Source organism: Gavia stellata, chromosome Z (assembly GCF_030936135.1).
Source record: "Gavia stellata isolate bGavSte3 chromosome Z, bGavSte3.hap2, whole genome shotgun sequence".
Classification (NCBI taxonomy): Eukaryota; Metazoa; Chordata; class Aves; order Gaviiformes; family Gaviidae; genus Gavia; species Gavia stellata.
In genome coordinates this window covers 14421795-14565973 of record NC_082637.1, presented here as the reverse complement: position 1 = coordinate 14565973, position 144179 = coordinate 14421795, and the positions used below count along the sequence as shown (strand labels likewise).

Here is a 144179-nt window from a genome sequence, read left to right as displayed (position 1 = left end):
CAGACCGCCTTGGAGCTGTGCCGTACGGCAAGAGCCACGGTGGGGCTTGTGCCGGCCCTGAGAGTCCCCGGGAAAAGGCCTGGCCAGGCCCCGGGTGCAGTGGCTGCGGCTGAGGAGGAGGGACGGCGCCGGCACGGCTGCCCCTGTCAGCCGGCCTGGGGGCTGCACACCTGCGGGCTGGCGAGCCCCGCCTGAGCAACTGGGCAAGGCAGCCATCTTCTTTCCCGTCCCAGAAGGGCACTGCCAGCAGTTCCCGCCCATGAGCCCCCAGAGACCAAGCTGAGGTCTGACAGGGAAAAGGCTCCACCTTCTTCCCAAAGCCTGCCCTGATAGCTCACGGCAGGCAGAGATGCTGGGACTCCTTCTCTTTGGTGCCATGTCCCCCCATCGCCCTGCAGGCTCCAACCAGGGGAGGCTGGGCCCCATCCAGCCCCAGCCCGGCCCAAGGGGCATCAGGAACCGAACTCAAAAACCCTTCTGGAAAGGGGACCACGTCCTGCGGTGTCTCCTCGATGCGTGTGTGGTGCAGGCACCTTCGGCAAATGGACACCCAGGTCTTGGGGCCGGAGGCATCCCTATGCTTTGGACAATATGCCCAAGAGGGAGCCAAGTGCCGCCTTTGACCCTCCATGGGAGGAAGCAGGGGAGCCCAGAGGGCTGGCCAGCAGCGCTGGGGTGTGGGGAGAGCCTGTGGGACTTTGTCCTGCAGCCTCCAAGGGAGGCACAAGGTGTTAGCGAACGAGCCCTCTTGCTGCATGTGCCTGGGGAGATCAGCCACAGCCAGAGCGACCTGACGGGGCCCTGGGAAGGCATGGCCGAGGCCTCGGTGACTGGCGTGAGACACTGATGCCGAGCACAAGACACGAGGTGGGCAGATGGAGCGGACAGTGGTGTTACAGTAACGCCAGACACATGTGCGAGCGCCACGGCTGAGGACGGCCCGCTGTGATGTGCCCAAGCGATGGATGGTGACGTCTCCGAGCGATGGATGGTGACATCACCGAGCGATGGACGGTGACATCACCGAGCGATGGGCTCTGATGTCAGCGAGGGATGGAATGCAACATCTCCAAGTCATGGCCTATGACATCCCCGAGCGATGGATTGTGACCACGCGTCCCTCACTGCTTATATCCGGGCGCCGAGTCTCACCCAGCCGTCTCGTGCCCAGACTCCAGCTGAGCGTGTACGCGAGGTTGGAGCGTTGAGCGAGGCTGTTGCTGGTGCTGAGGTCGTGCTCGGGGAGTCCTTCACTGCAACTCTCAGTGCCCGACCGCAGAGCCATTGAAGGATTTTCCCCGGCCCTGCCTGGTTCAGGCAGCCGGGGCACCCAGGAGGCGCGCTCGCAGCAGCAGAGGTGAGCTGTGCAGGGAACGCTCACCCTGGGGAGCTGGGAGGGTTTGCTTCTTGAGGGGCCTGGACATTTCTTCCACCCGTCCCTGGGCCAGCGAATGACTCTGGCCTCTCTTCCTTTTGTAGCGTGACACCCACTGCTGCAGCGCCAGGGAGAGGGAGCAGCTTGACATCCCCAGCTCCCCGCAGCCCACCGCAGGACGTGGAGAGCATGGCCACGGAGCTGGAGAACCGCTGTCCAATATGCCTGGACAGCTGGGAGGAGGCCAGCTACGTACTGCCGTGCCTCCACCAATTCTGCTACCCGTGCATCGTGCGGTGGGCTGAGAGCAAGCCCGAGTGCCCCCTCTGCAAGAGGAGGGTGAGATCCATCTTGCACTCGGTGCGGGCGGACAACGACTTTGAGGAGCACGTCATCGCACCACCGGCAGCACCATCAGTCGTCGTCCACCTGACAGGAGGAGCTCCCGGACACCGAGCCTCCCACAGCCTCCATCACCCTGCAGCACCCCGGCCACCAGCCGCGGGGCTGCCGCCCATGGCTCCAGTGGGCGGCTTCTATGCCTGCGTCTGGGCATCCGTGTTCCGCATCTACCCCGCTGTCCTCCATCCCCTGCTGCCCTGGCTGCATCAGGAGCTGGGGCAGCTCTTTGAGGATGCCCAGGAAGCAGCAGCAGCGCAGAGCCTCGTCATATCCAGCCTGCGCTACTTTGGCCCGGATGAGGAGGCTCTGATCCGGCTGCTGCAGGCCTCCCTGGGCAGGCGCACGAGGAGCTTTGTCCGCCAGCTTGTTGACACCATTCTGCGCCGGTGCAGCGGGGAGGCCCGACGTCGGCTGGGCCTCGAGGACGCCCGTGTTGCCGGGGGGCGCGAGGGCAGCCCCGAGGCTGCTCCCAGCCCTGCTGCCTCCCGAGGGCTGTCTCCTGCCCCCAGCTCAGGCCTTCGTGGGGGTCCCGGCAGCCCCCCCAACACCCCTGTTCCCACCTACGGGGAGCGAGAAGAGCTGCAGGAGGACCCAGGGGAGGCTGTGCCCGGGCCCCCCACTCCCAGCCGGGGCAGCCAACGCTCACCTGGGGGGCGCCGGCGAGCCCCAAAGAGGAGGGCCGGCAGCCCTGAGGAGCCCTCCCAGCCCCGCAAGAAGCCACCCCGCCGTCAGTGAAACGGGGAGGGTGCCTCCGGGGCCGACCAAACCACGGCGGGGCTGGCAGCTGGGGCTCAGGCCCATCCCCCAACAGATCCCGGCCCCCTAAGCATTATGAAATAAAAGAAACAAAGGCATAAAAACTGCAGAAAAAGTCTCAGTATTCCTAACAATGCAGGTGGCGTTGCTATCCCCACCCGTGCTGCTTTCTCCCCCTTTTCCTGGAGCTACGCCTACCGTTTCCTCACGTGTCTGCTGGGCCCCATGACCTACTCCACCCAGGAGCCTTGCAAACTCCGTACCTGCGGCCTGGGACTAGCAACGGCAGTGCCATGTTCCTGGGCTATGGGACCCAAGGGACAGGGTGCACCCACTGTGGGTCCTGTCACTCCGCGGGGCAGAGGAACGGGGGCAGGAGATGGGACGAGGCGCAAGTCCACGGAGGAGCAGAGGCACAAGCCTCTCTGCTTCGGTTCCCCTGGCAAAAGGTGGCAATGCCTCGCACCAGCCATTTCCTCAGGGGTGCCCTGCTTTAAGCAGAGCTCTTGTTCTGTGGAAACACTCCCACCCTGGTGTGATCCAGGGCTGGTACAAGTGCTTCAGGGAGGTCTGGGTGGAGCCCCAGCGTGGATGCCCTTTGCAGCGCACAGGGAGTCAGCACGGCGGGTCAGGGACAGAGCAAGGGTTTCCTAATGCATGTCAGCCCATAGAAATTGCAATGCCATCAGGCCGCTCTGTCTTCTCATCTCCGCAGAGTCTCTCCAAATGTGCGGGTGGGCTTTTCTGGGAAGAAATCTGCAGTCTGTTCTTGTCTTTGCCTTTCAAAACCAATGCCTGCAGCCATAAAGGACATGCTGGGGGGCTTGTCGTGACCTGGCAGTGGAAAAGCTGTACAGTTCAGAGCCAGCAAGGAGACCGGCAGGCTCTCAGTAGTAGTCTAGGTCTAATTATTAGGCAGTACCAGACAATAAAGCATTGAAGACGGCAGGAAGAAGCCCTCAGCTTTACTAACAACATTAAAGGGGGGGTTGTTAACGTTGATGGTTTCTACTTGCTCGCATTAGGATCTCCTTGGCATCATTGGTATGATTTGCTAACATGCACTCCCTACTCCCTGGGTGCGACCATCCAGCCAGTTCCTTATCCACCAAATAGTCCATCCATCAAATCCCTACCTCCCCAAGTTACAGAGAAGGATGTTGGGGGTTGACTTGTCAAAGGCCTTGCAGAAGTCCAGCTAGAGGACAGCCGTAGCTCTTCTCCTGTCCGCTGATGTAGTCCCTCCATCAGAGAAGGCCACTAGGTTGGTCAGGCCAGACTCGCCCTTGGTGAAGCCATGCTGGCTGTCTCGAATCACCTCCCAGTCCTCCATGTGCCTTAGCATAGCTTCTAGGAGGATCTGTTCCATGATCTTCCCAGGCACAGAGGGCAGGCTGACAGGTCGGTAGTTCCCAGGGTCCTCCTTTCTACCCTTTGTAAAAACGGGTGCGATGTTTCCCTTTCTCCGGTCCCAGGGGACTTCACCTGACTGCCGTGACTTTTCAAGTATCACGGGGAGTGGCTTGGCAACTACATCAGCCAATTCTCTCAGGACTCTGGGATGCATCTCGTCAGGTCCCGTAGCTTGCTGTATGTTCAGGTTCCTCAGAGGGTCTCGAGCCTGCGAGCGTGATGCCTCCAGTAGCTGCAGTAAGAAGGCTTCGTCAGTTGGCTCCCCTTGATTGGGCAGCCTGTAGTAGACACCAACCACGAGGTTCCCTTTGTTGCCTCTGCCTCTAATTCTTCCCCATAAGCTTTCAACCTGCTTGTGGCTGTGCTTCAGAGAGAGCTCTTCACAGCTGATCCGTTTCATGACATCAAGGGCAACCCTTCCGCCCCTCCTTCCTCGCCTGTCCCTTCTGAACAGCTTGTAGCCATCGATAGCTGCACGCCAGTCATGGGATTCGTCCCACCAGGTTTCGGTAATGGCAACTAGGTTGTAGCTTTCTAGCAGCACAGGGGCTTCCAGCTCCTCCTGTTTGCTGCCCACGCTGCATGCATCGGCACGCATAGAGGCCCTCCAGCTGGGCTGTCAGACGTGTCACCTTCCTAGAGGAACACCCTTAATTCCTTTGAGGTGTTTCACCGGTGTTCCCCTGTTGGCTCCGATTACCTCAGGAGCCCCTGGCTCATCTCCATAAGACTTCAAAGTGCCCTCCAGTGTGCCCAGCAAGTCTCAGAGCAACAGGCCGAGGGACCTCGCTGGCAGCCCGTCCCTCTAACGCTGGCGTGTTGTTCCATAGCTTGTCGTGGGCAAGCCTGATGTTCTCCCCCTCGCCCTTCAAGTCTAGTTTAAAGCTCTGTCAATCAGTCCCATGAGCTTGCGAGCAAAAACCCTCTTCCTCCTTTGAGAAAGATGAACCCCATCCGATGCCAGCAGGGCTGGTGCCGTGCAGAACATCTCATTATCGAAAACCCCAAAATTCTGGTGGTGACACCAGCCACAGAGCCATGGATTACTAGGCTGGGTCCGTCTGTTTCTTCCCCTATCGCTGCCCGCAACTGGAAGGACAGAGGAAAGAACCGCCTGTGCCCCGGATCCCCTTACCAACTGTCCCAAGGCCCTGAAGTCTCTTTTGATTGCCCTTGGACTACACGTTGCGGCTTCATTGGCACCCACATGGAAGAGCAATCAAGAATAGGTAATAGTCTGAGGGCCGTTACCAGGCTAAGACGTTTCCTAGTGATGTCCTTAACCTGGGCTCCAGGAAGGCAGCAGACTGCCCTGAGAGGAGGGTCTGTCCAGCACATTGGACCCTCTGAAGATGCACGTGCGTTTGCAGAGGTAGGTAGGTGTGACCCAATTCATCTCAGCGGGCTGAAACCCAGGCACGTACACTGCTGAGGAATTTGAACAAGCTTCCAGTTACTTTCACCTGAGAAATATCCCACCTTGCACTACTGCTTTGGCATTTTCACAGCAGCCTTCATGAGGAAGAACCTTCTGATTACAGCTTTCATCGTACAGCTCCACTCAGGTGACATGCATGCAGCCCACACGTCTTCTCTCTCAACACTTCCAGCTAGGATCTAAGCTTTTGATGCCTGCATATTGACAGGAGAAAAGCTTCATTTTCTCTTTTTTTCGGGACTGAGGTTCAGTTTGACTAGCATTCACGCTACTTAAGTTCTGTGACATTTTTGCACGTTCGCCAGCATGCTGCGTGCCTCAGGAGCCCGGGTTGTCTTTGCTGCACAGTACCATCTCTGCTTGTGCAAGGTGTCAGTGCACAGCGACCAGCTCATACCCCTCACCTGAGCAGAGCAGTATTGCACTGCTGACATACGTTGCAGGCCCTTGCATGGCAAATTTGCAGCGTATCCTTTCTGTTGTGACGCCCCAGCTGCTGTGCATAGAGGGCTGCTGCCTAGAGGGCAGCACGGAGATGTCGTCTGTCCCTTCCCAGCCGGGCCAGTTCAGATGACTTGGCCTATTGGTTCAGGTGCTGCCGCAACACACATTTTTCAGGAGAGTTTGGGGAAGTTGGGGCCCGTCCCGAATTTTGCCTGCAAGAGTGGTTTAAGCATTCCTCCACTTCCACATCAGAAGTCTATTTATAAAAGTATCAGTAGGAAGGTCAGAGCAGAAGGAGTCTCAGTATGCATACGCTAGACACAAACCAGCTGAACAAGCAAGGAAGAACCAGGGAGATGTGACAACATGTCAGCTGAGCTGCTCAGAATGTAGCACCAACTTTTCCCATGCGGGCGTCAGGTGCTTCAAATTCCACGACGCTGTGCAGGCAGAGCTTAATCCGCATCTACTGCAGGTCACAGCAGAGTCAATGCACCACACACTCACACCTTGTGCAGTTGCTGCTGATGCACGTTTATGCCTTAGAGCAATTTAGACCATGTGCGGTTGTGTTCTAGACTTGCTTTCAAACTTTTGCAGACATGAGAGCTTTAAGGCATGTCCACACAACCCAGAAACAGTCAGTTCAACGTTCTTCAGTTTTCTAGGAAGATGAACTGAAAGGACGCTTTTCCATACACAGCAGATTTCTGACAGTACAACAGAGCTTTCAAATGAAGTATTAAAGAGGACTCCGCTGTGACTAAGTAACGCTTGTTTCCTCCAATGCCTCCCCTTTTGGATATAGCTGGCTGTGTCTGAGAAGCCAAAGAGCCACGTCTGAGTGAAAAGCTCAGCAGAGTTGCACTCTTCCCCGTCTTGCCCAAAGGGTCCTTGCGAGTACAATCTTTGTTTTCGTTAACTTGCCAAAGAGCCACAGCAGTTCCTCAGGAGTCAGAAGTCGGTAGATACAAGCACTGCGTACACGACGGAGCTGCTTGGCTTGGAAGCGTTCATTGTTAGCGAATGGACACGATCAAAAAAGTGAGAGCAAGTCAGGTGGGAAGACTTACTGGCTCAAAGCCGCATGATGTTAAGATTGCTCTGGGCACCCCCATCTCTGTGTATCCTGGTTTTGGCTGGCGTGGAGCTCATTTTCTTCCTAGCAGCTGGTATAGTACTGCGTTTTGGATTTAGGATGAGAACGACGTTGGTAACACGCTGATGTTTTAGTTGTTGCTGAGCAGTGCTTACACTACGTCAAGGACTTCTCAGCTTCTCATAGCGCCCTGCCAGGTGCACAAGAGGCCGGGAGGGGATGCGGCCAGGACAGCTGACCCACACGGGCCAAAGGGATATTCCATACCATATGACGTCATGCTGACCAAAACAAAACCCTGGGGGGAGCTGGCCGGGGGGGCACGGCCGCTGCTCAGGAACCGGCTGCGCATCGGTCAGCGGGTGGTGAGCAATTGCATTGCGCATCGCTTGTTCTGTATATTCTTTTATTGTTGTTATTATTATTATGATTTTCTTCCTTTTCTGTCCTATTAAACTGTTTTTATCTCAACCCAGGAGTTTCCCCTTTTCTCCGATTCTCTCGCCCATCCCACCGTGGGGGAGTGAGCGAGCGGCTGTGTGGTGCTTAGTTGCTGGCTGGGGTTAAACCACGACACTGTGGCAGTGTGCTGCTTAGCTATGCACCACGTCAAACACAGCTTCAGTAGCTTCTGGGGCAGACGTTGCTCAGGTACTTCGAAAGTCACACTGAGCATAATGCTCTCAGAGGCATTGGGTACCCAGCAAGCTTGAGCTCAGCTTGATTGCGGAATGCTGAGGCCCTTGCAAAATGAAGAACAGCTGCAGAGCTTACATCTCTTTAAAAGGAGGTTGAATGAAAAGATCTCCATCCATGGGCAGGGCACTGGAGGGCGGGGCAGGGAGGCAGGCAGGCACTGAAAAGGGCACTGCCAGGTCGGTTGCTGGCCTCCAAGAGTCTCCAGAGTTCGGTCTCCACCACCTAAATGTCTCTCCGGGTGCACTCACTGGTGCCATGGTGAGTTCAGGTCCTGCCCACGTCTTTCGCATGCTCCTTCCCATGGGTGAGCTCAAGACCTGGAGGCACCCGGGGCAGAGAGCACCCGACGAGAGGCAGAAGGACCTGCTTTCTCTCTGGGGAAGCAGCAGCTCATGGCTCTCGGTTGCTGCTGCCTGGGAGAGGACAGAGACGAGGGAGCCAGGCCATGCGTGGCTGCCCGCTTTCCCCCACTCTCCCAGGAAGAGAGCTCCATCACAGACCAGCTCTGGGCAGAGCAGCGGAGAGCGGGAAGAAGGGCTAGCGTTGAAAAGAGACGAGAGCCGAGGGCCTGCCGATGCTGTCTGTCGTTGCAGGCCCACGGCCTCCCAAGGCTCGAGTGGCAGCTGGCACGGGCTGTGGGGACACCAAGCCCCGGTGTCTGACCAAGTGCTCTCCCGAAGCGCACCAAAGCGGCGTTCAGGAGGATGGCACGGCCACATCCCCCACCATGTGCCACTGGGCCACGCTGTGCTCAGGAGAGAGCTGGACATGACCTCTGGGGGGACAGGCAAGTCCCTTTCAGGGCACTGCCCTGGTTGGGTCCTGGCCGGGCACGGCAGGGACTCGAGAGGCACAAAATGCCTGGGTGCCACTGACGGTCCCGAGCGGGCAGACCGCCTTGGAGCTGTGCCGTACGGCAAGAGCCACGGTGGGGCTTGTGCCGGCCCTGAGAGTCCCCGGGAAAAGGCCTGGCCAGGCCCCGGGTGCAGTGGCTGCGGCTGAGGAGGAGGGACGGCGCCGGCACGGCTGCCCCTGTCAGCCGGCCTGGGGGCTGCACACCTGCGGGCTGGCGAGCCCCGCCTGAGCAACTGGGCAAGGCAGCCATCTTCTTTCCTGTCCCAGAAGGGCACTGCCAGCAGTTCCCGCCCATGAGCCCCCAGAGACCAAGCTGAGGTCTGACAGGGAAAAGGCTCCACCTTCTTCCCAAAGCCTGCCCTGATAGCTCACGGCAGGCAGAGATGCTGCGACTCCTTCTCTTTGGTGCCGTGTCCCCCCATCGCCCTGCAGGCTCCAACCAGGGGAGGCTGGGCCCCATCCAGCCCCAGCCCGGCCCAAGGGGCATCAGGAACCGAACACAAAAACCCTTCTGGAAAGGGGACCACGTCCTGCGGTGTCTCCTCGATGCGTGTGTGGTGCAGGCACCTTCGGCAAATGGACACCCAGGTCTTGGGGCCGGAGGCATCCCTATGCTTTGGACAATATGCCCAAGAGGGAGCCAAGTGCCGCCTTTGACCCTCCATGGGAGGAAGCAGGGGAGCCCAGAGGGCTGGCCAGCAGCGCTGGGGTGTGGGGAGAGCCTGTGGGACTTTGTCCTGCAGCCTCCGAGGGAGGCACAAGGTGTTAGCGAACGAGCCCTCTTGCTGCATGTGCCTGGGGAGATCAGCCACAGCCAGAGCGACCTGACGGGGCCCTGGGAAGGCATGGCCGAGGCCTCGGTGACTGGCGTGAGACGCTGATGCCGAGCACAAGACACGAGGTGGGCAGATGGAGCGGACAGTGGTGTTGCAGTAACGCCAGACACATGCGCGAGCGCCACGGCCGAGGACGGCCCGCTGTGATGTGCCCAAGCGCTGGACGGTGACATCCCCAAGCGATGGACGGTGACGTCCCCGAGCGATGGACAGTGACATCACCGAGCGATGGGCTCTGATGTCAGCGAGGGATGGAATGCAACATCTCCAAGTCATGGCCTATGACATCCCCGAGCGATGGATTGTGACCACGCGTCCCTCACTGCTTATATCCGGGCGCCGAGTCTCACCCAGCCGTCTCGTGCCCAGACTCCAGCTGAGCGTGTACGCGAGGTTGGAGCGTTGAGCGAGGCTGTTGCTGGTGCTGAGGTCGTGCTCGGGGAGTCCTTCACTGCAACTCTCAGTGCCCGACCGCAGAGCCATTGAAGGATTTTCCCCGGCCCTGCCTGGTTCAGGCAGCCGGGGCACCCAGGAGGCGCGCTCGCAGCAGCAGAGGTGAGCTGTGCAGGGAACGCTCACCCTGGGGAGCTGGGAGGGTTTGCTTCTTGAGGGGCCTGGACATTTCTTCCACCCGTCCCTGGGCCAGCGAATGACTCTGGCCTCTCTTCCTTTTGTAGCGTGACACCCACTGCTGCAGCGCCAGGGAGAGGGAGCAGCTTGACATCCCCAGCTCCCCGCAGCCCACCGCAGGACGTGGAGAGCATGGCCACGGAGCTGGAGAACCGCTGTCCAATATGCCTGGACAGCTGGGAGGAGGCCAGCTACGTACTGCCGTGCCTCCACCAATTCTGCTACCCGTGCATCGTGCGGTGGGCTGAGAGCAAGCCCGAGTGCCCCCTCTGCAAGAGGAGGGTGAGATCCATCTTGCACTCGGTGCGGGCGGACAACGACTTTGAGGAGCACGTCATCGCACCACCGGCAGCACCATCAGTCGTCGTCCACCTGACAGGAGGAGCTCCCGGACACCGAGCCTCCCACAGCCTCCATCACCCTGCAGCACCCCGGCCACCAGCCGCGGGGCTGCCGCCCATGGCTCCAGTGGGCGGCTTCTATGCCTGCGTCTGGGCATCCGTGTTCCGCATCTACCCCGCTGTCCTCCATCCCCTGCTGCCCTGGCTGCATCAGGAGCTGGGGCAGCTCTTTGAGGATGCCCAGGAAGCAGCAGCAGCGGAGAGCCTCGTCATATTCAGCCTGCGCTACTTTGGCCCGGATGAGGAGGCTCTGATCCGGCTGCTGCAGGCCTCCCTGGGCAGGCGCACGAGGAGCTTTGTCCGCCAGCTTGTTGACACCATTCTGCGCCGGTGCAGCGGGGAGGCCCGACGTCGGCTGGGCCTCGAGGACGCCCGTGTTGCCGGGGGGCGCGAGGGCAGCCCCGAGGCTGCTCCCAGCCCTGCTGCCTCCCGAGGGCTGTCTCCTGCCCCCAGCTCAGGCCTTCGTGGGGGTCCCGGCAGCCCCCCCAACACCCCTGTTCCCACCTACGGGGAGCGAGAAGAGCTGCAGGAGGACCCAGGGGAGGCTGTGCCCGGGCCCCCCACTCCCAGCCGGGGCAGCCAACGCTCACCTGGGGGGCGCCGGCGAGCCCCAAAGAGGAGGGCCGGCAGCCCTGAGGAGCCCTCCCAGCCCCGCAAGAAGCCACCCCGCCGTCAGTGAAACTGGGAGGGTGCCTCCGGGGCCGACCAAACCACGGCGGGGCTGGCAGCTGGGGCTCAGGCCCATCCCCCAACAGATCCCGGCCCCCTAAGCATTATGAAATAAAAGAAACAAAGGCATAAAAACTGCAGAAAAAGTCTCAGTATTCCTAACAATGCAGGTGGCGTTGCTATCCCCACCCGTGCTGCTTTCTCCCCCTTTTCCTGGTGCTACGCCTACCGTTTCCTCACGTGTCTGCTGGGCCCCATGACCTACTCCACCCAGGAGCCTTGCAAACTCCGTACCTGCGGCCTGGGACTAGCAACGGCAGTGCCATGTTCCTGGGCTATGGGACCCAAGGGACAGGGTGCACCCACTGTGGGTCCTGTCACTCCGCGGGGCAGAGGAACGGGGGCAGGAGATGGGACGAGGCGCAAGTCCACGGAGGAGCAGAGGCACAAGCCTCTCTGCTTCGGTTCCCCTGGCAAAAGGTGGCAATGCCTCGCACCAGCCATTTCCTCAGGGGTGCCCTGCTTTAAGCAGAGCTCTTGTTCTGTGGAAACACTCCCACCCTGGTGTGATCCAGGGCTGGTACAAGTGCTTCAGGGAGGTCTGGGTGGAGCCCCAGCGTGGATGCCCTTTGCAGCGCACAGGGAGTCAGCACGGCGGGTCAGGGACAGAGCAAGGGTTTCCTAATGCATGTCAGCCCATAGAAATTGCAATGCCATCAGGCCGCTCTGTCTTCTCATCTCCGCAGAGTCTCTCCAAATGTGCGGGTGGGCTTTTCTGGGAAGAAATCTGCAGTCTGTTCTTGTCTTTGCCTTTCAAAACCAATGCCTGCAGCCATAAAGGACATGCTGGGGGGCTTGTCGTGACCTGGCAGTGGAAAAGCTGTACAGTTCAGAGCCAGCAAGGAGACCGGCAGGCTCTCAGTAGTAGTCTAGGTCTAATTATTAGGCAGTACCAGACAATAAAGCATTGAAGACGGCAGGAAGAAGCCCTCAGCTTTACTAACAACATTAAAGGGGGGGTTGTTAACGTTGATGGTTTCTACTTGCTCGCATTAGGATCTCCTTGGCATCATTGGTATGATTTGCTAACATGCACTCCCTACTCCCTGGGTGCGACCATCCAGCCAGTTCCTTATCCACCAAATAGTCCATCCATCAAATCCCTACCTCCCCAAGTTACAGAGAAGGATGTTGGGGGTTGACTTGTCAAAGGCCTTGCAGAAGTCCAGCTAGAGGACAGCCGTAGCTCTTCTCCTGTCCGCTGATGTAGTCCCTCCATCAGAGAAGGCCACTAGGTTGGTCAGGCCAGACTCGCCCTTGGTGAAGCCATGCTGGCTGTCTCGAATCACCTCCCAGTCCTCCATGTGCCTTAGCATAGCTTCTAGGAGGATCTGTTCCATGATCTTCCCAGGCACAGAGGGCAGGCTGACAGGTCGGTAGTTCCCAGGGTCCTCCTTTCTACCCTTTGTAAAAACGGGTGCGATGTTTCCCTTTCTCCGGTCCCAGGGGACTTCACCTGACTGCCGTGACTTTTCAAGTATCACGGGGAGTGGCTTGGCAACTACATCAGCCAATTCTCTCAGGACTCTGGGATGCATCTCGTCAGGTCCCGTAGCTTGCTGTATGTTCAGGTTCCTCAGAGGGTCTCGAGCCTGCGAGCGTGATGCCTCCAGTAGCTGCAGTAAGAAGGCTTCGTCAGTTGGCTCCCCTTGATTGGGCAGCCTGTAGTAGACACCAACCACGAGGTTCCCTTTGTTGCCTCTGCCTCTAATTCTTCCCCATAAGCTTTCAACCTGCTTGTGGCTGTGCTTCAGAGAGAGCTCTTCACAGCTGATCCGTTTCATGACATCAAGGGCAACCCTTCCGCCCCTCCTTCCTCGCCTGTCCCTTCTGAACAGCTTGTAGCCATCGATAGCTGCACGCCAGTCATGGGATTCGTCCCACCAGGTTTCGGTAATGGCAACTAGGTTGTAGCTTTCTAGCAGCACAGGGGCTTCCAGCTCCTCCTGTTTGCTGCCCACGCTGCATGCATCGGCACGCATAGAGGCCCTCCAGCTGGGCTGTCAGACGTGTCACCTTCCTAGAGGAACACCCTTAATTCCTTTGAGGTGTTTCACCGGTGTTCCCCTGTTGGCTCCGATTACCTCAGGAGCCCCTGGCTCATCTCCATAAGACTTCAAAGTGCCCTCCAGTGTGCCCAGCAAGTCTCAGAGCAACAGGCCGAGGGACCTCGCTGGCAGCCCGTCCCTCTAACGCTGGCATGTTGTTCCATAGCTTGTCGTGGGCAAGCCTGATGTTCTCCCCCTCGCCCTTCAAGTCTAGTTTAAAGCTCTGTCAATCAGTCCCATGAGCTTGCGAGCAAAAACCCTCTTCCTCCTTTGAGAAAGATGAACCCCATCCGATGCCAGCAGGGCTGGTGCCGTGCAGAACATCTCATTATCGAAAACCCCAAAATTCTGGTGGTGACACCAGCCACAGAGCCATGGATTACTAGGCTGGGTCCGTCTGTTTCTTCCCCTATCGCTGCCCGCAACTGGAAGGACAGAGGAAAGAACCGCCTGTGCCCCGGATCCCCTTACCAACTGTCCCAAGGCCCTGAAGTCTCTTTTGATTGCCCTTGGACTACACGTTGCGGCTTCATTGGCACCCACATGGAAGAGCAATCAAGAATAGGTAATAGTCTGAGGGCCGTTACCAGGCTAAGACGATTCCTAGTGATGTCCTTAACCTGGGCTCCAGGAAGGCAGCAGACTGCCCTGAGAGGAGGGTCTGTCCAGCACATTGGACCCTCTGAAGATGCACGTGCGTTTGCAGAGGTAGGTAGGTGTGACCCAATTCATCTCAGCGGGCTGAAACCCAGGCACGTACACTGCTGAGGAATTTGAACAAGCTTCCAGTTACTTTCACCTGAGAAATATCCCACCTTGCACTACTGCTTTGGCATTTTCACAGCAGCCTTCATGAGGAAGAACCTTCTGATTACAGCTTTCATCGTACAGCTCCACTCAGGTGACATGCATGCAGCCCACACGTCTTCTCTCTCAACACTTCCAGCTAGGATCTAAGCTTTTGATGCCTGCATATTGACAGGAGAAAAGCTTCATTTTCTCTTTTTTTCGGGACTGAGGTTCAGTTTGACTAGCATTCACGCTACTTAAGTTCTGTGACATTTTTGCACGTTCGCCAGCATGCTGCGTGCCTCAGGAGCCCGGGTTGTCTTTGCTGCACAGTACCATCTCTGCTTGTGCAAGGTGTCAGTGCACAGCGACCAGCTCATACCCCTCACCTGAGCAGAGCAGTATTGCACTGCTGACATACGTTGCAGGCCCTTGCATGGCAAATTTGCAGCGTATCCTTTCTGTTGTGACGCCCCAGCTGCTGTGCATAGAGGGCTGCTGCCTAGAGGGCAGCACGGAGATGTCGTCTGTCCCTTCCCAGCCGGGCCAGTTCAGATGACTTGGCCTATTGGTTCAGGTGCTGCCGCAACACACATTTTTCAGGAGAGTTTGGGGAAGTTGGGGCCCGTCCCGAATTTTGCCTGCAAGAGTGGTTTAAGCATTCCTCCACTTCCACATCAGAAGTCTATTTATAAAAGTATCAGTAGGAAGGTCAGAGCAGAAGGAGTCTCAGTATGCATACGCTAGACACAAACCAGCTGAACAAGCAAGGAAGAACCAGGGAGATGTGACAACATGTCAGCTGAGCTGCTCAGAATGTAGCACCAACTTTTCCCATGCGGGCGTCAGGTGCTTCAAATTCCACGACGCTGTGCAGGCAGAGCTTAATCCGCATCTACTGCAGGTCACAGCAGAGTCAATGCACCACACACTCACACCTTGTGCAGTTGCTGCTGATGCACGTTTATGCCTTAGAGCAATTTAGACCATGTGCGGTTGTGTTCTAGACTTGCTTTCAAACTTTTGCAGACATGAGAGCTTTAAGGCATGTCCACACAACCCAGAAACAGTCAGTTCAACGTTCTTCAGTTTTCTAGGAAGATGAACTGAAAGGACGCTTTTCCATACACAGCAGATTTCTGACAGTACAACAGAGCTTTCAAATGAAGTATTAAAGAGGACTCCGCTGTGACTAAGTAACGCTTGTTTCCTCCAATGCCTCCCCTTTTGGATATAGCTGGCTGTGTCTGAGAAGCCAAAGAGCCACGTCTGAGTGAAAAGCTCAGCAGAGTTGCACTCTTCCCCGTCTTGCCCAAAGGGTCCTTGCGAGTACAATCTTTGTTTTCGTTAACTTGCCAAAGAGCCACAGCAGTTCCTCAGGAGTCAGAAGTCGGTAGATACAAGCACTGCGTACACGACGGAGCTGCTTGGCTTGGAAGCGTTCATTGTTAGCGAATGGACACGATCAAAAAAGTGAGAGCAAGTCAGGTGGGAAGACTTACTGGCTCAAAGCCGCATGATGTTAAGATTGCTCTGGGCACCCCCATCTCTGTGTATCCTGGTTTTGGCTGGCGTGGAGCTCATTTTCTTCCTAGCAGCTGGTATAGTACTGCGTTTTGGATTTAGGATGAGAACGACGTTGGTAACACGCTGATGTTTTAGTTGTTGCTGAGCAGTGCTTACACTACGTCAAGGACTTCTCAGCTTCTCATAGCGCCCTGCCAGGTGCACAAGAGGCCGGGAGGGGATGCGGCCAGGACAGCTGACCCACACGGGCCAAAGGGATATTCCATACCATATGACGTCATGCTGACCAAAACAAAACCCTGGGGGGAGCTGGCCGGGGGGCACGGCCGCTGCTCAGGAACCGGCTGCGCATCGGTCAGCGGGTGGTGAGCAATTGCATTGCGCATCGCTTGTTCTGTATATTCTTTTATTGTTGTTATTATTATTATGATTTTCTTCCTTTTCTGTCCTATTAAACTGTTTTTATCTCAACCCAGGAGTTTCCCCTTTTCTCCGATTCTCTCGCCCATCCCACCGTGGGGGAGTGAGCGAGCGGCTGTGTGGTGCTTAGTTGCTGGCTGGGGTTAAACCACGACACTGTGGCAGTGTGCTGCTTAGCTATGCACCACGTCAAACACAGCTTCAGTAGCTTCTGGGGCAGACGTTGCTCAGGTACTTCGAAAGTCACACTGAGCATAATGCTCTCAGAGGCATTGGGTACCCAGCAAGCTTGAGCTCAGCTTGATTGCGGAATGCTGAGGCCCTTGCAAAATGAAGAACAGCTGCAGAGCTTACATCTCTTTAAAAGGAGGTTGAATGAAAAGATCTCCATCCATGGGCAGGGCACTGGAGGGCGGGGCAGGGAGGCAGGCAGGCACTGAAAAGGGCACTGCCAGGTCGGTTGCTGGCCTCCAAGAGTCTCCAGAGTTCGGTCTCCACCACCTAAATGTCTCTCCGGGTGCACTCACTGGTGCCATGGTGAGTTCAGGTCCTGCCCACGTCTTTCGCATGCTCCTTCCCATGGGTGAGCTCAAGACCTGGAGGCACCCGGGGCAGAGAGCACCCGACGAGAGGCAGAAGGACCTGCTTTCTCTCTGGGGAAGCAGCAGCTCATGGCTCTCGGTTGCTGCTGCCTGGGAGAGGACAGAGACGAGGGAGCCAGGCCATGCGTGGCTGCCCGCTTTCCCCCACTCTCCCAGGAAGAGAGCTCCATCACAGACCAGCTCTGGGCAGAGCAGCGGAGAGCGGGAAGAAGGGCTAGCGTTGAAAAGAGACGAGAGCCGAGGGCCTGCCGATGCTGTCTGTCGTTGCAGGCCCACGGCCTCCCAAGGCTCGAGTGGCAGCTGGCACGGGCTGTGGGGACACCAAGCCCCGGTGTCTGACCAAGTGCTCTCCCGAAGCGCACCAAAGCGGCGTTCAGGAGGATGGCACGGCCACATCCCCCACCATGTGCCACTGGGCCACGCTGTGCTCAGGAGAGAGCTGGACATGACCTCTGGGGGGACAGGCAAGTCCCTTTCAGGGCACTGCCCTGGTTGGGTCCTGGCCGGGCACGGCAGGGACTCGAGAGGCACAAAATGCCTGGGTGCCACTGACGGTCCCGAGCGGGCAGACCGCCTTGGAGCTGTGCCGTACGGCAAGAGCCACGGTGGGGCTTGTGCCGGCCCTGAGAGTCCCCGGGAAAAGGCCTGGCCAGGCCCCGGGTGCAGTGGCTGCGGCTGAGGAGGAGGGACGGCGCCGGCACGGCTGCCCCTGTCAGCCGGCCTGGGGGCTGCACACCTGCGGGCTGGCGAGCCCCGCCTGAGCAACTGGGCAAGGCAGCCATCTTCTTTCCCGTCCCAGAAGGGCACTGCCAGCAGTTCCCGCCCATGAGCCCCCAGAGACCAAGCTGAGGTCTGACAGGGAAAAGGCTCCACCTTCTTCCCAAAGCCTGCCCTGATAGCTCACGGCAGGCAGAGATGCTGGGACTCCTTCTCTTTGGTGCCATGTCCCCCCATCGCCCTGCAGGCTCCAACCAGGGGAGGCTGGGCCCCATCCAGCCCCAGCCCGGCCCAAGGGGCATCAGGAACCGAACTCAAAAACCCTTCTGGAAAGGGGACCACGTCCTGCGGTGTCTCCTCGATGCGTGTGTGGTGCAGGCACCTTCGGCAAATGGACACCCAGGTCTTGGGGCCGGAGGCATCCCTATGCTTTGGACAATATGCCCAAGAGGGAGCCAAGTGCCGCCTTTGACCCTCCATGGGAGGAAGCAGGGGAGCCCAGAGGGCTGGCCAGCAGCGCTGGGGTGTGGGGAGAGCCTGTGGGACTTTGTCCTGCAGCCTCCAAGGGAGGCACAAGGTGTTAGCGAACGAGCCCTCTTGCTGCATGTGCCTGGGGAGATCAGCCACAGCCAGAGCGACCTGACGGGGCCCTGGGAAGGCATGGCCGAGGCCTCGGTGACTGGCGTGAGACACTGATGCCGAGCACAAGACACGAGGTGGGCAGATGGAGCGGACAGTGGTGTTACAGTAACGCCAGACACATGTGCGAGCGCCACGGCCGAGGACGGCCCGCTGTGATGTGCCCAAGCGATGGATGGTGACGTCTCCGAGCGATGGATGGTGACATCACCGAGCGATGGACGGTGACATCACCGAGCGATGGGCTCTGATGTCAGCGAGGGATGGAATGCAACATCTCCAAGTCATGGCCTATGACATCCCCGAGCGATGGATTGTGACCACGCGTCCCTCGCTGCTTATATCCGGGCGCCGAGTCTCACCCAGCCGTCTCGTGCCCGCACTCCAGCTGAGCGTGTACGCGAGGTTGGAGCGTTGAGCGAGGCTGTTGCTGGTGCTGAGGTCGTGCTCGGGGAGTTCTTCACTGCAACTCTCAGTGCCCGACCGCAGAGCCATTGAAGGATTTTCCCCGGCCCTGCCTGGTTCAGGCAGCCGGGGCACCCAGGAGGCGCGCTCGCAGCAGCAGAGGTGAGCTGTGCAGGGAACGCTCACCCTGGGGAGCTGGGAGGGTTTGCTTCTTGAGGGGCCTGGACATTTCTTCCACCCGTCCCTGGGCCAGCGAATGACTCTGGCCTCTCTTCCTTTTGTAGCGTGACACCCACTGCTGCAGCGCCAGGGAGAGGGAGCAGCTTGACATCCCCAGCTCCCCGCAGCCCACCGCAGGACGTGGAGAGCATGGCCACGGAGCTGGAGAACCGCTGTCCAATATGCCTGGACAGCTGGGAGGAGGCCAGCTACGTACTGCCGTGCCTCCACCAATTCTGCTACCCGTGCATCGTGCGGTGGGCTGAGAGCAAGCCCGAGTGCCCCCTCTGCAAGAGGAGGGTGAGATCCATCTTGCACTCGGTGCGGGCGGACAACGACTTTGAGGAGCACGTCATCGCACCACCGGCAGCACCATCAGTCGTCGTCCACCTGACAGGAGGAGCTCCCGGACACCCAGCCTCCCACAGCCTCCATCACCCTGCAGCACCCCGGCCACCAGCCGCGGGGCTGCCGCCCATGGCTCCAGTGGGCGGCTTCTATGCCTGCGTCTGGGCATCCGTGTTCCGCATCTACCCCGCTGTCCTCCATCCCCTGCTGCCCTGGCTGCATCAGGAGCTGGGGCAGCTCTTTGAGGATGCCCAGGAAGCAGCAGCAGCGCAGAGCCTCGTCATATCCAGCCTGCGCTACTTTGGCCCGGATGAGGAGGCTCTGATCCGGCTGCTGCAGGCCTCCCTGGGCAGGCGCACGAGGAGCTTTGTCCGCCAGCTTGTTGACACCATTCTGCGCCGGTGCAGCGGGGAGGCCCGACGTCGGCTGGGCCTCGAGGACGCCCGTGTTGCCGGGGGGCGCGAGGGCAGCCCCGAGGCTGCTCCTGGCCCTGCTGCCTCCCGAGGGCTGTCTCCTGCCCCCAGCTCAGGCCTTCGTGGGGGTCCCGGCAGCCCCCCCAACACCCCTGTTCCCACCCACGGGGAGCGAGAAGAGCTGCAGGAGGACCCAGGGGAGGCTGTGCCCGGGCCCCCCACTCCCAGCCGGGGCAGCCAACGCTCACCTGGGGGGCGCCGGCGAGCTCCAAAGAGGAGGGCCGGCAGCCCTGAGGAGCCCTCCCAGCCCCGCAAGAAGCCACCCCGCCGTCAGTGAAACTGGGAGGGTGCCTCCGGGGCCGACCAAACCACGGCGGGGCTGGCAGCTGGGGCTCAGGCCCATCCCCCAACAGATCCCGGCCCCCTAAGCATTATGAAATAAAAGAAACAAAGGCATAAAAACTGCAGAAAAAGTCTCAGTATTCCTAACAATGCAGGTGGCGTTGCTATCCCCACCCGTGCTGCTTTCTCCCCCTTTTCCTGGAGCTACGCCCACCGTTTCCTCACGTGTCCGCTGGGCACTACGACCGGCTCCATGCAGGAGCCTTGCAAACTGCGTACAGAACCTGGTCAAAGGCCTTGCAGAAGTCCAGCTAGAGGACATCCGTAGCTCTTCTCCTGTCCGCTGATGTAGTCCCTCCATCAGAGAAGGCCACTAGGTTGGTCAGGCCAGACTCGCCCTTGGTGAAGCCATGCTGGCTGTCTCGAATCACCTCCCAGTCCTCCATGTGCCTTAGCATAGCTTCTAGGAGGATCTGTTCCATGATCTTCCCAGGCACAGAGGGCAGGCTGACAGGTCGGTAGTTCCCAGGGTCCTCCTTTCTACCCTTTGTAAAAATGGGTGCGATGTTTCCCTTTCTCCGGTCCCAGGGGACTTCACCTGACTGCCGTGACTTTTCAAGTATCACGGGGAGTGGCTTGGCAACTACATCAGCCAATTCCCTCAGGACTCTGGGATGCATCTCGTCAGGTCCCATAGCCTGCTGTATGTTCAGGTTCCTCAGAGGGTCTCGAACCTGATCTTCTCTTACAGTGGGAGGGACTTTGCTCCCCCAGTCCCTGCCTTGATGTCCATCCATTCGAGAGGTGTTGGAGGAGAGGTTCCTAGTGAAGACTGAGGCAAAAATTTGTTGAGTACCTCAGCCTTCTTGTTGTCTGTTGTTCCTGGTTTGCCAGTTGTTTTCATCAGGCGGGGGGAGGTGTGGGGGTTTGTGGGGTGTATGCTTTTTTCCACCTTCATTTTCTGGCTCACATGCCTACAGATGCCCTTATGGTTATTCTTTGTGTCCCTTGCCAAGTTCAGTTCCAGCTGCGCCTTGGCCTTCCTGATCCCATCTCTACACAACTGCGCAACGTCCCTGTGCTCTTCCCAGGATACCTGTCCCTGCTTCCACTGTCAGCTCATTTCCTTCTTGCCCTTTAGGTTGACCAGGAAGTGTGTTCTCCACTTCACCTGCAGTCTGATATTCCTTTGACAGGCTTCCTCTAGCCTCAGTTTTCTTCTATAATTCTCCCCTCTGCTACTGTCCTCCAATGAATTCTATCATTGCATATCCTGATTCACAAAATACCTCTCCCTTCTTCTGCCAGCCAAGAAAACAGCAATTTTCTTTCTTCATCAGATTCTTACGCAAATGTGACTTTGACATGGTAGTTTTCCAAGCCCATGATTCTTTGGGGCCAGTGATTCTCTGGACCCATAATGATACCAGCAAGACTGAGTTCTGAGGGCAGGAAAGAATAAAAAAAGAGCAAAATTAGGAGATCAAAAACTGGTAATACGCAATTTATCAGAGGAAAGAAGAGCAAATAACAAGCAATTCCAATAAACCATATATTCTACTTATTCATGTAATGGTCATATTCTTCCCCACCTCCCTCTGGACTTCTGCCAGAAAATTGGCAACAACACTACATGTGCCTGTTATAACATTTAGAAGTTACCTGTTCCATGCTTTTGTTTACAGGTTTGTCTCTGTTGCACATCAAATACAGATACGCTCTTTCAACAGAGGAAGAACAGACAAAGACTCAAAATATAAAAAGTAAGTTTCCTTGTAACAGCAATTTCCTCATTTGCTAGTGCTCTTGGGAAGCAGGAAGTAAACATTTCCCACCTTCCCTATATGTTAAACATTAAATGTCATTACCATGATCAGCATTAACTAGGCCTGTATTTGGAAATGCCTGCACAGAAATACTGGGTTTAATAACCCATATCTAACAAGCTTTATATCAACATCAGTGAATCCAGTTAGGTGTGGGAGAAGCACAGCCTGACACCTATGCTCTCTCACGTAATTTCTAACCACTGCAGAACCAAAGTGAATAGAAGAAAGATACCCAAATCAATCCATTATGCTAACAAACATCTACCTTTCATAACCATGTAGATAGCATTGCATTCTCTTCAAAAGCATCACATCCCTCTTCATCCAAGAGAAATCCACAATACACCCCATGTGAGCTCTCTGTTAAAATGCGCTGTTACATAATCAGGAAAGCAGTACTTTAGAAATTGTATGGCCATGTTATTGCATGTTGCGCAGAATAAAAGTGATTTGCTTTTGTTTTTCAAGTGGGAGGGAAGCAGAGCTGTTCCTTCAAAATAGTGAAGGGTTCTGTTGTATCAAGAAAAAAGCCTGTCTTTCATTAGCTCCAACCTAAAGTAAAAACTTTTGCTTATGCAACAGCTGATGATCACAACAATTTCAGGACCATTTTGTTAGAATGAAGGGCTGCAAATGGAAAGCCTTCCAGTTAAGCTGAAAGCGGTTTCAAACACAACCACCCTTGAACAAAGACTTCTCTACACGTGGTGCTGTAACACGCCACAAGGTCTATGGCCAGACTCCTACTTACCAGGTAGACTCTGAGGTGAGGTGATTTCATACAACTCAGGCTTTGGATTGTAGTTTCTGTTATTTTTCACTTTTTTCAAAGTGATCTTACTATTGGGAAAAAAGTCAATAATTTCTCAAATTGGTTGCTTGATTATCTAAGAAATAACAAGGCATTAATCCCCTCCCCATAAATTACTCTGAAGATAAAAATAAAAGTTTTACTGCCCATGAAGTAGCAGTCTCTCTCTCACAGCAGTTCTCCAGATGATAACAGTGTTTTGGTTCATAGCCCGTACCTGAAAAAAGCTGTAGATGAAAGACTATGGTAATTTTTCAGCCTCCCAAAGTTGTATTCTTAACTGTAAGCTGCCAGCAAAGGAGTTGAGTCTCCCCAGTTGAGGGAGAAAACCACCCAGTATTTTACCTCCTGCAGCAAAAAGCCCTTACATGACTGGGATTTGGTGAAAAAAGATGTATCAATTTATCTCTTGTGCTATGAGGTCCTTATCTTTTACAAAATATCTTAAGAGTATAGCCTTGGTTTTGTTGTTTTGTTTACACAGTAGTGACTTGTCACAGAATCACTAAGGTTGGAAAAGACCTGTAAGATCATCGAGTCCAACCATCAACTAACACCACCATGCCCACTAAACCATGTCCCACAGTGCCACGTCCACACATTCCTTGAACACCTCCAGGGATGGTGACTCCACCACTTCCCAGGGCAGATTATTCCAGTGTCTCACCACTCTCTCAGTAAAGAAATTTTTCCTAATATCCAGCCTAAACCTCCCCTGGTGCAACTTGAGGCCATTTCCTCTTGTCCTGTCACTCGTCACTTGGGAGAAGAGACCAACTCCTCTGCAACCTCCTTTCAGGTAATTGTAGAGAGCGATGAGGTCTCCCCTCAGCCTCCTCTTCTCCAGACTGAACAACCCCAGTTCCCTCAGCCGCTCCTCATAAGACTTGTGCTCCAGACCCCTCATCAGCTTCGTCGCCCTTCTCTGGACACGCTCCAGCACCTCTACGTCCTTCTTGTAGTGAGGGGCCCAAAACTGAGCACAGGATTCGAGGTGTGGCCTCACCAGCGCCGAGTACAGGGGCACGATCACCTCCCTACTCCTGCTGCCACACTATTTCTGATACAGGCCAGGATGCCGTTGGCCTTCTTGGCCACCTGGACACACTGCTGGCTCATCTTCAGCCGGCTGTCGATCAACACCCCCAGGTCCTTTTCTGCGGGGCAGCTTTCCAGCCACTCATTCCCCAAGCCTGTAGCGTTGCATGGTGTTGTTGTGACCCAAGTGTAGAACCCGGCACTTGGCCTTGTTGAACCTCATCCAATTGGCCTTGGCCCATCAATCCAGCCTGTCCAGATCCCTCTGCAGAGCCTTCCGACCCTCCAGCAGATCAACACTCCCGCCCAACCTGGTGTCGTCTGCAAACTTGCTGAGGGTGCATTCAAGCCCCTCATCCAGATCATCGATAAAGATGTTAAACAAGACCAGTCCCAAAACTGAGCCCTGGGGGACTCCGCTTGTGACCGGCCACCAACTGGATTTCGCTCCATTCACCACAGCTCTCTGGGCTCGGCCGTCCAGCCAGTTTTTAACCCAGCAAAGAGTGCACCTGTCTAAACCACGATTCGCCAGCTTCTCCAGGAGAATACTGTGGGAGACAGTGGCAAAGGCTTTGCTGAAGTCCAGGTAGACAACATCCACAGCCTTTCCCTCATCCACTAGATGGGTCACCTGGTCATAGAAGGAGATGAGGTTGGTCAAGCAGGACCTGCCCTTCATGAACCCGTGCTGGCTGGGCCTGATCCCTTGGTTGTCATTTCTATTTTATTGAATGTGAAACAATCCAGTGTTGTGCTGCTGTGAACAGAAGCTGGTTTTTTTGCAAAACACAGCTCACACAATCTCCCCCGGCCATGAATTTCCACAGGTCACTGAGGAACTTTGAGAGAAGAACATGTCCCAGTGATAAGTGGACAGAGGGGGGTGTAAATCACCACCTCTGTTACTCTCTAACTAGACGAGAGCAGGTTTCTGTAAAGTGAGAATCTTGAAAAGCCTAGAAGGCTTCCTTCCATTGTCCAGGCTGTTGACAGAAAAGGTTCCTTGTTTTAAAACACTTCAAGTACTGGCTGATTTTGGCTCCTGGTGTAACGAAACTGGTATTTATTCTAGCAATATTGGCATTCTCAATTTCCAGGCATTCAGTGAAGACTCTTTGATGTTTCAAGAACTGCATCAGCAGCAAATAATAATGTGATGGAGATGGGCTATTTTTACTTAGAAAAGCAAGATGCAGCTACCGCAGCAATGCTTTGCTAACAAAAAAGTTTAGAATTGCCTTAAAATCCTTAACTGAGGGTAGGTGGCTACACTGGTCTTCCTGACGACTGAGATAGCCTCTGTCTATCATGAAAACAGATTTCAAGTCAACAGGGGCACAGCAGACTGATGCTAGTGCAAGGCACCCTTTGGAGTCCAAGAGGAGCAGTTTCGCGCGCTCGCGCTCTCTCTCTCTCTCTCTCTCTCTCTCTCTCTCTCTCTCTCTCTCTCTCACACACACACAGAGAGAGAGAGAGAGAGAGGGAGTTGGCTACTGTATTAGTTGGAGTATTTTGTTGTTCTGTTGATCACTTTGCTCTGAGAATGTAACAGTTGGGAGGGAACAGTAGGCGATGATTTCACAGGGGGCAGGTAAAAAAAAATTCCCTTCAAAAACAGATTCCAGTGTCTTAGGAGCAAACAATGTTCCTCTGTATTAAAAAATCCTTATGTGTAGAAATATTCCCTGTGAACCAGCTAAAGTAATTCCTTTTTTTGTTGGAGAAATGCTGATGTAATTCCCTCTGGTATCCTATGAGCAAAGGGATGTCCAGAATTAGTATGCTGAGGTGAATGGGAACACCTCTTCCTCTTCTGACTTACAACAGGAAAACTAGCAAGTATGTTTTGGAAGATCACTGAAAGGCTTGGCAGAGGTCGTGTACTGGCTCTGACTCAGGATGAAAGCAAAATAGGAACACTTCTGGCAAAGCTACCAACAGCAACAGTCCAACCCTTAGCGAGAGCAGGTATCCCATTGGTCCTAGTAGAAAAATTAACAGAGACATTGTCCATCTGAGAAAAGAAGAGCAAAGCGCACGGTGTGGCAGCTTGCAGTTGCCTGAGCTTTGGACAGAAGGGCTAACTCCAAATTCAGTTTTACTGTACTCTGTGAAGGTGGCATCCATTTTCCAAGTGTCTGCTGGAGAGAGATGGAGAGAGATGCAGTGGGAGAAAAGGAGGGAAAAATTAATACTAGCACACAGTCCTGTTTTCATGAGATAACTTCTAATTTATCTGTTTGCCTGTTAACCAAAAGGCTCTGCATAGAAGCCAAACAGAGTATGGTATGAAACATACCAGCTGCAGAAAGAGGAATGTAAGAAAATACATACAGAACTACAGAAGAGGAGAATGTGGGAAATAGAATATATAAATATATATATATATATAGAGAGAGATATAAATAATCTCATGCATACTTAGAATAACCTAATAGAAAAATGAGACATGGAGGAAGAGTATTTTAAAAAGAAGGACAGACGATTGCTAAAATGCACGCCACACACTTGCACAACCACCACACTGGTGTTGGATCGCCTGTTCCCCGCAGGATAAACTCTCCCCTCCCACCACCTTGGTCCTCCCCAAACCAACCCTCAGGCTAAGGATTTTTTTGAGGAGGATGTTTGGAGGAGATGCTTAACAACATGGGTAGCTGCAAGCAGTGTATGCAGTTGCATGCATGCCAAAGGAAACTATTCCTTCCTCATACAGGGAACTCCAAAATTAGGTGGGGAACCGCAGCCGAATCATGTAGAAACTAGAAATTATGTAGTTATGTCTGATGCATTGAATGTAGACTGGCAAGAATTCTCTCAGAATAATCCAAAAAATGATTCCCCGGATGCCTTACAGGTGCTCCAGGCATAACTGGAGCATTGTGAGCACAATGAGAAAGCGATCAATGGAGTGTATGTGCATTCTAGGATAAAAACTTGCCAGTTTCATTTTGGAAGGGTCCAAACTGAACTCTTAAAACATTTATTTTAAAGAAATGAAATATGAAAATACTATGAATTTATTTGTATATAACACTTTAATATTTAGTCAAGGAACCATGAAATCTAAAAACTCACTACTTACATTAAGAACTCACCCATTACAACTCAGTACTGTAATGATGACAAATTCTCTGAGGGATATGGAAACGCTTGTATGACCATGGTGTGGCTCTTCGGTGAGCGGAAGCAAACTAGGATATAGGACTCGTGCCTAGGACTCTTGCTATTTCTAGGGCGTAAGACTTCAGGAGTGTTGGGCACATAACCAAAGCACGAGGTCTTTGTTTGAATTCCACTCCATTAGTACCTGTCTGGGGCTCGGAGCTAAAATGTGTTCACTGTACAGCAAGGAGCAGTTGAACTGATCCATTCGTTACCCTGGAACATTATTGCCACCTGCGGTGAGGCAGAACATCCTGCTGTTTAAGTAGCACCAGATGAGTCAGACTCGATTACAAACTTTTTTGTCATAAGCCACAAACACATTTAAGAACTATTTCAGTGCCACAAGGTATTTCATGTTAGAGCTAATGTTTAGCACAACCTAAGTATTCCACAGAAACAATATTCTCATTAGTGACACCACAACAGCAAAACAAAGGCTAAAGTTTGACTCGAATTTAAAAATTTTAAATAGCTTTTTTAATGGCCACACCTCACTAAAATACTTACGCTGAATATTGCCCATGCCTACCTTTATACATATTAGAGTTGTTAATATAAGCAATAAAGAACCTCAAAAAAATACAAAAGGGCATTACAGAATCATTTAAAAAAATACTTATTTATAATTAAAGTTTTGTCAAAAACTATTGTGATCTTTTATAGCTGCAGATAATGAAAATACTCAAGAATTATTCTGCAATTTTACAGTACTGAAGTGGAAGATTAAAAATAATAATTTCATTCTTATTTACTTCGATTGTGGAAGTGCCTGTGTTTTCTTAAAAAGTACAATATGGCTAGTGTTAATTCTAAAAGCTTGACAATATCCCTTTGTTAGGTAAGCTCTGCAACAAGTTTCCACGCACAGAACCTGTACTCAAAGGGAGAAAGCAGTAAGAATAAAAAAATTCAATAATCATTATAGTTATGTATGTAAAAATCTATAGCCATACAGTGAAAAAATACTACAAAGCTATGTCAACACAAAGGAGTAAAATTCTGTCGCTGTATCAATTACTGCACTGCAGCACTTTTTTTTTTTAAAAAAAAACACCTCTTTTTTTAATGTAGGAAAATCCTTATCTTGGTATGTGCTGTTGCCAATAATGTGGTTCATATGTTGGTAAAACTGCGACTGCTATTCAGAGGCTGAGCACTGCACCGATTACAGCTGCAGCCTCAGGCTCTCTGCTTCATACCGCAGCCCACGTTATACACAGCTAACAGGAATTTGCTTCCCAAAAATGAACACTACTACCTTTTGCTTTCACAGCAAGTAATCTGAATGTTTGTGATAGGCAAACCAAAACTAGATATTACTCTGGGTAGTACAGAAGGGGAAAATTCAACTCTTAACTAGTGAGAATCTTATTCTATTTATTCAATAATCTATCGTTAATTTTATAAGCATATACTATAGCCAACAGATCCCATCAAGGAGCATGGCTGCCCTTTGGCATATCACACAATATAGTAATGGTCCAAATCCTCTCAACTAAGACAACTTTAGACTTCAGGTTTCTATCATTTAATTATAATTTCTTTCTGATAATTTTATTCCAATAAATACCAAGCAAATTGAAATAAAAAACCTTCTTTGCTATTGGGAAAGCCACATGACCAGGAAACAATTTGTTTATGAACAAGGAAATATTTGGATTACCTATTAAACATAAGATGCTTTAATATAAATAGCATCAGAAATGCCTAACAGACAACTTCATTTTACACTGCATCTGTATGAAATACTTATCATTTGGGAGTTTCCTTGTGAAGTATTTTCAACTCTTTCTAATAGTAAGATGTGACACGTCATACAACCCCTCTATTCTCAAAGTATGAATTTGCCACTATGAAAGCTGCTCCTGGCCCTGAGAAATACAGTACTTCATTGTTTGCTACAGGTCCTGCTTCCAGAGCTGGAGGAGTGACTTCTGCTTTTTCTACTTCTCCCTATTTTAGCAATACCTAACTTAGCCCAAGAGGTGGCTTTCTGTACAGTGAAGAAAACAACATTAACAGTGAAAACAAAAAGGTGCTGAAATACTTCTGTTCAGAAAAATTCCAGTGGTGAAACAGCAAAAAGGCATTTCCCATAGGAACAATTACTAACTAGATTCTGAGGAGTTATTAATCATTTCAGTTTAATGTTTTTTTTTGTACATGAGAATATTTTGGCATACTGTTAGTATTCCTCACAAATTGAGTAATGTATTAGAATTCTGCAAGCTAGTTTCATAAAACCAGCCTTCTACCATAAATTAAATTTGTAAAAGAAAAGAAACATAACAGGAAGAAAGATTTACTTACTGAGGAACACCTGTTTTAGATAAATACATGTGAAAACACAGCAGGGTTTGACAGTCCCTAAAAAGTTCAGCTGTTTTAGATTTTTTCTGTTTGCAAATATGCTGCTTTTCTTGCTCTCTAGGAAGGCGAACTGCTTATGAAAGGCAGTGGCAAAGAGTTGAAGCAAATGCTTCTGGAAAGCTTTCAATAGCATTTTTTGAATTTACAAAATGGGAAAACATCTTTCAATTAGTAAAAAAAATAGTCTAATATACAAACATTTTTTAAAAAATCCATTTGTGAAGGAATGTAGTGTAACTACCCAGACTCATACCCATTCACTCCTCAGACATTGGTAGCTATCTCTTGACACAAACCTCTCTATATTAACCCAGAGAAATGCATACATGGCCAGTGAGCCCAAGCAGAATAGTCATTCAGCTCTCCCCAAATTTAAACTATCATAAATTACCATTTGGACAGCATTAGAAAGAAATTGAAGCATACAAGGAATAAACTATAGTTTCTTTTTATATCAAAATGTACTCTTGAAAATGTGTTTGGCACAGTGCTAAATCATATAGTTAATACTAAATATTGCAGGATACAATAAAACCCTGGAGTTAACTTGTGTTTACACCCTTTAAGGGATAAAAATAAAAAGATACCAATTATTCAGAAGTCAGCCTATACAAACTGTATAAACAATATTTTATGTCGTTTTGAAAACCACTGATATAGTAAATTTTACATAAAAGACTGCAAAATAATATAAATGGATTTAAACAGATCTTTACAATAAGAAATTCAAATGGAAACAGACAAGTAACAAAGAGAAGTAAAAAAATTTATTGCAGTATTCGTTCCACCAGATTTGCTGGGGATCCCTTTTCTTGTATTATTTCAGGGTGACCTAATACATCAAAATCTACATTTACAAAAACTCCTCCTGCAGATAGGTCATAGATACTGCATGCTTTTTTTTTTTTTTTTTTCCTTCAACAGAATAAATTATATATCCAGGAGATTCTGCCATCTTACAGCCTGGAAAAACAATGCTTCCCTGGAAACTGGGCTAAGCTAAAGAAAGCCATCCGCTGCTAGGTTAAACTCCAAGAACACTTTATTAAGAACATTAACAGACTAATTTCCAACATTCACTTGTTTATTTTTTTTAAACAGAAAGTTTTTTTTTCAAGATATAAACAATTTTTTTGTTAAACTATAATACAGTGGGAGTAAAAATGAACTGAGAAGTTTCTGCTGCACAACAGCGAAGGAAGCTCCCACAAAAATGTTTACCAAACATTTCCTTCTTTTTTCCCGCGTCCCAGGTTCCATTCTTACTCTTCATTTAACTGATTTTTTTTGCCAGAAAGTTGGTATTTCAAGTTTTTCTGTTATTTCAATTCCTGTAAATTTGGCTGCATGTACAAATTCATTAGCTGGAAGTTCCATCCTTGGCGGCATACAGCGATCGTAAAGTCTGCACAACTTTATTAGTCAGCTTATTAGCACTCGTTAGAGCAATTTTTTTGTAAATAATGTCTGACTCTTTAATAGTGTCTACCCAAGGCACCAGTTTGCGGCCATCACGGCGCTTAGCCTCAGTCCAGGAGCCACTGTAGGAGCCTGCCATCCACTGAACACTGAAGCCATTGCTGGTTTTCTGTACTACTCTTGCAATTTGTGGTCGGTCTTTGTACTTTGGACAGCAAATAGCGATGACATCCATGACATCAACACTTTCATTCATCTGTGCTGCCAACTCCGTAGAGTCTGAATTTCGTTTTGACCTTCTCAATGACTAAAACATTGGGGGGAAAAAAGACCAAGTGTTACACAAAAGAACTTTAGTGAAATTATTGCTTTTATTGCTTTTAATCCCTTGACGCCGGGAGTTGGGATTCCCCGGCACACATTCCATTGCCGGCAATGAGACGCACCGCGACCGCCAGCGCCAAGGGGTTAACATATCCTTGTAAAACCACATACTCTTAATTTGTACCCGTGTCTTTATCTCTTATTGATATATAAAATTATATATACACATGAATCATAAAGCTACATAAAAACTTGGCAACAATAAAAAGGATAACACACAGTACATTCCAAAGGAAAATTAATAACTTTTTATACGGGATAAATCTCATTTTCTAGTTTGTTTTTTTTTTTTATTGTCTTTTCTGTTAAACTTTCTACAAAAGTTGTATAAACGGTTAAGTAGAGAATCTCTATCTACAAAATGCTTTCTTTCATGTGGATTACATTACTTGGTGTACATTTAATATAATAGACTGACATTTATAAGCACATAAAAATCATTTTACGTAATACGCTGCGAAATACGTTGACTCCTCCTCCGCCTCACCCCTGAAGTGCCTCCTCCTCTATCCTCCCCATCACTTTCATCGTCCTCTGTCTCAGCTGCATTGTTTTTAGGGCTGCCTCCTCCAAGCAGCGAGGTAATTGCTTTGTTCCGAGCATTTGTGCTAGCTGACACCTCTCCATCTTCTTCCTCTTCATCAGGATCCAAATGTTCCATAAGGAGCTTGAACTATTAAAAAAACAGATTAGTCCACATTATAACTTTAAAAACAGACATTTATATCACACTACATTAAATACAAAACAAATGGCAAGGTAAAGAAACAGGGTAAAACAAATGGCAGACAACTTCAACCTTGAACAGCTTATGTTTTATTCTATAAACTTTTTACTTTCCTCTCTTTTTTTAGTAGATATGTAAAAGCTTTCTTGCTGTGTTTCCAAAATTGCAAGTTTTCTCTAACTGATATTTAAAGATGTGAGGCGCGGGGGTAAATACACTAGATCTAGTCTCTGTTCCTATGATGGAAACAGTCAGGGATAAAGTGAACAAGTTATATGAGAGAGGTATACAAGATGGGTATCAGAAATTCGAAAATAGTCCATAAAAATGAATACCCTTTAGTTGAAATTAATTTTCATTGTGTTTAAACTTATTAGAAGTCTTTGAAAAATAGTCCTGCTAAACATCCTGAAAGGAAGTGGTGAGTTATGAGTATATCACATACATAAGATTACCAGGAACTTAACATTTTGAAATGTTCATCCAATACATCAGCATCTACTTTCAAGTTTATACTGTGTTACCTAGTTTGAAAGGATTTCAGGTTTTCTGCAAAGGAACTTTACTTACATCTAAGTACTGTTTTACTATACTCCTCTTCACTTCTTCAGTGATCTTGGAATTAGCCATATCACTCCGCAGAAAATCCAGAGTTTGTTTTGGATGGAAATGCACTCCTGTCTTCCTGTTTATCGCTTTATCATAAACTTTCGCAGATTCAGATGGAGAATATTTCTGAATTTTACTGTTTAAAGAAAACAAAAGGGAAGAGCTTTCAAGGAAAGTCCAAAGTAATTTCAAGGAAAAGCTTTTAAAGTCTTCGATATAAGTAGTTGTATTTTAATCATTCCATATACAACAGAAATCCTGGTAAGAAATGAAATCATTGCTTTTTCTAACCCAAAGTTTCATTCCATTCAACTTACCACATTTATATTTTTTCTCTTACACAAATTTATTGCTTAAACAATTAGTTACAATCAAATTCAAAAACAAAGTTCAAACTTAATCCTTAGTTACAACCAACTTTTAAAAAGCTTCCAAATTAATTCTTACAAAGAACTCACTACATAAAAAGATGGCCTATTATCTAAATCTCCTTACCTGTCAGAGAATCCACAGAGGTTCTTTAAATGCTGTTTCAGCATCAAAAGTAATAATATGCCTTGGGAGACATTTGCAAATTCAATTAAAGGAGCTGAATTTTCTGGTAAACATTTCATCACAGCATTGATATCATTTTCTTCATCGGAATCTGAATCAGAGTCTACTCGTTTCCGTAACTTCCGAGGCTTAGAAGCTTCCTCCTCACTTTCGCTCTCACTACCACTGTTACTGTCACTCTCAGTTTCCTCATCTGATGAAGGTTTTCTTTCCTTTTTTTTGTCTTTCACCATAGACTGCAAGACAGAGAAGTTAATACACATTCCAAAATTAGAGTAAGCAGCATCATGTATGTTTCTAAAAAACCTTTCCAAAATCATTACTGGCTTAAATTAGCAGGAATTCCCTGAACAATGTTATTAATTTATAACTTGATATTCAAAATTAAAATTATTTATGGCAAGAAGATGCTGAAAAATTGATCCAAGGCCCACATTTTTTGCAAGGTGGGCACAGAAGGGACTGAAGAAATAAGTACTCCACTGGCATGTTCTTCTTAAAAGACTGCTCAAGTTCATTAGCTGTGGCAGTAAGATGCAGTAGAAGGCCAAACACAATAAATCAGGAAGAAAATTCCATTTTTCTTTCACCTGGATATAATTTCTGGGTGTCATGTAGCTTTCCATATGTACTTTGGTACACACTAGTCCAAGCTGGTTCTAATCCTTGTCTCTTAAAATTCTGTGATACTGATTACACTGCTGACTAGAGAAATCATCAAGTGACCACACACAGTGTTAATAATAATCAGTTCCAGTACGTGTAGAGCTACAGAATTTCACATGTTCATTATTACTGCACGTAGTACGATTTTTCGTAACAGAGAACTTAAGATGTCCTAAGCAGGATCTCATCCTTTCCGTGCTGGGTGCTACGCACTGGTCCCCAATCTGTCTCTTTCTAGCAGATTAAAAATTGACTTTGCTAGGGTGAGAATTCAAAGCAGCGTAGTTTCCAGACATCAACTCTGACTTGTACTTACTAGTCAGATTGGACATTCTAAAACGGGTTTCCTTCCTGACAGTTTGCACCTTCTACTGTTAAAGTTGTCCAGGAAATGAAGACACTGAAGTCTTTGAGAAGCAGAGGCCTTTTTCTTACAGGGTTGGGTATTGCCATAACAACAGATACTATACCAGGATTCAGGTTCTTATACACTACCTTAAGAAAAGACATATTGTGTATTCTTTTCTTGCAATAAACAATGTATTTAAGGTCTCTCAGGCAACACACATGCAACTGCCATCCGCTACATGACAACAAAATAAACAGGCAACTGGATTTTATTATTAAAATTAACAAACAACCACAACAAACTAGTATTTCATGATGATTCTGGGTTCATGTGCTTCCAGATGCATACAATTAACTATTATTCATCCACATCAGGGAACAATATAGATTTGGTATTAAGATCTCAAAATTCATCATTCTTTTTTAATAATGTAAGCAGCAATGTAAGGAAAGTTTTTAATTAGTGTCTACCAGATGCAGGCCAGAACAGAAAGGGTTGCTTGTTTTTAACTACTGGTTACAAAGTAATGCTACTGGTCCATATCATAATAATGGTATTGTATTCACTGAAAAAATTCACTGAAAAATTGACCAAATTATAGAGAAACTTACGTTGCCACCATAACAAATACACTAAAATATAAATGCACATACCTCTTTAAATGACTGTAGTAGGTTGCTACCAGAAACTGATAGCGTAATGTCTATGTGATGCATTATAAACAGTGGCTCTTCCTGTGTTTGATAAGGAAAACAGGCTAGATTGTCTGCTATGTACAAGAGCATATTCACCTCTGTTTTCTGGAAGTTTAAAAAAAAAAAGAAAAGTACATATAAATACACATTCAAATATCTTAGATTTATACACTTACCCTGTGTTCCTAACAGTCCAGAGCAAAAACATGATCACAAATTTTATTCTATGTACCTCCCCAAACCCACTCTGAACAACATGTGTATATGCAAAGTTTAGTCGTACCTGAAGATACATTATTTCTGATCAGTCCAAACTGGGTATAGAAGGGTACAGAATGATGCAAAAGTAACAAACGCATTCTATTATATAGGTAATATTATATCCGTAAATACCTTATATTACAAAGCAAAACAAGGTACATTAAGGAAATAAAGTTATCAATAATTATGTCATAAAAATATATTGTAGAAGGAGAATTTAAGCTTGTAATGCTGTATTTTAATTTTTAAGTGAAGGAAATGTGATGCTTACTGCTGTATCATCAAAGAGGTTGAGTAAAGAAATTAGAAATGCTCGTCTGTGTTGACGGTTCCCTCGGATCATGGAGTATAGGTGTGAGCACAATGCACTGGATGATTCATCGTGTCTAAAACCTCTTACAGGATCTTTTGGGCAGGTATTAATTGCCTGTTGTACCTGGTAAGACATCTTCATACCAGCCACTGCTTTCATCTGAAATGGAAACGTATTTATTTTTATTTAAACCATTGCTTTCAAAGCAGTAAAACTTAGTCTTTTTAAGTGGATGCTCATCTGAAGTTTAACTTTAAAACATGCACTGAGGCGATACTACCTTTTGACCTGGCAAACAGATTAAAACAGAACTTGTGGCAGAGATCAAAATATCTTGTGAACTGCTTCCACTCTAAATTCTGTTAGAAACATACAGCTAATCTGTTTACCTACTACAGCCAGGTATTCCAATTTAAACAATTTTCAAGAATACTGAAATGTTTTCATACATGAACAGAATTATTTTACCAAATGTGTATGGTTGATGTCACTTGTAGTGAAACCAATAGCTGAGTCCATATTAGTACAACAGGACTAACAAACAGAAAATCAGGTTTTTTTTGCATATATCCTGTAATTTCCAGCTGATTTTACTTACTTCAAGGCTCTTGCTCTAGTTTCAGGACAAACTGAATCTCTAGTTAGGCTGCATATCCAACTCTCCCCATACCACCTCTGCTGCTGTTCAGCAAGTTGTCTATTCATCTATACGTTGTCTTAAATCCCAAATGCCTACATAGCAAATTTAATCTGCTAGCCTTCACCTACTGGATCTATTTGGATGTCAACAACAGTGCAATGCTCCAACTGCAGTGGAATACAAGCAGATGTGAGAAGTCCCAAAATGTAGTACACACACTGAACCTAGACTGGGGCCTTCTGAAATAAGGAGAGGGTGCTGCAGCTCAATTTCAGATCTTAAGCAGAATTATTAGCACTATGCTACAACTCCACAAGTCCTCACTGAGCCCTCAGATTTTTCTTTCGGCAAGATCCCTCAGATCTAAACTGCTTCCTATGCTCCTTCCTCTTAGATTACAATTTACAAAGCGTTGATGCCTTAACATTCTGATACATACACACTAAGGACTTCTACTTAGGTAGAAGGTGTTCTCTTCCCTAGTCCACTGATACAGGAAAATCATTGCTAAACATTATGAAACAGCTGTCCTTACCTCTTATCAAATAAATGCTCTTAAGTACTATTCAATGAGGAAAATACTTCTGTGAATTATAAATTAAAGGAAATTTTGGACTGGAAGAGACACTTCAAATTGTTATATCCTTTCTACTTCTAAGAACGGAAATCTCCAAACGGGGAACAGTTGAGATCATCTTTACAACAGCTTACAGTTTTTATTTGCTACTTTATATTCTTCTTCTGCAGCTGAGGCATACTCAGGTGTTAAACCACTAGCGAACATAACAGTATTTTATAAAATGTTAAATTAGAATTACTTACGTGAATGAACCCAGCATATTTTTTGTCTATTTCCACCAACTGCTGGTCAGCTTTATTTCGCATAGAGGGCTCTGGATCGGTGCCCATAGCAATTAAGTACGGCACACACTTGAAAAAGAAATTAAATGATTATTCAGAGTCATTGTACCTCCTCTTTTCTCAGTGTTTGTTCTTTTACTACAGCATTGTTCTTGTTATATTCTGACTACTGCAGGAGCTAGAATAGGAAGCTCTATGCAGCTTACTACCTGACTACTTTTTGCAAGCAAATAGTACAAAACAACATGAGACACAAGCATTATAAATGATAGAAGTTGTGTGAGGTTTCAGGTAGTATTTCCCTTTCTCTCAAACTCTAAAGTCAATCTGCACTACAAAAAACGCCATTTAAAAAAACCAAATACCACTTATGACTGAACATGCACAGTAGCTGCAGTATAAAAAAATAATTACAAAAACATTATGTAAGCAAAGAATAATGGAGATGGTGACTGAAGTTTTGACATGGACTGTGGAATTCTACAGTGCTTGGAGGATATGGGGATTGAGGTGGAGGCAAGCTGACACATTTTCCAGGATAAAGAATCAAATGAAGAAAACAACTTGGCATACACCTCAAATTTATAACAGAAATATGCTCCAATGTACATTTGTACATGCTCTCCAGGCACTGGCTGGGCTTTTACATCTTGATCCAAAACCAGAAAATACAGCATTTGGAATCTCACATAAAAGATTTCAAAATATGCTTTCTGTAAAGGCCCTTTGCCACAGTAAGAAATTACTGTAGCACAGCTGGAAAAGAAAAACTGGGAATTTATGTAGCAAGTGTGAAAACCTCTGAAAGCTGAATAACAAATCAAAAGTCCCATCATAAAAGCCTACCATACCTGAACAGGATGGATGAGACCCTGGTTTAACGTCAGTGCAATGACATTTAGAGCAAAGTGGCGTACACTGGACTGGGTATGAAAGAAAGCCTCAAGGACCTGCTTGAGATATAGCTGCATGATGGAACTACTCATCCCTGAGGAAATATCACCCATTTCTTTCAGGTCTTCCTGTTTTGCTACTTTTTTCCCTGTAAAAAGGACAAAAGCAATAGCACACACCACAGTATAATCATTTACTTTGTCATTACTTGATGCATGCTGATCTTTAAGCTTTACAGTACATACACATTTCAGCTGTCTTAAAATGGGTTTATAACCTCATGAAACGTACAACCGCCTGATGGTAAATATACATCAAAAAACTAGAGACGTAACTTTAATTAAAGTCTTGTTCCTTAATAAATGGGTTTAATTTTAAAAATATATCCTGTATTTATTATTTTCTACCTGCAAATTAACCTTAGAGGAGATTTTGATAAAAAGTATTACTATCATCGTTACAGCAATTATGCATTCTGGATTGCTTCCAGGATATATATACCACGAAAGCAAATAATATACCTATTGTGTGCCTATACCTATGGATGTAATGAATTTTTGAAAATTATTCCAAGACACTTTCGGTACATCTGATAACAATCGTGACTCAGTTCACATGTAATCATATGCAAGAAAGTTAGTGTTTGCATGCCTCATTAGCACAGAAGAACTCAAAACTTACAGTCTCTGTCTGCCTGCTGCATACGTGTATCCTCCTCCTGCAAGTAGGTCTGGAGGTTTTTTAACACCTGGATTTTTAAGTTTACTGAACAGTTCTTATCTGAAAGAATGCTGTTGTACAGAGTCTTCACTTCCTGTTCGAACATTAAACTTGGGTGTTGTATAAATGCAAATCCTAAGGGTGGAAAAAAAGAGGTAATATTCCACATTATTATAATCTAGAAATTGTATTTCTACTTTTTAAGTGTTTTTTCAAAATAGAAGTATGAAATGTATCTCGTCCCAACAGCATAGCTTTTTCTACTTCAAACAGTATTGTGCACTAAAGAAGAGTTATACAGGTCTGGAAGCATGTCCAGTGTAGTGTCCTGCATATGAATGACTAGGAGCTCTCATAAGAACAAGGGAGGAACATTACTAAAAATTACCTGTTGTTTTTCTAATACATTTAGAGAAAAACATTCTGCTGAAACTGTGAAGAGTTACTCACACAGAGGCAGAGCAAATGTGGAAAAATTGATAAATATCACAAGTATTTAAAAATAAAATTTAAAAATAAAAACTTAAAAGAAAAAAAAACAGTAAAATTTACACCTCTTGCTGTCATTATTTATATACCTTTCAAGGTCTTCTCTTGAAAACTATCTGAAGCGTTCCAGAGACTATATCTGTTGGAAGATATACACTACAGAACTGTTTTTAGCTGCAGCCTTACCCTTGTCAAGGAACTGGTTGTTCTTAGTCTATATTTCATAAAAACTTTTCTAAACTAGTGACAGTATATACCATTTTAGATCACATATGTAGATTTAGAAGTGCTGCTGACAAACTCTTACAGAGTGTCATAAAAAACCAGTAATGGGTACATAACATCCTGATTTAAATTACGTTTAACTACTTGATTTTTTTTTTTTTAAAGACTGTTCAAGAAAAGCAGACATTAGATGTATTTTTTATGACCACAGGAAACTAAGATTCTGAATGAACACGCAGAAAACATACGAACATAAAAGAAGAATGGGAGGAAAAAAATGAAAGCAAATAAAATTATGCAAAAGCAATGTATAAAAATAGCTGTAACAAAGGGAAGACTGAGTCAAGTTTTTAAAACTGGCTCCATACACACAGAAAAGACAGTGCAGGTAAAGGCTAAGTTCAGGGCAAGACCTCTGTGTGTTTAAGATCTCATTTCAGCTTCAAAACAAGAAGCAGAGAGAAGCAGGTGAAGTAGACGAGAAAGAGGAGAAAAAGAAAAACGAATGATGATGGTCTTTGGAATATATGGTATAATTGTGCACTCTCTACATGATGTTTACAACTTGACCACCTCTGAGCAAGTCCAACTCATTTCTTAAGGTTAATTTTAAAAATGAAAAGTGAGTGCATGTTTGTGTAACAAACCATAACACCTTTTTTCCTTCATTCACTTAAAGGCGTCTAAAACACCAGTATTCTCAGGGAAATTCATATTTTTCCATCCCCTGTAAGCAGGGAAGAAATCTTATTTGGCATAAGAATTTGTCATAGGAGACAAAAAAAGGCACCTGCTGTGTTCTTTTAAGGACTGACTCCACATCTTGGGTTTGCCCTCACACCACTTCTCTTCCATTCCTGTGTTTTCACTCTGTTAAGAGTCTTAAGAGTAAGCACTGGACTTGGCTGAGTAAGACATTACCTGTTAGATACTTACAGGTTTAGCTAAATTTACTAACAAAATTTATATCCTCAACCTGCCTTGCAAGTACACATCTGGAAGAGCAGCATAACCATAATCATTAAGCTTATGGTTAAGCTTAATCCCTCAACAGCAGTGAGACATCCGAAAGGCTAAAACTGTTGAGAGTCCTTACTGAAATGACACACTGATAATTGCTGATAGGAAAGTAGACACTCTTCACATGACGCCTTCACTGTGTATAAATGTTGAATTAGCTTGCTAGTCCTTTTCACCTTACTGCTGCACACAAACATTGAATGGCTTTGACAACTTTGCTCAATTACCGGCCTGTAAGATGGAGGTTTGTACTGTCTACCACATCTCCATACATCCAACAGCTACCCTCAAAATGGAACTAGCACTTAGATAAGATCATTATATCACTGAAAACAGTTGTCTGAGGTTTAATTAAAATAAAGACTGTTATGCTTACAGGCAGAGGAAAAAAAAAATCTGAAGAATGCCTACTGACAGCCACCCCCATTTTCCCCTCTTCCTCCAAGCTGATCACAGTTCAGTCAATAATTTATAAACATTTTTCATGAACGCAACATTCTCCACATCCACGAGCGAAGCAATCATGTCTATGGTTAGGAAGATAGCCCCTATCCCATGTACACTATTCTGTAGTGGACAATTAAATTGGACTGGACTACAGGAAGTGTTGTGCACCTTGACATAATGCCTAGAAAAACTCCAACTAGTCCAGAAAACCGTAGCATTGCTTCTGCAACAGAGGCAACTCTAAAGCCATTAATCCCACTCAGCTGTCTGAAATGGTTTCTCATAGAATATGAAATCAAGATTCAGTCTTGATCTTTATCCTCAGAGCCCTCCCTAGCCTGAATTGAAGCAGGATAGCTAAAAAGCCACCTAAACAGCAACATAAAGAGGCAAATTCTTGTCCACAGTTAAACTATACAATGCAAGCTCACATGCCTGGGAGACAACTTTCTTTAGACTAAGCCATAACCATGAACAGAACTGTTCCAGAAACCAAGGCCTATTTACCCAAACAAGATTCTCTCACATGTACAGTTTTTGTCCTTAAGCAGAGGATGAACATGATGCAAACCACCCAATGGCAGTTCATGTACTATTGCCAGTCACCGAAATACGATACTAATGACTTCAGATAAAGAATCTATTTAAAAGTGAAATACAGCTAAAATTCTGAAACAAACTGTAGTACCTAGACTACGTCATCATCTCAATGCCTTGCGAAATCTCACAGAGCACCCCCAGTTGGTATAAACTGCCAGAATTCCCCTGACTCCTGCAGAATATCTGCTCCTAAACTTAAAATGTTCAAAGTTTTTCCAGCATTTTTTCTAGTTGTTCTTTAATCATACCTTGTGGACTGAAAAACAAGATTTGGAGTTACAACATAACTTGCATGCGGAGAAAAAATAACATCACCATTACTTTGGAAACCTGCTGCACTTTAAGATTTGGTCACACATCAAAAGGCATTCACTGTCAAAAGCCTCCACTCTGCTGCAGAAGTATGCAACTAGCAACCCTTTGACAAGTTTTCTATAATGAGTTCTCAAATAAAACACACCGTAAATTTTGATTTTAAACAAACTCCCTTGCCACTACACAAACACATGAATTCCTAGTGACATGCACGGATTTTTACTATAGCAGAATAATAAAAACTGTTAATTTTTCTTACCAAGGCCAATAATGGCTTTTGTCTGTACTTCTTCATCTGAATGCTTTGTAAAATACATCAGCAGTTCAAGTACTTTATCCTTAATGTTAACCTGAGCAAATTAAAACAAAAATAATAGCTATTTGAAGATGAAACAGATGTTTTTAATCTCTTATAAAAAGCATAAATATCAAAAAGAAAAGGAGAAACACAATCTTACTGAATGACCTTTGCAGAACCACGCACTTAAAAACCCAAAAGCTATATTGTATGTATTATGAAAGAATACATAGCTTTGAGAAACTAGGAATAATGTGCTTTCAAATTAAAGTGGAGCATTCCATGTATCTAAGACACGGAGAGTAAATACAAATTATTTTACCTTACTGTTGCCCTTAAAATCTTCCTGATCAAAATCAAAATGCCGACACAGTGCTCCAACAGTGAAAAGTGATCTAAGGAGTGCTGGTTTATTGGCAGTAAGTATTGTACTGTTGGGGTCTTCTTGGTGTTGACTTTTTAATTTCGAAAGTGCACCTACAGTGAGATAAAAGTTTTAATCACAGTGTTTAATCATGGTATATCCCTAAAATAAGACTTGTAGCCAGAACTGAGAAGTGACAATTACGTGTTGTGATTTTACTTACCATAATATCTATTAAAACAGGCCCACACAAATTTGTAGTTCTGGGTGACCTTGTTCACAACAGCCCCAAGACAGCTCACACAATGCTGAACAACCTAGGAGCAAGAATGAACAAATGAATTACATGTTTAGAAGTTACAATTGAGATTTTTGTGAAGTTATGCAGGAAAAAGCTATGCTGAACTAAAACTAACGATCTAATGGATGTAATGTCCACCTCATAGACTGCTCTGAAAACCTGCTCAAACACATTAAAATACAGCAACAACACATACAAACTCCAATAAACCAAGTACACTGATTTTTCATGGCTCAAAAGTTATCTTCATAATGAAGACCGACTTTCTTTAAACCAAAACCATGTATTTCACAATGTGAAATGGAATCAACCGAATAGTAGCAATTAAAAGCTTACCGTCATGCCATATTTGATGATGAGTTTCATGAGGTCTTCCTCAATAGTGGCAAGAAAGGTCTCACTTGGGTGCTCCATTAGTGGCACTACAAGCTCTAAGATTTTTGCAACATTGCAGATCACCATGAAATCATTCTGGGTCTGAAACAACAGTATTTATAGCTTTTAACATTTCTGGCCATGTTACCTATAAGCTAAGTGTTACTAATATGCACTGATAGGCAAAAATCCCAACTCATGTAAGATATTTGGTAAAGATCTAAAAGAATATTTATATAGTTTACAGCTGCTATGAAATTATATATTATTATGAAAGCTAGTTCTGTTTTCTACAGAACTTCTGGAAAAAAAAATCTGTACGAGCAGAACTTCACCTCTCATCAAGGCTGTGACAGAACTGAAAACTTTAGTTTCTGGTAATATTTTTTGAGTCCTACAATAAATCTAGGAACTCTTCCTGACACATGCACACTACAGAACACACAACACCTGGAAACACATGTCAGCAACAAAATGAAGTTGTGCTATGACTCAACATGCCTTAAACAAAATAGGTAATAATGTGCACAAATGTAGAAATTCCAATTAAAATTATTACTGGTTTGCATTATCATGACTGTGTATGTATTGTAAGTGATGAATCTATGGAAAACATTTATCTATTAAAGATACTTCCTGCTAGAAATTTACTTTTTTTGACAAATCAAGCTTACTAACCAGTACAGGATAATTCCCAAATGCTACTATCAAGCTATTTAACATATTCAAGCTGCAGTGGTAATTCTACAATTCATCTCAACCTGTACAAAACTGATGTAACCCACTAAATTGTTTGCAGCATGTAAATAATCAAGATAAACCTTTCCTATAGTGTTTGAACAGAAGCAGCTCTAAAAGTCTGTTATAAATGCGCCTAGAGAATGCTCCAGAGCTGATCATGGAAAATGCTAGGCTATAACCTACCATCTAAGCTGATAACAATTACTTTCAAGCCTGCCCTGGGCAGCTGACCTAATGTAATGGATTGCTGCCACCCACCCATGCTCCTCCTTGAGCCACGGCTGCATGATCCTGCCCTGCTCCTTCTGCCAGATCAGGGGTTCATCACAACGTTCACTGAGCCACCTCCACTAATCAAAATGGCAGAAAACACCACAATGTTTCAGAGGAGGGGGGCCATTTTACCCGATTGGGGCTGTTCAGCATTATAGCTCTCTACCATTTTTGTGAGCTATACTGTCTTATAGGGGAATACAAAAACACTAGAACTATGGAAGTGAGAGGTGAATGACGGAAAAGGATGGAGCAGGACATTTTCCTTCTGATATATGTGTTGTGTTAGATCATTCTATCTTATGGAACCATACCCGTTGTATTAAGATACCTATGTTAAATATTAACTACTTTTAAGACTGTGACTATAATAACAGGTGAAAAACTGGGTCTTAGTCCTCAAGGGAAAAAGGCAGCACAGGTTTCAGTTTCATTTGGCTGTAAAATGTGGAGGTAGAGTGTGAGGAACAGCATCTTAGAAGCTACAGAGATCATCAAAAGGACCTCGCATCTTCAGAAGCTATGATGCCCATGAAATAAACCCACAATTTTAATTTTTCTTTTCCTACATTCAATTTCATCAAGTATACAAGACAGCCATTCGTTTCCATGCTTAATTTTTCTGGGGGAAAAAAAAAGACTGATTTTCTCTACTTACACTACATTTAGTGGTCAGGTATGGCTGCATGGTCATGGCATGTTTGACCATTAGCTGGGGCCTGATTTTGCTGAATAAGAACAAAGTGGTTATGCAAGCAACCAAGCGACCAGAATTCACACCTTTGTTGTCAGAATCTGCAAAAGATTAGAACATACAAAAAGGATATTAAGATCAAGTAATGTCTGAGCAATGAAAAACACACGGCTTAAACATAATTCAAATATCTCTTTCATTATACCTCTTTCAAGATCAATACAGAATATTCTTATTGGATTATAAATAAGAACATAACGTGTTAAGATATGTATGTGATCTTAAAATATGTGAAAAAAGAAGCAAAGATGTTTCAAAGACATCACCAGTTTTTAAAGTACTTACCCTACACAGAACACTGGCCCAGCCAATGATTCCTATTACAATTGTAGAACATACTAATGCGAATAAAACTTGCCAGGTTTGTTTTGGTTTTAGTGATCTAAAAGCTTGAACAAGTTATTTCAAAAGCAGTTATTGTGGTTAGCTAGGGAAAATTAGGCAATCTTTATTATTATACTGTGCTTCAAAGTTCATGTTATTGTGGTTAGCTAGTGAAAATTAGGAAATATTTATTATTATACTGTGCTCAAAAGTTCATAATCAACTTAAAAGCAGTAATTAATTACCATCAGTTTTGTAACAGGAATTCTGTTAACAGTAACTTTTTGTGATAGTAATTTGAACAACCACTGTTACAGTATCATATAAAATTCAAAGGAGTTTAGCTACTGGGTTGTAAATAGTATTACCTGATAAAGATTCCTCATATTTAAGAATGTGCTCAACCAAATTGTCAACAAGTTGAGTACAAGCTTTCTTCACAGGTTTATATGAGGCATCCTCTTCTGACTTCAACAGCTGTAGCAGATGAAACAGAAAATAATTTAGTGTTAAGGGTGCATTCATTTACACTGGATACATGCTGGTTTTATAACAATTACTATAGATACACAAGGATTTTACACTACAAAAGTATTTATTTAACTTCTCCATAAAAGTTACGTAGTGAAGAGAAAATTAAGGGAAGTAAACAATCGAACCAAACTGCAAGAGAAGTAAAGAAAAATCAACCACAAAAAAAACCCCAGAAAAGTTCTATTGATTTTTGCATTGGGATGAAAGCTAACTAGGTGCTTAATGAAATAATGCAGAAAACAGTAACATAGTCATACTTGTGAGCAGTAACTCATAGGAGTTAGAAGGCTTTTAAAATGCTTAGGAAAAAAACCCCAGCAAATTCAAAAGGAATGTTGTTTTTAACACTACACAAAAATATCAAACGAAGATGAAACATAGTTTTATGAACATTTTAATAAGTTAGCCTTCTTCCGTATGACTTTGGGTACTGAAACTGTGTCCATGACGATCCTTCAACATCTAAAGATTGAGACCATACTATAGCCTTCAGTGCAGGCATTAAGAGGCTCTGGTTTACTTGGCTACATATTTTTGTGGCACTACAGGCTAAAGTAAAATCAAAAGGGGTTTTTTTTGCTTAAAATTAACCAGTGCATACAAAATGTAGAGGAGAATGATAATACAGGCTAAGAGATACAAACAAAGCAAGGTCAATTCTTAGAAAAATCAGCGTAAAATATAACGTAGAAGTAACCCATACTCCGAAGATTCACTGCTTCTATAAACTGTGTAACAAATACATTGGATGTGAAAATACACCTATCTACCATTTAAAAAAAATCTACATTACACTAGATGCCTCATTTCAGAATTAAGTATCTTAGCTGTGGACTTCATTTTATGTCACTCATTATTGAAGAGACTATGGAATTAAAAAAAAAAACAAACCAAACCCCCTCTCAAAACGAAGAAGTGGAGTATTTTTAAAATAGATCATATGGAAAGGCAGAAACTAATGTCAGAGACAAAGAAAACTGTACCAATGAGAATTAGTGAAAGGTCAGATGTTTAAAAGGGCATGAACTGAATTTGTCTACTGTAAAGGATTGCTCTTGTAGTCCCCCTTCTATATGTTTTAGTACCAAAGTAAATGTTAAAATTCTAACAATGATTGTACCAAACATTCAAAATTCATTACTTACATTTTGAAGAAGCTGTTCAAACCAATCATACCCTGTATCTCTACAAGCTGCAACCTAGAAATATTTTTGAGAATAAACTTGTCAATAAAAAAAAGCATCTGAGGAAAAATTACTGCAATACAGATGTCATCTTAAAAGACCAGTAAATGTGTATAGATATATTTTCATATGCACTCAGAACAGTGATTTTGTATCTCTGGAGATCAGAAACTGTCTTCTGCATTTGAAAAATAGCTCTCACCATTTAAGTGACTCCAGAATTTGTATTCCATACAACACAAAGCCTAGACATTTTACTGGAGATTGCTGGCTCTAACGTAAACCAAATTTTGGTTTTGTAGAACATTTTGCACACATTAAAGCACAAATACAAGCCTGACATATTAAGAATGAACATGTGTGTGTATATATATCTATATACCTATTTTTATATAAACAAACCAAGCCTTCACTGATATCATATGTCAGGAATAGCTCACAGGTGCTCCAATGTAGAATTGGCAGGAGAGTTAAGCTGAAGTCAAATTGACTGACTTCTCAGCCTGGAACAACGCACACTAGACTACCATTTTGTAAAAATTAAACCCATAGTTGTAAGTAACGAAGTGAGTACTTTTATTTACATTTTGGTATAACTGATATTAAAATACCTGCCCAGCAGAGTGGTTTTTCACAACACATTTTCACTACAGATTAAAGCATTCTATTTTATCAAAATCTGTTTCTTTTGGAGACACGCTATTTAATTTGCTGCTCCTAAAAAGTTGATAAAATTATGCAGATAGTAGTTTATCCTGAGTGAGAACATGACCCTGTATTTGTTAAAATGGCTTATTAACCTTTCAAAATAACTGTTACCAATTGTTTGAGGAAAATTTTTTTTTCAGAGACAACTTCTTAGTTAGGCTTAACTATATGCTGCTACTAGCAATTTCTGGAAAATGTTAAATATTATAGAAATTTGTTGTGTTTTAACTGAACAAGTATTTTATACAACCTGCATATAGTGTGGTCGTAGTTATCACTGCCAGCAGATTAGTGAGCCTTTAAAGTTTCCTAAAGCCTGTTCCATCAGATGAGTATTTTTGGCATATATTCAATGCCAGGAGATATAAAAAGAAAACCATCTCACAATTAAATTACTGTATTCTAAAAAACTACAGACAATATTTCAAAGATACTAAAAACAATCAAATTTTGCACACAACTTAAATCAAACTTGTTTAACATACCACATCAGTGATGTTTAGTATTTTCCTTGTCATTGCTTCTTTGTCATGGTGTGGAGTTGGAGTAAACCAGAGCTTCTGGAATGTCTCATTTACTAATTTCTGAAGGAAAAAAAAATATTGGCAGAAATAAATAAACTTATCTTGGCACACAGGTATTATTTCTAATACAGCCATACAATAGAATTGTTGATGACGTGTGCCATTTCATAAGGAATTATTCAGCCTAAGTGAGATTGTTGTAGGAAATGTTATCTGAGACAGACCCAGATCTACTATTACTGGAGTTACACTGACCTCTAAGTAAGCTTCAGCAAAATCATCACTAGAAACTGATGCTACAGAAAATAGAGTTGCCACCTTCCTGCATTCGTCTGAATTCCTCAGGAAAATAAAGTACCCTGAGAAGCTGACAGCTGAACACAAGATTATGATTTCTACAGCAGAACTAGCAGCAATGGTAGGCAACTTTGGAGTTTTCAAAACAGCTGTGACAAGGTAGGAAAGAGAGAGAAGCCAAGTCTCTCTACCCAAACACAGGAAGGATGTTCCCCTCCAATGTTTTTGGATGCAGGAAAAAATGGAGTAGAATGAAAGTGAACAAAATTATTCCCAATTTCTTATAAGGCATATGGTTGTAAGAAGCTCTCCTCATTCATGGAAGCAAAAAATACATTGAAGATAATGCCTCATTTTTTTCTAATGTTAGAAAGGCAAGGAGAAGGACAAGAGAGAACAAGATCATCCTCCCTTCCCAGCAGCACCTTGAATCCAGCTGCTCATCTACTTCTTGATTAACAGTCTTCTCAGAAAGCCACTTGGCATTAACATATCTCAAGTGGTAAAAATACATGCTGCAGCTTTAACGTTGCAGATTTCAAATCCTACTGAAAATGTCATACAAAATTATTACAGGTATGTTCTTAATTACCAAACAATTTTAAAATTATTTTGCCAAATCAAACAAAACCATCATTGTCAGGTTTATGATTTAACACATAATCTTTGTTTTGTGCCCTTCTGCACAAACATTCAGCAAAGAGTAGAGTATGATCACGTAAGTAACATTTTAGGGGGAATAACTGATTCATTGAACATTAAGAACTAATGCAAAATTAGCACAGATGAATACTTTATCGTTTTTACATGCAGAACTTACAAATCTGGTACATATTAACGTCAAGTACTTAGTTTTGACCTAAAGTTTATTTTGTTTGCAGGAGTCTAAGTTTTATATGGGAATTCTAGTTGTCAGAAAAGCACCAGAGACAACACTTGCAAGAAGAAAAAAAACCTCTAGAAAATATGTTTTCACAGAATCACAGGGGTTGGAAGGGACCTCTGGAGATCATCTAGTCCAGCCCCCCCACCAGAGCAGGTTCACCCAGAGCAGATTGCACAGGAATGCGCCCAGGCAAGTTCTGAGTATCTCCAGAGAAGGAGACTCCACAACCTCTCTGGGCAGCTTGTTCTAGTGCTCTGGCTGCTTCAAAGTAAAGAAGTTCCTCCTCATGTTTAGATGAAACTTCCTATGATGAAGTTTGTTTCCAAAATATTTTGATTGTCAGCAAGAACTTCAAGAAAATACAAGATAAAAAAGAAAGAAAAACAAGTCAGAGGGCATTTTAGAAAGCTAAGATAGTTGCTCTCAAAAATTAAAAGTGAATAAAAGTCATAAATACTACAAAGGAGAAATGCAATACTTTTTTGATTTTTTTTTCAAAATATAGAAACACTAAAATAACGGTAATTAAAATCCTGAAGGATATATTTCATTCTACCTTAATGCCTTCTTCGTCATTGACTCTCCGAATCATTTTCACACACATCTCTGTAATTTTGGGAAACGTCGGTTGTTCAATGCAGATATCCCTAAGTATCTTTATGACTCTTTTTCTGACACTGATACCAGTATCCTGTGAAGAGAAAAGCATTACACTCTTAAAAACAGATTATATGAATTAGTATTTGCAGATCACCCAATCTGACTTGCAAAATGTATTTAGAAAAGGCAGCTAAAATATTCCCCATATTCAGCACAGCTTCTACCACTTTATTTGCAACAATTCTAAAGGTTCTGGCTGAGTCCCTAGAATACTGAAATGCTTCCTCCCTTTATACCCTTCCATCTAAGAGCTCATGATGCTGCAAATGTATAATTCCACTTCTTAATTCAATAGCTTACAAGCTAGATGTGATGACGCTTTAGCTACTTTGTTGGAACACACAAGATTCTTTGTAGATCTGGACTGTAATACTTCAAGCCTCTGGATTAACCCTATGGATAAGACACATGCAGCAATCTTTTCCATTTTCCTAGGCTTTGTCTAAGGAGATGGATGAGGTGCTTCACTTCCTATTACCTTACTCAAAAACTGTTGAATCTGAATGTCAGGATGAACTGCTTTATGCATGCTCATTTGCAGATGAAGCTACTTTTCTCTGAAACCTTTCACAAACATGTTTTGTCATGTTACTATAGCAAATGAGTAGTATTTGACTAAAAACCTGGCAAGGAGGCTAAGAGCTAGTGTTATCCTACAGTTAAATTAACATTGTATTTTATCTGAATGCCCAGACAAAAAACACTTTTTGTACAAGAACTTTAATAGGAAGCCTTTTAAAACACTAAAAACAGCATAGAAAAGCAAAGTCATTTTATCTTTTTTTTTTTTTAATTACAAATGGCATCTTTAGATTACTGTGTTGTAGATCTTTCTTCACCACCCACACTACTGAATTGCCCTCAATGACCCATATCTCAGACTTCAGAGATGTGGCAAAATTCCTTATTTCACCTAATTTGTGCCCTAATAATGGAATCAAAAGGAATATAATCCTGGTTCTGGTGTGGTACAACTTTCTATATATGTCTACCTTTTGATGTAAGAAAGCCTTACTGGAAACAACTGATGCATTTTACAAGGTTGGTCTTAAAAGCATGATGCTCCCCATTTAAACAATAAGATATAATTTACTCTTGTGATCATCATTCCGTATTATTAAACATATAAATTCAGTCAAAAACAATTTTCCAATGCCACCTATTTTATCATAAATATTGTAAGTCACCGTACCAATATTCTTTCAATCAGCATGTCATAATACTGCTCAGCAAGCTGAGGACGACAGAGCACAAATCGGCCAAGCAGCTCCACAGCTGCTTCTCGCACACTAGTAGAGTTATCCATTAACCGTCCATGAACACCTCGTTGCATATCCAGCTAAAAAGAACAAATGAAACACAGATTCAAAATAAGAAATAAAGATTTATTTTAAGCATGACAGAAGAACGTATGCGCATGATGGATATTTCCTTTTTTACCCTGGCTAGAATACTGGGGTCTACAGCAACAACCTCAGACAAACACTTCATGGCTTTTGTTCGAACAGCAATTGCATTTTCACCAAGTACACGCAGAATCTAATAAGAGAACAAAAACAAAGATTCAATTGCTTTGGGAAGGTAGCAAACAATGTTTGACAGGCAAAAATGCAGCAAAATAACATGCAAACAATTTAACTAAAATAAGAATAGCTGTCTACTAAAAATTGAATTTATCTTCTCGGACAGTAAAAAGGTTCATGCAAGTGATATTCCATGGCACTGATAACTGAGCATGGATATTTACTAGGATTTGCTACATCTCTAAGACTGGTCCAAACAGGATTTACACAGGGTCTGTATGTTCACCTTAAGTCCCTTCATTTTAAACTCTACTTTTGTCATTCAGTTGTGGCTTTCACCATGGTTCTTTTAACAGGAGAGATGGATTTGGGCACTGTAATTTTAAGAATGGCTCTGCATGCAGACCAGTGTAAGTAACGCAACCTAAACTAGTACTGGAATTCAAACATGTCACCAAGCAAACATATTAGTGCCCTTCTCCCAGAAAAAGCAAAGAAACAACACTGCCAAACAACAGCTTCCAAAGTGACAGTAACATGCACTGCAAGCAACTGACCAAGCTGGCTTATATTTTCAAATCAAATTAAGCTCAAGTTCATGAATTAATGCTACCAAACGAGCACGCATGTTACAGAAACTGTGAAAATTATTTCAACATTTTGTAATTATCCTCTTACTGTGTACATCTAATCATAATGATTTTGCCATACACATACATGGACAAATAAAATAATGTATGTATGACATGACATACGAAATGCATGCAAGAAAAAGAAACATCAATGTCATCAATACAGAATATGAAAGCACATGGTGTTATCATGGCCTGTTAAATACCTGTGCTCAACAATGAACAGATATGGCACACTACCGCAAAAGTGTTTGGAATCAGAAACCAACTGTGTTTCACTGTACTAAGACTTCTGGCACAGTTTACCTGTGTCAAATAAATATCGAAGCTCTGGGCAAACGGCCTCATAGAGGCCAAGTAGCGAACAATCAAACATGCATCTTCATAGTCCACAGTATCAGAATTCATCCTGCAACAAATTCCATGTGTTAATTAGGACATGTTTATCAAAAATTATTTAAAACATCAAATGCATGGCTAATAAAGAAATACACGGTACTGAAACATACTTTAATGTACTGAACTGAGATGGAGCAGTTTTAATGATGCTGCGAAGAAATTTTTTGCGACTTTCTGCTCTATGCATGATTTGTCCTGTGGTCTCAACATCCTTTGCATGATGAGTTCCTTCAGATGAATCCTCATCCTTCTGAGATTTAATTGCTTTCTCTGTCTCCATAGTTGTATCACGAAACCACTGTGCTATATAAAACTTCCGAGAAAACTGGAGAAATACAGCAGGATGCACAGAAAACAAAACCAACAGATACAGAAAAGGAAAATTAAAAGATTTATAATAATATTAAGTGAATCTAATGCATCAACAATATTTTGGAAAACACAATCAACAGTCTATGTTAGGGTGACAATTTAATTGAAGCATTAATATGCATAACTGAAAATAATTTTACTTAGTACACATTACTGAAATTATTTTTATATATACTTGATACCAGAAAGCTGAAATTTACCACTAATGATGCATCAGTTTCTGTGTTCTCATCCAGATAATCTAGCAAAGCCTTTTGCAGCTGCTGAATTTCATCCTCTCCTCCTGAAACCTGTCAGAAGTAGAAGGATAGTTTTAAAACAGAATATTGCACAGTGGTAACTATCATCTGAAAATCTGCATGTCCACATATAAAATACACTGAAGTTAGTTGTTTTGGTAATTGCAGAACATTAACAATTTTTTAACCAATTACTTATAAACCGCATAGAGACTGAAACAAATTAGACTGTGGCTCTGAAGTCTAAAGATTAAGAGCAGAACATGACTGGTTTTAAAACAGACTGGCTGATTTGATTAATTTTCATTCTACGATCTTGTCTGAAGACACTCTGTCACAGAGGAAAAAAGAAGGGCTGAAATCACACATAGCAGACTGACACAAGGTTTAACCTATAAAAGTCACCATTAGCTGTGTCATCAATATTAAATACCGAAAAAGTGACGCCTCAGGTGACCAAGGGATAAAAGGCAAAAAGTAAAATAGATAGAACTTACAAAGGTTGTTCCCAAACACCCCTGTGCTCCAGCACTGAAGAAGCATGCTCTCTGAGATTCAACTAAGTTTCTATCAGTCAAAAAGTGACAACAAATACACGTTTTATAAAAAACGTCAATTACTGCATAAAGCCCACCTAAAGAATAGGGTAGTATTAACTTTCCTGTGAAGCACTTTTTAAGATGCACAAAAAGCATTACATATGAAATATCAATCTGAACACTAGTGCTGGAGGCTATGTATCACATTAATATTAATACAGTTTAGATATTACAAAAAACAGAATGTATTTTTTCCAAGAGGCTCTTTAATAGGAAATATTTGTATTTCCTATAGGTATTCAAGGCACATAGAGGACAGGAAGGTGATGTGAGACAGCCAGCATGGCAAGTCCTGCCTGACGCATTCCTGTGCAATCTGTCCGGATGGAGATCAGTGACAAGTGGTGTCCCTCAGGGGTCCCTGTTGGGACCAGTACTGTTTAGTATCTTCATCAATGACATAAACAGTGGGATTGAGTGCACCCTCAGCAAGTTTCCAGATGACAACAAGCTGAGTGGTGAGGTTGACAAGTTTGAGGGATGGGATGCCATCCAGAGGGACCTGGACAAACTCAGTAAGTGGGCCCATGTGAACCTCATGAGGTTCAACAAGGCCAAGTGCAAGGTCCTGCACCTGGGTCAGGGCAATCCCCCCTGGTATCAATACAGGCTGGGGGATGAAGGGATTGAGAGCAGCCCTGTGGAGAAGCACTCGGGGGTACTGGTGGATGAAAAGCTGGATGTGAGCCAGCAATGTGCACTCGCAGCCCAGAAAGCCAACCGTATCCTGCCTGCATCAAAAGAAGGGTGGCCAGCAGGTTGAGGGAGGTGATTCTGCCCCTCTACTCCGCTCTGGTGAGACCCCACCTGGAGTACTGCATCCAGCTCTGGAGTCCTCAGCACAGGAGAGACATGGACCTGTTGGAGCGGGTCCAGAGGAGGGCCACAAAAATGATCGGAGGGCTGGAGCACCTCTCCTATGAGGACAGGCTGAGAGAAAAGAGAGAAAAGAGAGCCTGGAGAAAAGAAGGCTCTGGGGAGACATTATATCAGCCTTTCAATACTTCAAGGGGGCTTACAAGTAAGATTGGGACAGACTTTTTATCAGGGCCTGCAGCGGTAGGACAAGGGGTAATGGTTTTAAACTAAAGGAGGGTAGACTCAGACTAGATATAAGGAAGAAATTTTTTACAATGAGGGTGGTGAAACACTGGGACAGGTTGCCCAGAGAGGTAGTAGATGCCCCCACACCTGGAAACATTCAAGGTCAGGTTGGATGCGGCTCTGAACAACCTGATCTAGTTGAAGATGTCCCTTCTCATTGCAGGGGGGGTTGGACTAGATGACCTTTGAAGGTTTCTCCCAACACAAACCTTTCTATGATTCTATATATCCTGACCGCGTCGATAATTCTAGCCTATGTAAATAGAACAATGATCTTGTATATGACCACGAGACAATGTGCTTCTCCCCCATATGGGTTATAGAGAATAAATCAGTATCAAGGAACTTGTGCATGCGTCATAAACTAACTTTCCGAACATCTACAAGACAGCATAAAACCAAACCCATAAACTACCCTTTTTTCCTTAGTACTGTACTGAAATATGCAGGTCCTTGCAGTTCCTGATGTTACAGCAGACAAAAGGATATTTTTTTTTTCAAAATGAATGACTTCAAGAGTTCAAAACATGTCTACAATGCACATAATACTGACATAAGTTCATATATACATTTGGCACCCAAATATATGTGCAAATTGTGATTTGAAATTCTGGTCTTCAAACAATGTTAAATTCTATGGATAACTGGCTAATTAAAAGGGTTGCTTGATGAACCTTAACTGCCTAACTATTTTCAAACAAGTAAAAAACTCAGAACTGACAAAGAGAAACTGTGAAGCTCACAAAAAATCATATTCAGTATTGATAATAAAAGCAGAAGAATAATTTCTGGCTTAAAATTCTTCGGCTACAAACCATTTTTCTCTTCAGCAATAGAACTTGTAAGGTATAACCACCTTAACTTCTATATGAACAGCACAGATTGAGAATCTTGTCACAAATACAGCACATAATATAGCTTGAAAACATCAGCAAGTGGAGAAAGGTACAGTTACAAGTCCAGAACATCAGTGTATCAAGAGATAAACTAATAAAATGCATGCACAAGTGTTCAAATCAACTTGACAATCTATGGCAGATTTCTATGAAAAAAATCTACTGTTTAAAAATGTCAAAACAGAACAGATTTTCTCCTAAATCTAATTCTATGGGTCATGAGTCCAAACCACAGTAGAGAGAGTTATAAGCATTCATCAATCATTGGGGCATATCCTGGTAATGGTATCAAGAGCATAGAAGGAAATATCCAACAGACCCTAAGTATTAAATTCATCAGGAAAGAAAAAATCTGTAGAGGTCTAAGTTAATTTCTGAATGGAAATAATAATTTAAGTTTACAGCTGAGTTTGTCTACCAATGGGTCTTCTTATTTTCTTGCCATTTGAACAGCAAAGTGAAGCTTAGCTGTCACATACACATTTTCAAGTATTTATTTGTTCTTATGTCACAAATAATTTATAAACAACACACTGTCTACCCTGACTGATGATAGTGTATAGTACACACCTTCCACAATGCACAGATGGTACTGTCTACCATCACTGATGTTAAGCTTTCTGAATAACTGAAAAAATGCTTTTAGCACTCAATTGCCCACAGCAATTTTATTTTCTGCAGATGCCCATGCCTAGTTACTGCCTGATCCTGTAAAAAGCCCAAAACAAATAGAAAAATTCAGGTCACTGCTTGGGTATGTACCTTTTTAGAATATCTTTTAATACTATTATAACTTCTGGAGATAAGGAAAAAGAAAAGGATTTTTCTAAAGTATTTCCCTATGAAATCTAATGTAGATATGTCAGAATCACTGCCGACAGAGGAGAATTATAACCCCTTAGCACACAGAAGTATAAATTATATTAGGCCACGGACATAATGATTTGACACTGTATGTTGTAGAATACTCTAATCGACAAAAGTTATGGGAAGTATCAGCCTCATAAAGAAGTAGATGAATTTTGATTCTTTATTTGAATGTCTGTAAAGTGCAGAAGTTTTTCCTTCGACATACATCTGTAACAGTCATTATAAAGTACATGTAATAGATCTGTAGTCTTTTCAGGTAACTGAAAGGGAAATGAACTTGATATGACTACTCAACTTTAGATCATGCTGAGAACAGTTAGTAGGTCAGAAAGAAATGTATAGCGTCCGTAAGAAATGTGCAAGTCCACATGTTTAAAAGAACACATAAGATCTGAGATTTTCTCATCATACTATGTACTCTGTAAAGCTCAAATGCATACATTGCTTTGATAATTGTTGCCACCCTTGCAGATTTGGAGCAGCATTAGCAGAAATGCAAATATGCACTCTCTAATGAATGATACATGCAAGTCCATTTAAAAAAAATATAAAAAATTACCAATACCAGCTACATCACATGAAGACTAACCTTACAGGCCTAACAGTTTAACTCTGTGAAGCCTGTATATGACTGCCAGAAGCTCAGTTACCTTTTTGCGATAGCAAATGCACATACATACATATTTTTAAGGCCTCTTAAGATGGAATCCAACTGTTGCTCCATTATTTCCTCTATATTGTCACAAGAAACCACTGTAATTAACCACTTCATATGATCACTACAGAAATGGTGCAAGGAATACATGAGCTAACAAATGTGACAGTTATAAATTGAGAATATTTGATTCAGAAATCTGAACAATGAAGAGTGGTTCTCCACACCACCAGTATTTCAAACATCTTTAAAATTTTCAGGGATATGAATGGATACATCTCAATCCAGCTGGCACAGGATGTCTCACACACCTGTTTGACGATTCTGGCTATAGATCCTTGATCCATTTTGCTAGTGACCGCATCTTTCCTCAGTCTTGCAGCTACAGTTCCAAGATAGTCAAGTGATGCAACCCTTAATGCCATTTCTGTAGATTTGTTACTGAACTGGTGAACCTAAGAAAACCAGAATAAACTGTTAAAAACAAATATTTATTTATGCAACTGAGATTCTTCTCACAAGTCATTGCTTGACCTTATTAAAAATTCCACCTAACTTCCATGCTGCACAAAATTACGTAATTTACTACTACATCACAGATACACTACCTACTTTACATTAATGTTTCTTCCTTTATTGGGTCTCTCTCTCTAAATATGCCTGTTAGAGCTGTTTAAAATACATATTTTCATAAACTGGACAACTAGTACAGCAGATATCTTTTGCAAAAGCATAGATCTTAAGCACCATAATGCAACTTTCTCATTACACATACAAGTATAAAGAAAGATACGTTTTACTAGGAACATAAAATATTTTTCCAAGAAACAGCTCAAATTACTGTGTTAATTGCATTGTAACAGTGAAGAACAACTCTCAAAAACACATCAACAAAAATATTCACATTATGTAAAATATCATAAGTAAATGCTATTCTTGGTAAAAAACCAAACCACTTAATTGTTTTCAGCTTCTGTGCTAAAGAAATAGTCCAGAGAAGATATTTAACATGAATAATTACAGCTATTAGTCTGACTTTATTCCAAATTACTATCTACACTTATTAGATGCTATACAACGATATTTTTTCATGTTGAAAGTGTCATGGAATAGTGGAAGTGGACTTCCATGAGAAACTGTATACATATGATCTTTAACAAGTTCCATATCGATGATCCTCTAACCCAAATTTTGCCATCTATGTATTACATAGTAGTGATACACGTAAGAAAATCCTTAAATGCTGCATGTGTGTCAACAATCAGAAAGCATTCCTATCGTAGTTTCAGCTAAAATAAGCAAGTCTTCATTGTAACAAGAAATAAATTAATATAATAGTTAAAAACAAGAATCCCTTACCAATAGCCTTCCTAATAAGCTAAGTAGCAACTCTGCAGCTGGCCATTCTGGTTTATTGACTGTGGAAAGAAGATCTTGAATAAAGTTCTCGAACAGTGGCCTATAATCTTCTTCCCCTTGTTTACTGCCACACCTGTTTAAAACAAAATGCATTTTGTAAGCAAATTTAAGAGTTATTTAAGCTTTTCTTCTGATGTAAAGAGAAGTAATCATATGTTTAACCAGAAAAACAGTTTTACTGCAATTCTAAAAAAAATATTTGAAATATTAGCAGAAAATTTGTTTTATTCATTTACGGAGAGATAGTTTAAACACTTATCACTCCAAGTTGCAGTGCAAGTAAAGCAGCTAATCCATGACACTGGAATTTTGCTCCTAACATTTTTTAATTTATTGCTTTGAGTTAAAATCTGCATTAACTTGGATGGACAAAGTAGGTAAAATTGCACCGCTCAAGCTGGAGAGAGGTATTTAGGAGGTATTGTGTCTATATTCCTTAAGCTTGGTCTGATTTATCTGACAGTGGTAAGACGTCTCAGTATTATGCTCCACAAAGGTTAAAATCAGAATGTAAAAAAAATCAAAAGATAACATACCTGACAGTATTTCACTTCTATGCGGCATCCCTAACTTTGATGATACCAGAAGTATGCAGAGAGTTTGCTAGATGGCTATTGAATAGCCTTTCGGCTTAAAAGTAGAAATTAACATGATAAGAAGTCCTCAGGACTTATTCTTAGAAATCCTTTGGTTATTCAGATACACTATTTTTTCTTTCCTGTTGAGCTATTGACATTCCTGACTATAGCTAATCGAAAGTAATTTTTAGGTTTTTTTGTATTTTTGTCATTCTGATGACTAAATGAATATGGTTTCATTGCTTAAATACTCAGCCTTCTCTTCCAGGCTTCAGATGAGTAACAGACCCCTAATAAAAGGATGCTACATGTACTATCAAACAGATTCTTAAATGTATAGAGAACTCTGAGCAGAATTTCTGTTCCATAAAGATTTTTGTCCAGACAGGTAGCTCTTTTAGGGATCTATGAAGTATATTGTTATAAATAACTTTATGAATAGGTACTCATCATTGTGAAGCGATTAGGTTTGTCTTAAGGTATGACAGACTTTATTTGGAGTTGGTTTCATCAATATGCTAAAGGATGCAACAGTACTTACTTCTTAAGGAAAATAGAAAGAAAGTTTTGTGCTGTTCTCATGGCTGTTTCATATGAGTTAGTAATAAGCACATCTTGATCCACCTAAAAATAACACAATATATTTGTCTGTTATTTTAGCATACACAGAAATATGATTTCCAGATCAGCATTTCTCATGCATCAAATAATTACAGCAGACTTAAAATGAAAATGTTTGATTACTAAAGCATCATAATAAAATATTACACCTACAAACACACAAAGTCATTCCTGCACAAAAAAAAAAATTATGGCTTTTAAAAGATATCTTACTTTCTTGTTTGATTCCTCCTCTGAATTAGAATCTTTTTCTGCTGATGGTAAGTGCACCACACACTGAATAAGCTGCAGAACTAGTGCCGTTACCATCTGAATATACATAGGTTCTCCATCAGTGTCACTGCTGTTTAACCTGTTAATAAGAAAAGACAGCGTTAACACTAAAACTAAATAAAACAGACAAAACAAACAAAAAATTTTTGGTCCCAAATAATAACTCTCTAAAATTATTACCACAGCTAGAAATCCATGTTCTAGACATTCATCTTGTCATTTGCTTCTCTCTTATGCAGTGTAAGATTTGGCCTAACAAAACCAGTAAGTATTATTCTCAGGCAGAACTGATAAACTGAAACAGCCCACAGATGGGCTATTAGAGCATCTGTGAAGTTTAGCAGCCAAAAAATCTACAGAAATATTTAATAAATCAAACACCTACATGCTAAGGCACTTACTAATAGGCTTATTACGTATAATGCCATATCCATTTCCAACACAAGACAAAAAAAATACACCAAACCATTGCCCTAATAATTTATTACTTGTATGTAATTTAATGTATGTGAAATGTGCAGGACCTTTAAACAACAGAAAATAGTAACCATGACCTGGACTGCCTTCTACAAGGGTTACACCTATGGTAATCTGAAGTAACATAACAGACTATGAACTTCACTGTACAAGTGTCTGTAAGGGTGTCTTAAGTGTGTCTTTAAGTTAGTGAGACCAGTATGAATACACTCCACATTCTTCCCATGCTATAACCTGAGAAATAGTATGGTGTTTACTACCCATACATACATCAACACCACCTATTGCTATCCTTAACAATACGAAAAGGTGATAATCCCTGACATAATTCTCCCCAAATTATCAAAATTCTAACTGGGCACAGAATAGATTGTAATTATTATCTTTATGAAGTTATCTTTCACTACTTCTAGAGAGAAAAACTTTTCATATCAAACTTTGTGTAAGCTGTACCCTTCATGACTGTAGCCACAGTTAGAGAATGCCCTTTAACAGACCAGAGTTAGGAATCTACAGATCAACACTGCAGTCATTGTGGCCTTGAGATAGCGACTTTCCTCTGGCACAGGTCCTAATTCAAAGAGCGTATCTACCATTTATGCTCCTATTACTACCACCTTCCTATTTGCTAGATCTCTCTCATGTCTATAACCAAAACAATAGGAAATACTAGGAACAAGCACTTCTGTTAACATTAGGGTCACTGAATTCAACTTCAAAGTTTCAGTGTATTTCTTTTCCTGGATATTTCCTGTTCATCCACCCTGGCTTGGACAACATACTTAATTGACAATTTGTCTGTCTCTGGGGGCAAGATGTATGCAAGCAAGGAACAAAATCGACACTAAAACCAAATGTTCTAGAATCATTTAAAGTGTCCCAACCTCAATTTTAACTGAAATCCAGTTCAGTTCAGATTCTTTCTCAGACTGAACCTGAACCTATCCTATTATTCTGAAGATGCACTGAAATCCAGCTGAAGTGCTTAAAAGACAGTTAAAGTGAACAGAGTAGTTCCTAAATGAAACTCATTCAAAGGCATATTAGATTGATTTCCTTCCTGGAAAGAGTACTCTGTGTGTGTCCTCAAAGAAATTCAGCCAGAATTTTCCTATTAAACTTTAGCAATGAAGAAATTATGTAACTCCATACAAACAGAAACAAAGAATTTTCCAACAAAAAAATGCTGAATGCACACTAACATTACAATCACCTACATACTTAGTGAGACAAATAATAAGGTATTTCAATTATTTTTGTAAGCAGGCACAAATACGATGGTATAAGAAACAGTGATTATTACAAAAATTCTGCTCTCATTGTTTTGAAATACCAACCTCTAATAAAGTGCAGCTTGTGGAGTCGCAGATTTTTAAAGTAGTAGTTAATACCAAAGCCTAAAATCCTACCTCTACAAAACTGTAAATGCTACTGTCTACAAGTTTTTAATCTATGTCAGAAATTACCTGAAGTTTCTCAAACTCCTCTTGCTAGTTGGTAGTCTCGCAAGGGAAGTGAAAATTTCTTCTAGTATTAACTGTCTATGTTTTTCATACCTGGAGAATACCTATTTAACAGTTACAGGATTGTTAGAAAATTATTTATTTTTACACAAAATATCGCTTATTAAATATATCATTAAAAATTATATATAGAAACATACACTTTACATGACACTGAAATAAATTATAATTATTGCATACCTTGTTTTTAATGCATTACTTTGTTTTTTCAAAGCAAGTGTTTCTTTAAAATACATGAAAACTTTTTCAAATATAGATTTTTTTAAAATCTTCAAATAACATAAACGTGTAATAGGGCTTAAAAATACCTTATGTTTTAAAAATTTCTGTCAACGGTAGAAAACACTGTATAGGAAAATCAAACAGTACTGAGCAAAACTCTGTGGTAACATAAATTACGTGAACACATGTATAGTTGTAGAGCACATTTGAGAAACCAATTTTAATTCATATCCTAAGCTTTAATGTTTGCCTGACATGACAAATTCTTTCAATTTACAGGGTCAGGATTGTACAGTTTGCCTGTTGTTTTCTTCAGGCAGAATACTGGAGTATATCATCCTTACAAAGATGGAGAACTCCCACTTGAACAAGCACATCTGTTTTTCCTGAAACAGTATTTTATCTGTCCCATGAATTTTTCACATAGCCCCCTGTTCTGAGGAAAATAATTTATTCTATTACATAAAAGTACCCTACTAGTTCTACACCTTATTCCATTGCATAAATTCAAATCTTAACATAGGAAATAAGGAAAACCACATTGTTAAGATTTCTTAAGACAAGAAAGGACAGGTAAGAGGAAGAGGTTTGTGTTTACACTTTAAATGACATAACCAGAATTAAGAAGTTCGCTGCTGAAGTAGGATATTTCTTTCTATAGAGTACTCTGTAAATAGGGGCAGCTCAGGTAGATTTAGTACTGTTCCTAGATTATGATACCGAACTGTAAAAACACGCAAGAACAAAATTAGTTCCAAACTCCAATTCTCTACCAGAGAGAAAATACAGCCTATGCAAATGCACTAATAACTCTCAGAAGTACAGGAACATGAAACAGCAAATTAAAAAGTACTTACTGCAGTCACTAATTTGATGGCACATAACTGTAGTTCACTGACATTTTCTACAAAGAAAGGTGTTATTCCCATGGACGATACCTATCAATTGAAAGAAATTATTGTAAGTATATTTGACTAACAAACTGATATTTATGCAGTTTCACAAGTAGGTTATTCATTCATCAGGTAAGGTATTCAACAAGATGTATTACTTCATATTATTTGCCAATAAAGTTATTAAAGGATATTAGAGAACAAGTCCTATGAGGAGTGGCTGAAGGAACTGGGGTTGTTTAGTCTGGAGAAGCGGAGGCTGAGGGGAGACCTTATTGTTCTCTAGAACTACCTGAAAGGAGGTTGTAGAGAGGTGGGTGTCGGTCTGTTTTCCCAAGTAGCAAGTGACAGGATGAAAGGAAGCAGCCTCAGGTTGCGCCAGGGGAGGTTTAGATTGGATATTAGGAAAAATTTCTTCACCGAAAGGGTTGTCAGGCATTGGAACAGGCTGCTCAGGGAAGTGGTTGAGTCACTGTCCCTGGAGATACTTAAAAGATATGTAGACGAGGCGCTTAGGGACATGGTTTAGCGGTGGTCTTGGCAACATTAGGTTTATGGTTGGACTCGATGATCTTAAGGGTCTTTTCTAACCTGGATGATTCTATGACTTTATATTTGAATCCAATCAGGTTAAACTTTTCTTACATGTACAAAAAAAGGCATTAAAGATTTGAGTATTAAACACTCTTCTCCTGCAGATTACCTACTACACAACAAACTAGTCACTCTGATGTTAATAATTCAAAAGTTTGTAGTGATTTCATACTTCATGTCACTGAGACAATCATACTCTACATTCTCTCTGGGAAAAGAAAAACAAACATTATCAGACAGCAGTTCTTCTGATAAACTTACCTGAAGAATAGTTGTATCAGTAAGAAGCTGTATCTCTAGCAACTCTGACAAGCTGCTGACAATGTCACAAACTTTGTTATACAACATCACTATAACTCTTTGCTTGTGGGTGGAACACTTGGCACGTTTTGCTTTTGAACTCAAAAGACCACCTAGAAAATAAAAATAATCTTTATTAATTTTTTCAATGTTTCACATCAAATACTAGAAAGAAGATCTTCGTCAAAGTGTGTTCCCAAAACAACTGCATGACTACAGCTTTGTAAAAGCAATTGCTTACAGATGAAAAACTATTTAGTAGCATCAGCTGGAAAGAAAGAATTTCGTGATACTAATTTTTTGTAATTCCTCTAAATTCGGGATCCAAGATTTTGAAAAAGGTTCTTGAAGTTGGACACCCGCATCTAAAGGTATGCATGTGACAAAATGCTAAATGCTAAATAGTTTTCACTGAAATAAATCATTATATACACAGAGATTATGACTATAAAATGAATTATTCCTACATATAATTACTATACACAGAAGCTGAACTTCAGACAAACTTCTAAATAATTTAGTCCACATACTTTGGTTACATTTGCATTATTGCGGTAAATCAAGATGTTGTATGTCTAAGTTATTCAGAGGATGCATTTCATTAATTGTTTTTTTACTCTATATTTCATCATCCTCAAACTAACACAAAGCATTAATTCGTGAAGCTGTATGTGATGTGGAATAACTATCAGTATAAGAGTTGCGTATAAAAATCTTATTCCAGAAAGTCGTTATCACTTGCATCATCATACAGTAGATCATGTTTTGATATTTTTTTAATGTGGAAAGATTTTTTAAAGTTTCTTAGCATACTAACCACCATGAGGATCCACTCTATACACAGGATCATACTGAGGATAAAGAGTGTTCTGCAAATGAAATTTTGTGTACTGAATAACTCTTTCTATTACATCCTCAATATATACAGCTTTAGGCATATTTGGTGATGTCATAATATTGATAGCAGTAAGACAAGCATCAGCAGATTTCGTCACTCTTTCCATAATAAGATCTCTCCATAATCTCTCCTCATCTTCAGTGTCATTGTTCTGTAACAGGCAAGACAAGCAGGATAGTGTGAACAAGAAGTCAGATTTTTATCCTTACCAAGTAAAAGATAATAACATTACCTTAATATACTTACATACATGCATGTATAATATGTTGTTATTTCCCTTTTGACACAAAAATAGTTTGTTTTAGAGATCAACTAATGTTTGTTTTAATAGCAATATATTTGTAATATGTATCCCTAAGTTACAAGTCTTCAAAGTCTCACTATATTCTTCTGCTAAAGCACGAAGAAGCTTTCTGTGTATCATTGGGAAGCACTGTGAGGGAAGATTGCTACATACTCTACTTAAGACTGATGTACCTCAAGAAAAATCTAAATTTATTCATCTAGTGTTTTCTTCAGTGGCCTATGCACACCCGCTGCTGCTTTGATCAGTCTGATTTTTGCCACTAGAGGGAACTCTTACACAAATAGACTGTTACAAGTCACATGAAACTCGCAAGTAAACAACTTTCTCTGCTTTATAGACCAACCCATCTATTATCAATGGGTTTAAAACATATCTTACCAAGTATGTCCATTTAGATTTCACACAGGGTACAGAATCTCTATTTCTGCATTTGTACAGGTTACAAAACCAAACATGCATGAGACAAGTTATAAAACCAAACACGCATGACGTTAATTATGACCACCCAGTACTACTCAAATATTGTAATAACGTTATTTATAGCAAAACCAGGTAGAATTTTTCACAGCTTCTCCGGTACAGACATAGCCTATAGAGAAAAAGAATCTTTCTTGCCTGTATGACACCATAGTTCAACACTGTTGGCTTTCCTTGTAAAAATAAGGGGTTGGTGAAACCATATCAACTTTTTCCCTCTGGGGTAAGGAAATCTAAAACAATACCACAGTGCACTATATATATGATCTATTAACTGTAAAATCAACAGAAATCTGCAAATCAGGAGATCCCTGTAAATTTGTTCCTTACACAAATGAGGCTTAAAAAAAAACCCCAAGTAGTTTTAATTTTTTTTTTTTTTTTTTGGCTTATTAATGTGGAAAGAAAAAGAATACGCAAGTGCACTCTGCCTCTGAAAAACATCCTGAGATGGAGATAGGATAACTTCACTGCACTGTAAAAGGAGTAAGCTTACTCCTTAGCAGAGGCTTTCTTTGCCATAATGATTGTGAATCACGTTTAATAGGTTTTAAGAAAAATCTAAAACTTGTTTGTCTGAAGATTGCTTCTCTTTTTAATCTAAGCTTTGTCTCTGAATTGCAATCATTGGACAATTTCATTAATTGCTTAATAATCTTCAGTTTTACTACAAAAAGCTGAAAGAAAAATATCACTTTAAAAGCATTAGCATAAAGACTTCATCACAGTGAAGTAGAACAGGTAAACCAGCACCTTCTTTTCACTTATTCTTCATTTGCTAAAGACATTTAGAACCATATACTGAAACTCTGAAAACCCTACACACTATCTAGATAAAGTATTTATGTACAAATAATGTGCCTCTGGTTTTCATTTGGAACTTCAAATTCTTCCTTTCCAATATAAATAATTACTCTCTATTTCTGCAGATCAAGGGGTTTTTTTACATAAAACTCAAGAACTCTATCCTTGCTAGAATATTGTTTTGACTAGGAAGTGTAGAAATTAATAAATACATGAAATGTGAACTACAACATACCAAACTCATAAAAACTCAAAATCCCCATGTAGTTTCAGGTATATCAGGAAAAAAAGCTCTAAAATCTTAAACTTCCTGTTAATTGTGTTTATGTTGACAACTTTAACTTTGCAGCGTAAGAAAAGACCTAAACAAAGCTCTTCCTCCTTTCTTAATGCTCACGAGAACAATATGCTCTACGTGAAAGCTGTAGTACTTCTTTCATCGTGTAATGGATGTTATATGGACTTGTTAGCAAAAGTAGCAAAGAAATATCCAATGGTGCAAATTACGCCAGTTACCATGAATATTTCAGGATGAAACGACAATATTGAGAATTGAAACAAAAGAAAACTCAGTTGCTCCCAATATACCTGTTATCTATCAGTACTGTAGTAAACCATGTTTAGTACTGAAAAAATACAATCAATTGAATTTTACTTCAAATCTTAAAATCTGGCAATCTCAATCACATACATATTATATCAGAAATTCCCTTCACACGCATACACAGTATTTGAAATTATCACTAAATAGGACTTAAGTGAACAAAACTCTATTCTACACAATGCTGTGAAATTATGTAATTTGAGACTCACATGGTTAAGTAATGTAGAAAGCTTTGATCCATCTTGAATATTCTTCTCCAAAATATTCAGGACTTTTACTGTTTTATCTGTTGAGAGCTAAAACAAAAAAAGAAACACATCAAAAAACTGCAGGAACATAAAGGCTTCCTAATTGCTGAAAATAATGTCCATGGATGAAGGATAGAACTTGTTATACAATCTGAAACACTTAAATTGTAAGCAATTTGGTTTCTGACACAGCATGATTGAGAATGCTGACAATATAACTAAACGAGGTGAAATATATTCTAAGTCTGCGATCAAACTGCATTTTCAACCAGCAAAATCGGTAGAAATAGATTTAAAATTGCCTATCTGACAGTAATGTTGTATAGTTATACACTTAATCCAAGCATCACTCACAAATTCTAACTGACCATGTGCAGCTTTATTAGGAGAAAATCCAAATTCCTTAAACAAACAGAAATAAAACTTCCTGATAGCTGAGTGCTAAGAAAAAGGAAATGTATTCTTAGTATTAATGTTAACTTTGAAGAACTAGCATGTTGAAAAAAAGTAACTCAAACTCACTTAATGATATTCTACAGAATCATGATTAAAGAATTTGTAGAATATGCTAAACTCAAGGTGAGCCAGTTTCACTCATCCAGATACTATTGGCATCACCTTTAGATGCAACAAAATTCTGATTTTATGTATGTATGAAAAATAGGGAACAGAGGTTAAGTGTGAGAACTATCAGGAAAGAAAAATGCTCAGGCTGACAACATGCTACAAAGGAAGGTAGGGAGATTGAAGAAAAGTCCAGGAAGAATATCTAAATTCTGGCTTAATGAAAACCCTTCAGAGTGACTTTTATAATAAGTGGTTTCACAGACGCTTCATAAGCATAGTAAGTGGTCATGAGCAGGCAGAGTAAGAGTTTAACATAAGACTGCTCAAAGACAAGAGTTCCAGGAAGATAAGGAAAGCAAGAACATTGTTTTGAGAAGTGTGATACCAACAGTTTGCAACAACAAAAAGTTCCCTTGAAATGAAGTCTGGAAGAGTATGCAAAGAAACCACAATATGCAGTCTACAGAAAATGAATCTTACTATCACTGGGGGTGTTAAATCTTCCACGTTTGAAAGGCCTTTTTGGGGAGACGGAGGAAGCAGGCAATTCAGTGTGATGCTGGCTGGACATCATACATTTACATTGCACTGATGGCATGTACCAGAAAGGGTGGATTTTTCTACTCTGCCAGCAGGTTCTGATTTACTGTGTTTGCTGAACACCAGCTGTAAGGAGCAAAGCCTATAGGTTGATGTGTTTTTGTGGAAGTAGATGAATTATTTTAGATTTTACTGCTCAGGCATGGGTATTACGTATTGGCCTAAAGTCAGCACTGACACAGAGAGGACCATTCAACAGAAATGTCTCAGCTTCATGTGGTAACTTTTTAAGCACTTAGCTAAGTCAGCAGAAGCACAAGTGTTCACAGTATCTGTCACATGCATACCTGAAGAAGGTGGAATGTTAGTACAGCGGACAAAAGTTTTTCTATGTTTATCAAAATTGTATGTTCAAAAAGACTTAAAGTCTATGAAGATGTACCTTGTCCATAATGCCCATTGCCTTGATTTTTGCAGATTCACTACCCAACTCACTAAGCTGATGTTTTCCCAGTAGCAATTCCTGTGGAATCTCATCATCATCGCCTTTAAAAAAAAATTCAAAAATTAACAATCGTATTTCTAATTAGACTTCAAGGAAATCAGTATTTTACAGCCAATATGAAAAAGCCAACCGAAGAAAAAGAACGGATTTTCCAAACAGCTAGCATCTAATAGTTCCAAATAGTTAGCATCTAATAGTTCCATCTAATGTAGACTGACGATGACAACTTTTGGTTAAAACAACGACTAGTTGTTAAATGACTGGTTCTGAAATAACATTTAACACCCTAACATGAGGCATCCATTTCTCAAAGTCATAAACTAAAAATTTTTAATATAGCAAATTCCATTTATTGCAGGTCTTGTGCCATCACCCTCATTTCAGTAAAATAAATCTTAAATGATTGTAGTACTAATTCTAAAGTTCAAATCTGGGGAAGGGCAATAGATGAAAAACACATATGAAATTAAGTACCTTGGCATACACTGTGTCTTAATTGTATTTAACCTTACAAGAAACCCATGATGTTATCAGACACAGAAAGAACCAATGACTTCACTTTTAAGTCCAAGGTTTATACACTATCGCTTTAAAAACTGTAGTGATTTGTTTACTATGCTCCTCCCCTTGTTGTAATCCTAGACTGTAGGAAAAAAAAAAATTAACGAATACTCTATTATCCATTTCAACAGAAAGTCACCTTGGTCAACCTGAACTACTTCCTCAGGCACGCTAAGTGGCTGGTTTTCCACAGAAATGGAAAAGTAGCATATAGTGATTCAGAGCCTCAGCCATAAATGCATAAGGACTCTGCTGCTTGAATTCAATAATCAAGCTCTGTCGGGTCAAAGACCACAAAGCATGCAAAATTATATGCCTCTGACATTACTAGCAAAAGAATCATGTTAGTGTTGTTTAGAAGATAACACCCTAATAACATCCCAAAGAGGTATCCTTTCCACTCCAGGGGACTACTATTTGCCTCATTATGATTTACGCCCCTTTTGGATTCTGCAGGGAGGAGGAAGGAGGATATTCCTGCAGCAGCAAGTGAAAGTGGAAAGGTAAGGGCTACCACTCAAGGATGGAAACCATATAAATACAGTATGCCCATATCACAGGCAATTAAATCACCAAGACGGAAATTCGAAAATACTGAGATACAAATTTTTTGGTGGTTTTTGTGTTTCTAATTGGGGAAAGCATTTTGAAAATTTCTGACATATTACCGAAAGCTGTAAAATCCATGTCTTCCAAATTTTCCAAAATATTCTCTATTGAAGCAGTAAACCTTTTGAAAGTCGAAGAATCCATCATTTCTGGTGAAAAAAGAAATTTATAAATAATTATTTTTTATACAAAACAGAGAAGATAAACTGTAGAAAGTAAATCTAAAATTACCTTCAGGTGTTAGTTTAGGTTCATAAGCTTTCCTCTTCTTTTGTTTCTCTTTCTTCTTCATTTTTCTAGCCACTAATTAAGAGAATAGAGAGTGAAACAAACACTTTCTCAAAAATGAAATAAAGGATTATTTACATTTCTTACACTTGTAGTCAATACTGCATGTAAAGATGTCTATTTTAAAATGTTTAACATACCCGTTAAAAATGCACTAGTATTATAGAATAAAATTAAATTTTTAAAATGATCAGTTACCCTCACTGAGGCTAGGGGGAGGAGAATAATCATCCATATCAGAGTCATCGGGACTGCGATTACGGTAACGGCCACTACCAGAAGACCTCCTTCCTTCATGATAATGACCACTTCTCCTATGGTCACCAGAACTCCTCCTGTCATGTTCTTCATACTCCCAAGCTTCATCTCTATCCTTTTTATGTCTTTTACGAGAAGCTAGAAATGAAATGCATTTTCATTATAAGTACAAAAATTCTACTTTTAATAGCTCAGAATTAAACATTTTTAAACATTTAAAAGATGTGTAGATGTGGCACTTAGGGACATGGTTTAGTGGTGGACTTGGCAGTGTTAGGTCTATGGTTGGACTTGATGATCTTCAAGGTCTTTTCCAACCTAAATGATTCTATGATTCTATGATTTTCAAGTTAAACACTGTATAGATGTTCTGTAAAAGAACATATTATTACATAAAATTCTGTTAGGGTATTATTCTGAAGATTTCTTTTGAATTACATGAAAACTGTACCTGAAACTGGCAAGAACACCAGTAAACATTTAAAAATACAAATTTACAGGCCATTTGTCCTTTTAAGCAAAGAAAGGAAAATGGAACAAATCAAAGTAAGTTTCATCCTTTCATAAGGGAACATTGAGATAATTTCTTCAGTTACCTAAATTGTGACTATTACTGGGTGTCCACATTCCAATTCAGTGATTGCTTTGCCCATCTAACACAGCAAGTTCCAATGAGACTTGGCAATGTAGTTGCTTAAAGATACTCTGTTTTGCCAAAAGAACTAAAGTTTTGTCTTGATATATATTGCAGGAAATTCAGTGTAAAGGAGAAAGCTGGAGTCACAATTCTGGGCCAGACAACAAGTCAGTACCACAGAAGGTTATTATAGCCAGTTTTCAGTCAGAACCGAAAAGCCCAGCAGAAGTGAATGCTGAAAAAACTGGGATAAATGTTCTATACAGAAACAGAGATCTGGTGGAAATAAAGTGGGGGAGCGGAATGGAGAGTTCTCTGTTATTTACAAAGAAAATCTTGTGTGTCTTGAAGGGGAGAGGGTGCTGAGATGTAATAGAAAAAGGATATGAAGGAGGAGGTAGTTTCATCCATGAAATCATCCAACTCTCCGTTATCTAATGTAAAAGTATAACTGGGCTAGCAAACCAATGTCTAACGCAGGCTGTGCTGTGAAGATCAAAACAGCTCCAAAACATCACATTCTAGACTAGCAGAGTTTGTGCTTGTAAACCTGTATATAACAGCCCTGACATGTGTGTGTGCCTACCAAAGTCTCCTAAAGTTTAGAGCGGTATGACTCTATATAGGGTTATTTCTGAGCAAAATGGCTCCATGTGTTTATACAGAACTGGAACTGAACTGACAAGTTCTTCCCACAATCCCAGTTTATTGAGAAGCATAGGAAACATACCAGGATATAGTCATACCTCGTCAACAGTCCGCCCAGGCTCAGAATTAATAAAAAAACCCATTAAACCTGAGGTGATACTAATGCTTTTCACTGCACCCTAGAGTGCTCCCACTTCTGAAAATGTAGTACAGAACTTCTGTAGAGGTGGTCCAAGTCTTTAAGGTAATAACTCAGTTCAGGCTTTGAGCTGTACTGCTTCTGAATCAGACTTGCTTCTGGAGGCAGTAAGTCAGATTCATGATAACTGAGCTACTAATACTGTCTAAAATGGTTGAGAGTTAACTGCAGTTGAAGAAATGGAGAGCCATCTTGGATACCTGGAGTAAGCGTACTGGAGAAGAAAGTAAGTGTTTTACATGAAAAGACTTTACACGTCTTAACTGATCCTTCCTCCCCCATGAGACAGTATTCTGTGCGGATGACATCTGCCTCCACAGTTTACAAATCATCAGTATCAATTTAAGCTCTGTAGGATGAATTCTGACCCCAGCTATATCTCTATGAGGAAAGTAACTTCCAGTATTGCTTTCCAGCAGAATTTTAAATTGACCAGTTTATCAATGCTGCATGACAAAACAGAATGTGTTACAGTTGTGCTGGCTCTGTAAGGCAAATAAGATGAACATGGGAACAGCTATTCACAATCACTGCTCTACAAAATTTATTTTGAAGTAGGTAAAATTGACTAAAGATTTAAGTATTAATAAGATGTCAAGAGTTATTATTGATTTCATAAATAAATAAAGAATATTCAGGATATAAATACCCAATTTCCTTCTGAATTCTGCCAAACTTTTATGCAATGACACATTTAGAACACTGCATGAGAATGATTTCATCAATTCTTAATTTCTCATAATTTAATGGAATGTCCCTCCTTCATGAGATACTAAAATTTCTCTTCTTCTATACCAATCACTATTTAATATTTTTTAAAGTTAAATTTTAGACAACCAAAAGAATTCTGAAATACATATTTGTAACAATACAAATCTATTCAGTGTACTTGTCACAAATTTTTCATTCTCTTGATCATTTTGCCTCTTGTTTTAACTCAGTTCATTTCTACAGTATCCTTTGAGAAATATTATAATTTATTTTTAAACCAGACATCCTCAGTGAATTGTTTAGAATGACGGCCAGATCTCTTGAGTGGATATAATGAACCTAGAATCCCTTAAAGCATGTAATTACTGTGAAAATTGTCCTTAATTTGCTTTACTTCGTATTTAAGAATTTCAACAGCCTCTGTGGCTAACAGGTAGATTAAGGTATCTGAAATTCTTGATAATTCTTTCCATTCCCAAGCAACTTAAATAATTTTGCTTTACTTATTTTTTTTAATTCACTGTTCCAGATTATTAACATCAGAAACAGGTGATATGATACGGTGAACAGAGAATATAGAATCCGGAATGAAGCAAGTCATCATTAATCCTTTGCCATAATCAAGACTGATTACAAATTACCTCCAGATCTCATACTCATGCTCAAAGCAGCATTATTCAGTTATAATCAAAAGGAAAAACAAACAAACAAAAGGACATTCTTTTCTGTTTCTTTGATAAAGATTAGCCTTATTACTATTATAATCTTTACGCGTATGTGTGCATAGGCACTGCATATCTGTTGGTCAAGAACTTGAAACATATTAAAAAGCAGAACAAACAAATCTTTCTCTTTTGGATCCTAAGAAAGACTAAAAAGCAACACTCTGTTTTACAATAGTTCAGTAAGATGTTTATATAAGCAAAGTTGGAAAGTATCTAAACTTGGGGAAAAAAAAAAATCATTAAAAGCAAGATGCCTTCTCAGGTTAACAGCAATATGCATTTCTCCTGTAGCCCTGCATGGGTAACACAGCTAAGATGTTAACTCAGACTGAACTGATTCACTCTGTTTTAATAGAGTTTCTGTTCAGTGTTGGCTAACTGAACTACCATAGAGACAAAATAACTATACTCTTATTAGCAAGTATGAAAACCCTTCATACCTTAGAAGCATATAACAATTTTTTGACACTTAGGAACTTTATCTGATTGAACAGCAAAATTCTAACCACAAGCTTCCTCTCTTCCTTTGAAAACAGTTAAGTCAAGAATAGTATCATCAGCAAATGTTATTTTGAGAACCCATCAAAAGCAACTCCAGTTTTTCAAGCAATATGCCAGATAAATAATAGAAGAAGAAATATTTTAAGAAACTTCTGGGCAGTAAGATTCTCAGTTTATCATGTCAGAAAAAATTCAAGAGGGGATCCTTCAATTTTCTTATCAATAAAACTAAGAATAATTTAAAATTTGTTTACTGAATGTTTTCTTTGCATACCTTTGTATGCAACTTTTCTGTGCTGCTTTAGAGGATTTTCTCCTTAATTTGATTGGCTAGAAATGTTTCATAGTACAACTGGAAAAAAAAAATCTAGGCAGCAGCTTCCCATAAGGTAATTAGGAAAAGAAATTTAACAACTAGCTGCTTTTCATCTTGAGTGACAAACTGAAATCAAGTAATTTTTCTTTTAAAAGAAAAATAGGGTTCTTGGCCAAGTAGTTGTCAGAACAGCAAAGTTGTTTTCATACATGTTAGGGTAGCCAACTTAAAAAAAAGTGTATCTTTTTGTAAAAGCAAAATATTAGCTTGCTTTAGCAGTAGGAACAGAATGATGCACTACTTACATTCAAAAGCTTCTTCACTGTCATTGTCTTCGTCAGAACTGATTTCAGCATATTTTGGTTTCTCATTAACTGTGCTACGTTTGCGCTTGTTCATTTTCACACGTTCACAAAGTGGCATGGTGGATTCAATTTCTGCCAGGAGCTCAGGAGGCAACTCCTTTAACACTGACTGATCTATGCTACCTATTAATGGAGAGTAAGAAGAGCAAATGTGAACCTGAAGATAAAATAAGGGCCCAACACTATCTCAGGAACCACTTACAGTATATCCACTAATAATACCACAGTTAGATATACCTGTATGTAATTGACAGCCCTTTTTAAAGTTGCATTTATTGTTCACACTACAGTTAGAAATTAACATAATAAATTGCATACACATCCCCTTCAACGAAGTATCAGGCATATAAATGTAAACAAATCAAAACTGGTGAATTTCCTTTGTAAAAAGATATCGCTGCTCTACTTCCACAAAATTTAGTCTTATTTCAGGTCATCCTCTGAATTTAACAGGTTTTCTAACAGTGTAGGTAAATCAAGGATTCTTTGTGCCTCATTAACAGTTCTGTTTATTCTCTTTCATAGTATTTAGTGTACACAAGACAATAACCTTCCCTTTTCCAGTAAGTAGGGACAATCTGTGGCAGAACCTCTGGGGTCTTACCCCGAAATACAGGCCAAATAATTGACAGCCCAACCTCTGCCTCAGATTTTTTCTTACCTCCTACCCGCAACCTGAATTTTTGCTTGATTTTGTTACAAAGCAAAGTTGAAAGGTTTTTAATACAGACAAACAGCTAGCTGGACCACATCAGGTTTCTCTTCCACAGAGGTAAATAGGCAGACAACATCACACCATTCTCATCGCATTTTGAAACTACGATTAGAACACATACACACACACTCTCTCTCTCTCTCTCTCTCTCTTCCTCTCCCCACTCAAAAAAATAATCTTCTGGATGATAATTCACTTTTTAATTGCATTCACTATATCACTAACATAATTTACTAAAATTTATTTCCATTTTTACACTAATATCCTATCTTCTAATCCAAGAGTAGTATTTTTCTTTTTTTCTTTCTCTCTTTAAACATCTTTAACTGGAATTATAAGAGCCTTAATATGAGAAAATAGTTTCCAGCAACAAAATCTTAAAAAAGTCTCATATATTACTGGTTTCACATACAACTACATCCATAAAAAAATGCCTACAAGCAATGAAACTAATGATCAGAAGATTATTTTTCTATAATTCTCAAGTATGTTCAGCATGTCATCTCATTTAAGTGCATTTAAAAAAGAAAATTAACTTAAAATATTGGGGGTTTTGAACTGAGGTAGGGAAATATCTATGAAGTGAAACTGACAGCAAAAGTTGTCCCTGCTTCCTCCATGCTGTGGTTACTCTTATTTATTTAAGTTGGCATCCTTAGATAATCAACACCTGCCGAAGTTAACTAAATTCTCAATATTGCTTTCAAAAATACCAGAAAACATTTCACAGTGTGGTTGACCATGTTGCTGTGACATGATTATTCTTTGCAGGCTGGGCACTTGACTGAAGATAGGCAGAATTATGCCAGCACAGACAGATCGGTTTCTCTGTGTGTACTAACAGCTGACTGGATGACAGCCAGGTCTAATCTGGATACTGCCTAACATGCACCTGAGTGGTGGTGTCCCCAGACTAGTATTTCATGTCTTTTTGTATGTCTATACAGTGCCTGAAGAGACTTAACTTACATCCAGCCCTAAACTACAGGAAAATTCACATACACAAGTTTTAAGACAATTTCCACGGGTGAAATCACTAGAGGGCCTCAGATTCTGGTTCTCTTACACATATTCTCAATTTTATGCACTATTGGTAATTTCACTGAAATCAGTGAGCATAGAGCATAAAGTAGCATAAAGCCTACAGTAAATCTGACCAAACAAAGACATTGCAAAAGTCAGCTACAAGTAAAGGAACAGAAGTTGCATTAAATCCCCAAATAACAAACAAAAATCACAGGCTACTACTCTCCCACCTCCTAGAAAAATCTATTTTTGCTTTCCTTATTGGTTTTGTTACCCAGGGTAGAACACTACTCAATCTTTAAGAATAAATTAATTACCACAGTATTAATTAGACAGCAATGAAAAAATAAAAATGCCAACTACTTTAAATATTTGGAAAAATTACTTTATTTCCTTCTCAAAAGTGCCAAGTTTTCTATGTTCTCCAGTGCTAAACTCAACTAACGCTTGAATTTCACCCTCTCCTGTTACAGATATTTTGGATGACAGTATAAGCTTACCCTTTTTTCTTTTATTAGGCAATATCTAAAGCTTTCTTTATTCAAGTAGGGAACAGCAGAAAAGAGAACAAATAGAATTATTGTAAAGTTCTCTATAAGCTATCTTTAAAGTTTTTGCTTCTGTCACAATGTTCCCTGGAGCAAGTCTGCTGCATGCCCAGTTTCCTTAGCTGCTGAGGATTGTAAATAACCAAATCTAAAAAAAGTTTTACTCATGTAGTACAAAAGAGTTAAGCATGACTGAACATGTATCTACAATTGTGATATATATGGAAAAGGACTCCCCGTCCTTTCTGAAGAAATCCAGGGATATTATATACTGTGGGACTCCAGTAAAGAGCTTGATATTTATGTTACTCTATTACTTATGTTATGTAGAGTCAGGGCAACCCAATCTTCAGCAGAAACATCTTACTAAATTCCTTATTGCATACCTCTGTATTTTATAATGACGGTACTATTTACTTGTTCAGGGTAGTAAAGAAATACTTAAGAGAATCCAGTTCACCATAGGAATTCAGTCGCATGGCAACAAACTTTAGGTTATAAAACCCATGCTAATGTCTTTTCAGTTTATGGGATACTTTTCAAAAACAATTAAAAGTATATACAACACAAACCTCTTTGAAAGTATCTTCAAAAACATGTACAATCACCTTCAGTTTTTCCATTTCTTTGATAAGTTTGCTAAGACCTGGTACCTACTTACGTGTTTCCACTTCAATCAGTTACATTTGCTTCTAGTTTTCATGGCTTTTTAAAAAGCTAAGGAGAAAGTAACTTTACCAAAAAGTTACTCCACAAGTTAGAAAGCATGTCCCAATAAATTAGCTTTCTGAAGAACTGTCCTCATCAACTGAGTAACTCCATTTTTTGCAATTGTGTGTGATCAGTGTACACAATATGCCTGAAATGTCTTATTGGCAACAGTGTTCTTCAGACATCACTTACACATATTCTCAAAGCTGCTGCAACTATTAAAACAAACAAAAAAAACCAGAAGACAAGTACCATCGTAACAAAATCTTTGTCTCAGTGTAAAGAACAGCACGCTAACAAACTCCACATTAATGAAACTGAAGGGCAAGTCACAGAATAGCTGTAAGAACAATTCATCTCCAAGAACTGCATACATGAACAGCCACTTCTTCTTCAGTGCTTCTCCAAACGTATGCGATGCTGTCCATGACTTACATACTAGTTGCTTGCTGGAGGAAGAACAAGTTCTTGTTTTTGTTTTATTGCCATTATCAAAAGGTTTTTTAGAGAAGGTATTTAAGAATCTTCAGTTGTTACTGAAGAGCCACTGGCCACCAAGATACTGGTTTTCTCATCAAACAATTCTTCACAAAATACAATACAGTTAAAGATCAGCCAAAGAATCTTAGCTAAAAATGAATTAGTCTGTAAGCCTCCTCCCATACTCTATTTTAATCTGGGAAGCTTTTCAAAGGGTTTTGTCATGTATAGTAGAAAGATTTCTACAAATGTCTAGTGGATGTAGTTATTTCCCTTCGTCATGTATGACTTAAAAAAAAGAATGGAAAGGCACAGATCTGATTCAAAGTTCAGCATTGCTTTTTGTTCATTACTTGATGGGTAGTTTCAAGTTTGTAGAACAGCCTTTAACTTTATCCAAACCCACTTTGCACTGAATTTGCAAGTCAACTAGATCTCCCTGATCCAGGCAGATCAATGCCTTCAAGAGAGGTTGAACATTAAAAAAAAGGTAACATCATCATTATGGACTTTTACTGGATCCATTCCATAGGGACAGCACGATTATTTTTTGACACAATAATCAGAGTGTTCATATTAGTTTCATCTGGCTTGATATAACAACTTCAAACAAGCAGCTAATGGAAAAGGGGGTGATGCTTGCTGATGTTTAGACCAGCTTCCCAGGATCAGAGAGGTTCTGCCTGCCGTAAAATCAAAACCAACACTAATAAACTGTTATCTTCTCAGTACTGATTTACCTTTGCTTTCCAAACTGTGGAAAACCAGGTGTATAGTTTATATTTTGGTGCAATTTTCTACGAACTAATAAGCCATCAAGATTCAAATACTTGTAGAAACCTAAACTCTGAATTGCTACTTCCATAACTACAAGAGACAGTTAATACAGAGGAAACAATCCCTATCAGTTTGCTTTTATAGTTACTTTTAAAATACTTGTGACATCTAAATGGCCTGTTTGCATATACATCTATTGTGGCAAATGAACAAGTGCTTGAAGAAAAACCACCCCTGAAGTTCATTTCAAAACGGAGGTTTATGCTAATAAAGTCTTTTGCGTAAACTAGCCTCCCATAAATATTGACTTTTCCATTTCTGCGTGCTAGTAGTTTGTAATAAGCAAAACTGCAGTTAGGGCAATTTCCTATTTGTAATCTCTACATGTATCTTGCAGTTTAAAATGCAACTTTTTCCAACTATCAAGACATTATACAGGAGAACACACAAGGGTCTAAAATGAAACAGCGCCACTTGTTTGGGGTGGCACTGCATTTCTCAGCATTTAGAAATTTAAGTTTAATCACTCCCCGCACTGTAGAACTTCTACACTAATGAATTGCTGCACATCTTCATTTTGACATTAAAAATAACAACCTACAGATTGCAGCTTAATTTTGCCCTCCTCTTGCTCCTTTTTTGCCACAGAAAACATTATCTGCTACTGGACTCTTCTTACTTTGCTGATGACTAGTATATCCAGTCTTGCTGTTATTCCACAGAGGCCAAGCTCACCTCCCTTACATGTCCTCTGAGCATTTGACAGAGGATGTTCCTTCCTTACGTATCACCAGCTCAATGTCTAACTGTCTCAAGTAATTTTGGATCACCGTTATAACTACACTGACAAAACCTCCTATGTCAGACATATATGCAGGAAGGAAAGCAGTTCCTTCCTGGGTTAGCTGAAACAACCTTCAAACTCTGTGCTAAATCAAATAAAATATACTCTTACTCCATAACAAGAGTGCCACCTTTTTGTTGGATAGCCATGTCATTGTGACTACAACAGCACAGACTCACAGCTTAATTCTACCACAAACACTCACGCAGATAAGGTTCTACTTCAGATAAAGAACTAAAAGAAAAAAAAAGGGGATAAAAGTACTTCCCTACTTTATAAAGAAGTTTGGAGAATAAACGCCCTTTTAAAATAGTTAAGTACTGTTACAGTATAGCACTCAGGCACTACAGTGCAAAGGGCCACACGACTACCTGTGACTGATGAACAGCTTACTGGTGAAAGCTGAAAATTTTTGGCTATTTCTCAGTGTGCAGATTTAATGATATCCTTTCCACCAGGCTCTCCCTTAAAATGCTCCAGTATGTTCTTTATAGGGTGCACTGAGTCCCTTGCCCACCAGCTTCACACTCCTCCAAATAATTCTGTGCCCTGGACAGTTTAAAGAACAGAAGGGGAAACACACAGAAATCACAATCCTTTTCTCAAAGAGGAATTTAAGGTATGAGGAAAGTACATCTCCTCGTAAGACAGAAGTTCCACTCTTATCTTAATACCATATCATCAGCTGAAAAAGACACTGTCAAATGAATACTGGTGAAAATAATGTAAGAAGTAGTGCATTTAGTCCCGCGGCTCTCCTCTTTCCTCTCCCATTCTCTGCCTTAAAGTTTATGGAAGGATATACAGCTACGTCCTATAAATAGGATATAACCCTCTATTGAGCCCCTTACACTCACCTTTTGACTACATCCATGAAGGGATAACTCCCAAGCTCACCTCACACAGACACATGCCAGAAAAAGGGTGGGAGACTGAGGTGCCTTCACCACCACCTAAGGGACTGCACCCACAGGGTTCTCTGCTGCAATGAATTTGGCAGGAGGGAGAGAAGTAGTGTTAGGAAGAAGTATGTCCTATATCATTCCATAGCCCCAGCTTGAACACATCTTTCAAAATAATTTTTCCTCATCTGCCCCAATACTGGCACAAAGAGGAGGCTCCCAGCCTTGGGCAAAACAAAAGAGGTTCAGACTCCCCTGCTTATACTCCAGTCCTTAGCTCTGGCCTTGAAAAATGGGACCCAGCCAGATTGGCAGGTCAGAGAAGAATCTGGACACAGCAACGGAATAATTCCATGATACAGTAGAGGTCATCACTGCCCACTGCTAAGCAGCACAGATTCAAAAAGGATTTTACCATAGTACGAAATACTCTTCAGAAGCAGGAAACATTTTTTGATTGAGGGAAGAGATTTCCAAAGAGCACCCTGAAAGGTCCAGGCAGAGAGGAGAGAATATATCCAACACGCACTCTCCGAAGGTGCCAACAGAACTCACATTTACATCGGTATTAATGATTTCTTCAAGCTGTCTGAATGCTGTGGCAACTACAGCCAGAAGTTATTTTATTCCTTATTGCTATTCACTGGCTTTTTGTCTTTATAAAAATCAAGGCTAGTGCAGTCTAGTTTTGCAAGATACTTCACAAAAAAATATAGCAGTACTCAGAGTAAAATGGAGCAATATTGCCAACTGAAATAAATGCAGTGCTGCACAAACCCCCTCACTTTTATGAAACAGCATCAGCGAACTGCTTCTGGATTTTGCTGTGACTGCTTTTGAACATATGCATTTAAATTTAAGCCAGCTCAATTTATTGTAAGTTAAGGTGTTTTGTTCAGTTGCAAAACACAGCATGTAATTTTCTGTTACTATTCATGTTTGGAATCTGAAATTTATGATTGATGCATTTTCCCAACCATGTATTCTGATTAATTTAAAAACTGAGCCATAGGGCCTCACCTAAAAAAATTAATTAATAAGTTTTAATAAGAATTAAATAAAACCAGATTACACCTCATAATTTTTATTCTCATAAAACTCCTATATAAGCAATATAATACAACAAAGATCTTCGCAGGAACAAGCAAAACAAATGCCATGATTTACATCTGAACTGTGACTATAGGCACATCAAGAAGATCTGCTTTTTCCTCACTCTATCATAGAAACATTCTCAGCCCTTATCATTGAAAATATCACATGAAGCTAACTCTTGTTTTGCTTCTTCAAAGTGACTTAATTACATAAGCAACAACAAGAATAGATTGCTCTTGTTTTAGCTTTTAATATAAAATACTACAGGAAAAAGTTGTTCAGAAGATAATTAAACAGTATGTGTATTTAAGGAACCTTTATGCAATGCAAAGAACATTTCGGTAATTTGAAGAACAAAAAAGGTCTCATCCTTTTCTTTTGTGTTCATTGGTAATGTTCCCATGGAGCAAAAATAAATTCCAAATTTCGAGTAAACAGTTTAGATTTTCTTACACAAAAACAGCCACCTAAGACAGATGAAAATGTTGAGCAACAGAACAGTTAATTTATCAGAAGCAAATGGGAGGCTTACCCCATTTCTATTTTGCCAAATTTACCCTTTGCTTAGAAGAAAATTCAAACTGAAAATTTTGAGCACATACCCCTGCACATAAGCCAAGAAATAACATCCATATTTAGATACTTAGACACATGAACAGGTCTGCATTGCATATTGTAATTGACATCAGACAAATTGTTGGCCCACATTTTTATATATTGCAGTGCATTGTTGCAAAAATTACTTATGTAAAGTAGCCTTCTCTGTTCCCAGAAGTAAGACGAACCTGATCAAGCATCTATGACAAAGAACCAAAGGTAGTTTCAGACTTTCAACAAATAGCTCTGACAAATCCAATAATAAATTTCTATCACTTACATATGCCAAAGTAATTTTTCAAAAATTATCTAATTAAACAATGCACTCCTAAATCTGCAAACAGACAAAGCATCATATTTTGGATGAACCAAAGTACAATGAAACTAGTGGGTTTGGTGAAGTTTATTGTTGCTGCTAAGAACTAGATATGCAACACACAAAGCTTACTCTTACTACCCAGAGAAAACTTAAGAACAACTATGAAAACAAGAATCAGAGTATTTATTTATTTAGTCGCAAAGACTAAAGTAGGAAATAACTAAAGCAGCCTCCAGGCAAAGCACCGTGCTGAAAACGTGTCCCACTGTACTGCTAACAGATGAACACAAGAAAAGGACTCCAGTGTGCAGTGGCTGAATTCCTGCTATACACCAATACCAGTTTATCCAACATCTATTTCTGAAAAAATTAGCATCAAAAATGAAGGCCCCAGAGAGTATGTACAATGCCCATACAAATCCCAACATACTTTCTGGGGTAGGACAGACACACCATACCTAAAAAATCCCTGCAAGTAGGAACGATCCATTCCAGTGCAAAGCATGCTAGAGAAATGAGATCTTCCTAGAGTATTGGATTTAATGGGTTATATATAGTTTGGTTTTGGCTTTTGACTCAACAATGCGTGGAGTATTTTTCAAACTGTGAACCTGTTCAATCCAGAAAGGAGAAAAAAAAATAATCAGGGCTAAATGGACAAAGTGTATATTAAAATGGATCCTCTGCAAACCCAACATATCTTTAAATACTTCTAAAGCCACACGGGACAGCCAGCCCCTCTTCTAGTCTAGCTAAGTTGAAAAGAGGAAGTCACTAATATCTAAGAGAAGAGGAAAACCAGGAAGTCTGTAGAATTCTCATGAAAGTGATGGGTTTTTTTCTAAAATGCCAGTTAAATTTAGAGTTTAAGAGAAACTTCAAAGACTTCAGCTGAGAAGAATCATTATAAATTTTTTGCTGTAAACCATGAATTATATCCTTTTTTTCTCTGAAATGTGGCATAATTTTCTGTAGAACTTCAGAGAAAGTTATGACATGCTTGATCGGCCTGGTGGTGCAGGCACATGCAAGATGCTTACTGGGTTATTACTCTGGACTTCCCACATGCAAATGCAGTTTCTACCAGGAACTCCAAGACAGTGATTTCAAATTTCACATTTGTGGAATTATGGATTTTCACAATGGTAACCGTTACAAAAGTACAACCTGTAGTAAGCAAGCTGAGTTGCAGCCTTTTCCTCTCCAAAGGAAATAGGGTTTTACTCCAGTTATTTGCTTGGAGAACAGCTGCTTACCCCACTGATTTCAGTGAGTACAACAGTGTGTCTGTTTCAGCATCAAGAAATTGTTATATTGGAAATAAACTTGAGTGAATTCTAAAATTTGCTTGCTATGTTAATATCCATAAGCTATTTTTCCTAAAGGTTTGCCAATTTTGTCCTTACATAAGTCCTATGCATGAAGGATTTAAACAAATGTTTAAAATTGATACTCCCTTTTTATCCACAGTTTTCAGCTGTACCAGAAAGTATTCTGAGTAGCTCTGCTGTGCTAACTAGAAGTCTGTGAAAGGCATCACAAGTCGGGTCAGTGAGCCAACACAATCCGCATACAGCTTTTAACTCTGGAATACTCCCTTTTTTGTCACTCCTACCTAGAAGATGAGCACCTAATTGATTACTCTGCTTCACAAGTAAGAATATTTCCAGCAGTGCTAGAACTCAAAGATGGACCATCATGTTACACAAATGTCAAATTATAGTTACTATAGGCTCTGAAAAAGTCACCTGGAATTTAAAAAAACAAAACAAAATTAAAAAAAAAAAAAATCCAAAAAAAACCCTAAAGCAAGAAACCACACAAGCACGGAATACAGAAAAATCTAGAAGCATTATTTTAACTCCACGACACAAAGAGGTTAAGCAGTAATTTTTTTAGTTGATCCTGTAAGAATATGTATGAAGAGCACCTTTGAAGACATGGCAAATCTTCACTCAAATTTCAGATCACAGCAGCAGAGAACGCAGTATATTTAGGAAGGCTTGTAGTGAGCAACAAAAACCTGTGTTCAAGTTCTGTGTTGCACAGATAATGAAATCCTGTAACAGTCTACACAATGTAGAATTAGTATTCAGATCAGAATTATATTTTTTAAACAACAAACTCTGTTTAGGTGATACTGGAAGACCCAAAAGGTGTTTCTGCACAAGTCTTAAAAAAACATGGACTCATTTTTGTCCAACTAAAACTTGCATGACATATATGGTGCTTGTTTTGGAAAGACAATCCTTCAAACATATTATTCACCAACTCAGACATCTCCTTATACAGACAGTTACAGTTTCTCTCATTACTCATAGCTGTTTCATACTTTAACAAAGGAAAATTTGTCTTGTTCAGAGTGCAGTAACTGTGAAACTGTTAACAGCTCCCATACCAACAGAGCTGATCCGTATAGCTCTAAGAAGCAGCACGGAAGGTATTCGCTGAAGCTCTGAAAAGAAAGGATAACAAACACCATCTCCTCATTGCAGGCACAAACTCGAAGGGAAAAGTTTCCTGGACCCCCCAACAACATACATTTGCATTAAAATCAGGATAAAAGGCATTCACAGATGTTAAAACCAGAAGAAAAAAGTGTTACAATTCATTCTGACCAGGACAAAACAGGCCACAAAATTTCACTGTTAAGACCCCCTAACAAAAATACTATGAAAAAAAATTCTGTAACTTTCCCCTGAGCTAGAGTGAATCTTTCAGAAAAATGCTCAAAGATCAGGAGAGAGAGAAAAAAGTTACTTCTTCCTTGTAAGTGCCAAAAGGGACTGTTGGGATGATTCAATATTAACAGTCGCATACTTCCATTCATACAGTAACTTAACAAAATTTCAGACCTGTCTACAAAATTTGATTAAAATGTTACTTTGTCTTTTTGCAGTACAACACAAAGCTTATCCACACGCACAGTAAAGGTATGATTTTCAAATTTAAAACTTACTGAAACAATATAAAAAGTTGTATACACTTTCAGTCTGCAAAGCATTAATTTTAACTTAAACCAAGTCAATTTTACTGAGTTTTATAATGAATGGGCATTAGTCCCTTAAAACAGAATGACTATCTGAATGGTATTTTGAACTAGCTGAACTAATCCTATTTTAAACTGGATTTCAGATAAATCACAGCAATGATGTTGTATGTGACAAAGCCAGGAGAAGACATTTTCTTGGGGGAGGGATGGATGAGGAAGCAAAAACAAAGGACAAGAAATACTAGGAAGTAAAATAAGGCAAGATAAAGCAAAATATACTAAGCTACATGGAATAAGAAGGATGTGAGAAGTGGAATGATGCTAAAAGGCAACACTAGAAAGGATTTGCTACAATCTATTAAGAAATATAGGATGAACTAAATAAAGAATGTTTATGAAAATTACATTTCCTAGTGTATTAAAATGTGTATAACTAAAAATGGCACAGAGTACAACAGTGAATGGTATTTCTCTCAATTGAAGTGTGGACATTGTGGCAAGGGCATGAATATTTTCTGTATCAGTCAGTTGTGGACAAACAGACTTTGGCTTATGAAGAGATATCTCGATAAATTATGAACCTTTTCAAACACTGGAGTTCACCTAGTTATTTAGCATAATATATCCTAGGAAGTAAGTTACCAGAAAGATGAGCAAAAAAAAAGTAAAACTTAAAATACGCATGAAAAATCTGAAATTCAAAGACACTTTCTCCAAACTCTGCCTAGTTGAACACTCAAAACTTGATTTGTAGAAAAAACATAGTTACAACATTATTCTTTCCACAATATTCTTTCCACAAAACCTATTTCTAGTATCATTGTAAGAACCTTATTCTGAATACAACAGCAAAAAGACTGATACCAGATTCAAATGTTTTCTTTCCCTGCAAAATATGTCCCAAGTTATTTGAGAGTACGTAAGAAATATATGACTTCAGAAAACAAAAAATACACAGAAACACTGCAGAAAAGTTATAAACCTGACTTTAAAATTTATGTGTTGCTCATATGTGACACAGCTACTACAGTCATGCCAATCAGACAAGAGTCATTAAAAGCTTTACACATTACTAAAACATTCTATGTAAATAACCACATACAATACAGACCTCAAAAAAGTACTTCAGAAACATTTTAGAAAGCACACATGCACTGTATATGGCTCTGAAAGCTCTGCAAATTACTGATTTTCTGCACATAGAATTGTGTGAATTCAAAATCTATCCGAGACTAGAGCTGAGTTCCATCAGAAAGTTTTCAGTATTCCCTATCAAGAACATAAAGGTTTAATCTGAAATCTTTAGACTAAACTGACAACAAGGATGTTGTAATTTTATGTCTAACTCTAGATACCTATTATTAGATATGGAAAATTTGCCTGTTCTGACCCTCAGAAAGGGACAGGGGAAATGTTCATATTTCCAGGATAAAGAGAAAATATTTAACAAGGAGGCTAATATTTTACGAGTAATTGACACTCAGAATTATTAAGTCTTTAAGAGTTAATACAAACAGGTTAGTAGACAGAGAACAGACGTAGCACAATAAATTCATTATACAGATATCACCTCTGTACACGTGCACATAAACATAGTTATACATTCACATAGATGATTTCCTCATAATTTCTTATCATATCAACTACATAAGAAAACATTTTAACCTCGAGTTCATGATATAACTGGAACTGCATTCATAAATCATCCTGCATACAGCTGAAATCCTCTCCCCCACCACTTGATTTGTCTATTTTGAGACATGACAACTCTATAAACATTACTATGTAAGAAATTTAAATGCTTTAAAAGCTAAACATTAAAAAAGAAAGGAACTCTGATCAGTAACATTGATTTCAATGTGAAATGGTCTACTTCAGTCTGAAACTAAAGAAGCCAAAATTAGAGTACCTAGAAGAAAAGCAATCTTACAAAAATAGTGTTAATTCTGCAGAAGAGACAAGCAATCAAATATCAAACCTACAAACTATTCTAAATTACTTCCTGTCCATATTACTAATTTGAAAATGCCAGCCAATTGTTTACCAGTTCCTTTCCTCTTTTTGCATACAATGGACCCTAGAGACAATGATGTCTGAATTCTCCTAAAGACAGAACCTTTTTGTAAGCTTATTGTCACACAGCCTCAAGCGTGGAGGCTCCCCAACAGATTTGTATTTATAGTGTAAAAGGTGGGACTTTGTAACTGCATTCTTACTGCATTATGTCAAAACATGCCTTGGAAAACCACATTTCAGTTCCAATTAAAAATATAAAAGAACCTTAGGGCTTTTATACATAGTATTTCCCACAACTCCAGCTACACTGATTTATAGTTACAGTAGTACCAGTCCCTTATACAGACACACTTAAACCAGTTTAAATCATACACACAGCAGTTACATTTCATGGGATAAATTACCAGGTTAAACTAATGTAGCTGAAATACAGCTTAAAACCATTTAAGTGTTCCCACATTAGGTACTCGCACTGGAGTAAATAAATCATTTCAGGTACATCGTAGCAAAATTTCCAATAATGACAAGCCCATAGATGAGTTTCACTTTGTTCCCCAAAATCACCACATAAGCAAGCATATAAACTAACTATCAAATATTTGCGCTTAATTTCTAACCACAGAAGTAGCAAATCTAAAAGAATAGGAGTGCAAAAGATATAATGCAATTAATATTAAAAAATCTTACCTTTATTAGATTTGGATGACTTGTTCTTGTTAGGTTTAAAGCAAGAGCCCCTTGATTTATCTTCTCTATCCTTAATAAATTTCTGCACATCATCCAAAGAAAGCTTTTGAAGGACAACTACAGGCTTAGCTCCTTTATTTAGATCTTCAACTAGCCCAATCTTCTCTACTTTGTCCTTCTGTTCACCTCTAAATTCAGTTTTCCTTGACTCCTGAGTAACATTGCCATCTTTATCACGCTTGATTTTTGGAATGACAAAATGTTTCAATGCGCCAGATCTTGCCCCCAACAAATAACTGGGAAACTCTGCTTTATTGTCACCATGTGCTTTATTACTATCTATTTTACTCTTATTACCATCTGTCCTTCGTTCATCCTTGCTGTTGGGTGATTTAAACCCAGGTTTATCAGGTCTTGATCTACTAGAATCTCCTTTACCTTCCTGTTTAATACGAGGGCTGTCAGGTCTTGATTTCTGATCCCCAGAAGAAAACCTTTCCCTTGATTCACCAGACTCATGCCTATGTTTCCTTTCAAATTTCTCAGGTTTTGAACTATCGGATTTAATACCATGCTTAGAATCATGTTCATTTTTGTTTGAGGATCTCAAATATTCAGGCCTTCTAATCTTGGATGGATCTCCTCTGTATCTCTCTGACTCCCCCCTGTCCTCAGATCTTTGTTTAAGGCTATCATGGTCACGCCTCAGTGAATCAGAAACTGAACGCCCATCAGGCCTTTGTTTTGTTGGATCAGATCTACTTTCAGGTTTTACCCTTGAAGGATCAGATTTCACATCTAGTTTATGCCTAGGTATTTCAATTTTCTTATCTGACAATGGTTTACCAGAGTCCCTCCTATTATCATGTCTATGTTTTGGCGTTTCGGGCCTGCCTTCACTCTTCTGTTTTGGCGTTTCGGGCCTGCTTTCACTCTTCTGTTTTGGCGTTTCGGGCCTGCCTTCACTCCTCTGTTTTGGCGTTTCGGGCCTCTGCCTTATTTCCTGTTTGCCATTATTTTGTTTTCCCTCATTTTGTTTCAGCTCCATTTGCCTGCTCTCATTTTGTTTTGATTCTGTCTGTCTGTTCTCATTTTGCTTCACTTCCATTTGTCTGCTTTCATGCTTGCTTTCATGTTTAGCTTCTAACTGCTTGCTCTCGTTGTGTTTACTTTCCAACCGTCTGCTCTCATTTTGCTGAAATTCCATTTGTCTGTTTTCATTTTGCTGGATATCCATCTTTTGACCCTCAAAGTCTGACTTTTTCCTAAAAATCTCAGGATGGTTTTCAGGTTTAAATTTAAGAACTCCAACAGTGTCTTCTTGGGGAACACACACAAACCCATCGTTATACTGCTTAATTTCTTCAGGTTTTTTGATGGTGTCCAAATCCTGAGTTACTGTTGACTGAGAGTCCACTCTTCCTGCTTGCTGCAGATCAATACTAACCATCAATGCTGGCCTCGCCCCATTTCCTGCAGAACCTGTCTCCTGAGAAGCTGCTCTATTTCCTCCAGTAGCACCTCCAGCCTCCTGTGGTTTGTTTTCTTGTTTTCGCTTCTTTAGAGGCTTATCTGCAAGTTAAAAGAGAAAAATCACAAATCGTATACATAGACTGGTAAATGTCCAAGCAAGAATGTCCATTCCCCTCCACTCCCACCAATTAATCCACCTCAGCATGTATGTGCACACACAACAAAATCCATTGAATTTAAAAGCAAAAATAGAACTTTTCTAGCTAATACTTTTTAATGTATTCAGACTACCATTCATTGTCAGCCTACCACAGGTGCCAATTAATCATTAAAAAATCCACCCTCAAAACATACAAAAATCAAAGTCCCTGTATAATTCCCCACAGAACCATCTAATAAAGCAGTTGCAATACATAAAGAAAAAAAAAAAAATTTAGAAAACCCAAACTAATTCATTATGCTTGAAGCAAAAGTCTGCAAAGAGAAAGCTGGAGGTGCACCTTCACAACTACCTCTTGAGGAATACTGGTATAAAAGATTCTCTTCTGCAGATTCAGCCTGCTTCCTTATACATGAACTAAGCAAGGATCTGCAATGATTAAGACAGAGGTTCTCCCTACTTGGTTCAGTGCATCAGCTGGACTTCACACCAGGGAACACACAAACAATGTACAAAAATGATTAAAATAACTCCAACACTATATGCTTCTCTTTGAAGCTAAGCACTGTATCAAGAGTTGGAGTCTATACCACAACATGTACGTATCAGGTGGGGGGATACTACACACGTAAAAGCTTGAATATTTTCCCTTTGCAACCATAATGCTTTTCATGGATGAAATAAAAAGTTCAGTGATAATTTTATGTAGCGTCAAAAGCTTGACTCTGCAGTAAGCCTTTCAGTTTATACTAAAAAAATCCTTAAGAGTAGAATAGAGAAAAATAAAGTGAGCCAACCACACATCCTGTAATTTGGTAGAATTCATAGAAATGAGAAGCACATGGAAGTATCCAAAAGAGTATGTTCTATTCATTTAAACTACAACCTATTTATGTTACCAACATGGTACTCTAAACTAAAATTAATTTCTGCCATGAAAACCAAAAGCCCTACCTGCACTAAGGCGTATATTCTCATTTCTCAACTCTCGTCATGTAATTTGTCAAAAAACCAATTACTTTCTCTTCTCAGGGAATATGACTTTAAGTCTAAGGAATGACTAAACATAGGTTGGAAATTCTGTTGTAGATCTACTGTCAAAATGTCTAAACCACAAATGCAATGTAAGAAAAATAACTTATTTTGTGCCTAGATTTGTGGTGCCTTACCACCAGATGCAATGAGCCAGCTCTCTTTTTGGGAGCAGGAGAATGAATGGTAAGGAGGATGCAAATCAAGGAATAGGGAAATAAACTCCAAGGGAAAAAAATCCAGCACCCTTTCAAATTGGAAACCAGAATTGTAACATATGACTTCTAATTTCTTCTATATTTGTAGAAGATTCTTATTTAGAAGAACTAAAACTTTGAAGGATCACCTCCAAAATTAACATTAGAACACAGTAACAAGTAGTAACATGGTCTATTCCAGTGATGTGAACAGGCTTTTTTCCCTCATCATTTTCATTCTCAAAACTATTTGTACATCTCTAACTTCCTAAAACTCCAAAATTATGTACAACATTTAATGGCCGGAAGACAGTAAAGACAGATACAATAAACTCCATGCAGAAACTGGTCAACTGCAAATAGGGAACTTTGAAAAGTTCAACAAAAACCTGTAGGAACACCTGATAACTTCATGATGGACATGGGAAGTAAAATAAATTTGCCAAATCAAAGGTGCAGCTTTTTAGCATGGAGACTTTTGCTTTTTCTGTACTACAGCAACTGTTGGATTCACATGAGAACTTTATATAGATTAATTTCCCTAAATTACTGATCAAAATGAATACATTTTTTTGAAACCTTCATGCAATGACAAAAATTTTTTTTCTCCCTGTGACTAAGAGGGCTTTGACCTCACTGAGCTTCACGGCAGGTCTTAGGGATGGTCATGAAGTAGAGGCTTCCAGACTAATAGGTTTCAAATTGATTTTTAAAAAAAAACCCCCAAACATATATGTTAATATGCATATATCCACACACATAATTACCTTATTTCTCAATTACAACTCTTTAAATTTTGAAACACAAATTGAGAAACTTGTGCTCTTAGGAAAAATTCAGTCAGCTTTTACATTTTTAACCCAGAAATGTCAGCCACACTGAAAAAAGTCCTATAAAGCTCTGATGGTGGATCTAACAGTAGCCTTTAAGACATTACTGTTACCATTTATCTTCCCCATTCCTTAAACTGAGGTTATCACCTGTAGCGGAAGGGAACACACATTCATATTTCCACAAGTGCATTTCATTGTCCAATGCATCACCTTCAGGCACTTATGAAGATGGTTTGCATTAACCTACCAGGCTGAACAAGTCAATTAAGAGCCAAGCAAATGCTTCCCTCTGCTACCCCCACTATAGGAGCAAGACAGATGGCCAGGAGCTGTGACATCTTAAACAGCTGTAGCTGGATCAACCAAAACTCACCTTTCAGAGCCCTCATGCTGAAGGCTCCAAGGTTAAACAACCAAAACAATTCAAGTAGGACCAATTTTCTCGCTTGAACTTCTGTAACTGACCAGGCTCAAAATGCTGCTGCTCTTCATCCAAAACATGAAATTGTAAGTTGAGAGCATAGAAGTAGATGATCACATCACAACTTGGCATACTTATTTCCTCTAAATACAGAACTCTTCTGATGCACCTTCTTCATTTCTCTTGACAACTGCATACTGATGTTTTAGTAAGTTATTATAACCAGAACCTGTTGACATCTTATCTGAGAAAGGGACACCTTCAAAGTTTTCTTTTCCTAAATGGCAAGGTGATTGCAGAGTTACAGATTACTCACAGATTTCTTCATACTTCCAGTGCATCTTGACGGCGATCCTCAGAACTAGACTTGATCATTACTGTTTTGCCTCTATGAGATTTGTGGATGTAGGACAAAAAAGCTGGCCCAAGCATATGAAAATATCAGGTTGAACTAGGGCTTAAAAGGTAGGATGAGTACACAGTACCACTATCTTCATCGAGCGTAATGAAAAAATTCCACTGAATGAGCACAAAAGCCTTTGAACTCACTTTGAACTATATGAGAATAATCAATAAAGAATCAGAGAGGTGAGCAGAGAGTAATTACCCTCTGAAAACAGGTGTCTTCCTATCTTCTCTTTTACAATCCAATATATGCAAGTTTGCATACATCTACTTTGTTAAGGCATGAGTTCCAAGACCCCTTAGGGTTTTGACGAACAGATGAGCTTAGGAACTTTTACAATATCCATTCAAATATACTTCGTATCCTTCAAGGCGTCAGTATCCAAGCTTCATTCACTTCATTCCATAGATAGTAGAACTTCTTTTTATTATCAGGATCTAGGACTTTGCCAAAATATCAGACTAATGTTTTGCTTTCAAATCCTGCAGACCTAGATTCAAAGCTTGCCACAGTTCTGAACACGTAGGTTCACAAGCTCTTGAGACTAATAAAGTGTTATCAGGATCTTATTGCTTCACCCTTTGTAACAGTTTTCATAATAAAAGCAATATGTAGTAAGCCACAGAAAAGCCTTCTGACTGTATTGGAGATCAGGTATTCAAGTTTGTTGTTTGCAGATTCTTTTCTTTTTAGAAACGTTATTCACTCCTCCCCCACCCCCAAGAATGTAGATACATCCAAAATATATCTACCTTTTGTTCAATTCCTTGAACAAATTAATGTTAGTTCAGAGCACAGTCTGATCCCAGTTATTCTCTTATGTATACATCCTTTAGGCTTGGCAAATCTACATGGATGTTCTCTTTATATTGCAACATGCTCACCAAAAGGCAGCACCTTGGTACTCAAAGCAAGACCGTAAGCTACTTTATTCTAAAAAATAGTAGAGATGCTCTGTCAATTAAATAGGTCACTATGGTGCAAGAAAGAAAACATTACAGCAACCACAAGTTTGAAATGGAAAAAAAGATTAGCTGGATTTCCAAGTGGTTATCTCTCACCTGTCCTCTTATGAACAGTATTCCTGGACACAGGTTGTGACCTTCATCTTTGGAAATATGTGTGTGTCAAAATGACGAATACTTTCAGATTTAGAAATTAATTAATTACTGTGGAACCCTTGTGCAAAAAAAACGTTGCACTGGAATAACTACAGATACCTTCAAATAAATTTCTGCTGAAACTGCGAAGTCAATCATGATTTGAAGAATATCCATCCTGAAAACGGATATGCTTGGAAGCTGAGCAAGTGTTAGGGACAGCAGCTAGATGAGGGGAGCTGTATTAAAGAAGTATCTCCATTCTTCCATTTAACCCGAAATCTTTCCAAAACAGCAGCCAGAACACCATTAGTGCTGAAGTCTCCGATGTTACTGCTTTCTTGCAAACCTGATGATGGCCTTAAGTCCCAATATAAACTCTTTCAACTAATGAGTATAATAGGATGATAGCCTAAAAAATTCTAGAACTGCTTGTCCTAGCAAAGTGAAATGGGTCTTTTATAAATATCTAAGGTAGCAAGTCTAATTAAGAACCATGTGCATGGTTGCTAAGCTTCATTTTAGCAGAATGGTAACACTCCACTCTATTAATACTGTTTGGTAGACTCTAAAATCCAGAGATTTCTGAATGATCTTGAATGATCTTGAAGACACAACAGATAAATTATGACTTCCCCATTTACACCTTGTAAGGGATTCAATTGGAGACATCATATCCAAGATGGTTAAATGTGAATGTACTCCTCTTCAGAACCACAAAGAAGATTGATCCTCTAATGCTGAATTCTGGATGAACCATTTTGATGACTCCAGTACAAATTTTCTTTTTTTTAAAGTGTAACAATTAAGAGTTTTATATGTTAAAGCTCTAACACTCTTCAGAGATTACTGGGATATGCCTCTACTCATTTGAAATACCATTTCTTTGAATTATTTAAATTGGCAATAAATAAATGTAAACCAAATATACCAGTCCTAAGCAGTTATTACTTATTGTCAAACCTTCCATTTTTTAACAACATCAGAGACAAGTCAGCCAGAGGCCAATTACAAGCTTATTTTATTTAGGCTAACAGTCAAGATTAGGAATTTTCAACAGGTAACACATATCTCTATGTCTAAATAACAAATCTATGTTTACTGACAACTGTTTTCTTTTCTTAATTATTTTTCACAGATCTCTTAAAAGTTGTCCAAGCACCCTGTCCCCCCAACCAAGTGTTCTGTAGATAACAAGAATCTAAACCAGTCAATCTAATCTGGGTGCAAGGAAGGTTTAAAATTACTTTAATGGTACTGATGGATGACCTACCAATGGACTGAGGTTAAATATCCATTCTTATCTCCCTACTGCTTCAGGAACATTCAGCATTACTGACCATGAGAGTGCTCTCACCTGACCTCTCCCCAAAGCCATATTCCAATAAACAAAGAATTGAACAATGAAAGAGAACTCTTCCCATCAGTAGAAGAGATTCCCACAGTACTAGCTCCTCCCCTTGAAGGAGAGACTCAGCACAGGTCAAAAATTTTATTCTCACTGCTTGCTCCCTTACAGAAGCAACTAAGAAAGTACAGTCATAAACCTGGTATAGCAAGCTTTATAGAACAGAATGTAGTTCCAAAGTCTCCGAAGTAGAGACCAGAGGGCTTCCAGCTGTTGCAGTTCAGAGGAATGCATTTCTGAGAATCGGAACAGAAACAGCTGCTAATTTTTAGCAATCCGTTAAAAGACTTTATCAAACTTCTGGTCGCTGTGCAAAAATGAAAGCCCATCAGGAAGGATGTCCAAACTCATTCAGGACAAAATACAAAAAGACTACAGAGGTCTCTGACATTTTATTCTGACATCATACCTTGCACTCAAAAATATCTTCCATTAACTAGATCCAGTAGCATTTATACTGCATGATAATGAAAAAAAGTCTGTGTCTTCTTCGGTTGATGTCAGAGTGAACTTAGTAACTATGAACTATAGAAATGCAGGGCTTAAACTCTTACTAAGATTTATTAATTATACATGCCATTTCTTCATCAAAATGTAAATCCATTATAGAGAAATGACCGTCCCAGAACAAAATAAGTCATTACTGGGTAAGTAATGTTATAAATCCTCCCATCCATCTAACAGGTACAATCAAGGGCATACGCTACATGCAAGTTAGATTTAATTTTATAATCTTGGTTTATGCTACAGATAAAAAAACCCCAGACTTCTTACCAAACTGCTAGGTTTTAACTGTTTTCTACACCTGTTTACAAAAGCAGGTTTCTGCTTTTGTAAACATAAAGCACAACCTGGGATTAAGAGGGGAATGTGATTTCATGTTACACAAGAACACCAAAATAAAGTAAGCGCCATTAAAAAAAAAAAGCCTCTGCTTTTTTTTTTAAATGTGTTTTTAATTCAATCAGTATTTCATTGTTTATAAAAATAGAAAAGAAAGTAATTTTTCCTAGATAGATGGAAACATTGCAACACTGCATTACAATTTCTCTATACAGAAGAGGAATTTCTTCCCTTTACTTTTCTTAAAACATGTCTGAACACACACACACACACACACACAAAAATCTCATATCTATAGGAACTGGAGGTTGCAAAGCTGCTTTTTTTTTGGGAAAGCTATGTGAGGTGCCCGTTTCATCCATTATGTCACACTACGAAATGCAGACCTAATGAAAGCTTGTATACACAAAATACACGGTACCTAATTCTCACATTGTCCTACTACATAGAGACACAATTATATTTTACACTGTCTCATTTCATCTTCTGGCATTAGTGACTATAATCCTCTGCAAGGTTACTATGCAGACTACACTTGTAGCTCCATTTTTAAGGAAATAAAACCCCTATAACATATTTTTGGAAGTCAATGCTAATACTGGTTATAATTACATATTCTGTCATTTAATTAACTGGCTACATAAAATTAGATGTAAACAAACTATTCATTCTTAATAGTGTTCTTCTATTAGTTTCCTGTTCGGGGACCTTTTGGGGGGAGATGGGTAATGGGGAGAAAGGGAGAGGAGCTGGATAAGAACTTAAAAGGTAAGAGAAAATGGTTACTTACCTATAACTGTAGTTTTGAGAGATTTGCTCCGGCAGATTCACACTCCTGGGATGTGTGTCTCTGCTGCTATGGGCTTGGAAGGAACTAAAAAAAGAAGGGCCCACAGCAGGCATCCAAATGCCCCCTAACTGATCCAATTATTGGAAATAAAGTTATTACAGCTTCACTTCTTCCTAATTCAAAGAATCCACAGTAAGATTCCAAAGAATTGGGTAAAATGGATCCTCAGAGGTAAAATATATAGGGAAAAAAACCACAGATACGAGTAGGTTTGTCTCATTTAAAAAATGCTTCTAATGCTTTTAAGTTTAAAAGAAATATTAGCCTCCTAATGAAATGGTTAGTGATTAACGATTTCATAACTCTTCTCACAAACTCCAGAGAACAGTGTCTTTCACAAGAAAAAGTACAACTCCTTAATCTGTTAAGACAGCAGCATTATATAAAAGTGTCTTTGAAGTAGCCTAAAATCTAACAGTGAGCACACAATACTACGCATGGAAGAGCTCAAATTAAAATTTAGCAAATCTGAGTAAAATAAAAAACTGAAGCAATTTGAAAAAGAGTCTCTGAAAAAAGATGGGTTACTTTCTGGCTTTTTAAAATCATTTTCAAGTTTATATTCCCTTTCCTCCTTCCTAGAAGACTCAGAGCTCCTTTTAACATCAATATCATAAATATTTTTGATTCACAGTATTTGGGGTTTTTAGAAAAGGAGAAAGATCTTGAGGTATAAACCTTCAACCTGAAAATTAATTCAGTACCAGGTCTAAATCTTGAAGAACAAGAAGAACTTAATGTAATGTTCTAGGAAAGGTTTAGACTGAAAGTGGCTGACTAGCTTTGAGCTACTTGACTATACACAAAAATAACCACTTGTATCTGAACAGTGGCAAAGCACAAGTTAATGCAAAGAACTGAGCTTACCAAAATGAAATTTCTCCTTCAACATCCCCCCGCCAACCAAGGAAAAAAAGATTCCTGAGAAGAACAGAAATTCCTGGGACATAATTTTCAAAAACTCAACAGGATTTCCTGTACTTTCTCGGAGTAGACAACTTCAGAATGTGAACAAAGCACAACTCCAGTTAAGTGAACAAAATAGGTTGAGAATATGGACCTCTACTTGTTTCAAAAGTATTCAACAGCACCAAGTAGTACAGGAAATGGGACTACTGACAGTGATTAGAAAAGAAGAAAGTGTGCATGAAGCTTCACTACCTTTCAAAGAAATTATATCATTAAAATATTACAATGCACCTAAGCAGGGGATGGTTCACTTGTCAATTGTTGTGGAAAAAGATAATCCCTTTCTGTATTAGCTCTTCTGAATCACTTTTTTTCAAACTCAGATAATCTGAGTCATGATAAGTAATAGTTGGATCTATCTGTAATACTACACATCCTTTCAAAAGAGAAGCTATGATCTAGTATTGATTGACAACTTGTATCCGATGAGGGTATAGAGGCCACCGTGAGGGGGACAATGGGAAATGAAGACCTGAGGTATGTCATGTTCCATGGACTTATTTATTTGTTCTGAGGCTATTAAACGTAATCGATGTATTGAAATGTAACTTTTGGTGCCAAGTGCCTTGATCTCCAAAGTCTTCAACTATTCCTTCCATTAACAGATACAGACAAATTACTTGCAAAATTAATGAATACAGAGAGAGACTTCCTTGATGGAAAAAGTAGGAAGAGGAGATGGACTCTTGTCCTTGCACACAGAGGACAAGGACGAAACCAACTTTTTCAAACTTTGCACCCTGCTATCATGATGAAAAGACCACTTAATCCAAAATCCAAATAGACCAAAAGGATAGAATTATAAAAACAGAGCTCTGAAAAGCACTCAGATATGAGGCAAAAGGTCTGTGTTATAAAATCACTTCTTATGCACATCTGACATACATTTGGTCAAATCTGCCAGATTTTGCATTAGTGATTTTTGCACTATGAATTCCTTTTTCAGAAAGCAAAAGCATGACAATCAGGTTCCAGAAAGTTATGCTGCTTTTCAAAGAAGGCGGCACTTCTGCAAAACCCTGCGTTAGTTCCACCTCTGAAACAAAGACTGCCTCCCACTTTGAGAGACTTTGTCTAGTGGAAGCTAAATATTTTAACAGTTTTGTTAGAATTAATGATTTATTACAGAAAGTACTATAATTACCAAAGGGCTCCAATCGCCATTTCCCACCTGTACTAAACATTATAAAAGGACCTCAGCATTAAAAAAAAAGAGCTTAGCATTGCCTCAGGCCAGTGTAGCAGTTGTATAATTTTTAGCAAGAACTCCCCCCAGAAAAATCACTGCCTCTCTGTTCCTCTAGCATAAACAGTTCCACCACACTACTGGTTCCAAGCCTCAGAAAGAACATGTCATAACCAACTAAAGCCTTGCTGTTAAAAAGAAAGCATCTGAAAACCTTTGATGAAGCATAGTACTATAGAGATTTCATGTCTAAAATAAAGGACAGAAGAGACCACTAATCTTCTATCAAAACTTGCGAATACTATTCTACTCAAAGTACTTTATGGAAGACATCAACATGTGCCTACACAGAAAGTGTAGTGTGACTGTAATATATATTTCCATGCCTCGATTACAAAAGCAGCAAAGATACTTTCAGGCAGGTATTAGTATGTACTAGCATCTTGAGTAAGTTCTCTAAAGGGACACTTGCTATTGCAAAGCATCAGCTAGCACTATACATTCCCATTCTAATTAGACGGAATACTTGCTACAATCATGCTATTTTCTTGACATAATGTGATCTGAAGTTACAGTATATGTACTAAAATGCACGGATGCCAGGCTTTTGCATAAATACACTAAGTAGCTTTGCAAAAATGAATGACATACTTAGGAGTTATTGGATATATTTCTGACAGACATATTCCCATAGGAACAACAGAGGAAGCTTCCTCCTGCAATCACACCAAACCAAACGGCTATAACCAGAACAATCCCAGAGTGTATCAACTTGTAGACAGAGTACAAACTCACAAGCAACGGCAAAAGCATTACCAAAAAATAACAACCATACTTCTCCAAGGTAACAGCTTTTCAGGAAATCTGTCCCAAGTCTGCTGAAAATCCTTCTACCTAATACTATTCATTCATGGCTGAAAAGAGCTGCTGTCTAGCATAGAGGCAACTTACCATCAGTGAATAAATGGTAATCATTTGTTCCAATATAAGGCAGCAACTCTTGCACCTGATTCATAGAAATTGCAAGAACTCAGGAAAAACTGAGACCTGCCAGAGGATGCAGGTAGAAGGGAAGCATAAGGTTGGAATCCATATTTGAGAAGATGGTTATTGAGCAGTGGTGAAGAGGAGAGAACACGTTCTATAAAAAAGTCATTCTTTTCCCCAAAAGAAACAAATCAGAGTCTGCCCATGACTATGTCATTATGGTAAACAAACATTACAACTAATGCTCAACATTTCCCGAAAGCCAGAACAAAAGAGAAAGTGTGTTTTACTCTTGCTCTAAGTGTTTGAAGGCTGCTGTGCACCATCAAAAATACAGTGCATTTTTCCAGATGTTTCTCAGCTAAAACATGCTGAAGAGTCTACTTGAAGTGTGTGGATATAAAAGCAACTTTTGAAGTATTAGGAGACAAACCACAGGCTCTCAATCAATAAATTTAAAATTAGTAGAAGAGATTTAAGCAAAGTGACAAATTCCCCATTTCATTAAATTAAAATTAAGGACAGTAGAGATCTCTTTTGAGGTGAGCACACATTTTCTGCACATATTCACAAACGTTTCCTAAAAAGACTTGATTTAGTTATCAAATAAGAAATTTATGAAGTCAAACCTTTTAGTAATTGCAACACCCACATTTACAAACACACACACACATACACACACACAAACTCTCTCTCTCCGCCCTCCCTGCTGCCCCGGCAGCTTTAAAAACAGAAAAAAAATCTTTGAATAGGGAGAAAATTTGTGCTCTCTCTACTGAGAGACCCAAACTGTATGTAAATTCAGTTGCGTCCATGCAAATATGTCCAAAATTGACCATTTTCACCTATGAACTTCCAATATCAGAATTTGCGCCTTTTTTCACTCTGCAAGATTTTTCTTGGGAGTATCTAATAAATTAGAATTATAGTATAAAAGAGTTTTTTCTCAGAAGTTAAACACAGTGCAGAGGAAGCTTCTGAAAATTACTTATGTTAACCTATCACTATCTAATTTATAAAATACATCTTATCTTCAAGATTCACATGTGGGTTTTGCATCTATTTTTGAGATTTCTGATGCCTGAGACCTTCAAACCAGTTAAAACCAGAAAAAACCAAACCAAACCAAAAAAACACCCAAAGAGGATAGATTCAATGAAACCAGTTAAGACAACCAGTACAGCTACTGAATTGAAGAGAACACATTTCAGAGGCTCATCTGGTTCTGTGATAGAGACCATATAGATATATGGTAATTCTCTAAAGCTTGTAATGCCTACATAATAATGAATATCCAGTTGAACAAGCATTGGAGACAACATAGTAGTATATATTACTCAATCATTACACTGCCTTTAAAAGAAGAGATGTGATTTTAATCTAACACCTCCTTCATGTGAGGTTCAAAGGGGGATATGAATAGAAATGGGATAAAAGAGTTTTCCTGTATTTTCTTAAATTAGGCAACATGGGTAGTTATTTAATAATTCAACTACCCAAACTTATTACAAATTTTGACTTATATACTGCTGGGATTTTAGAAACTATAAACAATGTCGATTGTACTTCATTCAGTCTCATGGTTCAAAATAAGAGCAGCTTAAAAAGAATTTTGAAACATAAGAACTTCACTTTCCATCCATTAAGACCCCAAATAAAGAATACCAGCTATTAAAAATACGCATATATGAGAGATTACAGTTCGTTGTTGGAGGGGAATAGAGATGAATGTCGCAGAAGAACCTACACTGAGTAAACAGAATTGAACTATGTGACAATGACAGAAAGTTTTTCTATATATATATATATATGGGTTTTATATGCATATATATATTTATATATTATATATAGTGTATACACACACACAATCCTTTTACCTTTATCTTGCACTTCTTTTGAAAATCGCTCCCTTTCAATAGCTGATTCACGTTCTATCCGCTCAATTTCAGCCAATGCATCCAATTCTACTTCATCATATGACGTTATAGTTCCTTGTTGCGAAACCTGTTGCTGTGTCTGTACCACAGGAGTTTGAGGTTGTTTTGCAGCAACTGAAGTGTTCTGTTGTAAAACAGGCACTTGTTGTGCCTGAAGGAAAGCTGTCTGTTCATGCTGCGGCAAACACTGAGCAGCGTTTAGTGGGCGGTTAACATCCTGTGGAGTAACGGGTGTTTTAGAAGTCTGTCCTGGGTACTGCACATTAAAAGGAATATCACCCTCTGACACACTGCTGTTTTCCAAACCAGAAAGCATATCATCCTGCTGGTCCATATCCGAAGATCTTACACGAGAGAGTCTTAATGTAAGCTTAGTGGAGTCCTTGGAAGGAGAACTAATGATATCATACATTGCAGCTTTTTCAGTCTGGTCTTTTTCATCCTTGCCTAACTTCATTTTCTTTTGTTTCTTTTGCTTTCTTTCTGGAGAATCTAACAATATGTCTGGGGGAACATCTCTAGGTGATGAATAAGGTGGAGGCTGAGATTGTTGGATTAAAGGTTGTCTTGATCCTAGAATAATAATTCAGAAAAACTGAACAGTTATGTTGTTTCATGTTTATATAAAAACACACTAAATATAACCTACATAATTTTCATGTGTATTTCTACATATATCTGTGTTCACAAAAGGTCTAAATAAGATTGGTAGGAAGCACATCATTCCTAGATCAAGATCTAATCCAGATAGTTGCAGTGTATTTCCTAGGAATTTTAGCAGTCCACTGCAGGTAGAAAAGGGATCATTTCAGAGAAGATGGAATGAAAAAACCCACCACCAAAAAAAGAATAAATAAAAATAGTACCTGCAGGTTCAGAATATCAACTATTAGAAAATGGTCAATGAAAGCAAGCTGACTACAGAAAAAGGAAAGATCAAAAAGATTCTTAATAAGGTCCAGTGATGAAGACTTAACGATCAGTGTATAGGCATTAGCCATTTCAGCCCCATATTAACTAAAAAAAAAATAAAAAAAAAATTTCAAAACGTACACAACCTCCTTAACTTTGATTCTGACACTTCATTTTCAACTTTTTTTTTTTTTTAATTTTATTTTAGGGAAACTCATTCCAACCTCCCCACTCATTACGATCTAGAAAACACCGATTGTCTTAAGGCATTTTTCTACCGTTCCCTGCCTTATCTCCCCTTTTTTTCAAACATATGAATTTTTACTTCTACATGCACTGATTCCAGGCTTTGAGTGTATCTAGAGAAATTTTTAAAAGAGGACATTTTTAATTAAAAACATTCTTCAATTAATCACATTTAAATTTTTTGTTCCTCAAATTAAACCAGCTCCCCATTAACTGCTAGTCGAGAAAAGAGCTTTGAAAAACAGACAAGCTTTTCAACCTGTCCCAATTATAATTTTGAGCTACAATTTTTGGCTTAAAAAGCAATACGGGGGGGGGGGGGGGGGGGGGAGGGAAGAAGAAAAAAAAAGAAGAAAAGCCTATTGGCTGGACCACTAGGGCCAGCCTCCTCTTGTTAAAGCAAACATTCAGCAGATTCCATTCATCCATTGGGGAATACTAATCTTCAGAAAGCAGTGACTGAGATTATTATTCGTCATTCTGGTTCAGGTCACCACAGGTCAGTATTTCTAACAACAATCAAAAAATAATTGGAATACAGGTCCCCATGTGCTTCATTCAAGAAACACCACTAAAGAAGCTTTATTCTGCAGCTTAAAATTCCACCAGTTATTTTAAGAAGTATTAAGAAACATTAAGCAATGTACTGACCTGTAGATGAGAAAAAGAATGGATATCTCTAGCAAAGCTTCAAATCACATGAAAGGTGTGCCTTTACTGATGACTTCTTTGCATAGACTGCTATACTTATTTTCTCTCCCTAGTACATTCTGTGAGAACTCCTACAACTTCTGTATGTACAGAGCAGGGTATGAAATGGGTTTATCTTACCCCTTCTTGACCATCAACAACAACTCCATATTCTGCCAATAACATCCACAACGCTGGAAAGCCCTGGTTTACTCATCCTGATTCTCATGATCTTACCACTACTCCACTTCCCCTCCACAAATTAGATACCACACTCAACCACCAGTAGTGAAGTCCTGGCTACACCCTATGAAGATCTCTCACCTGCCTTTCACCACAGATTCCTATTCTTGTGATGCTCATCCCCACAATTACTGTCTCTTTTTGTCATTTACAAGATTGTCTTAATGGAATGTATAGCAGAAATCATTAGCTACTGATTTCTTTCATGGTAATGACTACCACTCAGGAAATACAAGCTGCATTTTTATTTCTACAAATATTAGAGGCAGCTCAAAACATTTCGGTGATCTTACTGACATCTTGCTCTTGAATTATGTCTTAAATGAATACTTCTGAAGTTGCAACAATAGAATATTTACTGTTTTTTACAGTCACACTTCAAATAGAATTCATAGGTTTGATTCTCCCTTGTCCTAAACTTTTAAGTAAATATGACAAGATTGTTCTGATTTGGTATTTGTCGTGCTGAAAAATAACACTGCAGCAACAGATAGGATGGTTCTTTTTATCTTTGGGTAGACTTGAGGAGGTCAGAAGGATTTCAGTGCATTCCATTGAACATACTTAGAATCCAGCAAATGAAGAAACAAAAGTAAAGCTTTCCCTCTCCTAGGCAGCACTACGAATAAGTATTTGAAAGTATCTTCCTTCTGAAGGAAATTCCTGAAAGGTGTTGATAGTAAGGCTTATAAGCAGCATTTTAAGAGTACATGTTCTGGCAATAACTTCACATATTTCTGAGATGTCTAATGATGGTTAAGCCTCTGGCAACAAGGAGGCTTAGGAGCTACAATGCCTATGTACTGAGGTGAAAAGAAATTCAAAAAGATGAAGCATTCTGGAAGAGTTTCACTGTTCCACAGACATTAACAGTTTTGAACAGGTATCACACATTGAGCATGTACCACATACTGTTGTATGCTTAGGCTTCAGACAAAATGTCACCCATTATACAGACGGAATTGTGCCCACTACTGCTGAAGCCAGTCTGGAATATTTCCTATGGGAGAAGGCTTGAGCCATTATATGCCCGAGAACAAAACTCTTACAAGACTTGTTGATAACAGAAGAAATGTTTTTGTGGAAAGAATACACAGACTGACAGGTAGGATCTGTTTGCTGAACCAGTCGAGATTCCAAGGTTGAGAAGGTTTATTCTACAAAATGCTGTCAATGTAGTAAATAGTATGATGATCTTTGGAAACGATCTTTGGGAATGAACTGAATTTTGCAATATTATTTTAGAACAGAGAAATATGTAGGCAGCTTTTGAGTCTAAATCTAGGGCTGTGCGGTAATTCAGGAGAAAAAAAATCTGACTTTCTGTAGTTGATCTTCCATAGTATCAGTAGAAGGACTTTGCACAAACTCTTTTCATATGGCAGGAATATGTAAAACTTGTGAGATAAAAAGAGATTCTCCACTGATTTGGGAAGGTCATTGGACAATTACTGAACAGTAAATACTGATTGCAATGAGATAACACCAAATGTAGCTGAGAAGCAGGTAACGTCAATAGAAAATGAGGCCTCTACAGAGAACAAATACACCCATCAACAGTACCTCCACAATCTTTCGGTAACAATCATCCTGACCACCCATGATAATCCTGGGACTGGTTCTCTATATTAATTAGTTTTCCTACTGCTTCCTAGTGGTAGATGGCACTGAGTATGGAAGAAGTTTTATCAACTGCTATGGCGACTTGTAAACACCTTTTTTTCTGTGACTCTTGACTGATTTCTCATCAAATCCTTTATAATGCAAGCAACTATAAAATGCATTGCATTGACAGTAACTTAGCCTTCTTAAAAATGTGAAGTTTCAAAACCACTTCTTTTTTTTTTTTACCCCTGGAATGGCTTCACTGGCTCATTGTTCATCAGTAACTTGGGTAGCAAACAAATAAGCTTCTGTCCAGGAGACTGCACACATCACTGACATCTCCATCTTACATTTTGTGTGTGCGCACTTTCTAATGACACCACAGTACTTGCATCTTATTTAAGCGTTCATGACACTTTCTCTGATCATCTCTGAGCTTCTTCAGAGAAAAGACCACTTGCCTTTCAAAGCTGATGCAACGAAGTCACACCATTGATGACATTCTTTGTTGTGATCCATGTGGTTAAAAAACAACTATTCAGGTTAGCAGGAACTTAGAATTCACATATTTTACAGAATTTTAAAGAATTCTTAGCTTTCAACTTGCACAACAACAACTTCCAAAGGGTCACTCAAAACAGTATCTTCGTATTCCTTTAACTCCTTTGCAGGTAAAGGTTGCCAGATGTTGACAGAACATCCTCTTTTTTGCCAGAAGTATAATTCCCTATGCATGAAAGCTGGAAAAAATTGCTAGTGAACAAATGACAATTAATGTCTAATACTTGGTTCATAGCACATTGGAGAGAAAATTCAGGAACATTCAAGTGCTATGCCTTTCTAAATCCACAGCAAAGTGATCCTCAAGACTCCAGGAACATTATTTAAGTGGGTACCGAATTGTTGTGCAAACCTGGACACAGCATTCCAGACTTTTTACTGGAAAAGTCTGGAAAGAGAGGCTTTAAGGAAGGCATATGTGCTACATTTGGATTATTAAACTTCACATCTGAGTAATCATACTGTAAATAAGTTCCTAAAGGCAGAATCTGGAGAAAGAGAAAAGAACCAGAGCACACATACTGCATTCATACTGATGTTTGTCTGTTGGAAAAGCTAAGAACCTGGTGATGATAGAATCTGAGGAACTCACTACTGCCAAGAGATTTTAAGAGACTCCAGTTACAATGTGTAAATGGAAGAATCTCATTTTTTTAATTTAATATGATCCTATTTACCACCTTTACATAAATGGAATGTTTTCATGAAAATGGTATCAGACAAATTCAGCCTGGAAGGCTGGCTAAACTAATCTCAGAGATCATTTTGAGAATTTGTGCCTCCAGCACACTCAAAAAGGGAAAAACAGTCCCTTCAAACAGATGGTAAAGGACTGCCCAGAGTATTATACATAGACTGTATGATTTAAGAATACACTAGAAGAACAATTTCTCTGTAAGGACTGAGATAATAATAAAGAGGTAGTATTCCAAAGTGAATTTGTTAAGAATAAGTATCACCAAATCAAAATAATTTTATTCCATAAAGCAGTAGGTCTTGTGGATTGAAGAGAACTGAGTGCCATATCTGGACTTTAGCATGGCTTTCTATATAGCTTCTCATAACAATTTGACTAACAAGCTGAGGAAGTATGATCTAGACAAAAATACTGTAAGATTGTAGTACACCCTACTGCAAAACTGTGTTCATAGGCTATCAATTGTTCTTGGCAAAAACAGATGAAGGGAGTACAGGTGAACAAGTGCAGCTTTCCAGAGCACTGTCTTACAAATAGTTGTTTAAATATAACTTCTCATGTAACAGAATTAGAGAGTATTTTATTAATCTAAAGATCATAACAGCTTTTGGTGTTGAGTCTTTTGTGAGAGAGGCCCACAACTACTTTTAAAAACAAAATAAAAAATCACAATTTTCTTGATGAATTTGAATAACCTTTTGAAATAAAAGAAATTCAGTGAGAAGAAGCACAAATTTTTTATTCATCTGAGAAAGAGCAATTGTAACAACATGAGAGGAAGATATATAAGCTCTACAGAAAGACAGCAATATGTTTAAAACAACTTGCAATATGAAGCTAAGTTATCAGCAAAGAGCAGTTATACTCTCATATACAACAGTAGTATACAAAGTTGTCTGCGGTATTTTTCTGACTACTCATCCTTTTAAGTCTTCAGACAGAGTTGTATCTACAACTTAGGACAATACAATATCAAGACAAATGCAGACCAATTAGAATTCAGATAAAAACAAAGACAGTTAGAAGCTCAGAAGTGATGACTAATGTAAAGATGATAGAACAAAACCGTGCTGCTCAGTCTATAGAAGATTAGATTAGTGCAAGACATGGCAATGTTCTTTAATGTGTAAATGACCGCTATAAAAAAAAGGACGTGAATTGGTTTTCCTTGCCGATTGGAAAGAAGTCAAGAAGTGTCATGCCTAACTGCAACAAAAATGATTCAGGCAGTATGAGAAAAGCTTTCTGGCACTAAGAATTTTAACAGGCTGCATGGCAAGAGTAAAGAAACTCCATTACTGACATTTTAACAAAAACAATAGATGGAAGTTATTGGGAGTGATACTGGTATAGCTCATCCAACATAAGAGTAAGAATATGGGAAGCCCCCAAGTCTGTTCCTGATGTATTTTCTAAAATCACAGAATCTTCCTCTGGAAATCCTCCCAAGTTTTGTACTAGATATAAAGAAATTATTACTTATTTTGATTAACAGTTAATGTTGGCATTCGTTTTCAAAGAGCATAACTTAATTTAAAACTGAAGCTTAAAAGGCTAGCATATGAGAGAGACAAAGAAGAACATACATTTGGGAGGTTTTTAGGGACAGATTGTATTCACTTTCCACATACTCTTTCAATAGTTTTCAGGGAAGAGTCTCACCACTTTCTCCAGAGCTTCAAATGCCTCATGAAAAACTCAGCTTTGGCTGTTCTAGCTTAGAACTACTGCATTCAGAAGCATCCTTGCATAAAAATATAAGACTTGAAGAAAGAAACAAGAATGAATGTTTATTTTGGCTCTGTCAGAAAAAAAATCTTTGAATAAGTTTCTTCCACCTTTCTTTTGAAGGCGAGAGGGCGAGATGATAATTTTTCTTGACAAGTACTTTGAGAGCACTGAAGTCTGTACTACAGATTTGATAAGATTCCTAATTCTTCTTGCCACCCACTATACGTTCAGAGACCAAGTGTAGAGGATTCTCTCTGGAGAAGTCCTATAAATCCCGAAGAAAATAAAAGTAATCTTTCTAAATTATTCAGAAAATAATCAAATACCCATTAACAATTTCTAGAAAAGAGTGCAAAATTATGTAGTTTCATAAGGGCTGTTGCTAGTCCTTACAGATGTTTTCCCACGATTTTAGGAAACTGTATGGAAACAGGACTGTAAATGATACAAACTCTTCTCTTTGGAAAGCAATGGACTAAAACCATTGTGGAAGGCTTTCCTTTATACAGATCTTTAGTTGTTGTTTTAAAAAAAAAATTAAAATAAAAAAAAAATCTTTTCTGAGGTTCCAGAGCAGTGGGAAAGTAGAACAGATAAAGGATTTCGATGAGTAATTGTTCTTGGGTAATGGAACCCACAGACTATTTATGAGATCAACAAAAGGAAAATACTCCAAGTTAATTGTTCATAAATGGATTCATAGAAATGAATTTTTTAAGAAAGTAGGTGTAGTAACAGATGATATCATGAAAGCAGAGCCATTATTCTGTTTGCATAGTTAAACATACAAAATTTACATAAAAAAGAAAGGATGAAGACCAGCCTAGATCTTCTGGATAAAACTTCAGCTGCTCTGGTACCTTTACTGGAGCAGAAGTGAAGCAAAGATTTCTGTAACAGAGAAATTTTACTCCACTGAGTAAGTGAATAATCAACCAAAATAACAAATATACCTTCTGCCATCTCTCAAATACTTGCTGAGTTGCAAACAAAGCTTCTTCCTCATTCAGATTCTGTCAATCAGACAGCTATGTTCAGTCTTAAAGTAATTCAAGACTGTGCAATCACAAGTCTCCAGAAGTCCTTGCTACTTCCATGTCAAAAGTACAGAAATGCAGTCTGTACCTGTACCTTCTCTAAGTGACTCAAGTTTCTGTGTGATGCAAGAAAGCCTAGATATAACAACATCCTTCCTGAGATCTCTCTCTGGACTGATGATGTCTAATGCCAGTCTTTTTGTTCTTCCAAACAAACAATTAAGCATTTTGCTGATTTTCTTTACCAAATGTGCAACCTGTCAACCAAACTTTTAAGGGCTAACAACAGTAGAAACAAAAAGCTCAGCATAGATACTTGCTGTTTGTTCATCACTGGAAAATTTATCAGCACAACTTTCACTCCAAATCATAGGCCAAAAACACTGTCAGGGATGCCATGTTCTAAATAACACTATAATTATCCACACCTCTTCCATACATTTCTAAAATATGAGATTAGAGGATGTAAATGTCTGCAAGATTCTTGCAGCATCAAGAACTGGTTCTCTCAATCGGGCTTCATTAATCTCTTTAAAAAGGAAAATGGTAGCACCATGAGTAACAGTATTTCAGTTGAGTGCTTTATCAATGGGAAAAGTAAAGCGAACATACAGGTAAATAAATCAAAGCACTCCTCTTGCACTTTTTCAGCCCCTTTCACACTGAAACATTACAATCTGAACTGTACAATCAGATTGTTTTCAGAAATAATCTGAAAAGGTATCCCTTCAAAACAGGGTTCTGAGAAAGCCAGTTGAAACAGCAGCAACTTTAACCAAAAGATAATTCAAATATTCTTCTGGCTGAGTGGTAATCATGTATCTGAGTGGAAGTAGCTTAGATTCACAATGCTGTTAAACTGATAAGCTTGACAAAGAGAGAAAAACAACCACATTTAGTCTTTGCCATTTACACAAGTCTTACAAGTCCTCTGGCACAAGACCTCCTGAAATACTGATGCTGCTGGCACGTTATACATGTACTTCTCACTTGCCACTTGAGACACATTTCTTCTATCACTGTTTAACGTAGTATACGCCTACAGAAGATGAACCACAGAGATCATTTAGCAGTCATAGGATCATAGGATAATTCAGTTAAAAAGGGACTTCAGGAGGTCTTTAGTCCATCCTCATGCTCAAAACAGGGTGAGCAAGGCCACATTATGCAGGGCTTTACCCAGCCTGATCTTGAAAACCTCCAAAGACAGAAAATACACAGATTCTCTGGGCAATCTTTCCAATGCTCGACTGTCCTGATAGTGAAAAAGTTTTTCCTGAGACCTAGTTAGAACCTCCCATTTCAATTTAAGTCCATTGTATTTCATCCTTCCTCCACAACACTGAAACGCCTGACTGAAGTATTCTTGATAATTTCCTCATAGGTATGGGAAGGCTGCTCTAAGGTCCATCCCTGCCAAAGACGTCTCTTATCCAGGCTGCGCAAGGCCAATGACTTCACCTTCTCCGGAATCTCCCCCATCTCCTGTTCTCCCTTCTCCACCTAACCTGACCATCCAGAAAGACTTAACTTTGTTTCAAGGCTAAAGAGAAGAAAGCACTGTTGCATCTTTCTACTATTGGCATGTAAATACATAGCACTGAAAAAGTAAATTAGCAAGAATATGCCCAAACCCCTACCTTGCTAAGTCTTATGTATCTCAGTCATTGCTTCTTACGGATAATATTAAAAACAGCAGTATGCATTCCAGATTTTAGCATGAAGAATTATTTTAAGCAGATTTTTCTTCTGTTCCCTCTCAACTGACTGACAGTTCACCCTATTCCTTCTCCACAGCTAAGGTTTTCAGGCTTCATTTATGTTGTATGTATTGAGTTCATTGAACTACTTTTAACTTCATGTTCTTAAAATTTCATGATTGCAATTAAGACAAGAGTTGTGTGTTAAAACACTTTCGAGCTGGTTAAGAGTTCAATACTCATATTGCTGCCTTTAAACTGTTTCTTATGTAAAGCAACTGAAACCATTCTTATAAAGAATTTAATCCTCATATTAGAAAGGATTTTAAATCCTTCTGTCCTCCATGAATTTGAGCTTTGTTTTGAAGGATGATTAGTCAATTTTCGGACCTTCAGAAATTTCTTCTGGATCAGGGCTCAAAATCATTTTGTACCCAAACCATAATGACATACTCTGTAGTACTACTTGAATACAGGAGTCAGAAGAAATAACTAGATACCTCTTAAAACTCTCTGTTCTTTAAAACTGGGAAAAAATACATTGATATATATGACTGCTAGACTACCTTTAAGGGTTCCATCACTTCCAGCTGGAGAGCAGACTGACTGTGGTGACCTCAAGGAAAAAGATGCAGCATTCCTCATTGAAGGATCACCATCCTAAAATGAAAATGTTAGAAAATTAGCATTATGAACATGAACACTTGATAAATAAAGACTGAAATTAGTACATATACTGATAAAACAGATTGGACAAAAAAGCATACAAGAAATAATAGAAAAATATTTATTTACATAAAAATCTTCATAATTTAGACTGCTATTAGACTACTATAGAGGCAATATTCCAAAGCACAATCAGCCCTAAGAAGAATCTATAACCACAACATGCACACAAAAATAAATCTACGGACATGTTTTCTAGCTAAATAAGCACTTTTGATTTACACTAAGATTCCATTTAGAATGTTTTTCTTACAAGCACTCACAGTAAAGAGCTGAAAAGCAGATACATGACCTCTATACAATACCAACTGAAAGAAATTGAGCATAAAATGTAGATTTAAAAAAAAAACTCACCATTTTTTCACTTAAACTACCCTTACAGTTTATCTAAAATGCCACCTTACTTTTACAGTTAAACAAATTAACATTTTGTATTTATATCCTCTAACATACACACAACAGGACTGAACAAAATCTCTAGCACTCCCATTGCAGTAGCTGACATAGTCTCATGTAAAACACAACTGGAGTGACTTTAGCTTGTTATTTGTCTGTCTCAACAGTTGGAAACGAAACAATTCAACGGCAATACGAAGCACTTCCCCAACATGGCAAACAAGTTCTACTGTCTTCTCAGTTTTGCACAGAACAACCTGCTTCAACGGAATTCATAATTTCTGACCATCTTCTTCATAATACAATACTAATTACAATGTAATGATGTCCATGCTCTATCTTTAAGAATGTAACTGTGTGGGGTTTTACCCCCATGCTATCTTAAAATTCAATATGAAATCCACTATTCAAATTCCCGTTTAATGTTCTACATGCGTTTTTTATTGCTTTCATAGAGCCCTCTGCTGGACACAAGTATTCTCATTCACTCAATGCCCTAACTAGATTTAAACTTCTATAGAACAGTATTTCCCATTTTTAGCACTGTTTTTCGTACAACATCTACGGGACTGTTTTGGGAAAGAACAAACTAACAACCCCTATATGAATGAAGAGACAATTTCTATAATTATAAACAAATTGCAAAAAGTCTGCTCTTTTACAGATTAAAATAATACAAAGGAAGTCTCCAAAGAAGTCCTAAGCTTATTTAATGTTTACTAATTAAATTGTTTATTTCAGTAGCTAATATTGTAACGTGGCTCCCATTGAGGTATCTGCATACACACAGTTCTTTCATATAACTTCTTTTTTTTGCAAACTTGAATTATCTGTCTGATAAATACCTTTTATCCTTTTGACCAGTTTCAACCCAATTAACAGAATGTCAGAAGGCTCAATTGTAATTATGTTTTCACATGTCTATGAAAAAAATCAGCAGCTGGTAGTAAGTTAGAAAGCTAAATTGGCATTTCAAGGAGATAGAAGACTGCATCGATAGGCAAGTACACACTCCCTCTGACAATGGCCAAACCATAGCCATAGACTAGACAGCGTACACGTTATGCCTTGTGAAGGTGTGGTTGACACTGCTCAGGGAGAAAGAGTGAGCTTGAAATTTATGGAGTGAAGGTGCTTACAAGTCGAAGAATATAAATCTGTAAGAAACCAGATTTCATCAGTTTCACCATCCATGGGCACTTAGAAAACAATTCTATTAGATTTTTTTTTTTCCTCCCACAGCACAATGAATCTAAAGCTCACACTGTGCTATGAATTACAATTATTTTTGCAACAGTGCTTGCAAAAAGAGTTGTTGCCTCACATGAGGAAAGCCTCATGTGCAAAGAAATCTAATAATCAGATTCAATGCAATAAAAAGAACTGTATCTTAAACTAATATGTTGTTATTGTAAGTCAAAGTGAACTAATTTCCTGATGAGTTAATCATTTATCTACTACATTCAAATTATGGAGCTGTTTTTTTTCAAACCTGACTTATCTTTGACTTGTAATAAATCTCAAAAAAAACCCCAAAATAATGAAAAAAAAAAAAAAGCTTAGTAGCTTCTTGGCATGCATGTTTTATTAGAACAGGAGAGGTCCTCTACCCACAATTGCCAAGGACACAGGCAAAGGTGACTTTTATTAAATTAACTAAACAGACTAAATAGGTAGATGACTTTTCAGGTACACATGCCATTCCTACTGTAGCTGACAAATTTTCAGAAGTGCTTATTTACAGTTTCCTAGTTCAGAGCTTCATCAAATGATGATATGTAAGCACTAACTTATATTCTAGGAATGCTCCCAAGTTTACAAAAAAATGGTCCTTGAATTAGGTGTATGTGTAGTGACCCTTCAAGAGTGTACTTGATGATTTTGTAAAATCATATATCACAAATACACAACATCCTGTAACTATTCACATTTTTTAAAGCAATAAAATCCTAAAACTAAGAAAAATAATAAAAAATAATTAAAAGTTTAAGTTTTGTGATTTAATAACTATTTCGTAACTATCTTTGCCAAAGGTCACACTGCTTCTGTAAAGGCTGAAACATTATGATCAAGGTTATTACTCATACATAGATGCAAAACTTTAATTAATCCAAATTAGTCAAACTGTTTTCTGCATGATAGCTACTAAAATCAGCTTTTAAAGGTATAATTACAAATAAAATAAATGGAACGCATATGCTCCACTAAGCAAATGCACAAAGGGATAAAAGTACAGGTTTACAATGTTTGCTACTTTTTACATTCAGTATTTCTACAATTAAACCAATCAATGTCAGCATGCTTTATGTTTTCTGTTTTGAAGGAGTTTCATTTCTAAGTTTTCATGAACTAGGATGTGGTTGCATAGCTTGGATCACTAAATCAGGGACAAATATTTGTAAATACTTCTTTAAAAATTATGAAATAAATTATCCTAAAGTTTTCCAAAAATCCTGTCTTAACGAAACTGAGATTCTCTTGATAATGTACCTTTAACATAGTTGGGGGATATATCTATATTTAATGCCAAGAACAGCTTCCTGTTTTGAAGAATTTGCATTGCTGAAGCAGAGACTGAGAAAAACATCTAATGATTGTGTATCATGACAGATTCCTTCATTACAATACTCTCTTGTTTAAGACACTACTTCTGAGCTAATATTTTTAATCAGCATAATTCTTGCATTTAAAAAAAAAAATAAGACTAATAAAACTAATAACTCTCTTGGGACTGGTACTGTATCAATCCTGGCAAGGGATTTAGAGAGCCTGGTGTTTCTAGTACACTTGCTGAACACAATTTTGCTTCCACAAGCTAGTTTAGCAAGACAAGAGCTGCCCACGGTTTTTGTAAGCTACATAAAACACACACACAACCACAAAAAAAAAAAAAAAAAGAAAAAAAAAGAGTCCTGCTTGCCACAGGTTTTGATGGAAAAAATAAAATTGAAACTTAAGCACTCTCTCCTTAAGAGCTGTTAAGAGACTGTGTGCCAAACTTGTAAAGAAGAATCCCAACAATCTCCATCCGCAGGATGAGATGCTCATTAAGAAGCAAATTGATCAGTAGTTAAAAAAAAAGTGGGAGAAAGTAGGTTTTTTTTTCCTTTAGATTCAAGATTTCAGAAGGAATTTCTCCCACATGACATAAAGTCACTAAGGAAAAACTTCTTACAAAGAAACCAGGCCATAAAAGCACATAACAGACCAGTAAGGAAAAATGTCCATAGGAATTCTTGCCTTTGACAATGCAACTATCTTACCTAATAGGTTACTCAAATATGTCAAGTCTAATTGTCAGTTGTGGGGGTCTTCAGAGAGACAAGTTAACTATACACCTGTTCAGAATCTAGTATTGTTTGCATCAACATATTGCTACAGTAATTTTAAAGACAACTTTACCATTTCTTTAAAATAAGCTCACATACGAGACTATGTGAAGGTTTTTTACTTTTCCTAATTAAATCGGAATGAATGTTACAAATGGTTCCAAAGGAAAGAGAGATCTAGGAAAAATTAAATCTCACACATCAAAGTTGCATGGTTGAGTGTACACATCTGAAATTGAAATATATTTTCAGTGGTTTTATACATCAAAAACAAAATAGTAAAATACCTGATTTCTAAGGCAGCTAAACACATATTGCTTTATCATAGTAAGCTTTATCATAATAAACTGATTTAGGTAACATACATCACTACTTAGTCTGTGCACCATCTGTAGGTAGTCTTCATTTGAGCTATGTCTAGAATTATCAGCATGATGATTAGCTGAATTTCCAGACAACTGACTTGAAACCTTATTTTCATGGAGATTCCTCATCCCAGCTGTGACAATGGGACTGGAAACTGAAGCTGAAATACAAAAACATATAAATAACTATGCTGATATATTCACATACTCGTTAATAATTAAAAAGTTTCAGAAAAAACACCATAATAGTGGATATTAATGAGGTGGATACAAGAGGTCTGGAATCTGAACAAGAATCCAACTTTTTGATTGAATCCTTTTGCCATAAATACCTTCAATAAAATTAGATATCGAAGATTTTAATTTTCAAGAGGATTTAAAACCTGAATTCCATGTACAGATTAACCAAGTTTCTCTCCATGTCTATCCTAATTACAGTCAGAATCATATTCTTAATCCTGATAGAAAACTTTGTTTTCCTCTATATAAGCTGTATTCACTACCTTTAGTAACTTCCAAGGTATTCATGAGACATACAACATTACATACAGAACAGCTATATATATTCTAAGCACAATGCTAAACTTTAAGAACAAATAACTTAAAAAATCCAGTGAAAATTCTACTTACCAACAAAAAAATGCCTAGATACTTTAACAGGGTTCATGTTGCTCAAGATTGTTTTTAGAAAAGGAAAGAACAAAGAAATCTATTCATTCCGAAGGTCATCTTTGCCAGTTACTGCATACCTTGAGCATAATTCTAGCCAACTTAGAATTGATCTAGTCGACACTACAAAGGTTTGGTAAGGCTAAATAAGCTGGTAGCAAAACTTATGTTACATTGGCAAAACCAAGGGTTTTGCTAATACAGATAAATGATGACCAGAGCTAACAAATACACGTTTTTGGTTTGTTTTGATTTTTTCTATTGTCATGTACAGATGACAACTATGCAAAATGGGTTTACATAGGGGAGCAATCCGACATGAACATGTTTTTTACCTTTTCTTCTTCCCTTTTATTTCGTTTTTTTAAAGTAAGGTATATAATACCACTCTCTGTACAGTCAGGAAAACAAAACTTAAACATACCTGCCAACTCAAAGATTTGCATTAACCATATGACTCCTTCAAAGAAATCAGAAAGCCGTGAAACATGCACACGAAGGTAAAACTGACATGAGACAGGAGAATAAAACAAACGTCACAGCCTTACCTTGCTGCATCTGAGCATGTGGTGTATAACTTGGAGGATGTGAATATGGCATGTATCCTGCAGGACTTTGAGGAGCATATGGACTAGGCACTGGACTGTTCTGTTGTGCCAAAAATCTGTTACCAGAGCTTGTCTGTGGTGGCACAAACCGGCTAAAAAAAAAAAAAAAAGTTTTTAAAAGTTGGAAAAGCAAATTTAGACAAATTTATTACTTCTTTTGGAATATTGTACATTCAAAACATTACAACTTCTTTAAGATACAAAATTTCAACACAATCAAGAATCTCCCTCAAAAGCAATATTTTAAGCTATCAATACCTTCCCACCTTCAGTTGTTACTTAGGAGTCATAGCTTAGGTACTGCATTAGTAAAAGTAAAGAATAGAATAAAAAGCATTCATAAGACCTCCACCTAGGGAAAGGAAACAATGACACAAATACTAAAATAAGATCTGCAATTTCCAAAAGTTAGTCCTAGAATTTTGAACAAAAGTGACACCTAAGTTTTAATTAACAACTAGCTCACTAGGATTAACAAGAAGCCATCTACTCTAAATACGAGTTTTCCAGTAAGATTTCAAAGAACTTCATCTAACAGAACTATACTGCCAAGATACAGGCACGGGATAGGCAGTTAGGTAGGACTTGACCCAAAGTCCACTGAATACAACTTACTCTTTCACTGGCTTTATCTTAGACTGATCCTATAGATAGGAAGCCATAAAAATAACACAAGCCTGTGACAATACTACATGCACACTGTAACTTACATTCTTATATAAGTTTTTCAAAATAAACCAAATAAATACTTCAGAAAGTACATTACATGCTTTCACAACCCTCCGTTCTAGATAGCAACTCTGTGAAGGTTAGCTTCCAAAGAAGGCAATAGCAAAGTATTTAACACAAGGATTTTGCAAGGGTTTTGAGAAGACTTTGTAATATTCATTGTAATATTCACAATTCAAAAAACCACCTTCAGTATCCCTTTTAGATGTAAAAGTAAAAAAGCGTACTGGGTTTTGTGCAGATACAGAGCATTTCATTTGCCAAAACAATTGCAGTAACTTGAATTGAAATGTGAAATAAGTTTATTTTAGTCATGATATCCAATAACTGAAGATGAAATCTGTCAAAGCCCAGTAACTGGGTTGAAACTACACGCAGAACTCTTTCCTCTAATCCAGAGTATTATATTAATAAAGGCCTGGGTTATAGGTACATGGTACTTGCCAACACTCAAAAGTTTAAAAAAGAACCAGAAAGTTGACAAGGATGCTGCTTAAGACTGGCAAAACTACTGGGCTTATCCTCCTCTAAGTGGCTGTTTGTATCTGTAACAGCAGTATTCCATGCTTTTACAAGCCTTCTTTCCCACCCTCCTGTCACACTGGTACTGTTACACATGCTGGAACACGTTTGCCTCTTCCCTCCTGTCCTCCTGCCACCAGTCTCAGCCTCTGCCACAGGTAGAAAACAGCTGGAGGTGTGGCAGGAGGCAGGGGGAACTCCTTAAGCAGGAAAGAACATTTGCCAAAATTATGGGAGGGAGAGAGAGCAGAGAATCATGGCTAATTCTTAGAATACAAGCATTAATTCACTGACAGAAAGATGTTTCTTTGCCAGCTGAAGAAACTCATCCTGCTGTCAGACAAATGCAAAATTTGTCTTGATGCTGATCACCTTGCACTCACATACTTGCAATAAGAACTCACTGTCACTGTAGGAAGAATTTGCAGTTTGCTGCCCCTCCCACCCCATTTAAAAGAAAGTGTTACCTGGAAGGGCTATGTGAGATAGTGGTTTGTTGATAATTGGAAGATGCAGGACTACCACGCATGGAATTCTGAGAAATACTAAACTGTGACATCATCATCCCTATTAAAAAGAAGATAGCAGCATTACTTTACACACATTTCCTTTTTAATCAATAAAGTCTCTCATTTTGGAAATTATTATATACAAAGAGATTATAAATTTAAACAGACATGAACATCATCTACCCACAACTGTTAGAAAACATTAGAAATTATCAATTCCACGTAAGATGTAAAATGGACATCATGACATAAAAAAGTGTTCCCTAAAGCAGTGTTAATTCATTTATAAATATTAACATATTATAAATAATAAAAGTATAATATTAACATATTATAAATATTAAAAGTTCCCTCCTCTGTTCCTTAGAGCTTCCCAAGCCATAACCTACTAGTAAATAGAAATATTTAATAATAGGACATATATTCCACACCCTAGGCTGGTGTGCACAGTACTTACAGTGCCAATAAGTAAAAGATTTGGAAACTTCACAAGTCAGAAGAACACAGAAAACTTATCTCCCATTTTTAGAGCAAGTACAGCAAACAATCATCTCGGGCTAAGTGCTGCAAGACTTTCTTACCACTCCCATAATGCCTTAGTGGTTCCTTTCTACTCAGGGATAAAAGCTTTCTATTCCACCTCCACTACACTTACAAGAAATGTCATCAAAGAAGGTGCTGAAACATTTCAATTGCAAAGCAGAACCAATATTCCAGTATTCCAACTCTAGGCTTCCACAGCCTGTAGATCCCCACAGTCACGCTTTAGAAATTCAGGAGTTGTACTAGCTGGCAAGCCACAAGTACCAATGTGCTTAAAACTAACTAATTTAAGAGGCATTTGGACAATGCCCTTAACAATTTGCTTGAACTTTTGGTCAGCCCTGAAGTGGTCAGCCAGTTGGACTAGATGATGATTGCACGTACCTTCCAAATGAAATATTCTATTCTAATTTGCATCATTATTAGGCAGAATTTAAAGCAATCTTTTTTTTCCTCTCTTTGATGCAGGTATAAAGAATTCCCTAATAACTGCATGACTCTGGAAGTTGAAGTGATGCAGAAATGCAAAAAATTACATTAATTTTAAGTTAATGACAGAATTGAATGTCTTGCCGCTACAACAGTGTCAGAATTCACGTGCATACTGCAGCTTGGGAAGCCACTGCAAGTGATCCACAGCTGTTGGTAAAAGCACATCAGTAGTACAAATATTTTAAACCACAGGTTAGAAAGAAAGCTGAGAAAAGTCCCCAAGCCGGAGTGTTTGGGAGCTGTCAATCCTTCAGTTGCTATCACTGATTTCAATTACTGCAATATTCACACAAGCAAAAGTAGTTTCAGAAATCCTCCCTGTCACCCTCTTTTCTCTTCCCCTCTCCCCAGCAGATAAGAGATGGGATAATCCCCCAGGAATGCAGCCGTTACTACCTCCCGGTAGGTGTGAAGTGCTGCATTCCAAGTACATTAGCACACGAAAACTCGCCCAGAGCAGGAGTGAAAGTCCCGTGTTGTGCTGAAAAAAAATCAGAGACCTCCAGACTTCAATATAGAGGACTTTTCGTTATCCCGAGTAACAGAAGGGGACTCCTCAACTCCTGCCAATTTGTTTAAATGGACACTGGTTGCCTCGTATAGAGAGAGGCAAGTGAGCAGGAAACTCCAGGGATTTTGTGTTGGAGGCAGCGCCCGGCGTACCACTACCCGCTCACCTCTCACTGCCACTCTCAACGCAGCTGGGTACAATATCTTAGTCAAACTACTAGCCCTTAACATTCATGTACAGAAAGGTGACAGTATGTGCCCGTATGAGCATGAACTATACCAACAAAGTTTCATTTTATGCTTAAAGTACAGAATGCACTTTTAAAATACTTTTAAGAATATATTTATTTATTTTCCCCTCTCTAAATTTAAAGCATGTTTTGAACCACTGCTGTGGTAGTATTTGGTTTAAAAGAATGACAGAAAATATATAAACTAATCAATTTTTAATGCCATTTTAAAAAACTCTAAAACTTATTCTGTGATAGACAGCTCTCACTTCTCCACCTCCGTTAAGGGAGGGCGGGACATGGCAGGCACAATCTAGGTAACTTAAAAGAAAAAAGAAGGAAAAAACCCAACAACAACAACAAAAAAAACCCCAGAACAAAACCCAACCAAGCAAAACAACAAAAAAGTGTCTCCAAAGTTGCCAGACAGATAACAAGTATGCCTGATAATGAAGTAACGAGAAAGAAGTAAAAATAAGCCCCAAAAAATTTAGTCCAAAAAGAAGTTTAAATTAGTCTGTGGCCATTAGCACTGAAATACATTCTTGAACATTTTTTACATTGTTGTCATATCGCTAAGCAGCAGATTTATGGGTCCTCTGTGCACTTCTGTACCTTAAATATTTAGGAATTTCTTTTAAATGCAACCCTCATTTTGAATGATCGTAATGTTCAGGTTTGAGAAAACATCATCCTAGTAGTAAAATTTCTAGAATGAGTTTCCTTAACACATACTCCCAGTCTTGACTAATTTTTTTTGATTGGAAAAAAGTGATACACATAAATAATTTTAGCATTCCTACTAAATGCCAAAGAATGCATTACATAAAAACACAGCACAAGGTCACAGAAGAAGTCTTGTACTATTAAACTATATTCCAGCATCTTGCATGCTTAAGCTAGGACTGCTCACCAACACGTGATTTTTCAGTTAAATATACACTCTTACTGAAAGTGTACATCTGCAAAGTTTTTTTCCCTTTTACAGGCACATGTGCACTTGAGTTCTTGTATAAATGAAAAAAATTATCCAAGTAATTGAAGTGTAAAGATGCATAAGATTTTAATCCCCCAAAATTCACAAGTTCTGATGAACAGTTTAAAGTGAATATTAAGTCCTTCTTGAACCCTAAGTGATGGTATGAATACTAACCTATTGCAATATACTATTTTACTTGATCTTCCAACATATATCTGCTGTAAGACAAAGCCAAAGTGTTGAGAAGGAAAAGAGAAAAAATTGTTATGAAAACTGAAACTAAATAATATCTTAATTTTAAATAAGTAATTATAAAGAAATCCACTTCATTCATACACCATAAGGTACGAGATAGATTTAGTTGCAAGGTGGTACCCAGAACTTTCTATGTCATCTGATGAAAAAGGTCTAAAATAAAATTAACATTTTGCCCTTGTACAAAGTTAGGCCTGATGCTGCACGGTGATGTGACTCAGTCTGTTCAGGCAACCTGGTAACAGAAAACAGACTGCAAAATCTAACTAAAAATCTAATCTAAAAATCTAAGCTGTATGAAGAGTGTTTCAACAATGGGACTGTTAACAAAAGACAGAGACTAAGAGTTCGAACATTGCTGCTACGTTACCTGAAACGAAATATGCCAGCAATGGCAGGGGGGAGGGTGGGGGGGTGTGTGCTCAGGACACAAAGTGAAAGAAGAGTTCACATAATACATCCTTCTTGCACTATTTGTTCATCATAACTAAAAACAATTCTTGCTCTAAACTTATTGTTGAACTACACATCAATATGAACTTGGGAAAAAACACCAGCACAGAATTCCGCTTGTGCTTTTACCTTACATTCACAAGAATTCAAAATATAGTATTTCGCTTTCTGAAGATGCCTTTATTTCCTGACAAACTGTACTGAATCAAGAATTTTATTCTGTGTTTAATGTAATTCTTTAGCCAGGTGATCTTCCTGTTTTTGCATAAGAAGTGAAGGCTGGGAGAAATGAATTTGAGTCCACTTTGTCCATGCTGATGCTGGAACTGACACTCAAGGGATCATGGTGCACAGACCTATCCCAGGCTGAGTAAATAGACAGGGCGTCCCGCTGCCTTCATTCCTTCTCAACTGTGGGTATTACAAATACTGGGTCACAGTACCCAGCGCTGACTTCACTACATGCTGGACTCAACAGAAAACAATATTCAGAAGGAAGACAGTAAGGAAAGCAGAAGAGATTAATGTGAAATACTAGAAAAGAGTCTAAATTTCATTCTTCTAGCTGGCAAAATGCATTACATAAGATGTCTACCAAACCCCCAATTGTTCTACAAATCGTGACTCCACAGAGATTACAATATCTGTTCAGAAAGCAGAAGAAAACCAAACCTTTGCTGTCCCAACACATCAGTATAGCCTCCTTTGGCCTTGGAGATCTGAATGGGACATAGTAACAGCTAATAAGGCTACCACAATTTGCCAGCATCTAGCTTAAAGATCCACCTATTTCCAAGTAAGAGTGTGGCCTTTTTCCATGGAAAATAAAGTCACAATTCACCTAGCTTTTCCAAAGATTCATTCTGGAGCCTTCTTCCTCCCAAAATACTTTGTCTACAGCTATGCTTTTCCTCTCCTCCCCCTTTCTTTCCAGTTTTCAGATTTCACACTTACAATGCAGTGCTTGCACTCGTACAAGTATTCAGAATTATGTAAAATAAAATTAAATATTCAACCTCTTCTGGTTCTATGAAACCACTTTGTTAACTTTACTAAAGTAACATCAACTATTCTTTTAAGTTTCATGTTGAATTAATTTTTATTCTGTACTAATGCCTTCCTTCAAGCATAGGTCAAAGCACATTTACTAAACATAGAGGTGCTTTTATTTCATTAAGGATTATTCTTAACCTATTGAATAAAGCTGCAAAAATGTTTCTCCCTGTGAAGCACAGAATTAGCAAAAATTAGAAAGAAATTAACTAGCTTTGTCCTCTTTCTTTCAAAAGCCTCTGCTGGAACAGGTGATTTCAAAACTGATGTCACCCTTTGGCACTGGCAAACAATTATTTTACTCTACAAAACTAGTGGAGAACTCTAATTCAAGGCTATGTTCTTTGTGAGACCACTCTGCGAACAGGCAGGACAGTCACAACTCTTCACACAGCTGGAAAAATCATACTCTCCCACAGCTACCACTAAACACAGGATCTGGAGACTATTTTCAGAGCTTAAATTTCAGGATATATTTCTCAATGAACTTAAAATATTTAGCACTGCCTTTCACATTTTCATTCCAGGAAGTTTCTGCTTTTTTTTCAAGGAACATCACATGTTCTGTCCTTAGCAAGTTCTTTTCAAATATTGTATGGCTTTTTACTCACTAGCCTAGGTGAACGAACCTAATAATCCCATTTTATTATTCTTCTCCTCCAAAAACACCCTACACTTCCTATCCCCTGTGGACTCCAGTAACACTTCTATCTATATACAGTGCTAGCAAAGCTTTATCCTCACACTGCAGTAACTCTGGAAATTGTCCTACTCATTTCATAGTCTGGTATTTAAAGAACATCCTTCAGGTGCAAATGTCCAGATCTACAACTAGAATCTGTCCAATTAATACTTCGCTTGATCTCTCTCCTTTCAATGCCTTTGCTATCCAGCAGTGTCTCTCACTACACCTCAGAAGCAAATTAGCTGTCAAAACAGTAAAATCTGTAGGGCATCACAAATTGCTGAGATGAGGAATGGCAGGGACGAGCTGTCAAGTATGGTTCATTTGACCTTATTCCTTACCCCAGAACTATTACGAACTACCACTGCAATGATACACTATAATTATACAGGTTCTCAGTAAGATCAAAGCATATTTTTCCACCTTCAATTACTTACTAAGACAAATATGTGAACCTAGCCATAAAGAAATTAAAATTATTTTAAAATAAAATCCAATCACTCATCCTAGAGATTAAACTTTGTAGTGAAATTAAATATTTTCTACAAAAATACCTGGTAGAGTTTATTTCCATGCTTATTCTAATACAATTGCTCATAGAAGATGTCAAGGTACATAGCTTTATATCACTATCAAATACAAGGTAAGGCATAAATATCACAGTTGTGCTCCGTATATATTTGTGGTTGTTATCAGTCCCCTAAACTTACTGAACAACATAAAATGCAATCAATAAAAAATCAAAAATCCTTACCGCTTTGTACCCCGTATCTGTTTTGCATGCTTTTCTCCCTGAAAACATTAGGATTCCTTGCCAGGATAGCCTGCAGCAAGACTGGTATATCTCCCTCTGGATCATCACTGCCAAGGTTATCTTTCAACTCTCTGGAATTGTGGAAGTAAGCAAATAAAGAGGCAAATGCATTTTCAAATTATAAGAAACTATGAGTCAAGTAAAGAAAAAAAAAACCACAAAAAACAAAACCAAAAAGAAAGAAGACAATTAACTGTTAAAATATAGGAAAAAAAAAAACCCCAAGTCTGCAAAGCACTGTTCCCTGCCTCTATTTTTCTTCCTCTCTTCTTTAAGGAATGGCAGAAGAAGTATTCCTATAGTCTTCAGAATTATTTTCTCTTACTAAGCACTTATACATGCATGGCTGTCAGTTTCAGATTTTTATAAAAAGTTTCTCATGCCCACTTTTATATTGTGATCTTCTCCCATAAAGAACTCTTTGGCATAACATTAAGAAAGTATTATTGTAGGAATGAAAATAACATGCATGAATGTGTAACATTCAGGGTGCTGTCCAATGCTTTCAGAACCTTTTATTTTAAAAAGGGAAATTGGTATATCTTTGACATACAGGATTCCCTCTGAACCATAAAAAAAAAAGTAATGGATTTTCTATAAATGCATCCATGCTTTCACTTATTGTTTGCTTTGAGGACTTTAAAAAGCCACTTCCATTTGATGAAAACAATTGATTGGACATGTAGGAAAAAGACAGGGTTTTCAACATAAGACAATTCAAAGGACACCAGGGAAAAATGGAAAAAAAAAAAAAGAAAAAACAAAAAAATAAAAAGAGAATATATTAGCATGTTTGCTGGTTCAGTTCTTAAAATATTTAAGTTCAACACCTAATCAGAATTGACATGGGTCTTACATGGATGTGTCAAAAAATTTTCTTTTTGTGTAATACTGGGTATACAACTTAACTGAAGTGAAACACAAATGAGTACTGCACAATCAACACCATGAAGTCTGCACTTCTAACTAGCAAGAATGGAATAAGCGGCAGATCTATAAAATAACCCCCTCAGTTATGCATAAGGGCTTCCGGACAATTACTAACGTTCTGACTGAAACATTTGACTCACATAGCAGTTATCTGCTAAGCAAGCCTAATAAAAAAAATGCATGTTTTAATTTTCAGAGTCTCACAAACATCCTTCTCAATCCAGTTAATTTTGATTTCAAGGAGTAAGGATGGTGATGTGCTATAGCTGAAGTTCAAAATACATACATGTGATCTGTTGACACCTGATTGAGACTGTGGACAAGCTGTGAAACCAGATTTTCATCCCTGCAAGCCAGAAGGCAGTTCACCTCTTCAGCTATCCGTCCATTGAAAAGCAGACTTTTTGTTGTTGTAGCAGGTAAAGGTGATGGAAGAGGCAGCTGGTTCAAAACTGTTATCATAAAACAGAAAAGAGTTCAGAATCATTTCATGAGACACAAGCATACAATTATGGACACGTTCTTACTCCCGCATGCGATTAAGAAAGATAACTTGACAACTACATTTAAAATACAGGGAAGATTTCTAGATTTTTTTTTATCATTAACATAGAGAGAGAGACAGACACAGAGAGGAGAGAGAGAGACAGACACAGAGAGAGAGACAGACACAGAGAGAGAGACAGACACAGAGAGAGAGACAGACACAGAGAGAGAGACAGACACAGAGAGAGAGACAGACACAGAGAGAGAGACAGACACAGAGAGAGAGACAGACACAGAGAGAGAGACAGACACAGAGAGAGAGACAGGGAGACAGGACTCTGTTTTAAACAAAGTAATGCAGTCAAGTCCACAAGTTATATTACTATATTATTGTAAATATTTAACTGTCCTAAGGCAAGTATTATGAATAAATACATACTTTTAAACATTCCAGAATATTGAGTTATTTGTTACAGCAGCTCTCCCTTGGAGCCAAAAGCATTGATAAAGGAAGGAAATCCAAATCCTTGTAGTTGTGTGAAGTACTGTAAGTGCATTGAGCATATACCTTAAGTTTTCTACTCTTCTCTTCATATTTAATTAGTGTTCCCACTTTGTATGGTCAGGATAGATTAAAAAAACAAACAAACAAACAAACCTCAACCCATCAAAAACACTAATTAAATTCTCAGTTTATTCTTTTCTTCTTGTATTTATTCCTATGTAAGTCATCTTCTCAAGAAAAGGCTAGTATTGTTGGTTGGTATGATCACTAAAATGTCAGTTGAGTCTATATACCTATTCACAAATCTTGGTAAAAAGATTTAAGGAAAACACCCATCACAATATTTCAATCAGATTATAAACAAGCACACTGTCCTTTCAGAGGGCATTCTACAGGTGTAATAAGGCAGGCTACCATATAAGAAGCCTTGACCAGATGATTGGCAGAGCTACACAGACAAGAGTAAGCCAGAAGAGGCCAAAAAGCTAGCTACATAGAAAAGTCACTTTCATGGGCCCACAAAAACAAGCTGACTCTAATTTCAAGTTCCCAGGCTCATTACAGCTCTGAGATATGGGTTTTAAACTGAACCATTAGAAATAGCTTCAGAAAAAACAACTTAAGTGAAATACAGTCTTTTGGCTCTTTTATATTTTGAAATTCCCTATTAAAAAAAAAAGCGGGGGGAGGGGGGATTCCAGTATTTTTTACCCTATATAATGTGTATCATTATCGTATTTAGAAATTGCAATTCAGATAGAAGTGTATAATATATTACAATAGCTAGCTTTCATTACTTGCATCAGATTATCTTGAATATGCCAGAAACTTGGAAAGATTAGCAAGATCAGCAAAACTTATTTATTAAAACAGTATAAATTCAGCTAGTTAACTAGCCTACTCTACTGCCTCTAGTCATTGTATCCTCCATGTTTTCAGGGTAACAGATCTTGCCAATTCCAGTTACTTCTTTTCACACAGAGAAAAATAAGGTCAAGCAGTTACAATCCTGGCTCTTTCAGCTGCTCCCGAATTTCTAAACACCATGTAAATACAACAGAATAAGAAGCAAACGCACCTAACGCAAGGGCTAATCCCACCAAAGGTAGTTCAGTGTTTCAAGAAACTCTTGCACCAGGAGTCTGGCCAGTGCCTTCTGCCAGGTTTTTGACTTTCTTTAGAACCTTACCTGCAAATACTTAATGCTGGAAAACTGCCCAAAGCCGGAAACTTATTATTTGTACCCTGATGGTCCATTATTAGACATACATAATGATACATATAAACACATCTAAATACACAAGCAGCATCTTCTAATTTGATACTTCAGAAGGACATGAAGAAGTGGATTTTTTGCTCCAATACACCTGCTTTATTTACTGTAGCCAGTTAAATTCCATTGCTGGGTATATACTTACAGTGTCTCTTGGAAAGTCTCTGAATTTCAACAGTATAATGATAAAAACAAGAGCTCAGAAGAAGCACCTGGGTCACTGAGTCCAATTATCCTCAGACAACTGAGCATAAACTCTTTCTTACACTTTATAAACAAGATGCATCTTTGTCCCAACTGCTCTTATTGCAATGGTTGTTCTAGGACCTCATTATAGCAATAATAAATCTCCTCTTAGTTTTCACTAGAAATTTATTTTTGGTCACATTATAACCATTTGGGTTTGTGCCAGTATCAGCTTTTAATGTAAATAGTGCTTTTCCTTTCCTTGCATTTTGTCTTCCTGACATATTTAAAGACAGTACACACACCCCATCTGCTCCTTTTGTAGGCTGAACAGCTAAGAAAGAAGACTCATAGGTTCAGCTGCTTATTTCCATTCTAGCAGCCATTCTTTCCACCTATTAATTAGAGCAACTTTTTTGTACCTTGTCCAAAACTAAGGAATGAGGTTTCAGCATACTCCACACAACTCTCTTTACTGAGCTGAGCATCAGTCTAATCATCTCTCTCTCTCTTTTCAGTGAAGACAATGAGATGTATGGTTTAGAAAAGTATTTTATCATTTATGTTTTTCCTTATTTGTGGTGTACCCAGATATGCTACTGAACGATATTCCAAACAAACAACTAATTCCTATATTTTGTTTTGGGTTTCCTTAAGGGTTTTTTTAACCTACATTTCATTTTATGTTTAAATTAGCATGTTTTATCTGAAAAGATTTTTAAAATTCAAGCAATGACAAAAGTAACATTTTTAATGGCAAATCAGATTTTGAACAGATTCACCTTTAAGAACTTTTAAAATAAAACTGGTTTTAGTATTTTGAAAATGGATGTATTTACCGAAGAGGTACAAAACAGCATAGCAAAGACAAGAAAAAGAAGAGTACTTACGGTCTGTAAGACTAGCAATCCCTGCAAGAGTAGTGATGGGAACATGAGGCATATCCCCATTCATCCTGAAGTTCTGGGATAGTAGTGCCTACACAGATATTTTAGTTCAGGTGCCAGCTATCATTACTTCCCATCTCCCAAGCACTAAAAAAACAAAACAAAACAAAACAAAACCAAATGAAAATTCTTAGTTTACTTTTTTAGCATTTTAAATTCAGTAATATAAATGAAACAAAGACCATATCCTCAGCTGCATACGAAGTAAATTTTGTCAAAAGTGGGTAGAACAATGTAGATTTTAAATATCAAATGGTATTAAGCAATCAAAAGGCAAGCTTCTATTGTCAGAAGCAGAGCCCTTCACCAAAAAATATGCAAGATAAGGCAATCAAAAGAAAATTTGCTCAGGTTATACAGTACCAACTCAAAAATTGGTAACAAAACTTCCGTTAGTTCATACTGCAGTGGATAGCACTTAATGCATAACCCGTTTAAATAATTAGTTGCTGTATTCACTTCCCAGTTTTGCAGGAGGACATATTGTTCATATAAGAGGTGGCTAGCAAAAAATAAAAGGAATAATTTACAGATGCAAAAATCAAGAGGTAAACAAAGTGACAAATACAAAATCTTAGCATATTTTAACAGTAGTAGCTATTTCAAAATTTATCTGAAAATATCTCATTAATATTAAACACTGTCTGGTCAAACTATTACCAGAAACTGTATCATCCTCTCCACAAAAAGAAAAGGTTTAGCCACCACTGAACTAGCTTGTTTATTTCCTGTAAAACAGTACAGTTTATATTCAACTACTGAAGAAGGAATTTGTTCACTTGGTTTTCACTAACTATAAAGATCCCAACTGTAACGAAGTGTACACTGCTAAAAAAAAAAACAAATAAAAAAAAAGTCATGACAATAATTTCAGCTGCAGTTCTAAAACAACAAAAATTTACAAAGATCACGCATTACAATCCACTATTATGCTAATGAAATGACAAAAATTGAATATGGTATTTTCTGAAGACAAACAAAATAAATTAAAGGAATTTGATATATATGCAGTTACCTATCATAGGCACCTGTGTTAACAGTTTGAGAAAGAGTAAAAAGACTTCTTCTGTAAGCATTTATGTTATCTACTGAAGATGCTGAAATCATGATTTGCTTACACTTACTTTACAAGTCAACACTTTGGAGAATTGCATATATAACACATACAAACCAAAAGATCCCTGTCATTTCCTTAGTAGTTTTTATCTCATGCATTCTTATGCCACACCAATGGCAATATATAGGACACCACTGCTAATAAATACATATAGATTCCCAGCAAGACAAGGAAACTGAATGTTGTAACTCTTCTTCCTGCTCAAAGTTTTAATGAACCACTGAAGTTAACTTTTCAAAGTTTCCCTATTTACACACAACTGAATTCTTTGAAAAACACACCAACACTGAGGTTAAACAGAACTGACAATGAGTTGACTTCCGTTGCTGCACCTGCCACAGTCCCATTCTCACCACTAAATAACATTTGTTTATTAAAAATATAGTACATTACAGGTATAGAAATCTAGTTAAGGAAACTGCTACAGATAGATACTCTGTGTGGGTGGTTGCGTTTGTGTTTTTTTAACCCAGGAGAAAACAGTCTTCAAACACCCAGAGCATTTTCAAATACTACTTGATACTCGAGGTTTTTCTACCCAAAACAAATAACAATACTTCTAAAAAAAAAAAAAAAGGCGGGCCTAACTTTTCCCACAATGAGTCTGGAACAGCAAACCCATAGGAGCTAACATTTTTAGATTTTAAGTTTTCATTGAAAGCTTAGTAATTAATGAAATTAAAGAACACCATTCACACATAAATTATATGTACAATAAAAACGTCATGCCTGATGATCTCTGTTCTGACTGAAACTGATTCAAAGCTGACTAAGCCCACGTCACTAGTCAGTATTACTGGAAATCCTGTGTGTAACAGAGACACAATGAAAAAACAAGAAAAAAAAAAAAATCTCTTCACTTTCCCTTCCTGATCACCTTCCAGGTGATCACCTTCCAGGTGATCAGGAAGATTTACCTGTAAACATCAGTCTGTCACTACTAATTCAAATTCTTTCCTGGTATTACTGCCACAATAATTAAATTATACAGATATTCAACAGGAAAAATTCCTCCAAAAACAGACTCTTAAATTAGAAACCTTCTCCACACATACATGATAAGAAACCTGAACTGGTTTCTTATCAGGTCCAGACCTGAGAGTGGAGCAAGTGCAGTGAGCTAAGATGGTCAGAGGAAGATTAAACTTTCTTTGTAAGAGGAGAGTACATGGGGTTGGTTTGTTTAGCTAACAAAACAAAGGTCAAGAGGGGATGTGGTTGCTCTCTCTAAGGCAGTCAAAGAAGGTTACAAAGGAAGAATGCTACAGGGCAATGATAACACAACAATAAATGAGGGCATGAATGCAAGCAAGAAGAAAATCAGAAGAGAGTTTCCCACCATCAGAGCTGCCACTTTCTGGAACAGCGTTCCATTAGGACTAGTAGAGATAAGCAAGACCATTACTTTAAAGATGGATCATACAAACCTTACAGAAGGGACAGGATGTAGTTGCCTGCACCAGCTGGGAACTAAGCATGGCGATTCAGTAAGTCTGTCTCTTAAGCTACTAAGTTTTTGTAAATATGATGAAGTGAGTAAACAAAAGAAAGAGAAAGTGATGTAACCACATAGGAATATCTGGGTCCAAATATTACATCTGTTGTGTTGACAGCAAAATAATGTCTGTTATACAACTGGCAAACAAGGTGGGATTCAATTCCAGAACTAGAGACAGAGATCCAGTGAAACCAGAACTCAAATTTGATGTCACTGAGAACAGTAGCAAACTCACTCATTTAAGCAATTTAAAATAATAAGCAGTTAGGGGAAAAAAACTGACAGCTGAAGATGAGATAGGTTCTTTCATACAAAAGATCAGAACAGCGTGCAACAATTAATGGCTTGAGTGATAAACAAGTTTTGTTGTGTTGGGGTTTTTTTTCCATTCCCCAACTGTAACAACAGTTAAAAGTACTACATTGTAGCAGCTCACAATCCATCAAGAAGAATCAACATTCTTCAATATTTAGAAAATTTTACATTATCAGCTTTGTAGAGCAGCTATTAGCAGTAGTACAGCATTTCTACCTCTAGACTGAAAAAATGAAAGTGTTAGTTATATTAGCTGAATCAAGGAAATCGGAGAACTGCTGCATTGGAAAGCTTTATACAATGCATCAGAGTGTAGTGTAGCAGTTCAAACAGAGAAGTCAAAATCCGATATACATATATGCAAATGAGCTCTTGTATATTCAGTATATATGTATTTAGGCTCTTGCTTTTTTATAAGAAACAACAGGTATTGTAAAAGATGTTCCCAGGGAGGAAAAGACTACAGTGCACAAAGGAGTGATACAAAGAACCTCTCAGTGAAAGGAAAACAGTGAAATGTCAGCATACATACATCTGAGGTGTTATTTCTCTATGTTATCTTCTTCCCCCCCCGGCTTTTTTTTTCCAATTATGTATATTCTCCTTTACTGCAAATTAATATTCCAAAGAAAATTCCTATCAAAATGTTGAGTTTAAAATGTTGTGGGTTGTTGGGCTTTGGTGTTCTTGTGTTGATGTTTTTTTAAAGTAGAAAGTAAATATGTGGTTGGTAAAACAGTTCGTAACATGGACATGGAAAATTCTGACTGCCTTCAGTGGCATAAGGTTTGGGCTGTGTCATGTGGATCCTCTCTACAACTCATTTCTCCATATATTCTGCATTTCTCACCATAGTACTGGATTCATGGCAGAGTGGAAAACTAACAAGAAAAAAAAAATCTCTTCAGAGAGAATGGACAGGCATGGGTAAAATTAAGGGAGGAAAAAAAGGATAGAAGTAAGCTGTGAACAATTTAGGTAAAGAGACAGTGACTGTCCAGTGAAAAGAAGAGAAACTACAATCAGAGAAGGGGAAAAAAAAACCCACCCCAAACCAGCAAAGAATTACCCCACAAAAAATCCAAGAAAAACCAAACAACTGTATTTTTTCAGATATTGCAGTGTCTGACTGTCAATGAAATGATGAGAAGACTGACCACTGGTTACCATACAAAGGTTCAAGCTCTGCATTTATGAAACGTTCCTCTTGGCTGAAAAACGTTCTTGTCTCCTTAACAAAAATATCAGTTCTTCCACAGCTTAGGTATGTGCATGCATGAGAACAGTTTAAAATAAACAGAAAAATCTGTTTATGTGCAGTAATACACAGACTCAGTAGTAATGCAAAGGTAAGTAACCAACCTCAGGATTCAGAAATTTCCTATGTACACTTAAATGTTTCATTCCCCATACTTCAGGGTATTCTTTAACTTATGACATATTTGGATTTAAACACTAACTTACATATGACTGACCTTCTGAGAGGAAGAACAGAGACAAAATGAGGTCGATTAAAATTAAATTTTAAAGAAGGGCTATGGTATATGGTCTCTATTAAATAGAATACTTTAAATACAGTTGTGTTTTATTTAGAATGAAAATACTTTAAAAAGTGGTTTTCCTTTCTTATATGTTGAGTAGCATCGTATTGATGTAACCGCAGCACCATGATCAAAGTTGATTTCTGCAGCTGCACACTCAAGGTAAACCAGTACAACTCATGTATTAGCTATTTTATAATTTAGGTGAGCAGTGGCCTTTCTTTTCTTTCAAATAAGCAAACATGCTATTAGAAATTCAAGAAGCCTTGCCCATAGCCAGTTCTAAACTTCCACATTTTGCAATAAACTACTTTTCTTGTTAGTTCCTACATGAATCTCTGCTAGTTATCAGTCCATAAACTGTCCTTAAAAAAAAAAAAAAAAGAAAAAAGAAAAAATCGTCACTTAAAGAATGAGGGAGAGAGGCAGAAAGAGAATGAATGAGTATCCTCTAGTTCTCATTCAAATAAGATACTGTGACTGAGGTACATCATACAGATTTACCCACAAGAGGGCAGATTTCTGGTTTCTATACCAGAGCTACAGTTTGATACAATGCCAGTAAGTTTCCTGAACTAAATGCTTTCAAAAATACTCCAAAAAATACCAAGGAAGGAGATGCGGTTGCCAAAACACAGCCTAACACTTCAGTACCGGGGGCGGGAGGGGGACGACCACAAAGCGCACACGTTCACAATATAAAGCAGCTTACCACCAATTCAGTCTCAGAAAAGGTCGGTATTGGAAGTGAACAGTAATTAATCACTGATGCAGCTGTCTAAGGTTAAAATAGTAATGCAAGAAACTATGAAGCCACCTGGTATGAATCTAACTTCAACAACCAAAGGGGGGGTGGTTGCAGCATGTGAGGGGAAGTGAAGAGAAAGGGAGGTAGGGGGTGGTGGGGGTGGTGTCAGAAATCCAGAAGACTAGACTCATTATTAACAATAAAAGCCCATGAAAACACATCAGCATTTATAAAACCAGGAAGTTCACAGCACATACAGAATAGTTTCATCTTCTACAATACTGGCTACAAAAAATTAAGTTTGAAAATACAGATACAGAAATCCCAGAAGCACAAAACCAGATGAAAGTCGGCGTGCTAGTGAAATCCGTATGTTTGGTTCACAGAGTCATCAGCCAGCAGAATCAGCGATGCTGACAAAGCAAGTGAAAAATTAAGAAGTTTGAGATAAAAATGACCTAGTACAGTTTCTAAACCAATATTAGCATAATGTGTTTTTCTAAAACTATTCCAATAGTAGGTGCTCAAATCACTACAAACTACAACCACTTAAAAAAAGAAACCTTAGTGAAAAATACTCTACTGGGCCACTTCGAAGTTGCTTCTTAATATAAAGCAACCTTCAGAAAAAAATTTTAGAGCAGCCAGTTTCCTCCTCTGTGGCTACTGCCACATTCCTTTGGTCTCCACTGTTCTCTTCCATAACAATGACACTGATGCTTCTGCTGCCCCTGTAATAGTACTGGCAATGACACCACAGTCAGTGCAAGAGAAACCCCAGTAAAGGTTATGGAAGCATACACAGTATGAGAGGTCTGTGGATTCAAGGGAAGATGATCCCTAATGCAGGAGCGCACACACTTCTACCACGGTAAACTAACAATGCATAAATTGTGCTTTGCACCTGTCATAACTCTTCCTGGGGGAGGAGAGGAGGGGAACTGACACAACTGGATCTCCACAAAAAAAAACCAAAAAAAACCCAACAACCAAACCCACACCGACTAAGCCATGTGCAGAGAGCAGATACCTATGGGTAGTATGCAGTTTCCCTGACTATACTATACGAACGCCTAGCAGGAAACATTGACTTTTCTTGATACCTTGCAATTACAAAGTGTGAAAATTCATTAGAACAGTTTCCTGAAAAGAAGGAATAGGTCTCCAGCAGCATTTGGAACTTTTTCTGTTAAAGCCATTCCCTTCTTTCCAGCACAGGAAACTTTCCCTTTTTATTCATTTTATTTGATATAAAAATTAAAATGCATTTATAAACAGTGTTCTGCACTTAAAAATAACATCTCAAATATTTAATTTGGATGCCGTAGCATGAAGAATGTTTTAAAATGACCCCATATCAAGTCCTTCATACACAAATAAGACATTTAAGCACCACGTAAAAGCCTTCAGGCAACATAACCTGACCCAAAAATTTGCAGAAAATCAAATTATATTTACAAATTGTTGTGATGATCAACAAACGTATCTTGTTTCAGCACAAGAGAAAAACGTAAATCTCAGAATTACTGATTTTCAATGAAAACACCCAATGCATCAATGGGACTATGTAAATGACTAAGAATAGTGTTCCACAGGAAAGTGTATTTCCTGCTATTTCATGCAAAACAGAAAACTAATGCAAAGCAGAATCTGTTTAAAGAGCCTTACTGTTAGGTAGCCCAGTCGTCTTCTTAAAACATGGGGATTAAATTTAAGTGAATGGAACACAAATCTTGCACCTGGTTTCAAAATAAGATACAACTGGCTCCTTTTCATTAGCAAAGTGATACAAGACCAAGACCTACTGATGAGGTAGCAAAACCTAAACCAAAGAAGTAGTATGTTTTAAAAAGTTAACCTGTATAAATACATACTATTTTGGCAGGCACAATTACATTGATAGCTATTAGACATTAAACACCTTAGTAGGGTAGTTATGTACACCAGTTGTGCAAAATAAAGCAGCTAAAACGTCTGTCGGGGAGAATCCAGTTATTCAGGGAGTTTATTACTGCTCCTTTTTAAGCAATAAATACCCTCTTTATGAGAGTCTCCTTTCATGTCATAGATCCTGACACTACTGAGAGCTACTGAATTCTTTTTGTCCTGCAGATGCAAACGTAGAAATAAACTATAAAACCTAACTTTGCTTGGCAGCAGTCAGGATATTAAGCATAGTTGAGACATTCAAACATGAATGGAAAACCCCAAGCTACTTCAGTAGTTCATACATTATTTCCCATCTGCACTACACATTCCACATGCAACTTTTATTCCAACAAAAAAAGTACATCTGTAATTGTGCTCTTTTTGGTGAGCAGAGCCCTTTTGCTTGCTCTGGCACACACGCAGTGGCTGATACTAGATACAGTTCATTTTATTGAAATAAAATAGCTAAGAGATGTGTAAAAGAGCAAGAGCAATTAAAAGGGTTTCTTAGGTCAGCTCTGTCAATTGGAGAACGCTTTAGGCTGCCACACACATCTTTGTTAATAAAATAGTTGTGACAGGTATGAGAGAGGAAGTAGCAGCTTGGTTTTTTCATCTTTTTCCTGAATGTCTCATTTGTGTTAGCTGGTAGTAGCGCTGCCCTTTCCTAAAAACAGTTGTGTACTGACATTTACTTGTATTTTAAAGACTTCTCATTCTTTAATTAGGTTGGATCTTAACCAGGCTAAAAACCTAGTGACTAAACACTGAACCAAAACCTATTTCATGCAAGAGTCTTTTCCAATTTTTAATTTTGCATTTCTGTCCTTGAACTCTCTCAGATTATTCATAACCTAATTCATAAAACAAAACTGGGAAGAAATAAACCTGTTGAGGCAACAGCTGATCTTGCACAAGTCTTCCAGTCACACAATTTTTGCTTCTTTTTTGACTTTGAAAAACAATTAAAATCCCTCCAGCTTCTTTAATACACATTGAGAAAACAGATGCACAAGTATAACTTTTCTTTAGAGTTCCACGATAAACACCAATGTAAAACTCTATATAAACAGATTTAGTGTGTTGCATTTCAAAAGCGCCTCACAGGCTTTTTATATTGGAATTAATATTGACCTGTGATTATGTTACTCCCTTTGTCCTAATACTCATCTTATTGCCTGTTTTTCAACTTAAGCTCCATGAACTTCTAAGAGAGATGCTGTATAGCACTGCAGGTGGTCAAGATGCTTCTGTTCCGGATTGGTGTATTATTTCGCCTCATCTCCTTACCCCAAGGATGCAATTCCTCTATCCAAAAGCTCTATGACAGCCCTCTAACACACGCAGTTTCCCCCCCTCACATCTAATCCACTCCCACCTCTCAGCTGCTAGCTGGAAGAGAGACAGCACGTGCTGCAGCATTCCACCCCCTGTAAACAGGGGACTTACAGGACTTCTACCCCCTGTAAAATATAACTGAAATTAGCTGATGCTTTCCAAAATTATTAGACTGAGGGACTTACAGATAAATAAGTGCCATGATTATGAGGCAGAAAGTTATTATATAAATCAGTGTTTTTATGGACTACATGCAGAAACACATAAAGAGCTTTGGTTGTACTGTCCTGTCCTACTGTACACATTTGCATAATTACTGGTAATGCAATTATTTTTGTAATTTTATAGCATTTACTACCCAAAATTTGTTCTGTTTCGTTCATTTTACAAGAGGTAGTTTATATTCCTCATGCAACATACAGTTAAGATATACTCTTTCTAAAGGAAAATGCGCTAAGATTTAAAAGACAAAAAAACCAAAATAATCAATGCCATTTAACATTTTAATTAAGATTACTAAAATCTTGCAAAAACATGTTGCTTGGCAAGATTGAACATGAGTGTAAAAGTAACTTCTAAAAAAGTGCAGTGTTAGTGTCTAATAAATAATTGTGTAAGAGACTTGAAACATATGAAAATTTTCATCACTTGATAACTGATTTTAGTTAGTATTTACATTCTAAAATTGAGGATTACATAAACTTTTGGCATACACCATCCAACCTAGCAATCCTAAAAATGTAGAGCGCCACAATTTTGTGACTACAAAAGTATGATTAGTGTCAGGAGTCCCTGACTCTTTCCTTTATGGCATTTTTTTAAAATTATCTTCCTGTCCTATTTAATTATCATTCCTATTTAACATTATAAACAAAGATATTATCAACAAGCATGTAAAACAATATCACTAGTCAGCCAAGATATTCCTTTTTCCCAGTTGCATACACAGTCTGATCACTAAAGGCTTTTCCTCATATGAACGTTATAGTCAGCTAAACTTTTGGAGCACAATGAACTCAAAGACACAGCATAGGAAACAAATGGAGACTTCAGCTGGAAAAATCACACATATTCAAAGTTATTAGTAAGCCCTGAAGTACACAGCATACAACATCTGGAGGTATTGTGTTGGAATTACTGTTAATCAGCTAAGCTCAAATCACGACCAGCTCATCATTAGCAACTGGGGCTAGATGGTAACAATCGGGTATCTCTCAATAGCTAGGAAAAATATTATATTGAGGTATGGTCTTTGTAGGTCTGGGGATGCAGTCATACAGTTACCTAAGAAAGTGCCCTGTGTCATCCTGAACTGCTGCTGCTGTGGCTGGTTCTTCTACGTCTGCAGCACAAACACAACAGAAGTTTCTTAAGCTCACAAACGGTGCTGAAAGGAGGGATACAGTTCCAAGAAAAGCATTTCTCTAAAGCGGTGTCTCTTTCACCTTGCTGATAATCTTCCATATCCCACCTGACGGCCTGCAAATGTTACAAATCTAAATCAAAGCTACCTAGGAATTGCAGCAATTGGTTTGCAAAGCTGCTCACAGGCTTAGTCAAGCTCATGGCTTCAATCAACGTTAAACTTCCCAACTTCCAAATTTTCCGAAATTACCAATGTCACAGCATAAACAAACATTCCACCAATAATGGTCAGGTGGAATCTCAAAATTATGATAGCCATGCACAAAAAAGCTTGGGGATTTTTAGTGTTTGACCTGTCCATGTTAAACATTCTCAGCTCACCTCCACTGGATACTGCAGCAATACAAAGACAGAATAGCTGTCAACAGTGAAAGCATACTTGTAGAAGTAACAATTTGAAGCAAAACAAAAGGCAAACATTTGTGTGGATAGGACTACCATGACCCAGTTAGTATAAAACAAGTACAATGAAGAACACTACTTTGAAGAAAATCTCCTTGCGCATAGACATTCCCTAAAACACACCTCTGATACTGTTTTCTCTTTAACAGACTTAATGACCTCAAACCAGTTTGGAAATTTTCTTCATACTTAAGTAGAGTTCACTCAATGCAACTTAATTTTACAGTAAAATAAAAACAACTGAATTCAAGTTACTAATTCTGAAAGAGAATATAAACTCAAATGTTTAATGTAGCTCAACTAAACCACTTTACATTAATTCCTCCTGTTACTTTACATTAAAAGCCTTAAGTGTCATTATGTAGGCAAGGTTTGAGTAATCCCTTTATTTCTAATTATTTGGACAAATTCAGTCACACATCTTAAAATAGTTCAGCTGAACACAAACAATACATCTGTGAACGAGCTTCAATTTTGTTTTTCCAAGAAATAGGGAAAATCCTAAGTTTCACATTGTAAATTTCTATCATAGCTTCTGGTACTAACTTATCAATCAGAATAAAAGTGGGTAGACCAAATAAAAGAAAACAGAAGATTCACTATGACATTTCAAGATTGAACCATTGTCAGTCTAGAGCGAGAGCAATGTCAAAACCAAGGCATACCACTGGAGACCAAGTAAAAACACTGCAGGTCATATAAAGAGATTAGACCACGGGGGATCAATAGTAGATTTAATTTTCATTTTAAAGAGCAAAGTAGGATCATAATCCATAACACAAAAAGCTGCAAAACTTTCCCACTGAGAAACTGTGCTAAAAATTTCACTTCATTTGCAGACTATTTTGAAAAATACAGAACACAGCCCTTTTGTAACGGCTGCCTCTTCCTTCCACAGCAATTCCAGAAGGCACAAAGCTAGAGGAGACAAAGAAGGCCAAAGAGCTTACAGAACAGACTATGAAACTAATGTGATTACCAACCAAACAAGTTATCCTTTGCTGCCCTTTTTCCCACATGCAAGATTTATTTTTTTAAATTTCATGTCTTTGTATTCTAGTGTGGTTTTGTTCTGCTCCTTTAGGTCTATGTTTCGCCAGCTGTCTTTCACAATTCCCAAGGATGAGGCCAAGTCACAGAGTTAGAAAGCTGCAATTCAGTTCCTGAGACAGGTGGGCATGCATACGTGCATGTGCACATTATGGAGACTGGCGAAGAAGATGGAAGAATGAGTTTAGATACATGCAGTCAGTAACTACAACTGGGATTCCCGACCTTTTACAGAACAGGGCTTCTGCTGACTCAGAGGACAGCACAAAGACAAATGAATAAAAAGGAAGACAGTTACACTTCCCAAAACTTCTACGAACACAGCTTTTATCTGACTGAAGGCACAACACACAAACTTACTGCTTCCTGACCTGCCTTTCTCCTGCCCAAACTGCTTATCATCTTCATCATGTCCATGATTTATGTATTAATCCCATTCCTCTGTAAAACATGGTCTGCCCATACATATATTTCTGGAGAGCTCTCCTTTTCAGTATGCAACACAAAGAACAGCAGAAAACAAGTCACTTCAAATTTGGCAGGACTAAAAATTACCATCAAGCTAACACTGCAACTACTCTACAATGCATTGAACAATGCCTTTTAGTACTGATGAGGTAGATAGTCCATGACAACAAATACCAAAGATATTACATATACTCGTTCTTCCCTCCTCTCTTTCCCCTGACTCTTTGAGGGAGAAGGAAGGAATAGAGGACTACTACTGTGCTCATGCATCCGTGATTTTGTGTATCTCACTGTTTTTCTCCCCAAAATCACAGAATGGTTGAGGTGGGAAGTGACCTCTGGAGGTTAACTTCCAACCTCCTGCTCAAGCAGGGACACCAAGATCAGGTTGCTCAGAAACTGGCGGGGGGGAATTAAAAAACATTTTAATAATTTAATTAAAAAACATTTAAATTTTAAAATAAAAAACAATTTTAATTTAACTGGGGGGGAATTAAAAAACATTTTAAGAAAATTGATGTACTCAAACTGACTACATATTTCATTTTCTTTAGCAGTAATCTTTACTATATCTGGCATATAACTATCTTACTTGCTCTACAACAAAATAAATCCAAAGACAATTCAACCATTTAGACAACATATTTTATTAAACTGAAGAAGAAAGTATTTCCCAAAACCTGAGGCTCCCTATTCCAAAAATAAAAATGTAAACAACCCATTGAGCAACATTATATTAACAAAATTAATATTTTCAACAATTGCAGAATACTCTATTTTTTCAACTCCTCTAAAAGTAGGCATTTTCTCCTTTCTCTTTTTCAAGAAAAGTAGTGAGACTTTTAGATTACAAAGGCCCCAAGGAAACTTCGATGTAACATTTCTAATCTTGACATTGACAGTAACAAAGCAAAAACTTTCCCTGAAGTTCACCACATTAACCTCTTTAGACGAAGTAAGTTATAATTAACACATAACCACACACCAAGAGTACACACAGCTAAAAAAGTCATCACACAGTAAAAGAGCATCAGTAACCCAGAAAGTGCACTAAATTCTGCAAAGAATCAAGTCTACACTTAAATTTGCTTGTTTCCCAAAGCTATTCCATGTTGTAGTTTTTAATTTTGGCTTTTAATCCTATTCATGTATTACTTTGATGGAAGACAGAAATTAAGTTACTTGCTTGAAGAGAGTTGACATGTACACTGAATAGTCATATTTAAAAAAAAATACCTTTTACTATAAGTAAGACGAGTAACAAAACAAAAAACCAAACCAAACACAAACCACCAGAGGCTTTTTAAATGCATCTTGCAAAAAGAAATGGGTATCTCAACGTCTCCAACTGGAATGGTCTTTTTAAACAAAATTAGAAATATCCATAATGACAGAGGCATTTTTTCCTATGTGATTAGTGGATGCAACACAGTCTTCACTATTCTATTCACAGATTCATGGAACTGGAAAAGATTCCACTTCCAGCTTTAAGTGCCAGTACTCGATATGAACCACAGGATTCCTATTCTTGCTTTGAAAAATATGCAGACTTTTGGTTAAATAAGCTCTCTGCAACCAGATGAAGTGAATGAACTGGAAACACTGGATACAAGGACCTAACTTTTCTACTTCCCCCCGATTAGAACACAGCTGTAGTTTAGTACAACCACTACAGTTACTCAACCAGGATGAAAAATAGCTATGTTCATCCCTGAAGAATACATCTCCAACCACCAAAGCCATGCCCCTTCTAACTGGACAAAAAAAAAATTAGTAAAACTGTTGTGTACTGTCCTAAATTGCCAGTCTACATTACAATAGTTTAGATATAAACCTTCTATTCTATTTTGTTGAACTTCCGTTTAATACACCTGCAGAGTTTTACTGATGATAAACTACCCTGAATAGTACATGATGCACTACAAAGCTGAGCCTTAAACGTAACGTGACATTACCATTACAAGATGTTATCAATTGCTATCTAATGAAAGCTAACTACTTCATCTGCTACTTGTGTTGTACTTGCCTCCCATTTCTCTTCTTTTGGAGGATATGCAATGCAGTTTGCAAATATGAAATTATAATAAAAAGGGTAAAATCTTAACTACAATACCTACAACTTTGCTATGAACAGTAATAGAAATTAAGAGCTCCAGTAAGATCGAACCGTTTCCAATAAGGTGCACTGTTGGACAAAGATGAAAGTCTACCTGTTCCTAAGATATATCCTTTTCCAGTAACCCTTCTCTTAGATCACTAAATACAATGCCTTTGATCTGCTGAAATAACCATTATTAACAATCAGCATATGCATTCCTGAGCAAAAAGTTTGCTTCCCAAGCCCTGAAGGAACAGAACATTTTTGCCAATTGCTCAATTCTTCCAAAGTAACTTTTACTGCATGTCATACACCTGCAACTTTTTTGCTGGTTTCAAAGCAATGGTCACAGCCTTTGCAACTGTTGTAGAAATGTATATGGCTGCTTGTAATGACTATCTGACTTCCCTTTACTGACTTCCCTCAATTCAATACAGTCTTCCAGCAGGACTTTGCCAGTGAGTATCTTCTCCCAAGGGAAATTATTGTTACCTGTCACACACAACCTGACAGTCCATCATCCAAAGCTTGAATGATGCTGAAAATTGCGTTCTAGCTTAAACAAACCAAACAACAAACACACACACCAACCCCTGCACTCCCCCCTCCCCCCCCCCCCCAAAAAAAAAAAAAACCCACAAAGCCAACATCTTAAGATATCGATTCTTAGAAATGCCTTTACTAGACCTCAGTGCCTCCGGGAAAAATGAAAGTCCTTCAGCATCACTCCTCACCAAAAGTTCGAAAACTAGGTTGAAAAAGGGCTGGAATTGTCATAGCTGTTGAGCTGATTCCAAGTTCTCAGTTCAGAAGGCTGTTTTCGTATCTAGCCTTCACAAACTATTCAAAACCTCTAATACAAGTGCTATTTCAAAGTCCAGGATATTATGTGAGACAGGCAATCTTGGAAAGCTGTAAGCTGTCAATCACTCCCATAAAATTTCCATTATGTTTGTCTACCTCCTTTGAAGTAAATTTAGTAAGAAAGA

The 144179-nt window shown here is 39.3% G+C and overlaps 1 protein-coding gene across 1 annotated transcript; it reads right to left on the bottom strand.

Annotated features, from left to right (window-relative positions):
• Positions 1-29568: 29568 nt before the first annotated feature.
• NIPBL (NIPBL cohesin loading factor) lies at positions 29569-129283 on the bottom strand. The gene is made up of 46 exons (XM_059834341.1): positions 129205-129283; positions 126151-126316; positions 124875-125005; positions 118879-118978; positions 117101-117252; positions 115884-116044; positions 111634-111727; positions 101586-102218; positions 87844-89415; positions 74075-74257; positions 69973-70170; positions 69718-69789; positions 69546-69635; positions 68254-68357; positions 66666-66752; positions 64184-64415; positions 63328-63479; positions 62437-62517; positions 61301-61401; positions 59298-59436; positions 59005-59087; positions 57826-57958; positions 56778-56921; positions 52304-52393; positions 51842-52056; positions 51639-51741; positions 50618-50716; positions 50370-50516; positions 49074-49208; positions 47296-47394; positions 46064-46117; positions 44753-44861; positions 43965-44101; positions 42254-42394; positions 41840-41933; positions 41575-41729; positions 41214-41304; positions 37820-37993; positions 37096-37286; positions 36206-36313; positions 34702-34902; positions 34128-34274; positions 32400-32695; positions 31866-32040; positions 31056-31241; positions 29569-30491 (listed from the first exon to the last, which is right to left on the bottom strand). The coding sequence occupies exons 1-46, from the start codon at positions 129266-129268 to the stop codon at positions 30126-30128; spliced, it is 8385 nt and encodes a 2794-aa protein (XP_059690324.1). The 5' UTR covers positions 129269-129283; the 3' UTR covers positions 29569-30125.
• Between the last annotated feature and the right edge of the window lie 14896 nt (positions 129284-144179).

Bases quoted from the DNA above. Each gene is read 5' to 3' on its own strand.
- NIPBL (XM_059834341.1), bottom strand. From the start codon at position 129,268: ATGAATGGGGATATGCCTCATGTTCCCATCACTACTCTTGCAGGGATT. The intron at 89,416-101,585 runs GTAAAAGGATTG...TTTAACTTGCAG, and splicing joins AAAAGAAGTGCAAGATAAAG to ATAAGCCTCTAAAGAAGCGA. The intron at 32,041-32,399 runs GTAAGGAGATTT...TTCTTTAAACAG, and splicing joins CTCTGTGGATTCTCTGACAG to TAAAATTCAGAAATATTCTC.